The 123,600-nt window shown below is 39.2% G+C and overlaps 1 protein-coding gene across 1 annotated transcript; it reads right to left on the bottom strand.

The window, feature by feature from the left end:
* Nucleotides 1-13,060: 13,060 nt before the first annotated feature.
* On the bottom strand, nt 13,061-116,907 carry ZDHHC15 (zDHHC palmitoyltransferase 15). Its single transcript, XM_084789868.1, has 12 exons — nt 116,541-116,907; nt 95,895-95,921; nt 68,677-68,771; nt 61,804-61,924; nt 48,385-48,454; nt 46,796-46,828; nt 45,952-46,072; nt 40,884-41,016; nt 38,952-39,078; nt 34,877-34,980; nt 20,904-20,980; nt 13,061-17,243 (listed from the first exon to the last, which is right to left on the bottom strand). The coding sequence occupies exons 1-11, from the start codon at nt 116,674-116,676 to the stop codon at nt 20,934-20,936; spliced, it is 1,014 nt and encodes a 337-aa protein (XP_084645994.1). The 5' UTR covers nt 116,677-116,907; the 3' UTR covers nt 13,061-17,243; nt 20,904-20,933.
* Between the last annotated feature and the right edge of the window lie 6,693 nt (nt 116,908-123,600).

Here is a 123,600-nt window from a genome sequence, read left to right as displayed (position 1 = left end):
GGTAAGCAAGTCTTCAATAGTTCCTGTCTCACAAATATGTCTGTCAGACATGTTGATCCAGAAGGCTAAAGATGACGCTTCAACATTACAGAGAGTGTTGAATGACTATTCAGGTAGCAAACTGTCTCTGTCACCTTCTCATTTGGAAAGTTACTAACCTGCACTCTCCTCATACTCTGGTAATCAAGTTTATTCTTTCTCGAATCTCTGATGGAGTTGAAGACCAGGGAGCTTGGTTTTACAATGAAGCTTAGTTGTTTAGGGGTTAAGATGTCCTTAAATCTAGATAGATGTTTTAAATTGGTAATAACAAGATGTGATAGAGATTGATTTACATTCAGAATTTTAGATGCACCGACAGGGAAGATGCTTTCTTCAAGGCTATCAAATACAAATAGCCAAAAAGGCTAAGAATGTAACATCATGTAATTCCTGATTGTTTCATGGTTCTTCCTGCTATATGTAGTTTATTGCATATGTGTATAATAATGTAAATGTATATATATATATAATATTTAATTAAAAAAAAGAGAAAAAGAGTTGTGATAAGGATGGCTTTTCTTGTCATACAAATCAAAATGTCCTGTGCTGGGGCTAACAGACTCCAGACTGATATGTGAGGTGCCTTTGGGAAGCCCCAGGGCACAGCAGCCAGGGTTCACATTGGCCAGGTCACCATGTCCATCCTCACCAAGCTGCAGAATAAGGAGCATGTGATTGAGGCTCTGCATAGAGCTAAGTTCAAGTCCTATGGCCACCAGAAGATCCACATCTCAAAGAAGTGGGTGGGGCTTCACTAAGTTTAATGCAGATGAACTTGACGACATGGTTGCTGAGAAGCAGCTCATTCCTCATGGCTGTGGGGACAAATGTATCCCAAATCATGGTCCCCTCGACAGGTGGAGTGCCCTGCATTCCTGAGAGCTTCCACAGTGATCTCCTGTACCACACAAATCTCATTCAGTAGTAAACCTTACATCCAGTCAAAATAAAGTGTAATGGCTTCTGCATAAGCCATAAAATACTTCACGTAACCTTCCTTGACTCAAGGTAGCCATTCTTTGTGGGAATTTGAGCCCAGCAATAATACCTTTTGCTTAGTCTCAGTACTAACACATTCTCTGTCTTTTTAAGGATTCATCATATTTTAATTACGTATATGTGTGTGGTTTTGTGTGCATATGTGCACATGAGTGTGTGTGCCCATGGAGTTCAGAAGAAAGCTTCAAATCCTCTGGGGCTGGCAAGAGGCAGAAGTGAGCTGTCCCATGTTTGTGCTGGGAACTGATATTGTGTTCCCTTCAAGAGCAGTCCACGCTCTTATTCACTGAGCCAGCTCTTTAGTCCCCATCTCTGTTTTAATAGCTTTACATCTGCAGAAACTAGAGTAATTTGCATTTATGCACAGAACACTTTGGCATCATATGCAGTGACTACATTCATCATAGGTAACAATCTTTCTAAGTGGTGATCAAAGTAGTTAGTCTCTCAGTTGTATATTGCATAGTTAGCTTGATGACCAGACAGGGATTAATTCCTGGAAGTTTATTCCCAAATGATAACCTTTGTAGTAGATGTAAACTGGAAAAAAAATCATTGGTATGCGGTATCAAGCTTAGGGCCTCATGATATGGTAGGCTAGTGATCTACTGAGCTATAGCCCTATTCCATTACCTGTATTTTAAGAAGAAAACCACACTGGTTGGTAGGGCTTTGTCATAGCTGTTATGGCTTGAATCTGAAATGTCCTTTATACAGTCAATTTAAAAAATAAATTTATTCTTAAAGTTTTCATCCTAGTAAATACTATGTGTTGAGAATATATCCCCACCCATGTTGCTCACCCTCCATTTGCCCCCACCCTCCTGTTAGGCAGTTCCACTTCTACTTCCTGTCATATACCCATGATTTTACATGCTTGTGTTTTGAGCACTTGTTCTCCAGGGGTGGTGCTCCTTTGAACAGCAACACTTTAGGAGGTGGAGTCTAGCTAGTGGTAAAAGGCTAGGGGCAGGCCTTTCAAGATTATGTATATACTAGCTCCTGGTTGCAGCTGCTTTCTTCTTTTCTGATTGTCTGAGATGTGAGGAACTTCTACAACATAGTCCCATAGCCACGGATTCTGCGTATCTTCTTTATCACAATGGATGGCTAGGGATTGAACCCAGGACCTTGCCACAGAGTCGGCTAGAGATCTAGCGCAGAGCTGCAGCCTCAGCCCTACAGTTGATTATAACCTGAATATTTTCACCCTAGGGAGGAACATCAAAGTCATTGATTGTTGACTCTCAGGGGCAGCAGTAGTGGTCTGAGTGGAGCACATGCTTTCCTTTTGGTCCATACTCACCCACATAGAGTCTCACAGAGTCGCATTCACTGGGATATCATAGCACCAGGCATTACAGCTACATTTTTGGTTAATCCAAACTTTGCAAGATAGGGTGAAATCATAAGATCCCATTAAGCCCGTATACATTCTGGCATGAAAAATTTAATGGTATAAGAACAGTCATTCCTCCTGTACTCCGGAGGGATGAATTGTAAGACAGCAGCAGAGTCCTGAAAACTGGGATAATACTAACCCACGAATTCAGCTCCTCTTTCTATCTTAGCCAAACACTGCCCATAGTTTTTGTAGTTTGAGCTGTGACAGCAAAACTAACACACATTTCTTTTTCCTTCTTTGCAATTCTATGGGTAGAGATTCATTCTCATTATAGATTTTAGCAGCTTCAGAATACTTTGTTATTGTTTCCTTAAGGCCAGAACTTTCACCTTTTCACTTAGAAAGCAAGCATTTTATCACCCTTCTTTGGCATATCCAATTGAAAGTATCACTACTCTAGTACTTGGGGACCATTATTAAGTAAAATAAGGGTTCATCAAAACTGGACACTATGATACTGAAGCAGTCAATGTGATCATGAAAATAACTCCTAAGTGGCTAAATGGGTGGGTACAATATGGAAATACTGAGCAAAACACTGATTTATGTCTTGAAACATGAATTTATCACGCTATTCATGAGTACACATTTCAATTCTTTTTTCTTTGTATCTATGTATATGGTACCATGAATTGAACACAGTGCCCTATGCATGTTAGACAAGCTATTTACCACATACCCATAGCCCAGAACACATATAAAGGTTTGTCTATGGGCTCTCAGTTTGACATCATTACCCTATGTATCAGTATGCTAATTTTGATTCTGGAGGCTTTGTAGTACATCTTGGCATCAGAAAGTGAGTTCTTTTACTTTGCTATTCTTTTTTTTCATTGTTTGGCTATTTGAAGTCCCTTAAATTGGTTATGAATTTTAGGACGGGAATGAAGCATTGGGATTCTGACAGAGATTACAAAGAAACCATAGGTCACTTTGGGTTATAGTGACATCTTACTATTAAATTTTCCAGTCTATGAACATGGAATATCTTTCTGTTTACTTGTCTTCTTTATTTTTTTGTAGTAATGTTTTGTGATTTCCAGGCTATGAGCTTTTACCTCCTTGGCTAAATTCATTTCTTAGTATTGAAATCCTTTTATGGTATCATAAGTGGATTTTCCCCTCAATTTCCTTTTGGGTTTATTCATAGCTAGTGTGTAAAAATGTCAGTATTTTGTGTGTTGATTTTGCATTCTGCAACTTTGCTGAATTCATTTATAATTTTTAATTTATGGTGTGTATTTATTAGGATTTTTTCATATACAAGCTCATGTCATCAATGTACAGGGGCCATTTTACTTTCTTTTCCAGTTTGGATGATTATTCTTTCTTCAAATGGCTTGAACTCCATGTCAATGTTGAATAAAAGTGGTGAAAGCAAGTAACATTTATTGTTAATAGTCTTGGGAAAATGATTTCATCTGCCCACTTTGGGTATAATTATAAAATTTACCTCTATCTCAATTAACATTTATTTTAAAAAATTATTTATTTTTGCCAGGCTGTGGTGTCACAGACATTTAATCCCAGAACTTGGGAGGCAGGGATAGGTGGATCTCTGAGTTCTAGGCCAGCCTGGTCTACAAAGTGAATGCTTGGACAGCCAGAGCTACACAGAGAAACCCTGTCTTGAAAAAAAATATTTATTTTAAGTGTATGAATGCTTTACCTACATGTATGTATGTGAAACATGTGCTTTCCTGGTGTCCAGGGAGGACAGAAGAGGGCATCAGATCTCCTGGAACTGAGGTACAGATGGCTACAGACTGCCATGCTAGGAACTAAACCCAGTTCCTCTCCAAGAGTATCAAGTGCTGTCACCCACTGAGCCATATCTCCAATCCCTCAATTAACATCTTAAAGGATATATTTGGCCCACAGTTTTTAATCTTTTGTTTTCATACTTCTTCTATCTTTAAATCTAAATTACATTTCCTATAGAGTTTTGATAATAGATAACTTTTAGTTGGATTGCTTAATCCAGTTGTAGTCAATATCATTATATAGTTGACTTTATACATGTGGTTTTACTTTTTATTTTCCATAAATGCCCTTCTAGTTCATCTGCTCACTTTCACCCACTTTATTTTACAATAAACCTTCCTGATGCTACAACCCTTTAATACAGTTTCAATCGTTGTGGTGGCCCCCACCCATAAAATTATTTTCACTTCTACTTCATAGTGTTATTTTGCTTCTCTTACAAACCATAATATAAATATCTCTGTTTTCCAATGGTCTTAGATGATCCCTGCAAAGGGGTACTTCAACCTTTAAAGGGCCACGACCCACAGATTGAGAACCACTGCTTTAATTATTCAATTACTTTATTACTTTTCTAGTTATTTTCTTACTGGTTGATGTTTATGTTCCTTCGCAAACAATACATCTATCATCAGTTGAAAATGTCATAAATTGAAAGTGAATTTAGTGTGTCTAAGGTACCAAACACCATAGCTTAACAACACAGTACACTGTAGAGTGTAGATTGCTCACCCTCAGGATCATGTGGTTAATGGGAGCTGTGACTCTTTGCCACTGCCCAGCACAGCAAGGGGGATAATATGCTGTATATTGCTATCCCAGGAAAAGATAAAAATTCAAGATTTGGTTCCCATTGAATGCATATCACTTTCTCATCACTGTTAATTTAAAAATTGTAAGTCAAATCACCAGAAGTTGGGGATCATCCTTATAATTCCACGTTCCAGAATCTACTTTATATCCTATTTGATAAAGGAAAAAAAAAACCAACGTGTTTTTTCTGCTCATACACTCCCCACAATACTTCTGATATCAGATACGTGGGATTTCTCCTCACACACCAAGCAACCAATTTTCCAGGGTGTGAGTGCCAGCTGAGTGTCTGATTTGATTCAATTCTGACCTGTTGTACCTGAAAATAGCATTTGATCCCACAGGTCAAGTGTTTTGTTCTCCACCACTGACCACCATTACCACTTTGCAATGCCAGTTGCAGTCTCTAGACTGTCTTACCCATTTCTGACCAACCAGCTTGAAATTGAGAGCTCCTAAGATCACCTCCTTAGGCTTGATTAAGTTGCCACATAGCTCAGTACTCAGATAAAGGCTTGTTTACTGGTTTATTATAAAGTCAAAGATGCAGATAACAGCCAGATAGAAGAGATGCATGGAGCCATGCATTTATGAAGTGTATGAAACTTCTGTGGCCCTTTTTCCCAGGCCCTCCTTGCTTCAAGAAGCTCACTTGTTTGGCAGTCTTGAAGTGCCTGGAATCCCGCCCTGTCTGAGGTTTCTTAGAGGTGTCAATACATAGGAATGGCTCATTACATCATTGGCTATTGATGATCACCTTAACCTTTAGCCCTTCTCCTCTCCCAAGAGAACTAATTGAGGGACAGTGGGATTGAAAATTTCACTAGTCTAATAATGAGGTTGATTTCCCAGTCAATCAGTTCCCGTCATAAGGGAATCCAGGATCCCTCAGCCATCAGTCATCTTATTAATGTACAAAAAGTCACTTACGACTTAAGAGATTTTAAGGGCTTTAAGAAGCAGTGTGCCAGGAGCCAGGGGGAGAGGCTGCATGTGTATTTTTTATTATATCACAGTACTAAAATCTACACCAGCTGAATTTCAATGGCATATAGGAATGCTGCTCCTTTGTTGGCAGCTCTATTTTCCATTTTTCATCTTTGTGCTAGTGGTGTATATATTGTGTCTATATATTAAACACTAATATATTGTTTGCAACCTTTTTTCTTTTGTTTTTGAGATGAAGTCTCTCTATCTAGGCCTGTTTGAACTTCAACTCACAGAGATCCTCCTGTCTCTGCTTCCTAAGTTCTAAAATTAAAGGAGTGTGCCACCATACCTACCCTACAATCATTCTTCATATAATATTAGGTCTCTCATTATTAATATGTTTTTAGTGGTGTTGAAGGCTTCATTATGCTAATTAAGTATTTTGAATTATGGCTGTATATGAATTGTAAAACTCGATTTCATTTTACAAATTTTAATGAGCCCAAGTAAGGAAAGAACAAGTATGTGTTTATAGAATGTGTTACGTTTCTATTACTGTGACAAAATACCTGAGGAAATTAACTTAAATGGAAGAAACGTTGATTTTAGCTCGTGATTTCAGAGGTTTTAGTTCATGGTCATTTGGCCTCTTTGTTTTGGGCCTGGTGGGAGGTAAAACATCGTGGCAGGAAGCAGAATGGCACAATGCTGCTTACCTTTTAGAAAGGTGGAAAGAAGAGGAAAAGGAACAGAAGGAGAGAAGGAAGAAGACAATTACAAGAGGAGAAGCAAGAAGGGGCAGACAGGGAGGAAGTGGGAGAGAGAAAAAGACAGAGCCCCTTTAAAGGTATGCCTCCATTAGGCATTGAAGGCTTTACTGCTTATTTGTAGTGCCATCATCTTGGAGCCAAGACTTCAAGACATGAACCTTTAAGGGGTATTCAAGAGCCTAACACATGAATTCATGCTGGTCCCTCCCCAGGCTCTTGTTTCCCACCTTGCTGTGTGGTCTCCCTGTGGTACTTCCTCCCTCCATTGTGATGCTGAGTATCATGAAATCCTCACCAGAGCTGAAACACCGGAAAATTATGCCCTTGAACCTCTAATACCATGACTGAAATACACTTTTTTATTAAACACCCAACTTCAAGTATTTTGTTCCTGAAGTAGACAAATGTGTCTTCTAAAAATTTCATGGCTATATATTTATGAGCTTTGATGCATTCTGAGTTAGTTTTGTATATGGTATAACGTACATGTCTGACTTCATTCTTCTATATGTAGCTATTCTGTAGACTATTTCCTTCTCACTGAACGGATTTCACACCATTGTCTAAAGTCAGCAGGCTTATTTGGGGATGTTCCTTTCTATTGAATTGTCTATTTGTCTATGAACCTATAGTGTATTGTTTGATTTCTGTCGATTGTTAGCTAGGTTTGCTGTTGAAAACGGTAAATCTTTCACAATTTGGAAACCATAATATACAAGTAAAAGATCAATGAGGAAAAAATGTCCAAACAAAGCATCATGAGACAAAATGTCTACAAAAATACCATTAAGTTCATTTCGTGTTGGCCATTCGCTGCTGGGCATGGTGCCTACCTTTAAGTGTGGTTAATATACCCAATGAGACGCCACTGGAGAAGTTTATTTTTTTTTCCTTTTCAAATGGGGTTTGTTGACTAGGGGTTAGAGCCCATGTCTACTTCCCCTTCTAAACACTGGAACCTTGAGTGGCTTGAACCTAGGCAGACTGTGTGAGTGCTGCCATAGTCTTGAAAACTATAAATCTTGATTTGTTCAGCTCTTTTGGTGTAGCTCAGTGGTACATTATTTGCTTAGCATGCTCAAGGTCCTGGGCTAGATTACCAGTACTTCAAACAAAAAATTATTATTTTGATCACTTGATCCCTTTATAGTCCCCATATGAATCCGAGGATCAGCTTAGCAGTATTTGTAGAAAAGGCTGTTAGAATATTGATAGAAATCTATTGTATCTGTGGAGTGCTTTGGTTGCTATCACCATGCTAACAATACTAAAGTTCTCTGTCCATGAGGACTGGACATTTCTCCATTTATATTTTTGCCAATTTCCTGGTATAATATTTACTATTTTTCTGTGTGCAACTCTTTCATCTCCTTAGATAAATTAATTTCAAGATACTTATTCTCTTAGGTGATATTGTAAATGTAATAATTTTATTTCCTTTTCAGATTGCTTATTGCTGATTTATAGAAACAAAACTAGTTCTCCCATGTAATTTTGCTGAAATCATATATTAATCTGTTGATTTTCTTTTGTGTTCTTTGGAATTTGCTATATAGAGACTCTTATTTGAATATTAAAATAGCTCACTTAACATCTTTTCTTTCATATTTGTCTAATTAATATGGTTTAAATATATATTCCCTTATGAGTTCTTGTTTAACCCATTTCTGTTTAATAAATGTTTATTTCCAAATAATTAGGAGATTTGATTTTTTTCTTTTTATTGATTTATAGTTTTGTTATCTTGTCTTCAGCAGATTTCCTGGAATACTGTGATAGAATACCATGGACTAATTTTCTTAAACAGCAGACATTTATGTGCCAAATGTGAATTTAACAAGACAAAGTGTTAGTTGTTTTTCTTACCACTATATTCCTGAGTCTATTCTGGAACACAATAAATTACTTGTGAATAATCTGATCCTAATAATACTTGTTTTTAGGGTTTGCTAGGCAGATCCAGAGCATCCTTTAGCATATTTCCCCTGCTACTTACTGTGTGTATTTAGATTTTTTTCACTCTAGCTGGTGACAAAATGAACTGTTTCTTGGCCCGCATGAAATCCAGAGGTTGTTTCCTCTGTTTCTTTTGTTTGGTATACTTCAGGGTTCTCCCTTTGAAAAATCATTGCCATGTAGTATTAATCCATGTACAGGTTTAAAAGCCATTAAAACTTCAGGCTTACATCTTCCACAATCCAGTTAAGTGACAAGGAGTTGTTGGGTAAAAATGAGTACAATGTCTATGAAGATTTTTCTTTAAGAAAACATTTCTGACATTTAAAAACCATTGTCAGTGTCACTAAAAATAACACTGACATGTGCTAAGTATTCCAAGAGCTGTCATCTTAAGATTCCTTTAATTTGATGAGAAACATTTGGTCCCCTGTTGTTGGAAGAGAGGACAGTATATAGAACCTGCTGTGTGCACAGTCCATCTCTCTAATATCCTTAGAAACCACCATGCTGCTACTCATCCGAATGCTTCAGAGCCTCAGGTAATGGGGGTGGAGGATTATGGAAATAGCAAGTTTGGGAAGTAGAATAAAATCAGTGTTAGGTTCACACTAATTGGTAACTGGTGGCTCAGTTTGATAATACCGTGCTGGGTCACATTCAGGTGCACTTATTTGCTTTGATGCTTATGTGAAGATGGAACATAGTTTAAAGTAGAAATGTGTGTGTGTGTGTGTGTGTGTGTGTGTGTGTGTGTGTGTGTGTGTGTGTGCGTGCACGCATGTGTTGCTGAAATGGAGCCCAGGGCTTTACTTATGATGAGAGCATGATTTATCAGTAATCCAAGACCTACGACCCCCACATGGTAGTTTATAACTACCATGTGAATATATTACAGAGCCACCTGGAAGTTTATGAAATTTCAAAATTATGTGTGTTTCATGTACATGTATTTTATGTGAAGAGCTTTAGAAGCCTTTTCCAGAAACTAAAAGGTGTGAATGATCAAACTAAGAGTTTTTCTTACTTCCTCCCATTGAAACCCTCCTCTGTTTTTGAATTCAAGCTCTTTCCTACTTTGATCTTCTTTTTTGACCCAGTGAGCTAATTATGGTTGCTTGCATGAGTAGAGGGTTATGTACTGGACCATGGACAACTTATCAAGACTATACCACTGAGGAAAAGAACACCTCTTCCCCAGGACCCATTAACTACCCATAGTCCCTCAATACATACTTAGTTATTTACAATTAGTTTCTTATTTCTGAGACCTGTTCTCATGTAGCGCATACTTCATTATACTGCCAAGGACGACCTTGAATTCCTGATCCTCCCACTTTTACTCCAAAGTGATAGGATTACAGCTGTGCACCACAATGCTATGGTTTAAAATAACCTCATAAAAATTAAATAATTCATGTGTGTTTGCGCGTGCACACACCACACACACAGAGGTCAGAAGACAACTTAAGAAAGTCAGTTCATCATGTAGGTTCTGGAGATTGAACTCAGACGGTCAGGCTTGATGGCATCCTTTGCCTGCTGGCCCAGAACCTAAAAATTTTTTGACATAGAGTTGCCCCATGTTGCCAAGGCTGGCCTTGATCCAGCAATTCTCCTATCTTACTCAGCCTCCTGCATGCTGGGATAGTAGGCTTGAGCCAGTAACTCAGCAAGAACTGTAGTCAAATCATCAATCTACTATTTCACCCTGCCTCTCTGGGCTGAGGATTAACCTTAGAGCATCTTACATTCTACAATTGTATTATATCCCCAGCTATTTAAACATACATGCATGCATGCATGCATACATACATATATACATACACACACATTTATTTACTTATTTTTATTTACGTATTTATATTTTTACTTATTTTTGAGATGGGCACCCTAGGTTAGAGAGGCTGGCTTTGAATTTACTCTGTAGCTCAGCCAGGCCTTGTACTTGCAATCACTTACTTAGCCTGGGATTATAGCCATCCAGGTTTAGTTTAAAATTGTAATTGTTTAGGTTTTTTTTTTTTTTTTTTTGAGACAGGGTTTCTCTGTGTAGCCCTGGCTGTCCTGGATCAGGCTGGAAGTAGCTCTGTAGATCAGGCTAGCCTCAAAACTCAGAGACCTCCTGCCTCTGCCTTCTGAATGCTGGGATTAAAGACATGTGCCACCACCTCTACCAGGCAAAACTTGTAATTTTTATAGCTTCAAAAATACATATAGCTAGGAAATAGGTTCTGAGTTTAGAGGAAATAATAATTGGTGTAAAGATGTTAAAAAATGATGCTTCCTATTTCATTTTGGCTTATTTGCCTGGTTTTTCATCTTGACAGTTTTATTTTATAGGGCACTCAACTGCAGCGCCCTGTAGCCCTGCCACATGCAGACTCTTTGTGATTCAAAAGCAACTTCAGGTTTGCATTTATTGGGTCTCTCTGAAGCACATTACTCTAATAAGTGCTAATTAAGGTGTTTTATGTAAAGTATCAGGGTGGATTGGTAAGTATAATTTAATACCATTTTGACTAAGCTGTCAGTCGTCTACATTCTGTGACGTTCTAACAGCAAAATTTTTGCTTTCTTTACACCTTGACACGTGTTTTCTCTTCAACGAAATTCTCACATGCTACAGCTGGCTTTATCTGGGAGTGTGCTGACATGGCAGGGGCCGGGTCTAAGCTTGCACTAATTTGTAAAGTTGACTTGAGTATTTTGGTGAAGGTTTATGAAGAGCATTCCTCTCAAAACCATAAACATTCAAATATTGTTGTCAAAAATGTTTGCTAGTAAGATGTACTAGCTTCTTGGCTACATTTCGGAATCCTCTGGAGTTGGTAGTCTAAACCCTGAATCACGCTACTGTGCAAGAATGAGTATGGGTAATATTCAAAGAGAAACCAACTAGTTCTTCAATGTCACTGGATACGGTGAGAAGATTAATTTAAAAGATTCTGTTGCTTATATCATGAAAAATGCATACTGATATGTTTACATGCTCCTATATAAAGCATTCTATATATTTACATCTTTATTTATATCTATAAAGTTTCTTTTTGAATGTCTACGCCTTGAATCTCCTTGGCAACAACCTTAACTCAAATAAAATTCTTATATAGAGACTTCCTTTTATGTCTTTTTCAATCTAGAAAGAAATTCCTTTTCTTTTGTTTCTAGTACATTGTGATGCAAATTAAAGCTGTTTGTAGCTGCTGCATTGTCATGTATCAAATGACATTAGAAACAAAGATACTTAAGGTCTTAGAACAAAATAAATACATTTTTAAAGACTAAATCGAAATAAAAGACTCTTCTGGGGTTCTGTTGGGGCTGACCTGTACAAGTTGGGCCTCTTCCACCTGGTTCCAGTTCTCACTATTTAGTCACCAAACTTCAGCTGATTGCGCTCTCCATTTCAGTGATTTTTGCCTTCTTTTCTTGGCTAATTGGAGGGGAGAGGGATTTCCATAAAGAGCTTTTTTTGCACAAATGATCCATCTATTGATGGAACTCTTACTTATGTGTGAGTGCACGTGAGTGTGAGTGTAGAAAGCAGAGGACATCAGATGTCTTCTCTAGTTACAGGGTCTCTCACTGAACCTGGAGCTCTCTGATTCCTTTAGACTGGCTAACCAGAGAGCCTTGGGGATGCTCTTATCTCTGCTTCTTCACGGCTGGGATTACAGACATGTACTGCCACCACACCTGGCTTTTTATAAGGGTGCTGGGGATCTGAACTCGGATCCTCCTCCTCAGTCACCTTACCAAGAGAGCCCTGAAGGAAGCTTTACCTTGTGATACCTGAAGGCAAATTTTCAGGATGCTCACGTGATGCCGCTGGTTTCAAATATTTTCCTAAGTGTATAAGGCGTGTTTTAGGAGCAAATGGGGTGCTACATTTTTTTCCTCTGGACTACTGTATTCTTTCTTCAGGTGATATATATTTGGAGACCAATAAATACAGTTCTCAGTATGAGAAAAGGCAAAGCAGGCTTGAGAGCATGTTTAGACACATAAAGGAAGACTTTCTTTCCCTTTTTACTTATCCTAATGGCAAAGTAAAAGGCAGAAGGCGTGTGAGGCTGAGCAGAGGCTGAACACGATTAAGTGCCATTAGCCTGGTCAGTGTTCTATCAAAAAGCCATTACCGTTAATTTCTCAGCTCTACTCATGTAAAAGGAAAACACTGAAAGTGTAGGAGGGGGCAGTTCACAAGATGAGATGTTACAGAGGAGTCTATATGTCACACTTACCAATTCACCTGGGAATGAGTAAACGCTATTGTTTCTCTGGAAAATGAGATGTACAGAACCTGCCAGAGTGGCCTGAAGCTCTAGCCTTTACCAATATTGTTTTGAAAATTCTGATATAGACAAGAGACAACAAATTTATGTATATAGTTTTAATAAAGGACATAGGAAGATAAAGCTGACCAGCATTTTCAGTATTTCTGCAGCAAGACACATTGTTTTAAGAATACTATATATATATATACATATCACTGTAAGCAGACTGATGGCAAAAGGGATTTATAGCAAATTGGCAACTTGATCTTAACTACTGAAGTCCCCTGGTGTCTTTCCTTTTCTGGCTCTCCAATATATTCCATATATTACCAAGACCCAGACCCAGCTTCCCTGCTGTGTTCCTTTGCTGATTTAGACAGCAGGCTGAAAGCAATTATTTTGTGAATGCATCTTATCTTATTGTTCATTTCTTTTAACCATTCCCTACCGAAACCCTACATCCTGATAGATTGAATTACGTGTTTTAACTCATTCGGCTGATGGATGTTAACTAGGCTGCTCCAAAGAACACATGTAATGGCTTTGAACATTGTGCAGGACACAGCCTTAGCCCTTTTGGGGAAGTAAACAAGTCAACGGTTGCATGCTAGTAAGAGCCACCCATTCCTTACCATATTACATAACACCCACATGCAAAGGCAACAGCACAATATGGTATTTTATAGGTGTGGTTAAAGAAATGCAAATGTAGCATACACTGTCAAGCACTTTCTCCTGATTGGACAGAGTGCCTGAATTTTCTGTGAACATGGAACTTGCAATAGGGTCTGATGATCTTGTTAGATGCCCTCTGTGTCTTGGCATAGAACTTATCTTTCAGCCCAACCGAGTCTCTTAGCCACGACAGTAGATATTTTAGAACAGAATCCTTTTCTGTGATTTTGGACTTCATTAAAAAGGAGAGAACAGAATCATCCCTCTAAAATATTTGTTCTAATGACCGAGCAGTCTGCCTCTAAAGAAGGACACGCATTCATGTCCATGTCCTCACATGTGGACAGCTGCGATGACAGTTGAAAGAGACAGACTACGCCTGATTGTGACATTCCTGTCAGTTGGGGCATTGTTAAATCCCAGGTGTATACTGAAATAACGCATACACAGTATTCTTAAAACTGTTAGGACTGTGCTTACATAGCCACTAACATAAATGTCTACACTTTGTGCAATTTGGCACATTGTTTTCCCTGGAAAAATGAACCCTGAGGTCGGGCTGTCTGGGTGCCACAGATTATGGCACTGGCCGATGCCATCTTGTATGACATACATGTCCCATAGGGCTGGTGAGGGGGAAGAGGCACATACTGCATTAGAAACTAAAGAGCTGTCGAAATCGCAAACTTCAAGGTTTTGGAGGAAGAGGGTCTTGGAATGTGACTCTGTTCTCTTCGCTCCATGGTAATTTCTGCATTAGGAAGTCAAGTCTCTCAAAGAGTGGGCTGTACACAGTATCTACATGCTTTTGGATGGCACCTTATCTCTTTTTTTCCTTAAGTTTTGGGAAAATAATTTCCATTCTGTCTCCTTACAAGGACATTGTTAGAACAAATGGAAGAATATTAATAATGTACTCTAGGCTCTGCAAGAAAATATTCTGCACCAAAGAGCATGGAAGAAAAGAATGGAGCATATTTGTTTGCTCAGAAATACTGTCATGGTTAAACTTTTCATTCTAGTCCTGCAAATAAAAATATGTAAGAGCACTAGGGGGTTACATAGCACCTTTCAGCTGTGGGACATTAACAACAAAGTGGCTCCATTTTTCCAACTGTGGAGGAAGAATACCAAAGGGTGGGGGATGAGATCCCACAGAAGTTACTGGGTGGGGTTCCAAGGAAAAGAACACAAATGAGTGAGGTCAGGGTGTGCTGATTATGAAACGAACCTGTCTTCTTGATCAGTAACTAGCCACTTAGATGCCTATATACAGTAATCAATATATAAGGAATCTACGTATAGGGATACTACCAACATCTACAAACTAATGGGATCAAGATACTAAAGCAAGAATAGGGTTTCTTCTTTCTCCAAGCACCCAGAGAAACCCCTGGTTTATTTGGCCTTTTGGAGACAGAGTAAGTCTTAAGACACTGAACAACCAGCTTACATTAACCTGAGCTGTACCCTCCCGCCGCTTCCCTGCAGTTTACTGTCTTCTGTGCCATGGTGTCTATGAGGGCTGAGGGCTAACACACTCTACAGAGGAGGTGCTCCTGATGCTTCCCTGACTTCACATCAGACAGCAGAAGACCATAGGTGGGGTCAGAGGAGGTTGCTTTGATGCTGATTTCCTGTGAAGTGCTGCTTGCACCCCTTTAGAGAAAGGTACATTTGTATGGGACTAAAAGGCAAGGCCTGTGGATCATAAAGCCACACGGATGGCCAAATAGACTTCCAAGGGAAACCTGAACAAGAGAAATGCTTCAGGAGGAGCATGGACAGAGAAAGTTTTCCCACTCGAAGGCATAAACTTTCATGAATCCAGTATGCACAGTTTGCTAGGCTACTCCTTAATCTGTGAGTTTTAAAAGCAGTCCCTAGGCCCTTGCCCTGAAAGATTGATTCATTTCTTGTACTCTCTCAAAATTATTTGATGCTAAATGTCTCACCTTGGTTAAAATGACCTACAGGGGACCAAATGGACCCATTTGGTTGTTGCTTTAAATAGCTGGATTGTTTTCCTTCTTGGTTGCACTGGAGCCCGAACACAGGTTTGCTTGTTCCAGGCAACTCTTTTTCACTCAGAGACATTTTAGAGAGAATGATTTAGTAAACCCAACTATCTCGTAAGGAGTTCAATCCCTTGATAACCGTGAGATGCCTGTAACTCCCACTGATCTCTGTTAAGAGTTGGGGCTTTTATTGTCAGCAGCTGTGCATTAGAGAGCTGGCTGAAAAATGAAAAACATCAATACTCTTAGGTACTATTATTATAAAGAAGCAGCATTAGTGTCCATCTCATTGATCCAGGCACTAGGACTGAAAGGAAGGCTGGTTATAAATAAGTGGGGAAATGGATGTAAACTCTCTTAATGGCTGAGCTGCCACCGAAGCTTTAAAAAAAGCAGGACTGGAATTATCAGTGTTCAGTTAACTCTGTACATTAACTCCTGCTGGGGAAACACAGACCTTTAGTTAATCCTCAGGCTAGTGTCATATCTGAAACTTTATCTTCTCCAACAGAATTTTAATTATACCTGAAAATCACCCTCAAATCCTTTTTTATAAAAGGGATGGTCCATGGCTTAGGCTTATAGTATTTGTACCATTATAAAAGTAATTTACAAAGGCTAAAATAAAGCTATATAGCAGAGAAATGAATAAACTAGAGATTTTGACCATGGCCTGGCATTAAAAGTTTTTAAGAAAGTAATACCATTTTTTGTTTGGTTGTTTTTTTTTTCTCTCCAGGACAGGGTTTCCTTATGTAACTCAAGCTGGCCTGGAACTCACTATGTAGAACAACCAGCCTGGTCCTGACCTTGCAGTGATCCCCCCCTCTGCCTCCCAAGTGCCAGGATGACAGGCGTGCACCATCATGCCTGGCTTTAAAATGCTAATTGCTATGCTTACTAAAGTGGAAGTCTGATCTGGTCTTCCACAGTAGCTGTGATGCTTTCAGAAACTTCTGCAATAGGACAGGTTTTGTATTGTTGTTCAATTCTCAACAAGACCTTGGTCACGGTCTATTTAATCCCCTTCTTAAATCTCAGATACACGATATAAAGTTTGTTCAGAGTTCACCAAATATTTAAATTGCTATTTAGGTGAAAAGCAAGATTAACTCCAAGCCTCAGTTTTTAAACCTTGATTTTTGGCAGAAATCTGTATCGATATATTGCACATGTACGTGTTTATATATGCTCATGAACATAAGCCGAAAACACATGCTGACTCCCCTCAATACCAGAAAGACCCTGCAGAGAGACTTGATTAACAGTCTTTTATGGGGGAATGAGACTCCAAGGTAATCTTCTGAATTCCCTTTTACCTGACTAGATGGATATAAAGATGTATATTTTACACTTAGGCTTTCATGGATTAGGGGAGGGCAATAAAAGAAAAACTGGCTTGAAGCAATTGTTTCCAAACTGAGTTCAGGCAGCAAAGTAAATTTGCAAAGTCCCAAACCATCTGCACAGCAAGTATGTGATGGAGCACGCAAACTGTGAAGCTTTCAGTCCAACATGGTGACTTATTTTGAGGATTAGAGTGGTTGTTCTCAGCATTGATGTCTGTAAGCCTCATGGGAGAAGGTGGTTCCTGGGGATGAAAAACAGAAACTCAGAGGTGAGTCGAACTACTGCGAACGAGCACATAGTGACACCTAGTTGATAATAATTTATAACCATTAAAATCATTTTATGAAAATGTGTTTTAAAAAAAAGAGAAAGACGGCTTAGAGGGTAAAGGCACTTGTTAGCAAGACTGATGACCTGAGTTCTATCCCCAGATCCCACACGGTGGTGGAAGGCGAAAATTGACTCCTGCTAGTTGCTCTCTGACACCACCTCTTTGCCATGGCATGCATGAACCCCACTCCCAAACAGCAGACAAACAAACAAACAAACAAATGGCAATTAAACCTTTAGAAAAGAAAATATATTCATATTAGTAACTTTGCTTCTAGATTCTGTACTATGGAAATGGTTCCAACTGATTTATTTTCAAGGAGCGCCTTCATAACCTTATTCCAAATAATGAAAAGATGAATAAAACCTGAAAGTTAGATTCAGTCTACAACACACAGACACACACACAGACACACACACACACACACACACACACACACCATTGACAAATAAGTTCATTCATAAAGCATTTTCATATAATCTTGTTAATTGTTCTTTAAAATAAAAATTTTAATCATTGTATAATATTTTATTAGAATGATGGAGCAGTTTGTTTCATTAGTCTTCTCTTACTAGATACTTAGTACTTAGTTCTATTTAAAAAATTCTGACAGTATAATAAATTGATAAATAATTGTATAGAACTCTGGCTAATTCATTTAAATACAGTCCTAAAATGCAATTAGTTACCAGATAAAATACTATGAACATGTTAAGGCTTTTATATATGTCACCAATTTGCCTTTACACAAATAGGTGATATATGAATTTAAACATATCTGCAGTGATTATGAATACTTGTCTTTGTGTCTTTGCCAACGATAGGCACTATAATTCATAAAGCCTGATTGATTTACTAGGTAAAAAGTAATACTTACATTATGTTAACTTATACTTTTTACAGTGACATTTAATAATTTTCTAATTTATTGATTACTTTTATTGATTGTATTGTTACATCTGTTGCCCATTTTCAAACTGTTGTTTTTCTTTCGCTGACTATTTGCAAAAAAAAAATTAAATTAAAGATGCTAATTTCTGATTGCTGTATATTTTGCAAATAGGTTTTCCTTTCATTTTGAAGGAAATATAGAATCAGTGAGTCTTTGTGTAACGATTATGGAAATAATTATTCTTATATACAAAAACTGAAACAAAATTAAAAGTTACTATTTGTTAATTCCTTTCTGAGGTTTTATTTTTATTGTATGTGTGCACTTGTTTTTCCTGCAGCTATGTCTGTGCACCATGTGCATACAGTGCAAATAGAGGTCAGATCTCCTGGAACTGGAGCAAGGGTTGGTTGTAAGCCATATGGTTCCTGAGAACTGAATCTGGGTCCTGTGTAGATGTTTACTTCAAGTTTGACAAATGCAAATAGCCAAATCACTATGATGTAACATTTATATAACTCATGACTGTCTCATGGTTCTTCCTGCTGTATGTAGTTTACTTTATTCATGTGTAATAATATAAATGTATATGTTAAAGAAGAAACATAATAAAAATGAGTAGACAGTATTCTTAACTATTGAGCCACTTCTTCAGCCCCAGTGTTTGTTAATCCTAAGTTATGAACATGGGTATTCATTTTGTTCTTAATTTTTCTTTAATTAAAAAAAAAACTTCAAAATAAAGCAAAGGAGAATATATTCAAAACTACAAATTTGGACATATATACTGTATTTAATTATTCTATGAATGGATATTTAAGTTGCTTTTAGTTTGGATATTTTACAGATATCATTGTAGTTACTATCTATAAATACCTTTAAAAGTCTTCATAGCCCTGAGTATCCTAGAATTCACTATGTATACCAGAGGAAAAAACTCAGAGATCTGCCTGACTCTGCCTCCAGAGTGTTTGGATTAAAGGCATGTGCCACCACACTCAGCATCTTGACAAGTTTTAAAATATTTCTCCCTCTGTTCCTTCAAATGGTCTTCTATTATTACCAGAACATGATTTTACTGTTCCCATAAAGCCAGTTATTTGGACAGCGTTCCCTGGAAAATGTATTCCTTAGAGGCAATTTTGCTTCCCTGGGGAAGTAGAAACAATGTATTTTATGGTTTAATATTCATTTAGGACGCCCATGAAAGGTTAGGGGCAGCTGCATGGCCATGTACGTTTGGGAAATGTCTTACTCCACTTTGGGGGATTCACAATATTGCCTAGCATATTAAAAACCTTAGCATGTACTGCCATAAGGTCAAGGTTCCATGACTTGGATAGGAGTTGATAAGAAAGGACATGATATTCAAATCGATTCAAAGGGTGACTACAGCTACTGCTTAGTGAGTCACAAAACTTGTAGCTCATTGAAAGTCTCAAGAATTTCTATACTAAGGATGCTTATATTTTACTCTCTAGTATCACCCTTTTCATCAAACAATTAACATATCAAAATGTTAGTGTTTCAGATTACCTTTAGACACGGACTAAAATAAAGAAGCATCCTAGATAATGGAAATGCAGATATTATAATTTGTCTTACCAAAGTATCAAACATTTCATCAAGACCTGGAATAAGAAAACAGACTCAACTGTTCTCTATTATAACCTTTAGTTATCAGTGAAGCTGCATAGCCAGGAGACCATCACGCCTTTAAATGCAATGTCCCAATGGACATGGCATGACTGGAAGCCACACAGCCCTGGGTTGCAATCTTAGGTTAGCCCCTTAACAGCTGTGTAACCTCAGTTAAGCGGTTTTTCTGTATTTCCATTTTCTTATAAGCAAATGTGAATTGTAACCGTCACCTGGCTGAGTTGATGGGAAGTACTCGGAGAACTCACTGGCACACACGAGGTCTTGTACAGTGCCTGTACTTATATCACATAGCAGATGTGACTGAAGGGACATGGCTGAAGACAACAGGACTCACAAACAGACTGAGAGGCTTCTGAGTAACTGTTAAGCCTTTTCATGGGAAAAGAAGTGATGTCTTAACCAGTTCAGAGCTTTGAGCACCATGCTACTGCTATAACTAAAAGTATCCCTTTACTATGGAATCATACTGGTCTTATTTACTCATAAATGTTGCAAAGAGAAGGCTGTTTGGCTTTTCAACAGGTTAAAGAGAATCCTGTGCAAAAAGCTGCCGGCCGCTGATAACAAATTAGTAGCATGTTAGGAGGGTTAGAATACAGGGAGGCTGCTCTTGGCCTGTTAGCGGGTAAGAGTGGGTTATTAACAGACATAATGGAGTCAGGCAAAAAGAACTTATTTGTAATCTGTATCGTTTCAGAGACCTGGAATGCACTGCGACAAGGTTTATAATTCACAGTATGAAAGTAAATAACCTGAACGGGATATTGGCTGTTCTTGGATCCCCTGGGGTCTTTTAGCACAAGTGAAGTACATGTGAGTTTGTAGGGAATAAAGGCATCTTTTTCAGTACATTGCACAGGGAAATTATGCATAGAGCTTCTCTTTCTGTGTGCAACGAGGGAGAAGAATTTAACGCCTTGCTCACCAGAATGAGAACACTCTCTTTTTCCAGTTCTGCTCCCAAGGCTGCTTGTTAATCCAGGTGGCACTGAAGGTGCCTCCTTCCAAATACTGACCTGTCAGAGATGCAGAAACTGTGAAGACTGCTAGGTTTCTGTCTCCACAGAGAGCGATGATGAGCCTTCCGCGTAATCTGTAAGATTGAAAGTCACAGGTGAGCATTCTGCGCTCAGCGTGTCCCTCAGAGGTTTGTGCTGCTTGGTCCCCGGAGTGGGAGCACTAAGTGGTGGAAACTTTCAGGAATGGCATTTAATAGAACGTGTTTGGGTCACTGGGAGTTTTAGCCTCAGAAGGCAACGCCGTGGTACATATATGAGGATAATTCTTGTAGGAGAGGATTGTTAGAAAGCAGAGCTGCTCCTAGTGCTTGGCCTTTCTGCAGCAACCATTTCTCTTTCTGACGGTGCACCAAGTCATGATACAGGCGTCTCTCCCTCCCTCCCTCCCTCCCCCCCCCTCTCTGTGTGTGTGTATGTATGTGTGCTGTGCTTTGGCACTGTCACTAAATTGTTTTAACCTTCCAACAACCAGAATTGCAAGTAAACTACTTCAATACAGTACATGGCCTCTGATAACTTTTTATATTAACAAAAGATAGACGAAAATGGTAATCAAATGTCCCTCTGTCTGTCTTATATGGGTGGCTATTTGGTCAGGAACATTTTTTGCTTTCTGTTCAATCCTCAGAGGTGGCTAACATCTATAGAGCTCCAAAGCCTGGTGTTCTACAAAGAAACCTTGATAGGCGCAGGCATTGCATGCCAAAAGCAACAGGTCTGCTGTACTATGAACTAAGATTAGGTTACCAGCTTAATCTGATCCACAGTACTGACGTGTATTTGACTTAAAGAGCTGTGGTAATAGCTCAGCACCATCTGTCTTTAACGGAATGTTTTGTGTCTGTTAACTCACAAAATTACTCTATCTTGTTGTTATTCCATTGGACATAATTGAGATAGCTATTATAGTATTTTAGGTGTTGGTGTGTTTCTGAAAAGGAATGAGGGATCTAGAAAATAGGAGCATTGGGGATTAATAAGAAACATCACTTACGGTACAAATGGTTTGTTTCTGACCTCTAGCCTTTTGGAAGTGGAAAGTACACTTTAGATCACCCTGCTTAATGTACAGATACGCACTTTCCCCACACCCTCAATATAATGATGGACTTGGCATTTTAAGAGAAAAATGTTTGCAGTGGTCACCCTTACAGTAGCTAGTAAATCTGCTTTCCTGAAGTCAGTGTGCCATTCAAAGTGCTCCCCAGAGTGTGACAGCTCTGAAATCTGGGGCTAACTAGCCAGGGTGGGCTGCTTTTGCCATGGCAGACTGGTTACTCAGTCAGGCTGACTACAGACCTACTGCACTTTCTCCAGAAATAGAGAAAAGCAAACGGGGCTGTAAAATGTTTGTCTTTAGAATCAGAACATTATTGTGGATGCACTATTGTAGATGTCTTCTCGAGAATCCAAGGCTCCCACCTCTCTCTCCCCCCTCCCCCCACTAGTCTTTCTCTCTGAAAGCTTTTGTTGTGAATTTGCAGCCCTCCGGCATTAACTTTCCACATGCTGGCCTAACAGGCAAGTGCCACCATGCCTAGCTAGCTAGCTAGCTTCAGGGTGGAGTTAAGTCAGAACCAAGATCACACAGAGCAGCCCAGTCTCTGATGAGGGGTGCAGACTAGTTCGTTTGTAAAAGAAAGGGACAAATAGGTAGCAAGTGCTAAATGTCATGAACATTCTGAGATAGCAATCAATAGTGGCAATGACAACTTTTAAGTGCAATAAATGTCTTGGCCTTGTTGCTCCTGAGAAGTGACGCTAATGAGCTCGTTCAGTGCTCATGACTGGCGGATAGCTGCCTGTCTTGATGCATTTTAGGTGTGTTTGGCAGTAACATCTTTGAGAAGTTGATCTTTAGGAGTTTGCTAAGTGGGTTTCTTTTCCTTTTTCCCAGACTGACTCACACCCTGATTTGGCACAACACTCCCACCAAACAATGCTTTAAATTAAAACTATGCTCTTGTGGGCACGGGTGCTTCAGATGGAAAACCCGATTTTCAATTTCCTTCATGGCTTCCTTCCCAGGCTGAGATTAAGCTAAGACTGCATAGGTGAGGAATGAATTGATAAAAATGGCAGACGCTTCAAAGAATTGTGTTCTGCGTAATAGAAGACAAATAACAGGATCTAGGGAGTCAATTCAATGCCGCCCACAGTCTGTACCTACAGCTCCCTCCATCCCTCCTGCCCCCCATCCCCCGCTTGCTGCTCCTGCTGTAGTGATTTCCCTATTATCTAATCAAAAGCATGTCAATCCAGACTCAATGTATGCTGGCTCAGCTCTGCCTTGCATATGCTAAGATCTAGCCCCCTCCTTCCTTTAAAATCTAGGTTACTCCATGAACCCTTGGTACTCTGTGAAGCAAGTGTGTGTGTGTGTGTGTGTGTGTGTGTGTGTGTGTGTGTGTGTGTGTGTGTGTGTCTAGCCACTGGTCCTCCGAAATGAGAGTACAACGTGGAGAATCCAGGAACTCGAGGCCTGCTTGCTTCAGGCCACATTACCCTTTTTCCTCCAGCCTCAGCCTTTTCATCTGTGAGATCGTATTGCTGGGTAGTCTCCCCTGGACTCTGTGTTCTGATAGTCTCCCCTTGGCTCTCTGCTTTCTCTCTAACCATTTCCTTACCCGTGTAGATGCATTTCCCTGTACTTTATTTCCTCACTTCCATTTTATACTCTTCCTTGATTATCTCCTCCAATGATAGTTAAACTGCCATGCCTATCACACATTACTCCCGTAGCTCACTAGTTCAGCGGCTCTCAAGCTGTGGGTCACGACCCCTGGAAAATCACATCTCATATATCTTGCATATCAGATATTTACATTAAGATTCGGAACAGTAGCAGAACTACAGCTATGAAGTAACAACAAGATAATGTTATGGTTGGGGTCACCACCACATGTATTAAAGGGTCGAAGCATTAGGAAGGTTGAGAACCACTCGTCTAGTTGATAGACTGTTCCTAACTATATAAAAGGCTTTTCAGCCTTGATCCTTTTTCTCCATTTCTATAGTTACTGCCGGCCATGACTCTTCACATTTCTTATTTCAGAATTCTAATTCATCCTGTATATCAGTGCTTCGATGATTTTTCTAAAAACCATCTTTAATGATATCAATCCTAGCTGAAAGCTATAATGCTAATAACAACTATTTCCTATTTTATAAAATCTACCAAATCCTCTATCACATTACCTCCATCATGACTTGTACCTTTTCCGTGTATCATTTATTTTTTCCCAGTAGCCTTTTTAAAGCCACACATCTTCTCTCTTCTTTACAACTGTCATCAGTGCTATTTATGCCCCCTTTGTCAATATTTTATTTCTACTTTTGAGAAAAAGAAAATTAAAAAAACATAACAAGGTGTTGTTTAGAAACCACTGGCCAAAATACTAGTAGAGGTGATAAGGTGAAAATAAGTGAGTATAGAAAGAATGCACGAAGAAATTTGGCCCTGCTAAGTAGGCTATGTTAATATCGTAAGTTTACCACGGCCTTTAGTGGATAACAGCATCCTTTAAAAGTGAGACAGAAACGATTTGGCAAAAAATTCAGACTGTGTTATTCAGCTTAATCTTTGACCCCTCAGCATCAGGTGGGCTCAGTGCTGAAGATAGCTTGGAGATAATGAAGTTGAAACTGAGGTACAGAGAGAAGAGGCTTCTCCAAAAGTCACATGTTCAAACTAGTGACTGGGAACTTCACTCATGTTTCTTCATCCTTCTAGTTCTGGCTAATGAGGCACAGGAACTGAAGTCTTTCCTTTTAAATGGAGCCTTAAAAATATATAAACTGAAAAGGGGATGGAAAAAAAGAAGAGATCCTGAGGGGTGCAGTAATTAAGGGCTGTTTACATATGGAGACAGAATCTATTACTCTGCTGTGTGCCACTTGAGCTTATCTGAACTTGAGTTTCATTTTCTTCTATAAAATGGGGTTAGTGAATATTTACAACTCATAAAGCTGATTATGATTATTAAATTTGATGGGGTCTATATATCACCTGGCACAGAACAGGTACGTTCTCAGCTACTACCCCATTGTGAATGCTCTTCACTCAAATTAGGCTGCTTTCTTCTTGCCCCTCTTAGTCTGAATTCTATTTACATCATTCTCTTACTTGATCAGCTAACCCATAGGGAATCATCCTTATCTTTAATTTTTACAGCACAAATTTTATTATTCTGCTCACTTAGTCAATAACATGGTTCATTAAGTAGTGTGTGTGTGTGTGTGTGTGTGTGTGTGTGTGTGTGTGTGTGTCTGAGAGAGAGAGAGAGAGAGAGAGAGAGAGAGAGAGAGAGAGAGAGAGAGTGTTTCAAACTTATCCTTCTTGTCTCAGCCTCCATATTATTGGAATTTTATGTGTTCCCCACCATGCTGAGAAAAAAGATTGTATTGCATCACCTGTAATCTTAAGCAACTTTGGAAGTGTCTTCCAAATAAATAGAAAGAATATTAGTTTATCCTTCATTCTTTTTTTCTGCAGTATTTTTGGTCAATCATATAGACATCCTACTCTAGAATCAGAATGCCTCTTGTATGTAAGAATCAGAAAGAAAATAGCATGTTGGAAATATCTACTTACCTAAGTATCCAAAATGTCTCTATACTAAGAATATGATTCATGTGAAGACTAATTCCAAAGGTGTTAGTACACATCAATATGTCTTGAATTCCCATGTAAAAAATGTAGTGGAAAATTGACCAAGTGTAAGGACTTTTCCCTAGCTGTCCCATGTACTAACCCCACATTTGAAATAATGACTGAGGAAGTAGATGTGTTTGAGGAAGAGAACATGAATTTTATGATTTTTAAACATTACAATTTTAAACATCACCTCCTATGGTGATGCTTAAGGATCCACACACATGACCATATAGGTACTGTTAGACCTGAAGGGGTAAGTGATGAAGCAATGTTTTCTTCAAGCAAGAGTCAATGGCTGTCTCTGCCTGGAAGATGATTGAACAAAATTTCACCGGAGAGGAATCTTCCAAGTAACACAGCTCTTGATTGAAAGGACTCTTATCTCCAAACTAGGGCTCTTGTATACAGGATGTGCTTGGAGAGTTTGAGTTCTGATGAAGAGAAGAGCTCTCACCAGTCCTCTTAGAAAGGTCCAGGGTTTAGAGCAATCTCTCCTACACGATGACAGTATATTTTCTTAGGAGTATCACTTTATCATCTTCTGAAGAAAACAGTTTCCTCACATATCTCCTCGACCAAAACTTCCAGTAGTTCCTGACCACTGACAGAATAAAAGTTTGGTCTTGAGTCTAAGGGCTCATCCAATTAGATGCCTATTTACCAGCTGAGTCAATCTAAGAATGTACTTATTTGCTCAATAACACACTGTATTGTGCTTTGATGGGAAACTTTTCATGTATTTATCTTATGTCACCCAAATATTGCAAGACCCTTGAGTTCAGAGAAGATAGTGTGTAATGATATTACAACTTCAGGACACTCTCAATACAAGTGAGTTTATTTTCTTTCCCTATTCTTTCCAACAAAAGAGTTTTCATAGCAGTAGAAACCAAAATATTAAAAACAAGTAAGACATATGCTCTACCTTGAGCAGTTCTGATGGGTATCATATAAAGAAAGTTTATGCAAACAAGGGAGTAGGAGATTAGATAGATTCAAGACCATCCAGGACGTTGTTGACTTGTTACTGGCAGCTTATATGTAAAGTATTTCAAATACTGGGGACAAAAATCAATACTTTTCTGGGTAACTGTTCAACAACCAGAAGGCAGGATATTGATTCATCCAAGTATTATCATTAACAACAGAAGGTTATATTTGTAAATTCAAGCAAAGTTTTCATTTCATATTATAGACCTTTTTTAAAACTTGATAAAAATATCCCGGAGGATATTATTAAAAGCTATCAAATGAAATTAAGGTTTCATTTTTAGTATTGTTAGTTGGACTTAAAAGCAGTTTTGGCCAGTTAAGGAAAACTTGGGTCTTTTACTGCTGGATTCTTTGAAGGTGTTTTTCTTACCACAGTTATTGCACTGATTAGAGGGTTTAGAAGAAGCCATACAGCATTATCATGTTCCTTGACCTGGAGCTCTCTACTGTATTCTTTTTTGTTGTTGTTTGTTTTTCTTTGTTTGTTTGTTTGTTTTTTGGAGACAGGGTTTATCTGTGTAGCCCTGGCTGTCCTGGATTCACTTATAGACCAGGCTGGCCTCAAACTCACAGTGATTTGCCTGCCTCTGCCTCTCGAGTGCTGGGATTAAAGTCATGCGCCACCACACCTGGCTGTATTTATCAACTTACAACATCTATCTAGACTTAAAAACATCTTAACCCCTAAACATCTAAGCTTAATTGTAAACCTAAACTATCTGATCTTCAACCCCATCAGAGACTTGAGAAGGAAAAAAACGCAATTACCTGAGTAAACTGGAAGTGCAGGTTAGCAGCTTCCAAAATGAAAAAAAAAATGACAGTTTGCTGCCTGAATAGTCACCCAAAACTCTTAATAACGTTGGAGCATCACCTTCAGCCTTCTGGCCCAGTATATCTGATGTATTCTTAAACAGAGTAATGGAAGAGCTGTGTGAGAAGCCCTTTTGAATTGGATTTACCTTCTTTCCTAAGAAATAAAGAAACTAAGCCTAATGGATACAAGCCACATAATTACAACTGACAATTGCTAACTTATTAAAGTCAAAACTGATTTCAGTACTTAATGGATAACCACCAACTGGGGTTCTTTGACATCTGGTTTTAAAGGCTTAAATTTGAGGGTCTAGGTGAAGGAATCAACTGAAAGGCCAATTAATATTCATTTAGATTTAGCATAGAAAATAGGAACCTGGAAGTTCCTATAAACCCTGGAACAACTTAAGGCTTGTGTCTACACTCTGAAGAAGCCTCACAGATTCACCTGGTACCTAGGTCACTTGCCTCCTAAGACCCTGGCAAATCCATACCTAAGTTAGTAACCTTAGGGGAGGTTAAGGAAGATGTAGGCTGACCAATCATAATATACACTATATAGTTCAGTTTAGGCTTTTCTGTGAGAGTACCCCAACATGAGAACCATAGGTCACTTGAAGTTGCTTGCTTACATCAGTGTGAAAACAAAACTCTTTGTAAGATCTTCAAAGTAAATTTTCCTAACAAGTAGGTGGAATTCTGATTTCTCTCAAAGCATTTCTAAGAACATCTCTAGAGCAGCTAATATCCTCAGCCAATCAGATACTGACACAAGGGTTATTTCCAGGTAACATTTGCTAGATGGTGGAGTAAGAGTTCTTGGCCTTCTTTCGTCCCACAAAGAGCAAACATTTGCAATCTATGCATGAATTAAAATAACTCTGAAAGAGCTCACGGGTCCTATTAAAAAAGCTGTGGCCATACAGTGAAGGAAGCAACCCAAGGAAGAAGGACAGTTTGATTTTGCCTGCATCCCCTCATTCTCTAACGTAGCGCAGCTCAACCGAGAGAATAGACCTAACTAAGAAAGCAAAAGACGCTTATTCTAAAACCTATAAAACAATGACATAAGAAATTGAAGAGGACACAAATAAATGGAAATAGATCTGAAGTCCTCAGATTGGAAGAATCAACATGGTTAATATGTCCATGCTGCCAACACAATCTGGATCAGGATTCCAACGGAATTTTTTTTATAAAATAAAAAAATTTATAAAGAACTACAAAAGATAATAAATAGCCCATACAATCCCGATAAAGACAAAAAAGTTGAGGACATTATACTACTGCATCTTAAATTATGGTAATAAAAACAGAATAGAATTAGCATAAAGGCAGACACATAGAACAATGGAACAAAAGAAAGAGCCGAGAAAGGAATCTAAGCATGTACTATCAATTATACATCTGGAATCATAAAACTACAACAAGAATCCCACAGGGGACATGTCTTAAGAATAATTTTTTAATATGACATCAGAAACAAAGGAACAAACAATAAATAAATGGTAGTTTATAAAACCAAAAAGCATTTTCACAGCAGAATGACAACAAAACAAAAATGCAACCTGTAGAACAGGAGAAAATAAGTGTGAACCACAAACATGACAAGTATTCAACAAATAAACTGTATTACGGAATTCAGACTAGTAGCAAAACCCAACAAATAACTGAACTTAAAATGATTAAACTACACAAATAGACACTTTTCTACAGATGTCATGAAAATGGCCACCAAGTATGTAATAAAGTGCTAAACCGTTAATGGTCATAGACATGAAAACCAAAAGCACCATGAGATGTCACCTCATATCTATTAGGATGGCTGTTATCAAAAGGTCAAAAGACAGGACTATGTATAGACTATGTGATAGAATGCTGTCCTAGCATGTTCATGGCCCTAGATTTTGAACCCCAACCCACAAAAATGTCAAAAACAAAAACTATTGGTGAGTGCAGAGAAAATGCCACCTTCATACATTGTTTCTGGGAATGCAAATTGCTACAACTGCTGTGGAGGTTTCCTTGAAAATTCAAAATGGAAGTACATGGAGTGTATGACCCAGATAGCTTTCTTCTGAGCATACATGCGCTCCCATGTTGATTGCAGCATTATTCACAATAGCCAACAAATAAGATTGACTGAAGTGTCTGTGGATGGATATGTGAATAAAGAGATTCTGTCTGTGTCTCTCTCTGTCTGCCTCTGTCTCCCTCCCCCTTCTCTCTCTCTCTCTCTCTCTCTCTCTCTCTCTCTCTCTCTCTCTCTCTCTCTCTCCACATTGTTATTCATTTTTAAGACAGAAAGGACTTCTTCAATTTACAACAAAATGGACTAAAATGGATGACATTATGGCAGACACATAAAAACAACACTTCATGATCTCTGATATGGAGAAATTTTTAAAAAGGAGTAAAATGCATGTCAACAGAATAGAAGAGCAGTTACCCAAGGCAGTACAAGGTAAGAGAGAATAAAGAGGTATAGGCCAAAATATACAGGGTGGCCATTATAGAGAAAAATATGGAATTGGGGACTACTAGAATATGAAATACAATGGTGTTCTGAGGTGACATATGACTTCACTGATTATATGTATGCAAAAATATCATATTGTGTATTACACATTTTTATAATAAAAATAAAAGAGATAAGTAATTTATTTTCTTGTACTAGTTTGAATACTTTTAATCTTTAATATCTCCTAAAGGCTCCTGTGTTAAAGTCTTTGAACCATAGGTGTCAGAATTTTAAAGAGCTAAGGTCTATTGGGAACTTTTAGGTTACTGGGTGGGGGGCATAGCTTTGACAGAGTACGCACTTCAGCAATTTATTAAGGGTCCTAGTTCCTTACTCTTCATTTGGCTTTAAGGCTATGAAGGGGGTGATTTTTCATAATAATAGATTGTCTTCACTATGGATGTCCTTATGAGTGGTCTGAAGCAATAGAACCAACTGATCGTGGAGTGGAGCCATCAACAAACCTGCTCTCTTTAGAAGCTGACTATCTCAGGTATTTTCTTACAGTCACAGAAAACTAACACATTTTACAGGTGGAAACAACCATTGCTCTGCTGATGAAGTCTTTGTCAGCATCTCTGTTAAGTTCATAATCTACAGAATATAGACTGTAACTACCTTCCCTGAATTTCTACAGATGCTGCATCTCCAATAAACATTCATGATCAAGTGTTCAGCTACTAATTTGAAAAAGGCTATTGTTGGAAAATGGCACAGGCTTGGTTACCTCCTGAAACAAAAAGAACAAAGAACACTCGGAAAGGCACCAGTGCCGTAAAACATGTTGAGATGTCACTTCTATCAGAAAATAATAAGAGGCTCTAGACTTCTTCCCCTGAGAAAGTCACGGAGAAATTCAAATATCGTTTTTACATGCAGGTAGATGTTGGCTTACAGTAGTTTGCATTTCAGCATCTCTTTGACAATCATGCCCACTTTAATATTCATGACTGTTACGATAGGCAGGGCTGTAGATGTCATCCATCCAATTTGGAGGAAATGGTTTCATTTGGAATAGATTAGTATAAAGATTTTTATTGTCATCACTAATTTTTTAATGTAAGTTATAGGAAAATTTATAATGAGAAAAAACAATAATGTAACAGACGTTTCTGGATCACTTCCTTAAAAAGCTAAAATGCAACTCCAAGTCTCTCAAAAATCTTTTTAAAAGATGCCTGTTTAATCTCTGCAGAAAATTACGCAGATGTGCATACTCATTTGTGCATCTTCTGTGTATTTGTGCATTAATTAAATACTTATTTTAAAAAGCCTCTCCAGAGAAACCTCTTTAAATGCTTTGATTTCATAAATGTGTTTTTTTAAACCTAGTACTAAATTAGGGTAGGGATTTCAAAAAAGATAAGCTTTTCAACCTGATGTTGCCATATCTTACCATTTTAAACACATTTTGAGTATTTTACATTATGCTATTAATAACTCATGATGTATAGTAAATATTATATTATTGGTTAGAAATTAATCCTGACATAATTTCTAAAGGAAACAGAAATAAATTACATGCAATACATGTAATTTTACCTTGCAGCACTTTTATTGGAAGTGCAATTGTTAAAAGTGCATGAACTCAAAGTTAGATGTGAAGGAACAGGAGCGCAGAGGGGGCAGTTATGGAACTGAGGGTTAGTATGTTCAAAATACATTGTATGAAATTATTAAAGAATTTGCCAAAAGGTGGTGGTGCACTCCTTTAATCCCAGCACTCAGCAGGCAGAGGTAGGCAGATCTCTCTGAGTTTGAGGCCAGCCTGGTCTACAGAGCAAATTCCAAGAGGGCAAGGGCTACACAGAAAAAAAAACTTGTCTTGGAAAAAGAAAGCATAAAAAACAAAAAAACAAACAAAAAAGGGAAAAAGAAATCATCAAGGAATTACTTAAAACATTGTTAGCAAAAAGTACACAAACAGTTTGTATATGATCACATACACACAGAAGGCATGCATAGCTGAACACAGTCAACTGAGCAATCAGTGCAGCTTAAGAATCTGTGTTCGAGAAAAGCACTGTTCTATAATAAAGTTGTCAGATATAAGAGTGGCTTAGATTCTCATTTCTGTAAGATGGCCTAGTGGTCTTGATAAAGCTAAGAGACTTGTGGTCTATGATAACGATTTTAGGATCTTGGAAGCAGCTGGATGCTTCAGATAACAAGATGGAGGTAAATCACAGCACTGACATACCATCATACCGCAAAGATCTCAGGACTTAGAAGCAGGATACCGTCATTTGATTCCAAGCACTGCCTGATTCATGTTATGTGATTCATGCTATGTTGAATGAGTTAGTTAATATCTCCCATTCCCACTTTCATTAACTATAAAATATTAGTGTCTACACAACACAATTATTAAAGTCAAAGGATGGAAAAACATCAGCATATTTTATAAAAGATAACATTATATAAAATATCATGACTGAATATTTTTGAAAAAGACCAGAATTAGAGGCTGCTGTTCTGGGTGGGAGAGATGGTTTGGTGGGTAAAGACAATTGTGCAAACCTGGCAACCTGAGTTTAGTGCATGGAAGTCACATAAAGGTGGAAAGAGAATCAAATCCATAAAGTCATCTTCTGATTCTCCCCCCCCCCACCCACACACACAGTAGGCAAGCACATCTACATCTACATATTAATAAATAAAATCTACTTCCAGTGTGGATGCTGGGGATCAGGTCCTCAATGCTTGTGTAGAAATCACTTTACCAACAAAGCCATGCCCCCACCCCTCCGAGGCAACTTCCATGTCATGTGGCACTACACCCTTAAAGGGTCTGGCTTGACAACATAAGGCTCACAGATGAACTATTTCACTCTCTCTCTCTCTCTCTCTCTCTCTCTCTCTCTCTCTCTCTCTCTCTCTCTCTCTCTCTCTCTCTCTCTGTATGTGTGTAATTATTTCATGTAACTTTAAGATTAGGCCTGCTTTTCATTTCTGTTGTAAAGAATCAATGCCAAAAGAAGAGCTCCCGTCATCTGAGATTGCTGAAAGTTAACGCTGTTGAGAAAGACTAAGGGCAGCAGGATGGCGCATCCAAACAATGCCAGCTCCACACGGGAAGCAGGGCGAGGAAATGGCATCCTTTATGTGTTTGAAATTTTTTGGCTGGGCAAGAATCATCTTCTTTTCTAATTATAAGCTTGGGCCTGATCTGTTGTTTTTCAACCCTGAAACTTGCTTTCTTTGAAGAGAGTACTTTCAGGAAGAGAACCCATGCCTGGATAATGTAACTGTGTGAACAGTTAGAAAAGCTTGTTTTCTGCATCTGGCCCTCATTTCAGACTTTCAAATCCTCATGCAGCCTCATTTACCCCAGGTAGGCGTCATCATGACTGTTAAAATTTGCTACTTAAAAATTGCTGCCAGCTACTGCATTGTTTCAACAATTTAAACAATTTACTATGATAGCTGTTATCAGCAACATTTGCAAAGATGGAAGACATAGCAGTGGGCAGAGACAAAGACTACAACATGCACGATAGAAGTTTATCTTAAGATTTTCACAAAACATCTCACGATGTGCCAATGATCTGATGGAAGACACTAGAAGGCAAAGTTCTCTGTTTAAGTTCTCCCTTTGTCCTTATTGGAGGTGGGTGTAAGTTTGCCCCCACATAGCTTTTATTTTGGAGTGTATTTAAGCCATTCTAAAAGTGTGTAAGATTTTAAAGACAACTGAACCAACGTGAATGAAAGGATGGTAGAGAGGAGTGAACGGTGCCCATTGATGGAAGTAAAGCTTTGCATTCAAGTAAAACGCTGAAAGTAATTATCCAGGAACACTGCTTACTCACATGCACAGTACTGTTCATTACTAGTCCTGATTTGTATAGTTGTAAGTCATGCTATAGTGAAGTTTGCAGGGAACTGCTTAAACTATTGTCTAATGTTCTTGTGAAAGTGGGCTCTCTTTTTTGATGTGTGTGTGTGTGTGTGTGTGTGTGTGTGTATGTATGATGTGCATTCATATATGTATACATGTGGGCATTGTGAGAGTACATGTATGTGCAGGTGGTGTGTCTGTGTTAGCATGTGTATGTTCAGGACAGAGACTGATATTCAGTGTCTTTCTTGATCATTCTCTACCATGCATACTGATGCGGGATCTCTCACTGAACCTGGGCCTCCACATTCTGCTAATCTTTCCAGGCAGCTTGCTACAGAGAGTTCCTATCTGCCTCCCACATTAGGATTAGGGGTGGGATACAGACCAACTCACCTGGCTTTTATTGGATCTGGGGACCTGAACAGCACTTTATCTGCTGAGCTTTCTCTTCAGACCTACTGTTTGGTCTTATTTGTCAACTTGATGGAATCAACTTGTGGGTAGTCTGGGAAGGTACTTTCAGGGCTGATGCACTGAGGAGGGAAGATCTGCTCTCAAAGTGGATGGCACGAAGGGCTGGCCCAGATGCAAAGATGCCCAGCAGTGTCACCTGGCTACATTCTCTTCCTTCTGAGTGACTACACCTATCACTCCCATCCCCCACCAACATCCCCTCTAGCTCTTTCAATCTTCCCATGCGGACTCAATGCAGGAATCTTCAGACCTCCAGGACCAGAGTGGGACTTCTGAGGCTTTCAGCTTTGTAGAGTGATTACATACTATTTTTTTTCCTGCATCTTCATCATAAGGATGGCCACTGCTGGACTACCCAGGCCCTATATCCTAAAAGCCATTCTAGTCAGTCCCCTTTCATAATAATAGCACTTACATGTCTTTTATTGGTTGTATTCTTCCAGCAAGCTTTGTTAACAAAGCGACCTTAGACGCCCATATTTGTTAAACAAATCTGGCCACACTTGTCCTCCTCCATCCAGAGGGCACGTATGAGGTTATCATGCTTATAAAAATCTCTTCAGACATTGTTTTACTCACTGCATGCTCCATTGGCTTTATTAACATGGATCATGTAGTGTGGAGTCTGCCATGCAGGGAAAGGGCTTTCTTCTGAGCCTACTCACCTCGATTGTCATCGTCGTTGTCTTCCCAAGGTTCCTCATTTGCCAACAGTGGGTTCTGCGACTCATTCATAGACCTCATAGGGAAGGAGTGTCCATCACCAGGGCTGGTGGGAGACAGAGGCAATGAGTTTGCAATGGACATGAACGTTCTTTTTTTTTATTCAAATTTAATCACACACAGAAGGAGGGAAGGGGAAGGAGGGAGAAAGAGAGAGAGAGAGAGAGAGAGAGAGGGGGGGGGAGGGAGAGAGAGAGGGAGGGAGGGAGGGAGGGAGAGAAGGAGAGAGAGAGAGAGAGAGAGAGAGAGAGAGAGAGAGAGAGAGAGAGAGAGAGAGCATGTATGTGTGTGTATGTATGTGTGCATATGTGGAGGACAACTTATGGCAATTGGTTCTCTCCTTTCACCATGTGGGTCCTAGAGATTGAATTTAAGTCATTAGGTTTGGTGGCAAGCATCTTTAGAGCACTGAATAATCTCAACAACTCAGGCAGGGGTCTTCTTTTGTGGTTCAGTCTCAGTATTGTGTGTGCTGGGATATAGGTGTGTGTAATCATGTGCATCTAATATAAACTTTTGAGATGGTAATAATCTTCTTAGAAATGAGATATAATCATGGCTTTGGGGCTGTGCTGTTTTGAGGAGTCTCTTGTCAAATGCTCCACTACTGAGTATATCCCACAAGACTTGGGAAGTTTTAGTCCTTTTGTCTAAAGCCATGGTCAAATAAGCTCTCATTATCATCTAAGTATTATCATCTACTTGCTGAATTGCTTTCAATTTCCATGTTTTGTTTGTCTGTATCACTGTTGACTGTTTTCGCTTGTAAGACATTCTTTAACTGGCTTTCCACAATGCCTAATGCAGCAATATACAAAGCAATTTCATAAATACCATTTAACTATGATAGTCCCAATTATATCCCATTATCATATTGTTTTGATTCTAAATTTTCAAGGGAGATGAAAAGACTCACAATCACCAAGTATAATGGGAAAAGGCTGCTGTGAAGGGTGAGAGAATGGTCCTGTTCCCTGTTGTTGACTTGACTTGTAGAATTGGAAAGAGAAATGGCAAGGTGTCTGTGCAGTGTAGGGTCTAGGAATGATTTAGCTACATGTTAGTCTAATCTAGAGCATGTCCCTAATTCAATTCTGGCCATTTCAAACTTGGAGGCCAGGGAGGAAATTATGGTGGCCCTAGCTAGACCCTGTTACAGTTTCAGCACTGGAGTCGATATAGCTAAGTTTATTCTAAGTTTAACTCTGAATGACTTTTAGATTATTTATTTGATACTATATGTACATTTCCTCCTGTTTTTGAATGCTCTCGATAAAATTTTTACATATTTTATTTACATTGCTCTACAGAATATGTCAGAATACTGATTATGTAAGTGAATAGGCTTTGCTTTCTGGTTTTGTTTTGATGCTAGAGTGATGTGGTCATGGAGTTTGACTCTTTGTGTGCCTCTGTATGTGACCGGAGTGTATGTAGCTAATTCCTGCTAACAGTTACTAATAAATATTACCCATTGACAAGTGTTGTCAAGCTAGAAGAGTTTACTAAACCACTCCTTAAACAAACAACCCTGAAAAGCATTAGCTTGCATAGAGGAAGTATTGATGCAGAAGAAAATGGAGGAGATTTAACTTTCATTAGTGCCTGATTCCAGCAAATGTTTTTCTGACAAAGGAACATGAATATACTGATATTTGAGCAGTGAACCTAGAGGGTACAAAAAGGCCAAGACATGTGCTACTCTAGAGCTCCTGTAGTTTTCAGTGAGCTCATCTTGCTCTCAAAGTTACTCAGAGGACATAAGCCTAGTTCTACAAAAATTGTGTTTTGTTTTGTTTCTATTTTTAAGATATGATTTCATTAACTAAGTCTGGCGGACCTGGAACTCACCATATAGATCACACTGGCCTTGAACTCAGATCCACCTTTCTCTGCCTCCCAAGTGCTGGGATTAAAATGTGCACCATCACACATGGCTTACTTTTTTTTTTAATTCAGTTGAACTCTTATTGCAGGCCTCAAAATAACCTCCAATCTCTAAATCAATCTCTATTTGTTCTTGCTTTTTAAATACTACCTTTATAACAATAGGGATCAACTCCAAATATGAAAAAGGGAAAAAAGAAATATAATTTCTAAGTGTATTGGCCAAGCTATTTTTAAGCACTTTGGGGATATATTTTTTCCTGTGCTTATTATATATATACACACACATACATATACATATATATCATTTATAGCACACACACACACACACACACACACATATATATATATATATATATATATATATATATATATTTGCTTTATAATATTTTGGGTTTTAGATTTTCCCTTAAAAATAGTAAGAATTTCTCCTTGTGACGTAATCTTTGTAACCACTACTTTGGGCTATGTACTTATCCATTTCCATATTATTGTATACTTAGATTGTTTTGGAATTGATGGCTATAAATTATGTGTGATGAATATTTTTAAAGCTTATGCTTATTACTATCATCATCATCACTGTAGGGAGCAGAGGAAGCCCTAAGTGAAAATGTAGTGCCAACATGGGCATGTCCGTGTTGAGGACCCCAAGACTTCAGACCCACGGGAAATTGGCAAAGCCATTACCTATATGGACCAGGCTCAAAAAGAATCGCAAAGCTTTACTCAGGAGTCCAGGCCTGAGTGTTTATGAACAACTGATCAGTGTGTGCAAAGATCAACAACTGCAGCAACCTCCTCTCAGATGTTTACAGCCTGAGGCTGCTCACCTACTGTGACCAGCTAACCTTTCTCCCTGTGCTGAATATAATGAACAGGCCCGAAGGGCTCGGTTAAGGGGAAACAGAACCCGCCTGCTTTAGCGTTTACTGTATGCGTGTTTGTGTGCCTGTTCTTTCTTCACTTCCTAGTCAGGGTTCCACGACCCAAGTTACTCGGGTTGCAACAAAGACTGATGTCAAATTGACGCTTCTCTTTCCTCAAGCTTTCTAACGCTGGAATTACAGGTATGAACCATAATCACTAGACCATAAAGAACATTTTTGTGTGTAGTTTATTCTCCACAATTAGGGCACATTCCAAGCAACATAACTACTGGGATAATGAATATGTTTGTTTTGTATTTTTTAATATGTATCTCCAAATTTACTAAAGGTTGGTGCCAGTTTACCTTTCCACGAACAAAACATGAGAGTGTCCATTTGATCATACCTTCACTTCAAGATTTGTCCTTATGAGCATAGAAGTGAACAACTTGGGGAATATAATAACCACTAGATTGAAACCAAATCTGCATTTGCAGCTGGGAATGGTGATACAAGCCTTTAATCCAGCAGTGAAATGGAAGAAATCAGAAGGACCACCGTAAGTTCATGGCCAGTTGGGTCTACATAGTGAGTCGAGGCCAGCTACATGGTGAGAACTTGTCTCAAAAAAAATTTGAGTCTAATTTGCTATTGGGGATGCTCAGCCTTCATCAGAGAAGCTTCTTACTGAAGTGGGAGGTGGTTACTACAAAAAACCATAACTGGCCAAGATGCTGAGAATAAGTGATGACAGCACACTCAGCCCTAAATGGGACATCTATATCAACCCCTCCAAGGTTCAGAGAACATCATGGAAAAAGAGGCAGAAAAAAGGTAAGAGCCAGAGGGTACAGAAATGGACAACAAAAAGATATCTTCTGGACGTGACATAGCTGCTACTACACCCAGGAACTCACCAAAGATAAGTCTACTTGCATAAGATCAGGCCCATCAACACTTCATCATGAAGGGCTATAGGTAATGAACAGTTATTGGGGGAAGGAGTAGTACCTCTTACCCATGTACAGGCAAGCAACACTAATAAGTGAGTGAGAAACAAACAAAAAGAAGATAGAAAAGTAGAAGACTTGATGAGACGAAAGGTTTCACCAGGAGGGGATGAGAAAGGGGACTGGAATGTGAAAATTATCAAAATTCATTATACACGTGTGAAACTGATAAAGAAAATCACGTAAAAATAATGCTGCCGCTTTAATGCATGGCTCAGCATTAGCTGCTTTCAGTGGTAATAATTACCTACCTGGACCCAATAGGTATTAACCAGAACTTCTTATTATCGCCAAACACCTGCTGGATATTCTTGATGAAGCCAAGGTTGAACCCATTTTTCTCTGGTCCACTTGTAAATACTGGCGTGCAGAAGGCCTCTACGACAGTCCCAGAGAGTTCAAAAAGAGGAAGCGAGAAGTAAAGGAATACATATTTCATCACTGTGATGATTTTACATCTCTCAAAAAATGTGACCTGGATTTATGATCTTTTTTGCTGTTTTAGCATAGGTCCACATTCTCAATTATTGCTAAATTACTTTGTAAAACTCAGTTTAATCATCTAATGAAAGGGAAAATTTTTATTGAAAATAAGGAATTTGCATTCTTATTTTTTTTAAACCCAGGGTAAATACATGACAAAAATAATACTGCATTCATGAGGGGAATGTTTTTGGACTGCTGGATTTAAGGAGTGCAGGAACAGATTTAACAGCACTTTATTTGAATCAAAGTGGCAACAATAGCCAAATGGTCTCCATCTGTAGATGTGGAACCAAAGTAATGACACATAAAGAGATGGTAATGACATTGGTTTGGTTTTGAAACATTTCAGAAATGAAGATGTTCACAATGAAACCTGCAATGTAAAAACCTAGTTTTGCTCCAGACAAAGTGTCAACGGGTGAACTGTAATCACCTCAAAGACTAGGAGGAATTGGGCCGCATTAGTGCACATTAGTTTTCGACACACATTTATCCCATTAAGCAAACACTTTCACTGTTGGGCTCTGGCTGCATCTCACCATTTCCCATTTGTCCTTTGTTTTCAGACCCTGTTATCATGAAGCTTTTAGTACTTTTCTACTTTTGTAGCCATCTCTCAACCAAATGTGCTAATTTACTACCCTAAGTACTAAGTGCTATACATATATTTGATTTAGAAAAATGGGTGCAAAGACTTCCCCAGTAAATGAGTTCTCAAAGTGCAGTGGCTTTTACACTAAATTCCCTTCAAATCTAATCCACCCTAGTTAAACATTTAACACTTGAACACTTTCTTCTTATTCCTTGGGTACTGACTTGTAGACCATGTAAATATTCACCATACATGAAGTAATCATTGTACTAGAATCTTTTCATTCTTCATATAATAACAAGCCTAGAGTTTAATGCAAAAAAGCCCTCATTTAGTATACAGATTTTCTGCAGATTTAACGTATAGCTCATTCGCATGTTCCTTTTATGCACTCTCGTTTGACTTTAAATATAAGTTTGACTCTTTATAAAAATAATTTTGCATTTTTACATTTGTTTGGGGTGTGTGTGTATGTGTGTGTGTGTGTGTGTGTGTGTGTGTGTGTGTGTGTGTGTTAATGTGCACACACCTGTGTGTGCTTGCCATGATGTGAGTGTGGAGGACAGAGGACAACTTGTGGGCACCGATTCTCTCTTTCTCCCTAGTGTGTGGGTTCTGGAAATTGAACTCAGGTTGTCAGCACCCTTGCCTGCTGAGGAGTCCTGATGGCCTGGAGTTTTGCATTCATTCTCGTTATTCATTTGGATTCTTTCTAAGCACTCAGTTTTGAGGTGTGCATCATTAATCAGACTGTCTGTCTTTATTTAGTGCCATTTCGTCCTTCTGATATTCACTTCTTTGTCTGAGTACTTCTGCGAAGTCAGACTTGTGAATTTAGGGATGTATTAGCCAATGTGCACGATAAAGAATTAAGGCCATTTTCGGTTCTCTATGGGATGCAGGCCATGAACGCTCTGTGTAGTGTGTAAGCTTTGTTCGCTATAGTCCAGTTTGGTAAATCTTAGTTCCATCTGTTTCAGTTTGGAGGCAAAGGGGTGTCACAAAAGCTAAAATACTTATTAGGATTTCTCTCCTAGGGAACAAGCAAAAGGGCACAGTGATACAGATTGCTATGCATTTTCCTAATATTAATATTCCGTCTTACCTAAGGTAGTTTTGTTTCTGCTGACGAGCCAGCAATGGTAACCAAAGAGAATCACAAGGCTGACAAAAAACATGCAAGCCACAAAGAGGAGGAAGAGGACATGGAACTTAGAGCGAACACTGGGTAATTCTCCCTAGAAAAGAAACGATAAACAAAGCATTAAAATGGGAATACTTGGCTATTTTTCTATATAGATTAGTAGTGTTCGCATGTAAAAACCCAGCTCCAGTTTTAAAAACAGATTTTGTCAACTTAAAGTTTATTACAGGTATTTATTTAGAGAGAGAGAGAGAGAGAGAGAGAGAGAGAGAGAGAGAGAGAGAGAGAGAGAGGGAAGACAAGTTGCAGGAGTCAGTTTTTGCACTCTACTACATGAGTTCTAGGGACTGAACTCAGGTCATCAGCCTTGGTGGTGAGTGTTTTAGCCTGCTGAGCTACTTGTATGCCCTGATTATTATTTATGTATTTTTACAAAAGTGTTGATCATCATACCTTATTATAGGTATGTCTTTTACTTACAAAGCTTAAAAGCGATTCTTGTTTAAGTGAAATATATCATGTACCAACTAGAAAAGAATCATGTGAAAAGGTATGCTGAGGTCATAATTTCTGTGAAGCGCATATTCCACTGAGCTTGAGAATTATGAATGATTGTCTAGGGAATAATAAGGCCAGTACTGTTCATCTTACTGTCTGAATGTGGGTATAATAGAATTTTTATTTTTTAAATAAAGCCTTATGTGAGAAAGATCTATTTAAATTTTTTGCTATATTTTGTGTGTGTGTGTGTGTGTGTGTGTGTGTGTGTGTGTGTGTGTGTGTGTGTGTACACCTTGTGCTTGCCTGATGCCCACAGAAGCCCTAAGTAGACATCAGATCCCCCAGGACTAGAGATGTAGACGGCTGTGAGCTGCCATGTGGGAGCTGGGAGCTGAATTGGGGTCTTCTGTAAAGGCAGTCAGTGATCTGAGGCACTGAGGCAAATCTTTCCAGCTCCCATTCTTTGGCCATGTGTGTGTTGAAAATGCTCGAGTAGTGAATATAAGAAGTGAAAATGCAGAAATTTAAAACGTCCTGCCTGAAGTCATAACTTAATTTTAAAGCTATTGAGAATTTTATGCGGTTGCTTTTTTTGTTTTTTAAACAGCCGGAAGTAAAATGTAGTGATAAACTACATCCTGTGGAGCAGCTGTTCGGACAGTAAAAGTCAAGCAGGGTTTTAAAGGTGATTGTAAAAGCAGGGAGCTAAAGATTGTTGTGGTTAACAGGGGCATCTGATTTTCCGTGTAGCACCAGCTTTTGTTTGATATGCACTTCTAGAACAGAATGAATGGCCTAAAGTCCTACAGCATGTACAGCATTTAACATTTTAGCTTGGAAAACATTTTGACTTTTAGAATGAACAGCTGGAGGAACGTCTATGGCTTATTTCTTCCTTTCCCTCAATGACCATTGTTTGGCATGATGGATTGGCTTGAGATACTTCCAGATGCCCCTCCAGTGAGAAAGTTAGAGTGATTCTTAACTTCCGCACGATCCTATTCTACTTCAGTTAAAGAAGGTTAGTGCTTGGCAGCACTTGCTAAGTGCAAACACTATAGATTTCATTCTTTCCTCAGAGGCTATTTTTACTTATTTACATATAAGGAGATGCTGGACCTCTTCCAGGTCGGAGATGTTTGCAGTATGAAGGTAAGGGGAAGTAGGCACATCACATATGGGGAGGTCCGGGTGAAACCTCCACAGGACAGAACAGTCCAGGAAACAGCTGGACTTTTAGAACCCTTTATCTGAAACCCTCCTCTTAAGATGTTCCCTCCACAAAATCTTCACCTAAGCACCCAAACTGGGTTGTCTTGGTTCCTGGTTGGTTTGATTTACGGTTATGTTTTCCATTTAGTTTTTTGTTTGTTTGTTTTTGTTATTGTTCTTAAGTAAAATTTCAAATACTATTTTGTAGAATTTCTTGTCTTCACTGGGATTTTGATCTCTACTTGTTGTGCATGTTTTTATTTTTTCAGATTGTATTTTTGTTTTTATTTATTTTAATTTTTACATCTACATTTATATTATTACACATATATACAATAAAGTACCTATAGCAAGAAGAACCATGACACAATCAGGAGTTATATAAATGTTACATTCATAGTGTTTTGTCTATTTGAATTTGGCAAATTTGAAGAAAACATCTTTTCTATCTTGGTGAGTCTAAAATTCTGAATGTAAATCCATATTATCATATCTTCATCAACTTAAAACATCTACCTAGACCTAAAAACATCTTAACTCCTAAACAACTAAGCTTAGTTGTAAAACTAAACTATCTGGTCTTCAACCCCATACGAGTCTTGAGAAGGAATAAAACTTAATTACCTGAGTGAACCAGAAGTCCAGGTTAGCAGCTTCCAAAATGAAAAAAAAAAAATGACAGAGACAGTTTGCTGCCTGAACAATCACCCAAAACTCTTTATAACACTGGAGCATCATCTTCAGCCTTCTGGCCAAATATGATGACAGAGCAAATTTTTTTTTGCTCTGGCTACTTCACAGGGTTGGGGTGAGGATCAGATGCAATCATAGATATAAAAGTACTTCAGCCGGGCGTGGTGGTGCACATCTTTAATCCCAGAACTCAGGGAGGCAGAGGCAGGTGGATCTCTGTGAGTTTGAGGCCAGCCCAATCTACAAAAGGAGTCCAGGACAGCCAGGGCTACACAGAGAGACACTGTCTTGAAAAACCAAAAAAAAAAAAAAAAAAAAAAGGACTTCAAGAAGCATAAAGTACCATATGGTAGAAGTTGCTGTTCTTGGGAGCACAACTCATCTGTTTGGTGTGACTTTAAAAATATATGGCAGTGTTTATTTTGTTTTATTTTAAAAGGTGGTTCAATTTGAACTCAGAAAACCATCTATCCCTAAGCTATGCTAATGTGGTCCTAAGTCCATTTGCCCCAATTGTCAATGCCATTTTCCATGTAAGGACACGCTATGACAGGCCTCATGCCATCTCAGATGACAGGCATAAGCTAGGCTATTGTGGAGGAACGGCGATGAAGGAATAGGAAAAGAACAGGGCCACACTCACTGTGGATTTGATTTTATTCCTGGCACTTTTCTTGTGATAAATTCATATTCAGTTAACATCAGTTAAATGAAAGAAAGCATACAGTACCTGGATTGCATTTCGGTGTTTGATTATTGGCTGGCTAGGGGAGCTATAGGCAAAATATGTGAAATACAATGTTGTTTACTTTGCAATAAAGGTAAAGAGTCATGATTAAATAGTAGCTCACTGTGTTAAAGACCAAGAAAGGTATGTAAGAAAGATCAAGGCTCACACTTCCCCACTGATTGGATGCAGCAGATTTTCTTCATATTTATAGTAGCTCAGCATGTGGATGGGATGCCAAATAGGTCATAGAAAGCTGAGCAATGGGGAATGGATCTTGTGCTGTGGAAAGGGGCCAACGAAGAGATGCCAAGATGTGTAGCTTTGTGTAATGTTTCCTACTTGAAGAAAATATATGGGAGAAACCTCGTCATTTGTGTTTGTAGTTTGAATTGGAGCTCTTGATATCCACTATATAGCTCCAGATTCTCACAGCTACTAAATATCTGAACTGATTAAGCGAGTCAAATAGAAAGTGTAATTTTCGGCACCACTAGGAATAAAAGCACCAGCTCATAATTTAAGTATTCTTAGCTGTTTAGCCTCTCAGTGCCTTGTCTTTTTCTTTTCTCCAGTTCATGATATTGTGGTCCAGTATTGTGACCATGTGATTTGTGTTCTTTCCCCACTGGTTTACTGTTCCAGCTAAGATGGGATACCCTTGTTACATAGGTTCATGCAAGTCTTCCAAAGTAAGAAACAGAAGCTCGGCTCACATTTGTGTTTTCTATTCAGGGCACTTTGGATACTGCTCATTGTGGACACCTCAATAACTTAACTTTGCGATAGGAAAGGTATTTCTTTGAGAGTCTATCTGGCTGATGCTGACAAATGACATATTTAAATTATTTTACCAGGTACTATACACATTTGCAAATGGAAAATCTGCCTTATTTTTTTAAAAAATAGATGGGATCTGACTGATATTTCCAAGTAGGAAAAAGGTGAAAGTAAATTGTTTTTTTTTTCTTGTTTTAGATTTCATGATAATTCATTAGAAGCAACATCTATCATTAGATCTTAGACAGTGAAGCAAATAACAGAGCAAATAGCAGCTCCCTTTCTCTCAATTGCCAACCCACTGTTTGTCAGACCAACCTCAAAAGAGAGGCTGGGTGTGGTAGTCAGAGGCAGACAGATCTCTGAGTTTGAGGCCAGCTAGGCCTACAAAGCAAGTTCCAGAGCAACCAGCGATACACAAAAAAAAAAGCGTGTCTCAAATAACAAAAATAAAAAACCAAAACCCCCAGAAGGTTCAAAAGAGAGTCCCTGATTCATTGTATGCCTACATGCCTATGTGCAAGGTAGTATCTTTCTTCCCAACAGAAATGCTGCAACTCCTCTTTGAACATGGAATTACTAAGTATTTTTCTAACAAATCTGTTAAGTCTTTCTTTTTCAAGCAACTAGTGATTTGGCTGGGTAGTGGTGGCACATGCCTTTAATCTCAAATACTCCAGGAGGCAGAATTTCTGTGGCTTTGAGGCCAGCCTGGCCAGTGAGTTCCAGGAAAGCCAGGGCTACACAGAGAAATCCTGTCTCAAAAAACAAAACAAAACATAACAACAACAACAAAGAGGATTTGGAATTAGTTTCAACATTTTTTTTTTCAAATATAAAAATGGTCTTTAAAACTCAACCACAGAAATACTTTTTTTTTTTAAAGAATGGGTGAGCAGGGAGGTTACTCTCCCACACAAATGGTACAGCTTTGTTTAACTGGAATCTTTACTCAACAGTTTCTTAAACATCAGAATATTCAACATAGAAAATTCATTTTTACTGCCTTGCTTTCTGGTGAGTTCATTATTTCAAAATGAAGGTGAGGAGTCCTACATTTAGAGAAACTATAAATTTACTTTGGGGGGGAACCAATCGGGGTTTTAAAAAACTTACTCTCCAGTATTTGATGAAATAGCTGAAGACTGTTGTAGCAATGTACAGACAGTAGAGAACAGAATAAGCTAAGAACTGCAGGAAGAATTTGTAGTTGGAAAATCCAATGCAATTATTAACCCTAAAAAAGAAAAGAAAACTAGTTTGAAATCAAGACCTATTGACTGAGAACACACTGATGCTTAAGTGGACTAACCAAAGGATGCACGTGACTCCTGCTGCTTCGTTTATGTATTGCATAGAAACCCAATAGAGACAGAAGTTCCTTAATGTAAACAGACAGGGGAAACAAGCTCATGTCTCACTTATTTCTATTTTTATTTACCAGCACAGAGTCACCTGAATTACCCAATAGCTTTAGAATGGCTCCTGAAACACCCAAGCAAACCTGGCTTTTCATTGCTAAAAACATGTTAAAGTCTTAGTAGCTACACTTTGTCATGATCTCTTAGCAATTGGGTGATTCCAGATTGTTTCGTTAGGTTAGAAGAATCGCTGAACTTAACTATCTGTAACATTTCACAGTCAAAGTAGCTAGGAACAGAAATAAATTGCATAATGTTGAAGATGAGATAGAACTTGTGCCGTATTTCATTACTGTGCTCAAATGCTAAAGTTAATGGACAGAAGACTCTTAGCTTCATGACCTCCACAACTCACTACCATACCTTTACTAGTATTTTCATCCTGTTTTAAAATGTTATTCCTACCCTGCCCCACATAAGTACAACGAACAGTGAATTACAGTAACAAAAGAAGGCGTGTTTCAATTCAGATGAGGAACGTGGGTACACTGAACAACTTTGACTCTTTTAGAGGACAGAAATGAATCGAAAGGACATACCATGGGCAGTGATGGTCCATTTTTAAAACACACCTGCAAAGAAGATAAAATAATAAATGTGGCTACGGAAATGAAGAAACATATTCACAATTGAACTCAAGGTTCTAACAGTATTTTTACATAGTTCCAGCAAAACTACCTATAAGCTTCCACTATGGTAACTCCAAAATTACTGCCTCCTCAAATACTCACAGGATGATCATGCATGCCACAGCAGCAAACTACAACTCAAGAAGTGCAACCTGGAAAGGGATAGGGAACTCCACACCACTGAGACAGTGAAAAGGTTCAAGATGCCGCCTTTAGTTTTGTTTACTTAATTTAACAATGATCCAAGAGGAATATATGTCTCTGAATTAGTAGAGTAGGCACTCAAGAACACAGGCATAAAGATTATATATACTACCACAAAAGTGGGGTTTTACAAACCTAGAACAGTTTGAGAGACAAAATAAAACACAATGTTGGCTGATAACACAAAATAGAAAATAAATATCTATATCTTTGTATTGATTCAAAGAACTGAATAAACAAATAAGGGGAGCAAAAGGGACACATCTTCTGATGCAGACATATTCCAAATAGTTTATGCACATATTCACCTTCAAGGAGAGGCATCCTATTACTTTAGTGGGACTATGTATAGTGACTTCCATCCAAATAGTATAGGTCAGAAATGAGAGGGGAACAGAATAATTATACACAGGAAACACCCGGCAAACATCAGTTGAGAGAGATGTTCAATATCAACACTGTAGTCACAAGTCACATTTATATGTACCCTTGATACCGTGGAATGAGAGTAGTACTTTAGTTCCACAGTCTTCCTCCACAAATCCCATTACCTCATTATAATGATCATGAGAAAAGAGTAAACTAATTTTAACCAAGGAAAAATTTATAAAAGCATCTGATTCTTAATGCCCCAAAATGTCAAGGTTATCAAAACCAAGTTGATAAAGGCTGAAAAGTTGTCCTGGATTAGAGGACCTACAGCAACATGACACTGTAATGTGGTATGCTCGATGAAATCCAGGAACAGAAAAATGATATTAGGGGGAAAGAGGGGATATCTAAAAAGTATATCTAAGACAAAAGTTAAATATATCTCATCCAACAGATATACTCACACACATACAGAATGACATCTGGACAAGGACATTTATATAGCACTGGTTTGAATAGCAAAAGCTGTAAGTTACATAAAGGTTCACTAATAGAGCATTTCATTTTTGATAATTAAGCTATACTACAATAGAACACAATGAAAACAATGTCTCAATATTAGTTTATTAGTTTGATCAATGTATCATACTAATGGAATATAGCAAATGGGTGTGGAGCATACAAGAACTCCCTTCACAATAGATCCATAAATTTGAAATGTTTCTTTTGAAAATGCTGTATTAGTTTTCTATCTTTAGACTAGAATCATTATCACCCCTGTGAGAGGGTTTGGCATGTGTTCATTATGCCTCAAAAGAAGTGCTCTTATCTAGGCATGGTTACATGTTAGGATCAGTCATTTTGTTGTCTAGGCAACCATCAGTGGCCAGCATCAACCCAGGGAAAGTAGAGTTGTCACTTACATGGCACAGACAGAACAGTGATGACAGCGGTCTGGCTTGATTAGATGGCACCGGTCACAGAACCGTACAGCTATAAGAAATAGACGGTGGTTAGTGTGACTTCAGGGTCAATATAAGGCCCTACACTTTGCTAGTTAGTGGAGATATCTTGTTACACACTGACTCTAGACAGTCAACCGCATCTCAAGCTGCTAAGGAAACAGTAACAACATAGTAGATTGTGGTAGATAAGATTTTGTGTTGGGTCAGTCTTAAAAGCACCTTTAAGAGGATGAAAGAAGGGGGAACTTTTCATATTTGGATAACTAGCCACAAGATTTTGTATTATACACTAAATATTAGGAACTGTCTCAGTGATTTGGGAACTCATTTAGCCTGTTTATCCCAACTTTCCTCTCTGCACATCAGAATTTAGCTGCTATTTCCAGAGGTTAGATTGTAGAAGATAGATATAATTCTTACAATACGCTAAAGGTGGTATTCTCAGGATAACAATTTGAAGAAGAGAAGAGACATTCTACCTAGAACATTTTGTTTAATTTCCCATCTTACAGATAAAGAAATAGAAAACTGTACCATATCAAGTGCTGTAATCAAGGCCATGACACAGCAAATGAATGGCAGGGCTCTAACTTCTTTAGTTGTTTTTATGACTTCTTACTTGTGTGTGCACGCGCGAGCGCGCACACACACACACACACACACACACACACACACACACACACACACACATACACACAGCCTTCCTTCCCTTCCAATTATTTTCTTTTAATTTTCTCCATATTTGCTGATACAGTATTGATATGTATAATTGTATAATGCTATTATTATTCTCAAAAACTTAAAGGTATAGATAATCTGAAAAATATAACAATTCTATCTAAAGTGTGTTTTAGGCACATACAAATGATTTAACACAATAGGCTGCAAATTCAGCAGAGTCCTGAGTTCATTTCTACTAATGAGTGCTTATGTGTGTGTATGCTGGTGGGGGATAGAGCATATCACCATATGCCTGCAACAGCTCTGTAATTGATCATTAGCCCTTCATTGTTGCTTCCATATGGTATTTAATATTCAGAAGTGCTAGTTGGTTTGCTAAAAAGTAAATCAAATCATATTATTATCCACTTGATACTCAGTTAATTTCCAACATGAGAAGAATAAATTCTAAATTCTGTATCATAGCCTGCAGCCTCTAACTTTTCAAGCATCCTTCATACCACTCAGCATTCTCTATGTTCCAGTGACACTGGCTGCCTCTCTGCCCTTCCAAAATTGCACTTTTGCTTGTCTCATGGCCTGTACAGTTGTTTGTGTCTTCAGTGACTATCTCTGTGCTCTTTCAATGGCTTGATGGCTAATTTTATGCGTCAACTCGATTGGTGTGCTGGCTAGTTTCTGTCAGCTTGATACAAACTGGAATCCACTGGGAAAAGGGAACCTGAATGGAGGCATTCAGAATGGCCCGTGGGTGTGTCTGCAGAGTGTTTTCTTGGTTCACAGTGTCATCCTTGGGCAGGTGGTTCTGTGTTAAAAAACAAAGCTGGCTGGGCAAGCCATGGAGAGCAACCCAGTAAGCAGAGTCCCACCAAGATCGCTGCTTCAGCTACTGCTCTATCTTCCCTTGATGATGGAATGCTACTTGCGGTGTAAGATGAAATCAGTCCCTTCCTCTCCAAGTTGCATTGTTCAGTATTTTGTCCTAGCAACAGAGAAGAAAAAAAACGAAGACAACTGGATATTTATATATTTGTGTTCCAGCCTTGACTCCCTAAAGTGTTGAAATGTTAGTGAAAAGTGTAATATAAATCAAACTCTTTCCTATCGTAGTAGCATTTGGTTAGTGTTTTATCACACCTACAGAGAAGTGAACACTTGGGTTTCCACATATTTGGGTAGGTTTTAGATCTGTGTGCTGTGAGGGTGTTTCCAGAGGAAAGTGGCCTTTGAATGGGGAGAATCAGAAAAGCAGCTAATCTTCTGCAGTGTGGGTTGGCTGCACTCAATCTGCAGAGGGCTTGAATAGAACAAAAAGGCAGAGAAAGGAAGACTCTGCTCTCTGCCTGACTGTGTGAACTGGGACATTAGTCTCCTGCTGTTCCTTGACTGGAACTTAAGCAGTTTGGACTCCTTTTTCCTCAGGTCTTCGACTTGAACTGAAAATTGCACCATTAGCCCTCTGGTTCTCAAGGCTTTGGATCTGGCTTAGAATATACACTCTTGGTTTTCCTCATGCTTAGGCCTTTTAGATCAAACTGGAGATATACCACTACCTTTTCAGGGACTGCAGCTTTCATATGTGGATAATGGGACTTTTCAGCCCTTATAGTTTCTGAAAATAAATTCTCATAATAAATTATCTATCTATCTACCATCTAATCATCTTTCTTTTTTTCTAATCATTTCTTTTTTTCTAATCATCTTTCTTTCTTTTTTTCTAATCATCTTTCTATCTAATGTAATCTACTGGTTCTCTTTCTTCCAAGTAACATAAGTAACATAGAATTTGGTACTGAGAGTGATTCTAGAGGAAAAAAGAATAAAAATGATTTTCTGAAATTGTCTCCAGTTTGACTTTCTGAAAGTTGGTTACTTATGTTACTCAAATTAAGTTTTTAAAACTTGATTAAATTAGCTGGGCACGGTGGCACACGCTTGTAGTCCCAGCACTAGAGGAGGCAGAGGCAGGAGGTATCTCTGTGAGTTTGAGGCCAGCCTGGTCTACAAAGCAAGTCCAGGACAGCCAAAGCTACAGAGAGAAACCCTGCCTGGAAAAAAAAAAACAAAAAATTTTTTATTAAATTAAATTAATTGCTACATTTCAGTATTAAAGAGGGAACTGGTAATTGATGATGCTCTGGCAGGGCAAAGGTGTAAAATATCTTAAATCAATGCTGTCAGTCATGACAAGAAGCAAGGAGATAGGTGGCTGTGTATACATTTTGAACATTTTAAGAAAACTAATGCAATGAGGTTGGCTTGTTGCTCCTAACAACACTGGTAAAGTAATGAAAGAAAAGCATGAGATAAGGGCTTCATATTTCCTACTCAAGTACTACATAAATGACCTGAAAGCTTCTGAAGGATGCTTATCTCCGAGAGCCTCAGGACAAGGATTAGTGAAAATCAAAGACAGAATTTCATCTTGGGATTACTTAAATTGCAATGCAAGTTGGACTCTTGGTCTTGTAGGATGTTTACTGCTACACTGGGGGCACTGACCGTGAAAGAGTAAAATTTTGTAAGAAGACCTGTTGAAGCCAGGTATTTTGAGCTCCTAAATCCTTTTGAATATCTTTTGCCAGAAAAAGATGCCTCCCATATTATAGTGGAAGCAGCCTCTTTGTTATTGGTGGTGTTAGCTTTTCCATCCCTGACTAAAGGGATGTACCAAAACCCCGTGGCCACCATACCATACAATGCTGACTGCCTCAGGACCTACTTTTCTTTGGCTCTAGATCTTTAATTAGACCAAAGCAGCAGCATGCACACAAAGGTGTGACCCAGGATCACGTACTGTACGTTTGAAAAGAACTACTTGAGTCTTGTAATACAAACACATAAATCCAAAGAACAGATACTAAAGATTAAAGATATAGGACAATGTTGGAAGGAACATAAAATTATATCTGGGTGAATTTATTAATGTATAAGCAGAGATTTTGCATTAAGGTTGAAGATTAGGAAGGTGAAGTATTACACATTCTTGTTTCTATGTGGAAGCTAAAAAGTGGTTCATAAATGAAAAATGTAGAATAGTAGTCACTAGAAACCAGGAAGAGCTGTAGGTAGCAGGATAGAGGGAGCGCATAGTTACTTTTCTATTGCTGAGATAAAACACTATGATCAAGGCAATTTATTGAAGTGTTTATTTGGGCTTAGGGCTCCAGAAGGTTAGCATTCATGATGGTGGAACAAAGGCATAGATCTTGAACCACTAGCACGAAGCAGAGAAAACAAACTTAAAATAGCGTGAGTCTTTATACTCTCAAAGTCTGCCTCCAGTAACATACTTCCTCCAACAAGGGCACATCTCTTAAGCCTCTCCAAACAGCACCACCAACCAGGGATCAAGTATTCAAATGCACAAGACTATAGGGGGCATCTTACTCAAGTCACAAAAATGTTGGATAATGGGCATTAAAATACAGTCACAATAGGATGAATAAATTCTAATGTTCTACAGCATAAGAGTGTTACAGTAATTTACTATGTATTTTATAAAGAATGTGAAGAAAGAAACTGAAAGGTTCCAAATGCACACAAAAAACAATAAATGCTTAAGGAGGTGAAAATTACTCTGATTTAATACTATATAATGTATAGTTGTTTCAAATACCACAATTATTTTCTCTCTCTTGATAATAAAAAGTATAAGACATGTTAGAAATTAAACAAACATATATCTCTGGGCATAATAGACACATGTGTACCTAATTCATATACTCTTTTAAAATCATATTTTCTATACTACTACTTAAATTATATACTTTTCTATCTGGCTTTGATAAGAATTTTCACACACAACCAATGTCTCCACCCTTCATGTCCTTCCCATCTTCCATCAGAGTCTAGCCAAGTGATTCCACCTGATCTATGCCTCCATACCCTCATCAACCACCAAATATAGCTATGGTCCACATTCAGTGCCTATGTCTAGTCTGGCCAATCTGACTCGTGACATCCCCAACCTCCAGGCTCTTACCAGGACCTGTACCACCAACCTATAGATAGACCTGTCATGTGCCCATCTAATATCTCCTCCCAGCTAAGCTCTGCAAAATTTTCACTAGGGTCTAGCCAGGTAAGTCTGCCTGATCCTCTCCTCCATACACTCCAAATCCCCAGATCTATCCTGGGTCCCACATCTAGTGTTTAGGCCTGTTTGGGACAGCCTTGATCTCACTGCACACAAACTATGGGCCCCGAGAACGACATACAACCTCTCTACCCAGCCAGGCATTGGTTGGCCACTCCCTCAATCTCTGCTCTATCTTTATCCCTGCACATCTTGTAGCCAGGGTGTAGCCAGGTGAGTCTACCCGATCTTTCCCCCCAAACACCCTTCTCACCTGCTAGAAGAGATGAGGGAGAAGATTTTTAGGTCAACAGCTTAGAAGGATCTACAATAAGGTCATAGAAGAAAATTTCCCCAGGCTAAAGGAAAAATATACCCATATAGATACATGAAGCACATGGAATGCCAAACTGCCCAGACCAGAAAAAAATATCCTCATTGCATATCCTAGTTAAAACACCAACTATACAAAACAAAGAAAGAATATTGAAAGCTGCAAGAGAAAAGACAGGAGTCATGTGTAAAGGAAAACCCACAAGAACAATAGCTTATTTCTCCATGGAAACTCTGAAGGCCAGAAGTGCCTGGAGCAATGCATTCCAAATTCTAAAGGACCAAGACTGCCAACCTAGACTACTGTATCCAGAAAAATTATCCGTCATAGCTAACTTCACACGATACAAAAAGCCTAAAGAAAATGTATCTGGCAGACCAACCCTAAATAAAATACAGGAAGCAATACTTCTCAGCTGAAGAATAAACCTAGCCAAGAGACTGTGGAAAGAAAACAAGCTATAATTACTGAGATATAAAGTACCACTGAGAACACAAATAACAACAACAAAGAAACAAAAACACTATGCCTATAATCAACATATATCTTTCAATACAAATCAAAAGACACATGCTGTCTGAATGGATCAAGAAACAGAGCCCATCCTTCTGTTGTCTACAAGAAACTCATAATAGCTTTAAAGATAGGCACCGATGTTGAGGGAAATGATGAACAAAAGTGCTTCAACCAAAGGGGACCAGGAAGCAAGCAAGCATTACTACCCTAATATCTGACAAAATAGACCTCCAACTAAAACTAATCAGAAGATATTTAAAAAGGGCATCTTGTTTTATTCAAGAGAACAGTTAAGAAGCTATTACTATCCTAAATATATATCGAACAAATTCTGGTATACCTAATTTCATAAAAAGGACACTACTGAAATAAAAAGCCACAGATTAACAAAAGTTCATTAATACTAGGTGATTTCGATGCCCCACTTTTTCTAATAGACATGTTACCTGGACAAAAATAAACAGAGAAACACCAGAATTAGTTGACATCATACACTGAACAGATATAAGAGATATCCACACAAACACCAGACGCTATACATTCTATTCAGCAGCCAATGGAAACCTCTCTAAAACAGAGCACACCACAAAACATAAAACAAAGCAGAAACATTTCAGAAAGACGAAAATAACATTGTGTATCTTATCTGACCATAATACAACAAACTTAAAATTAACAGCAAACAAATTTCTAGTAAATACACAAACTCATGGATATTAAACAACTCATTACTGAATGAGTAGGTCAATGAAGAAATAGAAAAATTCTTGGAAGTAAATGAAAATGAAAGCACAACACAAAAAACTCTGGAACACTTTAAAAGTAGCCCTACAAGGGAAATTTATAGCTTTAAGTGCCAACACTGAAAAATATTTTTCATAAAAAATAAGCCGCAATTTAAAAAACCGGAAAGAGCACAAATAAATGACTGGCTGATGCAACTCACAAAATTGGAAAAACAAGAAGAAATCAAACCTCAGCCTTGTCTGTGGAGAAATAATAAAAGCCAGAGCAGAAATTAATGAAATAAAAGCAAAACCAAACAAATAATACAAAAATCAATGAATCTAAGAGCTGATTCTCTGAGAAGATAAACAAGATTGAAAGGCCCTTAGCTCGACTAACCCAAAGGAAGAAAGAAATGACCCAAAGTAGAAACAAGCAGGGAAACATTACAACAGACACAAATAAATTCAGAATATTACAAGGGAATACTAAAACCTGTACTCCATTGAGTTGGACAATCTTAAAGAAATGGATGAATTTTTAGATTAATCCAAACCACCAAAATTAAACCAAGAAGAAACGAACAACCTAAACACATCTATAATAAATGAGGAGATTGAAAGAATAATAGCAAGCTTTCCAACTTAAAAATATCCAGACCCAGAGAGATACACAGCAGAATTCACCAGACTTTCAAAGAAGATCGATATATACAATATTTTTTTAGTTATTCAAAAAATAGAAACAGAAAGAAATTCCTTTTAAGAAGTCAGTATTGATATGATACCAAAACCAAGTAAAGAAACAACAACAACAAATTTCTCTGATGAATGTAGATATGAAAATCATAAATTAAATATTTTTAAACACATACAGATATACAACAGAAAGGTTACCAACACCGACCAAGTTGGTTTTATCCTGCAGATGAAGGTAAGGCACAATATCCAAAAGTCAATAAATGTGATAAACAACATAAATGGGCTTGAAAACAGAAATCACATTATAATTTTAATGGTTGCAGAAAGTCTTTGACCAAGACCAACATGTCTTCATAATAAAAGTCCTAAAGTAAGTAAGTCTAAAGGGACATACAACAGCATAATAAAAGCTATAGATGAGAAAACCACAGCCAACATAATTCTAATCTTCAAGAAGTCCCACTGAAATCCAGGAGTGAGATAGGGATATCCCCACTACTTCTCAATAGTGTGCCTGAAGCATAAGCCATGATACCATTAGAGATCCCAAAAATCTCATCAGAAAATTTCTAGAAATGATAAAAAATTTTGACAATATGGGAAGATACAGACTCAACTTACAAAAGTCAGTAGATTTTCTATACACTACCAACAAACACAGAGAAAGATGTCATGGACACACTCCCATTTACAATAGCATCAAAGAAAATTAAACGTTCTAGGAATAAAACTAACCAAGGGAGCAAATGACCTCTACAATGAAAATGTTAAATTTCTGAAGAGGTGGAGAAAAACACTATAAAATGGAAAGATACCCTATGCTCATGGGTTGCTAGGAATAATATTGTGAAATTGACCACTTTACCAAAAATCATTTAGAGATTCAATGCAATCCCAATAAAAACTTCCTATCTTACTCTTCACAGAAATGGGGAAAACTATTCTAAAATTCACATGCAAACACTAGTAGCCAAACCAAAGCCCAGCAAAAAGAATAGTGTGGGAGAGATTACCATTCCAGACCAAAAGCTACAATACAAAGATGCACTAATAAAACCAATGTTGCTGGCACATATAGACAAACAGGCCTATAGACAAATAGAACAAAACACAGGAGCCAAATATGTGTATATATAACTAGAATTATCTCATATTTGGCAAATATTACAAAAACACACATCGAAGAAAAGACAGCATCAATAAATATTGCAGGGAAAATCAGATGTCACCTGTAGAAGAATGAAATTAGACACATATTTATCACTTTGCACAAAGACTAACACCAAATGGTTCAAAGACCTAAACATGAAACCTGAAACATTGAAACTGCTAGAAGAAAACTTAGACGGTATGATGATGTATTTGTAGAAAAGGACTTCTTGAATAAGACTCCATTTGCTCAAGAATTAAGACCACCAATTGACAAATGGGACTTCATAAAACCAGAAAGCTTCTGCACAGATAAAAAAGTAACAATATGAAACACAAGTTTACAGAATGCGAAAGTATCTCTGCCAGCTATTCATCTGACATAAGTTTAAGATCCAGAATATATAAGGAACTCCAAGCATAAAGAGCCAAAAATGATTCACTGAAAAAATAAACCCCAGTCCTTGAAAGAAGTAATAGTGACTAACAAATACCTAGACAATATTAATCATTCCTAGCAGTCATGGAAATGTAAATTAAAACCACTTTGCGATTTCATCTTATCCAGAGTGGCAAAACTCAAGAAGACAACAGATGTGGGGAAAGAGAACTCTTATTCACTGTTGTGATTGCAAACTGCTCAAACCACTTAGAAAATCAGTATGGAGAACATTGAAAAAGCTAAAAATAAATCATATGGCCAAAGAAAAAAAATAGCCCACATGACCCAGCTATATTAATCCTTGGCATTTGCTCACAGGACTACACAGATACTTGCACAGCCATGTTTGCTGCCCTTCTTTTCACAATAGCTAGGGCATGGAAACAGACTAAATGTCCTTCAACTGATGAATGCATAATGAACATGTGGTGCCTATACGTGATGGAATACTACTATTTAGCTGTAAGGAAAAAATAATATCATGAAAATTGCAGGCAAATGAATGAACCTTGTATTTACTGAAGTAACAAGACATGCACGCTCTATCTCATCAGTGCTTGCTACATCTAAATCTTTGGATGTGAATGTATAATATGGAGAAATCACAGAAAGCAGGAAAGTTAAAAGGGGCATGAGGGTGCAATAGAGAGCGAGAATAGAAAGGTACAAATGATTTGAAAGGAAATAGGAAAATGGAGGTATTAATTAGGAAGTAAGGGGCAAGATCAATGCAGAAGGAGAGCGGGGGAGGAAGGTAAAATAATAGCAAAGATGTCCGAAAATGCCATAAAGAATCATATTATTATCTATTTAAATAACAACATATAACACATAAAATTATCTCTATGTAAGTATATATAATATAGTTTTAAGTGAAAAATTCCCACCTGGTATATAATATACCCCAAGATCAACAGACTATTTAATAAAACATCAATGCTAGGCATAAGATTCATTTGAATTGTTGGTCAGGATTGGATCTGACTTGAAAGCCTCCTGCCTGAAGACCACCTTTCACGGTACTAAAGGGTACCATGCAAGTTTACACGGGAGGGAAGCAACCAACAGTTCTAGCTATGATGCCTATGAACTACAATAATGATCAGCATAGCCGTAAGGGTGCACTAGTGGCACACATACTTTTGCAGTAACCAATAGCTCTCTAATTAGAATTAAGACCTGCTCAACAAGAGGGAAATCATGCCTGGTACTGGAAAGCTACCCACCGATCCAGGGCTAGTGAGGTCATGAATCATGAAGGAGACCTATAAACTTCACTTTACTAAACCATTAGACTCCCTAACTACATTCTAAATATTTATTTTAAAAATGAATTAATTTATTCACTTTACCTACCGGTCGTAGCCCCCTCCATCCTCTCCTCTTAGTACCACACTCCCTCCATCTTCTTCCCTCCCTCTTTCCCTATTCCTCAGAAAAAGGGAGTCCCCACCCAACCACCCACCCCAGCTCATAAAGTAGCATCAGGACTGAGCAAGTCCTCTTCCCCTGTGACCTGACAAGGCAGCCCTGCCGGGGGAAGGGGAGTGATCAATAAGCAGGCAAGAGAGTCTATGTCAAAGACAGCCTCCACTCCCCTTACTAGAGGACCCTCATGAAGCCTGAGCTGCCCATTCGCTACATCGCTGTGTGGAGCCTAAGTCCAGTCCATGTATGGTCCTTCCTTGGTGCTTCAGTCTTCCCAAGGCCCTCTGTGCCTGGGTTAGTTGGCTCTGTTGGTCTTCTTGTGGAGCTCCTGTAATCTGTACGTCCTTTTCTCCAGCCCCCCACTTATTCACAAGACTCGCTATGCTTTGCCTCAACATTTGGCTGTGAGTCTGAGCATCTGTTTACAACCGCTGCTGGGTGGAGCCTCTTAGAGGACTGCTATGCTAAGCCCCTGTCTGCAAGCATAGCAAAGTATGTTAATAGTGTCAAGGATTGATTCTCTCCCATGGGGTGGGTCTTGGGCTGGGTCAGGCATTGGTTGCACATTGCCTCAATCTATCTTTATCTGCTATCTTTATCCCTGCACATCTTGTAGGCAGGGTACATTTTGGATCAAAGCTTTTGTGGGTGGATTGGTGTTCCCCTCCCTTTACTAGGAGACTTGACTAGTTAGATGATGTCCTCTTCATTCTCCATGGCTCCTACTACTAAGAGACTCAGCTAGAGCCCCCCTCATATCCTCAGAAGCCTACCCTGACTTAGGTCTCCAGCTTGTCACAGAGATGCCTTCACCCATGGTTTCTCTTTATACCCACAGATATGCTTAGTTAGTTCTCAATGCTCATCAATAAAACTCTGTGCAATAGAGACCATTACAGGAAACCACAACTGATTAAAATGCTGAGCTGTGGAGCCCAGTCCCAACTGATACCTCTATAACACAACCTAGACCCAAGGCTCAGGAATCTTTATGGAAGAGGTGGCAGAAAGATTGTAATAAAGAGGAAAAGAAAGTCTGCTGTGAGACTGTGTGTCTCGTAGAAATGTCGGGGCAGCTACATGGTTCCCTAAACAAAAACTGAACAAAAACAATATGCTATCATGGAAGGGGAAATTTCATAGGGCCTTAACTCTAGACAAAGAACTGCATGCAACCAAAGAATACTGAGAGCAGGAGAAATAGCGTTCCTCAGGAAAGAACCCACCAATTTGGTTAGCCAATACCAAGTGGTCGGCCTCAATGTCATATAAATACAGCATCATTCTATGAAATGAGCTGGTTGCATTTACATATTTAGGAATACACAGGCACACACATACACACACATACGCACGCATACACACACATACACCACCAACAACTAAAGAAATAGAAGTCATAAATTTGAAAGAAAGCAAGGGGTTGCATGAGAAGAGTTGGAGGAAGTAATGAAAAAAGAGAAATAACGAAATAATATAATTTAATTTAAAAAAAAGAATTTCTATTTCTTAAGAGATCTGGGGCCTATCTAATTCTGTACTTGCATTGTTTGGACCAGTGTCTCACACGTATTATTAACTTTTTAAAAATTAGTATTGTGGAAGTTTTTTATTAGTTGAAACAATTTGAGGGAAGATAAATTTATTATAGGTTATGGCTTAAAAGGAACCAGTCCATCACGGAAGGGAAGGACATGGAACAGGAGTAGCACGTGGCTGTTGTAGTGGGAGCTAGCTCAGATCTGGGTGGATCAGGGGACAGAGGGAGAGGAGCCATATAGTACTTTCTCCTTTTCTCTTTTTAATTCAGTCTGAGACACCAGTTCACAGGACTGTGTCATGTCATTCACATTCAGAGCAGGTCAGCCCCACTTGGTTAACCTTCGCTTCACACCCAAGGTGCATCTTAGTAACGTGCCTTGCTGTTCCCTCCTCTGTTTTCAAGATAGAGTCTTACTATGTAGCCCTGGCTGGCTTGGAGCTTGCTCTAGAGACTAGGCTAGCCTCCAAGACACTGAGATTCTCCTGCCTCTGACCACTCCCCCTCCCCTCCCCCCCAACGCCAGTGCTGGGATTAAAGATGTTCACTGCCACACTCTGTTTTATGTCTTTCTTAATTTAATCAGGGTGACAATCAAAATTCCTTATCCCTCTGTCCAAACACCCACTGAAGTAAGAGGACAGAGAAGCACATGCATCATTGCCCAGGTTCGACAGGTTCAAGAATGGGCCATTTTCCCTTATTGCTTCCTTCCACTGGCTCTGTTACCTCAGCATTTAAAGCAAATATTGAAACAACCACAGACAGTTTAGTGTGTATGAATATTTTGAAAAAAAATTAGTAGGTACTATGGCATTACCCCTCTAACAAAATTAACAATAAATCTTTAATTTTGTCTAATCAAAATTTCCTCAGCTGTCAAACTGCATCTTATCAGATATCTGCTGAATAAACAAACAGTAGGGAAAAAAATGACCCCAAATTGGACAGCACAGGAGAACTGTCTCTGTAAGTACTGTTCCATTCATCCAAATGAAGTCCAAGAGTAAAACTTCACAAAGGATATTTAACCGCATAAATGAAGACACATTGTCTTTCATTTATTACTACAAGGATGTTCATAGCAGACTGATTCATACCAGCTAAGCATTGGAAACAACTCAAATTTGTATCAGTCACTGAGGAGATAAACAAGCTGTTATATTCATACAATGTAATCCTACTCAGCAATACAAGGAATGAAATATCAACAATGTGAATGAATGTCACAAATATTATGCTGACTGAAAGAAGCGAAACACATGTATACAAAATTCTAGAGCAGGCAAAGCTAACACTATGGGAAATCTATCAGAATAATAATTTTATGTGTGTATGGGGATTGACTGAGTAGAGGCATGGCAGGACTTTCTTGGAGCGATGGCAAATTTTTAGCAGCTTTGATTACAGGTGTGCATATTTTTCAAAACATGTTGAATTGTACACTTAAGATATTTGCATATTTTCATATGCAAATTTTATCCACAAAAGAATACATATTTAGGTGGATATGTACTGGTGTTTGCTATTTGTTTTAAAATGCATCAGAAAAATAAGATGATCCAATAGAAAACAGAGAGTTGACTATATAGAAAGGAAGATGATAAAGCTGGTAGAAATCAGGTGTTACAGTTACTTACAATTCTCCCAATTTTGATAGGCATTTGAAACTTTTTGTGAAGAAATATGGTTCTGAGAGGAAGGGAGGAAAAGGCTAGCCTGACAACACAGATGATTTGGCATTCCTGCTAGCTGATAGCCTGCAGGACGTGATGAACTGACCTCCACTCCCGGTTCTTGTGTATACTGGTAGCTTCTTGGCCATATCCATAAGCATCTGCTTCTGGACCTCAGGTCTCTCCTCATTTTCATAGCGCTCCTTGTCTGTATAGGACAAGTGGAACTGGAAGCAAAGTAGGCAAGGTTATTTTCTCAGATTCCCAGAAAGGATTAAAAACAACCGTAACAGCCTAAAGGAAAATACTTATTATCTGTCCTTGAACTTCAAATGCCAGTTTGTCTTTTACATTTCTTTGGCTAAGTATTTTATGAGGTAGGTGGTATTGTTTTTTAAATTAAAAAAAAATAGCACATAGACAGATTAAGTACCTTGTCCATGGTACTCAATCAACTTGTAAATAGCAAAGCAGGCCGCCAATGCATGTCATCTAACTCCAAGACTTGTATTATTTCCATTCCATTATGCCTTGTATGATGCTATATACAGTTGTGTAATACAATTCTGCAAGGATCCCTTCGATGAGTAACCAGGGTTATTGAGTGCCAGCTACTTTTTCATAGAATCATAATGCTGATGACACTCTTGGAGAGTCTACATTAGATGGCTTTGTGACATTGTCTGAATATCATAATTTTGCAAATGGGTAGAAATGTGGATAGCCTTACTACTTACAGAACTTTTTGCCAATTTCATGCTACATTTTGCTAATATTGCCTAAGGTAACCCAATTATTTTTTCAACATAACATAGAATTGAAAACTTTTCATTGCTCTATGCAAAAGGGTAGACAGGTGAAAAAGGAAGGAATTTATAGTGGGAATTTATGATTTAAGCCTTATTATGAACAAAAATAGAAAATAACCTTGGAAAATTAGACATTCTTGATCTAAACATTTTCTTTGTAAAATAAAAGAAATGATACTTATTTCAGAAGACTGGAGCAGGACAGTAATACAAAGTACCATTTAGCATTCTAATTATTAATCATTTAAATCTATTTGATATTGCCAGTCATTTGAGTTTAAACTTTTAGTATGCAGTACCTTATTGTACCTTTTTTTTTTTTAACTCAGTACTTTCACAGCTACTAGTGATAACGAGCATCTTTTTGTGATGTCATTCGGGGGATTTCTCTTGAAATACCTATACAAGTCTTCTGTCCACTAAAATAATTAGGTGTTTCATCAGTTTCCTTTGAGGATGAAGTCTGGGGGGTTGACTATACTCCAGTGAAGGCCACACTCCCAAGAATACATGAGTAACACAAGCAGTACTTGATGCGTTTAAAGAGAAAAAGAGGGCAGGAGTGGGAGGGTGGGGGCGATAGATCTAGGAGGAGCATGGGAGGGGTCAATATGATCAAGGTTCTATGAAATTCTCAAACAATTGGCAAAGGTGAGAACAAGTTAGGCTATTATCTTCTTATGCTGAATAGTAACCATTTTTTATACATTGTAGATTCTACTCTTTTGTTCACTATTTTTCTAACATGTACTTTTCTTCCAGTCCTTACATGGTACATTTTGAGGGACAGAGCGCTTGGTGGGAGTGTGGCTTTATAATCCAGTCGGATAACATAGGTACTAGCTAAAATGAAATGCATGTCTATAGTGTGACCTAGCAATTCCACTCCTAGTTATATAAGCCAAGACAATAAATATATGTGAGTGAAAGATATATTTAAGTATGCCAAAAGATATGTACAAGAATGCTTAGATTGGGTGTGTGCATGTACACATAGATGATATTTTAAAAATGAATTATAAATAGAACATTGCTGGGCATGGTGGCACATGCCTATAATCCAAGAACTCTGTGAGTTCAAGACCAGCCTGGTGTACAAAGCAATCCAGGACAACCAGGACTACACAGAGAAACGTCTCAAAAACCAACCAAGCAACCAAACAAGAATAGAACTATACCCATGGTGCATTTTATGGTATCATGCCATAGCATGGGGGGCATTTAAGGCTGTCACAACAAATATGGTACATTTATAAGCATTCAGTTCTTAGCCCTGAGTTCTGCTGTATTCTATAAAAATATAATAAGTAAATATTGTAAAGTGACCAGGAACAACCTGGCTGTTTTGTTTTTACTAACATGAAAATACTAAATATTTTGATTTTCATTTATATTTTGATACTTGACAGTTGCACCTCATGACAGTGTTTTAACCTTTGAGGCATCCTCTCGAATGTAACGTTCTCAGGGGACTATGCACTAGTTGAAGGACACTGGCACAGTGGTTTCTGTTTAGATGTGACAAATACTTTTTGGTCACTCAACAAATAGTTTAGAACAAGATGTCTGGCACAGATAGCATATTTCTGGCACCATCTAAGCCTTATTAAGGACTATAAAGCAGTGAGCTAATAAATGCATTTTGGATGAGACAACTGGTGACAGATTGGAATGTTGTGAGTATTAGAGAAACTAATATTGTGGCTATTAAGAAGACCCAAAGAACTCTCCTTCCATTTTTACAAATTGAAAATGATAAAGATGTACTCATACACATTAGACATTTGCAGCACATGATTCAAACCTAACATTATTTCATCAAGTTCAGGTCTACAAAATTTCTAACCACTTAGCCTTTCCACTGACCTAAAAGCTTTCATACAGAATATGAAGGGGGATACTTAATTTTCATTAAGCTAGAATTAAAATAACATGGCATTTTCTCTTATAAGGTACATTTTATAGTGCACAAATTCAGTGGCATTTAGCACACTCATACTGCAGCACAAACAAAACTACCTAGTTCCAAAACATGCCATCACTCCAAGAGAAAATCTTTTGCTTATTAACCTGTCATTATCTCTAGGCAACTACAACCAGTATGTGCTGTACATCTATGAATTTGCCTGCAAAACAGTATGGCCTTTGGTGTCTGATGTCTTTCAATTACCACATTTCAAGGTTCATCTATGTCAGTACTGCATTCCCTTTTATGGCCAATAATATTCTGGCGTGTGTGGATATACAATGCAGACATAGAGTACTTCCTCTATCCATTTTTTTCACTGATCAATATTGGGGTTGTTTCCATATTTTGGCTATGGTGCTGCAATAAAGATTTGTGCAGACTGAACCACCAACCAAAAAAAGTATGAGCTGGACTTAGACTCCCTACACAAATGTAACAGATGTGCAGCCTGGGCATTATGTGGGTCCCTTAACGATGGGAAGAGGGGCTGTCTGTGACTCTGTTGCCTGCCACTGGATCCCTTTCCCCTAACTAGGCTACCTTGTTGGGCTTCAGTGGGAGAGGATGCAGTTAGTCCTGCTGCTACTTGAGGTGCCAGGGTGGGATGGTCCCCCTTGGGGGCCTCCCCTCCTCTGAGAAGGAAAGAGGAGGGATGGGGGGGAGCATGATGGTGAGATTGGGAGGAGAGGAGAGAAGGGGCTAGGCTCAGGCTGTAAAGTGATTAAATAAATGAATAAATGAAAGAGAGAAAACTTGGAGCATATAACAAAAAAATTTTTGTGCATATGTATTTGGATGCTTTCTTTCAGTTATTTTGACTACATACCTATGATGGAACTTCTGGGTCACATGGTAACTCCATATTTAACATTATGAGGAAAAGCATAGCTATTTTACACAGCAGTCTGCCATTTTATGTTCCAAATCAAATTTGGAAGATTTTTAATTCTCAGCATTTTCACCAACATTTGCTATTTTTCATTGACTCGTTTGTTCATTCACTTAATGTCTTCCTTCTTGATGGTTTTTGTGTCTAGATTTGCATCTCTTTAAATGAGTGCTCATGAACTTTTTGTGTCCTTAACAAACAATAGTATATATTCTTTGGAGAAAAAAATGTCTATTCAAGATCTTTCCATATTTTACAATTGTGTTATCTTTAGTTGCTGAATTAAGAGAATTCCTTATGTATTCTGAGGAGATGTAAGAATTGAAAATACTTTCTTGTATGTTTTGGATGGCCATCTTACTGCTCCACTTACTTCCCTTCTAACTGTCATTCTTTCAAACTTTGGCTTTAGAAAATTCTTCATTATATGGTTCTCTAAAACATCAAAACAGATTATTTGAGATGTTTATTCATTTAAGTGTTGTTACAACTATAAATTTTCCTGGGAGCACTGCTTGATTGAATCCTATAATTTTTAGTCTGCCATGTCTTACTTTCATTCCTCTCAAAGTCTTTTTAAATTTTCCTGTGATTTCTTATTTGATCCATTGGTTTAGGGTGTGCTTAATGGTTAAGGGGCAGAGAAGAAGAGAAGACTGCCTTAAATGGGACACCTAGTTTACATCCTCTTCTCCCAAGGCTCAGGGATCACTGAAGAAAAGGGGGCAGAAAGACTGTAAGGTCCAGTGGTGGTGGCGGTATATATTAGAGCAGTGTTTTTCATACACAGTGCGGTCATTGCACACATGAACTCACAGCTCTTGTGGTGGTATGCACAAGACGGCGCAGGCTCAAGCCAGAGCAAATCCCAGCTTGGAGAGGGGAGGGGGCAAGAAGTTCTACCTATAGCTGAGGAGATATTGGCAACTGATAGCTTCTGAGAGAGAACAGACCTTCCAGTGGATGCTTGAACACTAACGAGTAGTACATGAGTAGCACAAATGGACCCCCTTTTTTTTAAAGTATGAGGAAGTATAAGGACTCAAAGTTGGATGGGAAAAGAATGAGGTTGGATCTGGGAGGAGTTTGGGTGGAACTGAATACTATCAAAAATACACTATAAGATATAGTCCAAGAATGTGCTTAATTTTTCCACACTTGTGAGTTTGTAACTTTCTTTGTTTTATCAACTTCTAGCTTTATTTCACTGCATTTACAGAAAATACTTTGTATGGGTTGAATGTTTTTAATGTTTCAACTTCCGGTGGCCTAATAGATTGCCTGTATTGGAAAATGTTCTACATGCGATATGAAAAATAAATGTTCATTCTTTTATTTGGGGGGTAGGTTGCTTTATGTATGTCCTTTCATATCCTACATTTCATTTGGATCTTCTGCCTACTTGTTCTATGCACTATTAAACACGTAGAACTAAATTCTTTTTAAAATTCTTCTCTCCTATTACATCCCGAATGCAGTTTCTCCTCTCTCCTCCCCTCTACGTCTCCTGCTCAGCCACTCCTCCTCTGCTTCTCTTCAGAAAATGGCAGGCCTCCCACGGATAGCAACCAAACATGGCATATCAAGTTGCAGTAAGACTAGGCACAAACCCTCATATCAAAGCTGAACATGGCAAGCCAGGAGGAGAAAAGGGGTCTCAAAAGCAGGTAAATGAGTCAGAGACAGGCCCCACTCCCACTGTTAGGAGTCCCACAAAAACAACGAGCTACACAACCATCACATATACGCAGAGGACCAAGGTCAGACCTGCACAGGTTCCATGGTTGTCACTTCAGTCTCTGGAAGCCTCTATGAGCCCTATTTAGCTGATTTTGGGGGCCATGGGCCATGTTCTCCTGGTGTCCTCCACCCCTCTGTGTCCTATAATCATTTCCTCTCCCCCTTCCACATGATTCCCCAAGCTCTCGTGTTTGGATGTGGGTCTCTGCATCTGTTTTCATCAAGAACTAATGTCTTTTTTTTTTTTTAACTGTTATTTAAGAACAGAACTTTCTCAGGTTTTGCTTCTATTTTTCAGGTTCATTCTAAAAATAATTTTAACACATTCACCAATTGACCCATTATTTTTTGTGGTGCTAGAGATCCAACAACCTGCTAGCCAAAAGCCCCATCGTAGACCCACATATAGCACATTGGCCCTTTTATCAATACATACTGTAGTTCTTGTTCTCTTGTGTTTGGCTTCACTCTCATTTAAAAAAATATTTGTGTTGCAATGAATCAAACACAGAGCCTCACACACGCCAGAGAAGCACTGTATCCCTCAAGCACAACCCCAGGCCCTCTCTCTTCCCTCCTTCCCTTCCTTTCTTCCCGGCAAATCTCTTGTTTGAAATTAGAATAGACAGCCTTGCTTTCTTTTGATTACTATTTGCTTATACTATATTTTCCAACCACTTATTGCCAACTTATTTTATTTATGTCTTTGGTGCTAATGCTAACAGATTATATATACATATACATATACTTTTAATCTAGTTTGTTAATCTCAGCCTTTTAACAGGATATCCATTTATATTTTAAGCATTCAGTAGAAAAGATACTTGCCAATTTGCTTATTGTTTTCTTTCTGTATTACTACAGAAAGAAAATGAAATGCTTTCATTTTTTCTTTTGTATTATCTTGGGCCACAAAGGAGACAATTTTAATAGCTTTGGTAAGATCTTTCCCATTGTTTCTTTCTGCTTCCAAATCTAATTTGCTTTAAAGTACTTAAATCTTGAGATGATCACTTTTCTGAACTTTTTCAAATAGTGCCAGAAATACATGAATTCAAGAGAACATAGATTAAAAGGGTTGGATTAACTATCAAAATTTCCCTCATAGTTGCCTTCTAGTCTCCTGCTGGGTAGCATTATAAAGTAACACAGTTACATAGAATTGAATTAGATGAGGTCTCAGAATCGAAGTGGCTTCTTGTATTAATCAGAGCCCCATTGCAGACACTGGTTTCCTAGTCTTAAAGACACTCAAGGATGGTGGCTGCACAAATAGCCTAGAACATCCTTAATTCCCCCGAGTGAATGAATCCCTTTCAGTTTATCCTCAGCCAGGTAAGGTGGTTTGCCACTGCAATCCTAGCTAGTCAGGAGAGATGAAAGAGGATGGCTAGAAGCTAGGAGTCAAGGCCAGCTTGGGCAATACATCAGACCTTCTCTGAAAAGAAAAAGACAAAACAGCCTGAGTTTCTTTTGAATGGAAAGGTTGTTTCTCCTTTTATCCTCTTTGTTTTTTATTGGTATCTTTAGTTTCTTCTGCTTTTAGCTTTGTGAAGCAATAGATATCCTTACCTTCTGGTTTGGCTGCTGTGGGAGTGTAAAGATAGACTTCCAGTAGGTCCAGGCAAAGAACACAAAAATGGCATGATAGAGTATGAGGTAGATAACTGAAATAAAAAAAGATTTATTATATTTTTAATCAATTTTTTAGAGTTCAAAGGAACAAAATTAAGTGACAAATGTCTATCTTTTTCTCCTACGACTATGTACTTTCTAGTATCACTATGAAACGTTGAGTGCTACTATTTTCTCATGCACAGACAAGAATACATGCAGAACACCACATTTTGAACCAAAGATTTTTCTGGAAGTCATATCCTCTCAAAGCTTTCATGTGATTCTGCAAGTAAAGAGAGAAAACATCCTTTATGAAAATATATGAGACAATAGTTTAGCCAGCTGTCATTATATATGCCACCATGGCTGCTACAATGGTATGATACAATTTGTACTTCATTAAAGCTTACAACATGCCTTTTCAAAAAATAGTGTGTGTGTGTGTGTGTGTGTGTGTGTGTGTGTGTGTGTGTGTGTGTACATGCTATAGCACACACGTGACATTCAGAGGACAACTTGTAGAAGTCAGTCCTCTCCTTCTATCATATGGGTTCCTGGGATAGAATGCAGGTCATTGGGCCTGAATGCAAGCATCTTTACCCATTGAGCCACCTGGCCAGCCTACAACATATTTTTATATCTGTCACCTCATTTTATTTTCTCACTAACTTTGTTGAGATAGATAACAGTATAAGGCAGGTCAGAGTCAGATAGTTTATTAACCAAGGTCACAAGGTCAGTAACGTGTAGCCTGACATTAAATACAGGACTTCTGATTCTAAATCCCAAGCTCTTTTCCATAGCTCCATTGACTACATGGTTCAGAAGTATAAGTTGTAGCCGTGAAATAGATGTACACACGACTCTCCTGCCTGTCTTCTCATAACATTTGCCTTTGAATCAACTCAGTTTTGGTATTGTCCATAGAGCTGGCTTACAAGGTAGAAAGTCACTTTAGTGTTGCACTGCAAGTCCTTGAATGTCATGGTCTCATTTCAATCCATCAAAAAGACTCAAGAGAATGAGGTAATTCAAGATCAGCTTACCAAGGTCCAGCCTCTCATACATCTGCTCTTTCAGTCCCAGCCCAGCGTACCAGACTGGTTATGTGTGAAATTATGAAACCTCATTTTAAAACTCAAGAACCACAGAGGAAAAGGCAAATGTTTCCTCTACATATACCTCTCACTTCTTACATGACGGCTCTACAACATCTAAAATTTTTAAACTGTCTTTCTTGTGAAAAGTGAAATATTCACACAGTTCAAAAATGTGAGGTACTGGAAGGTATACAGCGAAATCTTTGTCTTATTCAGTTACATTCTATGTAAACAAGCAATGACTTCAGATTTTGTTTGTAAAAACCTCCCAGGGTACTTTGTCAAACACAGAGAAGTAGTCTGTACACAGTGTTTTGCAACATACTTTTTTATTGCTTATTTTATTTGGAGATTGTTTCACGTTATATAACTTGGAAAGAATGAACTTTCTTATTTTTCTGAAATAAGTCTCAGTGGAGTGCTCAGCTCTAAATGGGATATCTCTATCCTACCCCTTCTTGTCAAGGCTAAGGGGCTGTCATGGATGGAGTGCAGAAAGATCATAAGAGCCAGAGGCTGGAGAGGACTGCTTCAAAACATTGCTTTTGGACACAACAGGCCTATTGGACATAGGTATATAAATGACAAACAGGCTGAGAAATAAATTAGGGGAAAATACCTTTCACAATAGCCAAAAATAATATAACGTATCTTGGTGTAACACTAACCACCAAGTCAAAGACATATATACACTCGGGAGGCAGAGGGAGGTGGATCACTGTCAGTTCGAGGCCAGCCTGGTCTACAAAGTGAGTCCAGGACAGTCAAGGCTACACAGAGAAAAATCTATCTAAAAAAAAAAACCAAAAACAAACAAACAAACAAAACCCCAAAGATCTGTATAACAAAAACTTCAAGTCTCTCAATAAAGAAATTGAAGAAGATATCAGAAGATGGAAAGATCTTCCATACTCATGGATCAGTATGATTAACATAGTAAAAAACTAGCCATCTTACCAAAAGCTATCTACAGATTCAATGCAAGTCCCATAAAAATACCAACACAATTCTTTATAGACCTTGAAACAACAATTCTAAACTTCATATGGAAAACAAACAAACAAACAAAAGAACCAGAACAACTAAAAACAACCCTACCAAAAAAAATGGAGGTATCTTCATCCCGGACTTCAAGCTATACTACAGAGCAATTGTAATAAAAAACAGCATGGCACTGGCATAGAAATAGGCAAGAGGATCAATGAAATTGAATTAAAGACCCAGAAATAAACCCACACACCTATGAACACTTGATTTTTGACAAAGGATCTAAAACCAAAAAATGGGGGAAAAAAAAAAAGAGCATTTTCAACAAAAGTTCTGGTTTACCTGGATGTCTACATGTAGAAAAATGCAAATAGATCCATATTTATCACCCTTAACAAAACTCAAGTCCAAGTGGATTAAAGACCTCAACATAAAACCAGACACTCTAAATCTGTTAGGAGAAAAAGTAGGGAAAAGCCTTGAACTCACTGGCACGGCGTTAACTTTCTGAAACAGCTCAGGCTCTAAGAGCAACAATTAATAAATGGGAGTTCTTGAAACTGAAAAGCGCTTGTAAGGCCAAGGACACTGTCAACAGAACAAAACAACAGCCTACAGACTGGGAAAAGATCTTCACCAACCCTACATCTAACAAAGGGCTAATATCTAAATTATATAAAGAACTCAAAACATTAAACACCAACAAATGAAATAACCCAATTAAAAATGGGGTACAGAGCTAAACAGAGAATTCTCAACAAAGGAATCTCGAATGGCAGAAAAACACTTAAAAGAAATGCTAAATGTCCTTAGTCATCAGGGAAATGCAAATCAAAACGACTCTGAGATTCTATCTTACACGTATCAGAATGGCTAAGATAAAAAAAAAAAACCTCAAGTTACATCACATGTTGGCAAGGCTGTGGGAAAAGGGGAACTCTCTTTCACTGCTGGTGGGAGTGCAAACCACTTTGAAAATCAATCAGGCACTTTCTCCAAAAATTGGGAATAGCTGTACCTCAAGACCGAGCTATACCATCCCTGGGTATATATATCCAAAAGATTCTCCGCCATTTAACAGAGGCATTTGCTCAACTACGTGTCTAGCAAGCTTATTTGTAATAGCCAGAATCTGGAAACAACCTAGACGTCCATCAACCGAAGAATGGATAAAGAAACTGCGGTACATTTACTACTGAAAACAAAGAAATCATGAAATTAGCAGGCAAATGGATGGAGCTAGAAAATATCATCCAGAGTAAGGTAACACAGACTCACTTATAAGTGGATTTTAGACATATGGTAAAGGATAAGCATAATACAATGCACAGACCCAAAGAAAATAAATAACAAGGAGGATCCAAGGGAGGATTGTTAATCCTCACTTGGAAGTGGAAAACAGAATACACAGAGGTAGTGACTGAAGAGAGGGCACAAAGTAGCAGAGGAAACACAGAGAGATATGAAGGAGGAGAGCAGACCTGGGAAGAGTGGGGGCAGGAGGAAAGAAGGCCTGTAGAGAAAAGAGAAACTCTGGATAGGGGCATCTCTGTGACAAGCTGGAGACCTAAGTCATGGTAGGCTCCCAGGGGGATATGAGAGGGACTCTAGCAGATACTCTTAGTAGCAGGGGCCATAGAGACTGAAGAGGACAACCTCTAACTAGATTAGTCTCCTAGCAGAGGGAGGGGAACACCAACTAACCCACAAAAACTTCAACCCAAAATTCACCCTGCCTACAAATTATGTAGGGATAAATATAGAGCAAATACAGCTGAGATTGAGGGAAGGTCCAACCAATGCCCTGCCTCACCCAAGACTTATCCCATAGGAAAGTAACAACCCCTGACAATAATGATATTCTGCTGTGATTGCAGACAGGAGTCAAGCAGAGTTGTCCTCTGAGAGGCTCCACCCTGAAGCACCTTGGAACAGACGCTGAGATTAACAGGCAAACATTGGGTAATTGATTGGGGACCTTGTGGAAATGTGGGGAGGAGAAAAGGACCTGAAGGTGACAGGAACGTCACAAGAGGGCCAACAGAGCCAACTAACCAGGGCCCAAATGGGCCTGTCGAGACTGAAACACTAATCAAGGACCTTGTTTGGACTGGACCTAGGCCCTCTACAAAGACGTATCTGAGGGCTAGCTCAGGCTTCATGTGGAGCTTATAGTAAGGGAAGTAGGGGCTCTCTCAGACATGGACTCTCTTGCTAGCTTTCTAATCACTTCCCCATGGCAGGGCTGACTTGCCAGGCCACAGGGGAAGAGGACACATTAGTCCTGATATGACTTGGTGAGGTGGGAATGGGGATGGAAAGGGGGGCTCCCCTTTTCTGAGGAATAAGGGAGGAGGATGTAGGAGAATGAGAGAGGGTGGGTCTGGGAGGGTACAGAGGGATGGGTCTATGACCAGGATGTAAAGTGAATAAAAAAATAAACTTTTAAAAAGAAAAAACAAGAAAAAAATTTTAAATTAAAAAAAATCTTTAAAAAATGCTGACAAAAATACCCAGAAAACCTGGGACACTATGAGAAGACTAAACCTATGAAAAATAGGAATAGACAGCTCAAAGGCCCAGAAAATATACAACAAGGACATTTGCTCAACTATGTTCATAGCAGCCTTATTCATAATAACCAGGATCTAGAAACAACCTAGATGTCCCTCAACTGGAGAATAGATAAAGAAGCTCTAGTACATTTACACAATGGAATATTATTCAGCTATTAAAAACAAGGAAATCTTGAAATCTGCAGGCAATTGGATGGAACTAGAGACAATCATCTTGAGTAAGTTAACTCAGACCCAGAATGCCATGCATGGTATATACTCCCTTATAAGTGGATATTATCCATATAATACAGGATAACCACACTACAATACTGAGACTGATGCACCAACCAAGGACCATGCATGGTATGGACCTAGACCCTTTTCTTAGATGCAGTAGATAGGCAGCACAGTCTCCTTGTGAGTCCCATAATATGGGGAGTAGGAACTACTTCTGATATGGACTCTGCTCCCCCTCTTGCCAGGCCACAGAGGAAGAGGATATAGGTAGTACAGATGAGTCTTGATATGCTGAGGTCAAATGTTAGGAGAGGAGGGCTCCTCTTTCTGAGGACTAGGGGAAGGAGGGAGAGGGTACGAAGGAGGGAGGGTGGGATCGGGAGACAACAAGGGAAGGGACTACAATCAGGATGTAAAGTGAACAAATTAAAAAAAAATTTTTAAGTCAAAGAAGAAAAATTCCCTAACCTAAAGGAGGATATACCTATAAAGGTTGAAGTAGCTTATAGAACACCAAATAGATTGAACCAGAAAAGAAAATCTTGTGACATATAGATATTAAAACACTAAAAACATAGAAGAAAGAAAGAATATTAAAAACTGCAAGGGAAAAAGGCCAAGTAACATATAAAGGCAGACCTATTAGAATTATACTCAACTTTTCAATGGAGACTATAAAAGTCAGAAGGGACTGGACAGATGCACTGCAGAATTGAAGAGACCACACATGCCAATGCAGACTACTATACCCAATAAAACTTTCATTCACTGTAGATGTAGAAGACAAGATGTCCCATGACAATGTAGAATTTTAACAATATCCATTCACAAATCCAGCCCTACAGAAGGCACTAGAAGGGAAGCTCCAACTCAAGGAGATTAGCTAAACCCAAGAAAGCACAGGAAATATATAATTTCACACAAATAAAACCAAACGAATGGAAACATACACACACACACACACACACACACACACACACACACACACACACACACACATGCACAGGCACACACACACAAACCACCACCACCATCAAAATAATGAGGATTAACAATCATTGGTCACTAACCTCTCTCAATGTCAATCAACTCAATTCCCCAATAAAAAGACACAGACTAATGGAATGGATGTGAAATCAGGATCCATCCTTCTGCTACATAGAAGAAATACACATCAACATCAAAGACAAACATTATCTCTGAGTGAAGGATTGGAAAAAGATTGTCCAAGTAAATGGACCTAAGAAACAAGCTGGTGTAGCCATTCTAATATCTAACAAAATAAACTTCAAACCAAAATTAATCAAAAGGAGATGGGGAAGGACACTTTATACACATCAAAGTAAAAATCAGGCAAGTTGATATTTCAATTTTTAACATCTACCAATGTTTATAAGAAAATACTACTAAAGTTTAAATTACTCATTGGCCCTCACATATCAATAGTGGGAAACTTCAATACCCTAGTCTCATTAATGGACAAATTGTTCAGCCAAACACTAAATAGAAATAATGGAGTTGACAAATGTTCTGAGCCAAATGAACCTAACCCACATCTACAGAACATTTCACCTAAACACAAAAGAATACACCTTCTTGGCACCCCATGAAACATTCTCCATAGCTAACCACATACTTGTTCACAAAGCAAATCTCAACAGAGACAAGAAAACTGTAATATCCCCCTGCATTCTATCAGACCATCAAGGATTAAAGGTGGATTTCAACAACAACAACAGAAAGCCTACAAACTGATCAAAACTGAACAACTCCCTACTCAATGAAAAATGGGTCAAGACAGAAATAAAGAAAGTAAAGAGTTTCTAGAGTTCAATGAAAATGAATACATAACATACCTAACCATACGGGACACAATGAAAGCAGTGCTAAGAGGGAGGCTCATGGCACTAAGTGCCTTCATAAAGAAAGTGGGGACTTCTTGTACTAGCAAGTTAGCATAACTAAAAGCTCTAAAACAAAATGAAGCAAACACACCCAAGAGGAGAAGATGGAAGGAAACAATCAAACTCAGGGTTGAAATCAATAAAAGAGAACAATGACTAAGAATTGGTTCTTTGAGAAAAATTCAACAAGATAGATAAATTCTCATCCAAGCTAACTAAAAGATACAGAGAGAATAACCAAATTAACAAAATAAGGAATGAAAAGGTGGAAGGGGGGCGGGCATAAAAACAGACACTGAGGAAATCCAAAGAATCATTAGGTCTTACTTCAAAAACTTGTACTACACAAAATTGAAAAACCTACAATAAATGGATAATTTCCTTAATAGATACCACTTGCCAAACTTAAAGATCAGACAATTTAAGATTCATTTATTTGTATGTACATTGGTGTTCTGACTGCAAGTGCCAGATCCTCTGGAACTGGAGTTACAGACAGTTTGTGAGCTGCCATGCGAGTGCTGCGAACTGAATTTTAGTCCTCTGGAAGAGCAGCTAGTGCTCTTAGCCAGTGACTCATCTTGCTAGGCCTCAGATAGGCAACTTAAATAGTTCTATAACCCCCAAAGAAATAAAAGCAATCATTAAACGTCTCCTAACCAAAGAAATCCCAGGGCCAGACAGTTTTAGTGCAGAAATCTACCAAATCTTCAAAGAAGAGCTAATTCCAATACTCCTCAGAGTATTCCACAAAACAGAAACAAAAAGAACATTGTCAAGTTCACTTTACGAGGCCACAGTCACTCTGACATCCAAACCACACAACGATTCAACAAAGAAAATTGCAGAGTATTTTTCCTCATGAAAATTAATACAAAAATACTCCTAAACCAAATCGAATAATACACCAAAAAGATCATCACCATGATCAAGTAGGCTTCATCTCAAAAATTCAGGATGGTTCAACATATGAAAATCTGTCAATGTAATCCACTATATAAAGCAATCTACGGATTTAATGCAACCCCCAACCAAATTTCAACTCAGCTCCTTACAAACCTTGAAAGAAAAATACTTTCATATGAAAAACAAAAATCCTAGGATAGCTCAGACAATCCAGAACTTCTGGAGGTATCATCATCCCTGATTTCAAACTCTACTACACAGCTATAATAATAAAGCCCACATGGTATTAACATAAAATCAGACAGGTCTAATTGGATGTCTGCTTGGAGAAGACTACAGATAGATCCATATCTATCACCCTTCACAAAACTCAAGTCCAAGTTGATCAAAAACTTCAACATAAAACCAGATACACTAAACGTGATAGAAGAGTAAGTGGGGAAGAGCCTTGAACTCACTGGGATAGGAGACAACTTCCTGAACAGAATGCCAATAGCACATGCAGGAACTAAGATCAACAATTAATAAATGGGGGACCTCACGAAACTGAATAGGAAAGATGTTTACCTCAAGTTTGCCAAATGCAAATGGCCAAATCACTATGCATGTAACATTTATATAATTGCTGATCGTCTCGTGGTTCTTCCTGCTGTATGTAATTTATTTTACTCAGGTGTAATAATATAAATGTATGTGTTTAAAAAAAGAAATATAAAAAAATTTAAAAACATAAGTGACAGCTCATGCTGGCGAGGAAATGGAGCAACAGAACACTTCCCCATTGCAGGTGGGAATGAAAACTTGTACAGCCACTATGGAAATCAATATGATAGTTCCTCAGAAAACTGGGAATCAATCTACGTCAAGAAGCAGTTATACAACTCTTCCATATATTCCCAAAGAATGCCCAATCCTACACCAATGGCACTTGCTCATAGCAGCCTTATTCACAATAGCCAGAAACTGAAAACAACCTAGATGTCCTTCAACCAAAAAGGGATAAAGAAACTGTGGTATATTACACAATGGAGTATTAATCAGTAGTTAAAAACAAAATAAACAAAAAACAATCTCATATAATTTGCAGGCAAGTGGAAAGAACTAGAAAAGCTCACCCTGAGTAGGGTAAACCAGGCTTAGAAAGACAAACATAGTATGTACTCATTTATAGGTGGATGTAAGCTCTAAAGTAAAGGATAATCATGCTACAATCCCAGAGAGTCTAATAACAAGGAGGGCACAGAAGGGGGAAGGGGGGATGCATGGATCTCCTTAGGAAGGGGAAATAGAATAGATTTTGCTGGTAGCCTCAGGGTGGGAGGGGATGGGAACAGGAGAGTCCAGGCATGGGGGGGGGGAGGCACGGGAGGAATGTGGGGAGAGAGAACTGGGAGATTTGACTGGAATTGGGAGGCATTTGTGGGTCAGTGTAGAAACCTAGTACAGTAGAAACTCCCTGAATCTAAGAAAGTGACCCTAGCTGGGACTCCTAATAATGGGTGACAAGGAGCCTGAAGTAGTCATCCTCTATAACCAGCAAGGCTCCTAGAAGGGGGGCTGGGACATCCATCCAGTCACCAAACCTTCACCCTACAATTTATCCTGCCTGCAAGATGTGCTGGAGTAAGGTTGGCACAGAACTTGTGGGAGTGGCCAACCAATGACTGGCCCAACTTGAGGTCCACACCTCGAGAGGAAGCCCAGGCCTGACACTGAGTGGATGGTCAGGATTTACAAGCAGCCCTGAGACCCAGGAATGAAATGATTCCTAATGATAGTCTGCTATACTCATAGATGAGTACCTAGCCCAATTGTCATCAGAGAGCCATCGCCCAGCAACTGATGGGAGCAAATGCAGAGACCCTAAGCCAAACACTGGGAGGAGCCAGAGGGGTTAAAGACACCAGGAGAATGCAATCCACAGGATCAACTAAGCACTGCTCACTGGGGGATCACAGAGACTAAAGCAACAGTTAAGGACAGACCCTGTATGTGTCTGCACTAGGTCCTCTGCATATATGTTATGGTTGTGTAGCTTGGTGTTCTTGCGGGACTCCTAACAGTGGGGATAGGGTGTAACTCCGGAGCTTTTGCCTGTGCTGGGGACCCTTTTCTTTTCTACTGGGTTGCCTCATCTAGCCTTGGTTTTGTGCCTAGCCTTATTACAATTTGTTATGCCACTGGTTGATATCCCTAAGAGGTCTGCTCCTCTTTTAAAAATGGAAATGGAGGAGTGGATCTGAAGCAGAAAGGAGATGGGGGAGTTGGGAGGAGAGGAGTGGGGTAGAGGGTTGGAGGAGGGAGGAGAGGGGGTAGGAGAAACTGATTGGGATGTAAGATGTATAAAGAATAAAATTTTAGCCGGGCGTGCTAGTGCACGCCTTTAATCCCAGCACTCGAGAGGCAGAGGCAGGCGGATCACTGTGAGTTCAAAGCCAGCCTGGTCTACAAAGAGAGTCCAAGACAGCCAGGGCTGTTACACAGAGAAATTCTGTCTTGAAAAACCAAAAAATAAATAAATAAATAAATAAAAATAAAAATAAAAATTTAAAAAAAATAATAAAAACTTAAATTTTTATTTACATTCTTATCACCAATAAGTAAGAGTGGTAAGAGTGCTTCTTTCTCCACAGTACAATGTTTATAAATAATTATATATATATATTTTTTATCTTACTCAAGAGTTTAAAGTAATCCTTTTAACTTGTTATTCTTTGCTAGTATGATTTTGTTTCTTTGATTTTATGAGTATGATATAGGGAAAATTCCATTATTATCTTAGAAAGAAAGGATGTGTCCATTCATGTTAATTCAGAATGGAATGAGTATGGAATCTTTGGTTTTAAAGAGATCAGAATAAGATAATTTTATGTTTATAATATCACCATGCACTTCAATGGTAATGAGATTTAACTTGTTTGGTTACATGAATGACTGAAAACTAAACTCCTACAAATGATAGTACTCTAAGGGTATTTATTCCAAATGATTGAGATGGAGAATGTGGTACCTTAGCTTGGTCCAAGTTCTATTACACATTAATATTTAACTGTGGAACTGGAAACAGCTGCATCCCATTCCTATATTCAAAGATTTATATGGTGTGGATTCTCTTGGTAGACAGAAAAGGAGGGATCCTGAGGCTAAATAACAAAGTTGCAGTTATTCAGTAGACTTATAAAATAGGGACTACTGTATGCCTTTTGCAACATCTTAGAGAGTTGGAGGAGACTATAGCAACCATCTAGTTCTGCCTTCTCATTTTGATATGACGGAGGTCCAGAGAAGGTAAGTGGTTCAATCTGGGTTTCCCACTGGGGATATGGGAGCAATGGAATCAGAACTTGGCTTTCCTCACTCACAGTCTAGAGCTCCTTTCCTTAGATCTTAAATTTCAGTGTGCAGGGTGGTTGAGATGGCTGAGTGGATAAAAGCAGTTGTTAATGTCTTGAATTGGATGGGCCCCAGGTGGTGGAAAACCAACTCCACCAAGTGATCTCCTAATATCCACATTCTTTATGTGACACAATGCGTAAACACACAGACACAGACACAGACACAGACACAGACACACACACACACACACACACACACACACACACACACACACACACACACACAAACATGCAGCACACGCGTGCTCATGCTACATTTAAAAGTGTAATAAAAATTCAGTGTTTATCCTTTGCCAAAGATTGAATCATCATCTGAATTAGAGTTCAAGCATGTAGCAACCCACCCTTAGGTCATTCTGAAGAACCAGGAGAAAAAAATGCCTTTAGGCCATCTGGTTGTCCAGCTTACCACTTCAAGGAGGAAAACTGTCCAGCATCCCTGGCAGACAATAACTTCATGTCTGCCAGTGCTTTCAAGTGACTCTTCTTGAAATACAGAGAGAACTCATGGTTCTCGTGTTTGTGCGTCCCTCTGGGTGGACAACATTCCGGAACTTTGCCCTCAGATATGTGCCCATCTAGTTTGCTCTGCATAAAAACCATGCATCATATTGCTCTCCTGTGCCACCCCTCTCTCTTTGGATCTTCCTTGAGACAAGTTCTCACATTGTAATTCACACTGTCCTGAAACTCACTATATAGCTAAGGCTGGTCTTGAACTCATGGCTAGTCTCCCGCCCCTCCCCCACAATGCTGGAATTGCAGACACAAGTCACCACACCTGGTTGGCATACTTTTTTTTATAATTAATTTTGTGTCTAGAATACCCATCCGTGCAAACCACAGGGGCACTGAATCTTTTTTAAGTATGTTGCTCCAGTGAGGTTTCAAATCACCAGAGAAATCAAATAGCTTGTGAACTGTAACCCTGAGCTGTCACTACTCACTGAAATTGAAATGAAATGGGAAAACATCTTTCCTTCGGAGAACAGGCACAGTGAAGCCCTTCGTTTATCTGGCAGTGGTTATTGGTGGGGCATCCTAAGCCACTGGAGTTAGTGTTACAACACGAAAGCCCAAAGTCTTTCAAGTGTTTTTTCTTCATTCCTTTCAGCAGATGCAGAGGGTTGCAAGGCAACCAGAACATGGTCAAATGCCAAAGGAAAAATTCCTTTACGCAGGCAGTTGTTCTGTGTTTCATCACTGTGTGGTAATGTGAATCGCCCATTACGGGAATCGCGTCTGAAATGAACATGACTACTTAAGCACGCTCCCTAAAGTAATGCCTCATAAACACCTTGATGAAATTCTGGAAGCTAAAATTCTTGCTGGAAGTAGCATTAAGAAGTTGTTATTAGCAATATCTTTGGACAGTAGGTTCCTTTTTGGTTTTGCTCTTAGGAAGTAGTAGGAAATGTGTACGTGTGTCGGGGCGAGAGGAGGGGGAACTTGTTCATACCTTCTTATGTGCTTAAAACTGGATGGCATAGACTGTTGTGAATGCAGCAAGATGAGCAGCGAAGTGCGAAAATAAAGCGGCTTTCCTACACATTCTCAGACACCCAAATGCCAAGGCTGTTACTGTGGCAATTATCTAACATACCTTTTTTTCCCCCTTCTTTAAAAGCTATTGTTAGAGACTCTTTAGTTTAAAAAGAGATTATTTTCTGTAACATCTTTCATACCAGTTGATGACTAAAAGCATTTGTGTTGGTAGTGAGGGGAAATTGGGGGAGAGGAGTACCTTGCAATTTATGCACTGTAATTCAAATAGGAACAGCAGTTGGAGATCTAGCAATTGAGAGTCCTTATTAAAATCTCCATTTTGGCTCAGGAGAGAAATCTTCAGATTATGCTATGGGGGAAATCTGTCAGCTAGGCAGTGACATCTCCTTTTGAGTGGAGCACTTAACAATGAAGTGTTGATCCTGGTGTTATATACACTGCCTTACTTTCCTTGCACTGCCTTGTGAACGCCAACCGGGCCAGATCTCCTGTGGCAGACATTTGAAGCAGTAGTGAGGATGAGGAAAGAGTCCAATACTTTTTGCCCAGGGTTTTCAGAACATTTGATGAAGATTTCAGAATTACTCACACGTTATTTCCATGGTTAACCTAACCCTAGCATTTGAACTTTTTATCAGTTGGTTTTGGGGTTTAGCTAATTAACCCCTAGGAATTACTCTCATATCAGTATAATGTGCTGGTGGCATGTGTCATTATATTTTGAAAAGCATAGTTTCTTTTTCATTAATGTCAACTTCATAAGTTAGGCTTTCATCCAAAGTACACTAATTTCTTCTAATTATCCACTAAGCATCCGCTGCTCATCAATTTATATAAACTTCTTTTAAAGCTGGTTATGTTACAAACTCTTTAAAATTGATAAAAATATGTATTCATTCTATGTGTCTGAGTGTTGGCCTGCTTGCGTGCTCACTGCGTGTATGCTGTGCCTAAGGAGGCCGGAAGGAAACACTGCTCCATATCCGGGAACTGCAGTTACGGATGGTTGTGAGCCACCAGGAGGATGCTAGGTGTTGAGCCTGGGTTCTCTGCATGAACAGCAAGTGCTTTTAAACACTGAGCCATCTCTCTAGCACCCATATTTCTTGAGGGTTATCCTATACATTTACCAGTCATTATCCAAAATGGAACTTCGGTTTAGTTGGCATGAACTAGCTCACCTTTTCTCTCTTTGCACTGTACATATTCCAGGTAACCACTGAGCTATGCTAATAGCCAAAATCTTAGCATTTTCAAGTTCCAAAGCACTTTCTAGTCCATGTGTACTAGGAAATGGTACACAATTCCAAGAGAACAAAGTACATATGTTTATGGATGTGAGTTACAGTATTAATCTTTGTCAACATGGTTGGACTTGGAATCACCTAGGAGACATACTTCTGGTTGTGTCTGTAAGCCTGTCTCCAGAAAGCTTTAACTGAAGAAAGAAAATCTACCCAAAATATCATGGACTGGGCTCCCAGACTGAATAAGAAAAGAAAAGTAAGTGAGTTGAAGTCCAGTATTTGTGTCTCTGGTTCTTGATGTGATTAGCTGCCACCATATGCTTTCCCCAATATGATGGACTGTAATGTCTCAAACTATGAGCTAAAATAAATCCTTCCTTCCTTAATCAGCCTTTGTAAGATAATTGTATGATAGCAAAACTAACTAATATGAGGTCTTTTTCCGTTTTGGGGGTCTGACACCCCCCCCCCGCGTGGTGTGTGTGTGTGTGTGTGTGTGTGTGTGTGTGTGTGTGTGTGTGTGTGTGTTAAGGAGGTCTGGCATTGAGATGTAAGGTAAAACACAATGGATTTGGAACCAGATGATTGGTTTGAACTCTGGATTTGTTATGTGATAACAATGTATCCTTGGGTTAGGGGTGATGCTCTATAGTATAGCACTTGTCTGGCTTGTTTGAGGCCCTAGGTTTCTCTCCTAGAAGCAAAACAAAAACCAAACAGAAAGGTGCTGGGGAGGTGGCTCAGTTAGTAAATGTACTTGAGAGAGCAATGAGTTGGGATGCAGTTGCTCATGCATAAGTGCCTAGAATTCCAGCATGCCCACAATAAATGGCAGGTTGAGAAAGGATATTCAGCATTCTTTTTTAAAGATTTATTTTATTTTATCTTATCTTAGGTGTGTGTCTGAGTGTATGTATCTGTATGCATGCAGATGACCCCAGAGGCCAGAAGAGATCATCTGGAACTGGAGTTACTGTGAGCACTGGATGTGGGTGCTGAGTCTGGCAAAATAGAATCAGGTGCTCTTTATCACAGAGGCATTTCTCCATCCCACCAGCTAGTATGGTTTATGCAGCATAAGAGACCTTGTCTCAAACAAGGTGGAAAGGCGAGGACCAACAGTAGAAATTTGTCCTTTAATGTTCATATGTGTACTGTGGTATGCACATGCCCACAAGCACACATATATATACCCATAAGATTCTCACACACATATACCACAAAACAAAACATTCTCTCCAAATTATGTGCCTCTGGGAAGCTAGTTAAGCATAGACATGTATATATAAATACACATGTATGCAATATATACAAAATATGTTTGAATGTGCTGATAAACAATGTTTATAATGCACACATAAAATACTTATTTCACAAAGATTTGAGTACTATTTTTTGAATGCATGGACACATCTGACATATTTGACTAATAAACAGTTTGTTCTCCATTTTCCTTAACTCTTGGTGGTTTCTGTTGTAATAAACGGTAATAAAAATTACACAGACTTTAGGTAAAGAGATACCATGGGCTTGTTTTTAAAAATGAAGAAAATGCCTGGTTTCTAGACCTGTACCTTGATGTCGAGCCAATATTTCATTGATTCATTCATGTTGGGTTTATAGAAGTAAACAAGGCTAATATTTTGGGTAACAATCTTTGGCATCCCTCATAGCTCAAAACAGATAATTGGAATATCATTCTTCTTTATGTACAATTTGAATTAAGAGAATCCATTGATTCCACGCTGTCAGGAATATCCACAGTAGATTTTAAAGGGAAACAGCAATTACCTGTTGTCTCATAGTGACTAGGGATTTATGGATTGATTCTCTCTGGCTGAGGAAGTGACAGGAGTCCTACCAATCATAGGTTGGCTCCTTTAGAATGTATTGCCTTTTGCTGATTCAACCCGTAAATCTATCTCAGTAATGTAGCACTGGCTTTTTCAATATCATAAAATTTAGAAGTTTTAAGGCATCTGGGAGGCTATTTGGCACAGTGGTCTAGAGAACACGCACATCGTCTTTACAACGCCTCTAATAAGCAGCTGTCTAGCTGTGGTTTGAACATCTGTAGTGATACAGAATCGATCACCTCTTAGGGGGTCAGCATCTCTTATTGCTGAAGAACTCTATCAGACTTGTTTTTCTTATCCCGAAACATGCTTCCTGGCAATGCTCTCTCATTGATCTTAATTTTGCAGTATAGAAAGAGAAGCAGATTTGTTGAAAAACCGAGGCCTGTACCCAGACATTTAAAGATTTTTCATAACTCAATAAAATGGGCAGAAGACTTAACCTGATACTTCCCCTAAAGAAGAGTTAGATGGCAATGAGACCTGTGAAAAGATGTTTGGCATCAGCAGTCATTATGGAGCTACAAATTAAAGTCACAAGGGGACATTAATTTATACACAGGAGAACGATAAAAACAAAGCTACAAATGGATAACACTGACAGTGAGGATTTAGAGCAACCGACACTGTCATTTACACTGGTAGGGAAGCAAAAAGGGCAGAACCACAGCTGTAAACACTCTGATAGTTCCTTATCCAGTTAAATATATCACACAAAACCAAAATTCTACTCCTTAGTATTTATCAAGAGAAATAAAGACATATTCCTGCTCGCACGCGCGCGCGCGCGCACACACACACACACACTTTTTTACTATTTCTCCTTCCTACTCCTCAGAGAAGGGGCGCTCCCATCCCCACTCCAGCATATCAAGTTGCATCAGGACTGATCACATCCTCTTCCCCTGTGGCCTGGCGAGGTAGCCCTGCCAGGAGGAAGTGATCAAAAAGCAGGCAACAGAGTTTAGGTCAGAGTCAGGCCCCATTCCCTTACTAGTGGACCCATATGAGGACTGAGCTACATTTGTGTAGGAGGTCTAGGTCCAGTCTGTGCATGGTCCTTGGTTGGAGCTTCAGTCTCTGCAGGTCTCCTTGGGCCCTGGTTAATTGGCTCTGCTGATCTTCTTGTGGAGCTCCTGACCTTTCTGAGTCTTTCTGTCCTCCCCCCCCCCACCCCCCGACTCTTCCACAAGACTCCCTGCGCTCCACCCAGTGTTTGGCTGTGGGTCTCTGCATCTGTTTCCATCAGCTGCTGGGTGGAGCCACTCTCAGGAATTTGGGGATAGTTCTACCTCAGGACCCAGCTATACCACTCCTGGGCATATACCTAAAAGATGCTCCGCCAAACAAAAAGGACATTTGCTCAAATATGTTCATAGCTGCTATTTGTATTAGCTAGAAACTGGAAACAATCCAGATTTTCAAACTTTTTTTTAATGGTTCTGGAAATTGTAGTACATGGCAGCCAGGCACTCTACCACTGAACTATGTCCTCAGCCATGTATGTGTATAATTTTTATATATAGTGAATGAAAGATTGAATTGTGGCGCAACTGTAATCAGCAACAAAAAGCAAAAAAAAAAAAAATTTATATGTGCAGTGACATGGAGGAATCCTAAAACCATATACTACTAGGAAACCAAAGATAAAAGATTACACATTGTATGATTCAATTTATATGGCATTATGGAAAGATAAAACTATCAAAGGCTGGCCTCAAAGTTATGAGCCTTCTGTATCTGCCTCGGGTCTTTCCAATGTGACACCAAGGTCAACAGTATACAATCAGCTTAGTTATATTTCTTTTGAGCCAGGCATGGTAATATATGCTTATAATCCCAGTAGTTGGGAGGCAGAGGCAGGAGGATCACCACAAGTTTGAAGCCAGCCTAGTGTATAACAAACCCCAGGCAGGCTATCTAAAGTTACATCGTGAGAATGTCTCAAAAATACCACACAAAAGAAGGGCTGGTGATATCGTTCAGAGGTAGAATTCTTGTTTAACAAGCATGAAGTCCTAAGTTCTATCTTCATTACTTTAAGAGCCAAACAAAGATTATAGACTCTTTTTTAGCGCTATAGATATACCTCCGGGATAGAGTGTTTCACTAGAAGGAATGAAGCCCTGGATTCAGTCTCAGAGAAATTTTTATTATAGCTGCTACATTACCACAAAACTTTATATTCATCAGGTTAAACATATCTACTCAAATGTTGATCTTCTCTAAGGTTAAATTATTCAAAGTTCCTTCTTCTGGCCTTTCAAAGCACACAATTCGCCCACAGGTTTTACTTCTTTGTATCTGTGCTGAGAATTGAACCTGGGTCTCCTGGAATAGTGGCCAGTGCTCTTAAACCACTGAGCTACTTCTACAGCATCTCCTTTTGTCTTCTTAAGAAAATGACAGCAGTTCGTGTGTGTGTGCGCGCGCGCGTGTGTGTGTGTGTGTGTGTGTGTGTGTGTGTGTGTGTATAAAATTTATTCACTTTACTTCCTGATTGTAGCACCCTCCCTCATCTCCTCCCAATCCCTCCCTCCCTCCCTCTTCCTTCCCCCAAGTCCCCTCCCCTAGTCTTCTGAAAGGGAAAGCCCTCCCAGCCTATCAAGCCTCCTCTGGACCTGCCTGTATCCTCTTCCTCTGTGGCCTGGCAAGGATGCCCTGCCAGGGGGAAGTGATCAACGAGTGGGCACCAGAGACAGCCCCTATTCCCCACATTATGGAACCCACATAGAGACTGAGCTGCCTATGGCCTACATCTGAGCAGGGGGTCAAGGTCCTCTCCATGCATGGTCCTTGATTGCTGCATCAGTCTCTGCCAGCTCCCCTGGGCCCAGATTTGTTGGCTCTGTTGGTCTCCTTGTGGAGCTCCTGTCCCCTCTGGGTCCTTCTATCCCACAACTCTTCAACAAGACTCCCTGCACTTTGTCCAAGGTTTGGCTGCAAGTCTCAGCATCTGCTTTGATTCCCTGCTAGGTAGAGTGACCTCAGTTCTTATTGAAATAAAATAATATCTCATCTTAGCTTTATGTTCATTTTCCCTAATAGTTACATTGAGCTTTTAAAAAATGTACTCACTGACCATTTGGATGTCTCTTTGGAAAATGTCTATTTAGTTCTCATTTTCAAATTGAGTTTATTACGGGCTTTGCTTTTTATTTTCCTTTCTTATCTATTACAGTTATCAAGCATTGAGCATATGTATAGCATGCCTCTTTCAAAAACCATGTATTATTAGGAACACTGGCCATTGTGCAACCCCATTCCCTTCACACAGCTAGCCTCGATCCTTGGAAGCTTGTGGCCACCAGGGACAGACAGATGAGACCTCTACCTGCCAGCCCTCTGCCTATTGGGTGTCCCTAGGCAAGCACAGAAGCAGGGAATGACATGTTATGTCGTGCCCTCTGAAGGCTCTATCTATTGGACCACAACCCTACTGGAATTCCCAAATGCCTGACGCTATCAGAAAATGCAGCTCCACCTCCCAGTTCACAGTCATACCTGCACTCCAAGAGACGTGGGGCCATCAGAGAACATCAGCTCTGTTTTCTAGCACACAACTCAGGCTGCATTACCTAGGCTGCAGTACCAGAGACAACTAGATGGCTAAGGGCCAGCGTAAGGACACAAACAACAAGAGCCAGGGCAATACGGCAACACCAGAAGCCAGCTCATACTACAGCAATCCCAGGGCTTCTTCGCACAGCTGAAACACAAGAAAACGACCTTAAATCCAATCTTATGAAGACGATAGAGGCCTTTAAAGATGAAAAGAATAAATCCCTTAAAGAAATACGGAAAACAAAACTAATTAGGCGAAGGGAATAAATAAATTGTCTAAAATCTGGAAATGGAAGTAAAAGCAATAAAGAAAATACAATCTGAGGGAATCCTGGAGATGGAAAACCAAGGGAAGAGAACAGGAACAACAGACACAAGAACCACCAACAGAATACAAGAGATGGAAAAGAGAATCTCAGGCATAGAAGACAAGGTAGAAGAAATCAATACTTCTGTCAAAGAAAATGTTAAACCTAAAAAATTCCTGACAGAAAACATCCAGGAAATCTGGGATACTATGAAAAGACCTAATGTTAGAATAATAGGAATAGAAGAAGGTGAAGAGTCCCAGCTCCAAGGACAAGAAAATATTTTCCAAAAAAAAAATGATAGAAGAAAATTTTATCAACCTAAAGAATGAGATGCCTGTAAACATACAAGACACATACAGAACACCAATTAGACTGGACCAGAAAAGAAAATCCTCCTGCAACATAATAATCAATACTAAATTTATAGAACAAAGAAAGAATATTAAAAAGTTGCAAGAGGGAAAGCCAAGTAACTTACAAACACAGACCTATCAGAATTACACCTAACTTCTCAACAGGGACTCTAAACCCCAGAAAGGCCTGGGCAGATGTCTTGCAACCTCTAAGGGAGCACAGACGCCAGCCTTAGAGTACTATACCCAGTAAAACTATCAATCTCCATAGATGGAGAAAACAAGATATTCCACAACAAAACCAAATTTATACAATATATTTCTACTAACCCAGCCCTATAGAGGATACTAGAAAGAAAGTGCCATACCAAGGAAATACATGAAATAAATAATTACACACCAGCAAAAAAGGGGGGTATACACATACATACATACATACAAACACACACACACACCAACAACATCAAAATCATAGAAATTAAGAATCATTGGTCATTAATATCTCTCAACATCAATGGACTCAACTCACCAATAAAAAGACACAGGTTAACAGAATGGCTGCAAAACAAGATCCATCATTCTGATGCATATGAGGGACACACCTCAGCAACAAGGATAGACTTTACCTCAGAGTAAAGGGCTGGAAAAAGGTTTTCCAAGCACATGAATACAAGAATAAAGCTGGAGTAGCCATTCTAATATCTAATAAAATAAATTTTCAACCAAAATTGATTAAAAGTAATGGGGAAGGACACTTCATACTCATCCAAGTAACTATCCATCAAGATGACATCTCAGTTCTGAACTTATATGCCCCAAATGCAAGGGCATCCACATTTGTAATAGAAACATTACTAAAGCTAAATCACACATCAATCCCCACACATTAATAGTAGGAGACTTCAGCAGCCCACTCTCACCAATGGGCAGGTCATTGAGACACAAACTAAACAGAGAAACAATGAAACTAACCAACATTATGATTCAAATGGACCTAACATTTGAACATTTGGTGAAATGCAGAACATTTCACCAAAATACAAAAGAATATAGTCACAAAGCAAGCCTCATCCAACACAAGAAAATTGAAATAACCCACTGTATCTTATCAGACCACCATGGATTAGAGTTGGACTACAGCAACACCAGAAACAACAGAAAGCTTACACACTCATGAAAACTGAACAATTCGCTAATCAATGACAGCTGAGTCAGGGTCAGGGAGGAAATGAAAGAATTTAAAACTTTCTAGAATTCTATGAAAATGAAGGCACAACACACCCAAACTTATGGGACACAATAAGAGCAGTGCTAAGAGGAAAGTTCATAGCACTAAGTGCCTTCATAAAGAAACTGGAAAGATCTCATACTAGCAACTTAACAGCACACCTGAAAGCTCTAGAACAAAAAAGAAGCAGACACACCACCAAAGAGGAGTAGATGTCTGGAAATCATCAAACTCATGTCTGAAATCAATAAATTAGAAACAAGGAGGACAATACAAAGAGTCAACAAGGCCATGAAAATCAACAGGAGAGACAAACCCTTAGCCAAACTAACTAAAAGGCAGAGGCATACTATCCAAATCAACAAAATCATAAATGAAAAGGGAGAAATAACGACAGACACTGAAGAAACCCAAAGAATCAGTAGGTCTTATTTCAAAATCCTGTATGCCACAAAATTGGAAAACCTAAATGAAATGGATACTTTCTTGATAGATACCAACTACCAACACTAAATCAAGATCAGGTAAACAATTTAAACACACCTGTCACCCCCATGGAAATAGAAGCAGTAGTTAAAAGCATCCCAACCAAAAAAAGCCAAGGGCCAGATGGTTTTAGCACAGAACTCTACCAGACTTTCAAAGAAGAACTAATACCAATACTCCACAAACTACTCCACAAAATAGAAACAGAAGGAACATTGCCAAACTCATTCTATGAGGCCACAGTCAGCCTGATATCTAAACCACACATAGACCCAACAAAGGAAGAGAATTTCAGACCAATTTCCCTTATGAACATTGATTCAAAAATAGTACTTAATAAAATACTTGCAAACTGAATCCAAGAACATATCAAAGACATCATCCACCATAATTAATTAGGCTTTATCCCAGACATGCAGGGATGGTTCAACATATGAAACTCCATCAATGTAATCTACTATATAAACAAACTGAAAGAAAAAAAAAACAACCACATGATCATCTCTAAAGCCTTTGACAAAATCCAACATCCTTTCATGTTAAAAGTCTTGGAGAGATCATGGATACAAGGCAGATACCTAAACACACACAATAAAGGCAATATACAGCAAGCCAATAGCCAACATCAAATTAAATGAAGAGAAACTTAAGGCAATTCCACTAAAATCAGTGGCAAGACAAGGCTGCCCACTCTCTCATTATCTATCTATTCAATACAGTACTTGAATTTCTAGCTATTTGTATCAAGGGGATACAAATTGGAAAGGAAGAAGTCAAAGTATTGTTATTTGCAGATGATATGATAGCATACACAAGTGACCCCCAAAATTACACCAGAGAACTCCTACAGCTGATAAACACCTTCAGCAAAGTGGGGTGGATACAAAATTAACAATAAAATTAATAGCCCTCCTTCATACAAGTGATAAACAAGCTGAGAAAGAAATTAAGGAAACAACACCCTCACAATAGCCACAAATAATATAAAATAACTTGGGGTAACTCTAACCAAGCAAATGAAAAGCCTGTATGACAAGAACTTCAAGACTTTGAAGATGTAAGTTGAAGAAGATAGCAGAAAATAAAAAGATCTCCTATACTCATAGATTGGTAAGATTAACAGTAAAATGACCATCTTACCAAAAGCAATATACAGATTCAATGCAGTTCCCATCAAAATTCCATCACAAATTTTTTACAGACAGCAAAAAACCAACTTCATATGGAAAAATAAAAGATTCACGATAGCCAAAACAATCCTACACAATAAAAGAATTTCTGGTGGTATCACCATCCTTGATTTCAAGCTGTACTACAGAGCAATAGTAATAAAAACCACACGATTTTTTAAAAATGCATGATACTGGCATAGAAGCAGAGAAGTCGATCAATGGAATCAAATCGGAAGATCCAGAAATAAGTCAACACACCTATGGACATCTGATTTTTTATTTAAAAAAAAGCCAAACCATACAATGGAAAAAAAAGAAAGCATCTTCAACAGATGGTACTGGTCTAATTGGAGGTCTGCATGTAGAAGATTGCAAATAGATCCATTAATTAATTTAAAAATTAAACAATAGAGAAAAGATAAATAGCATCGAGATAACTGCTCAAAACCATAGTGAAGATTTCCCATATGATCTGGCAAAGACCACTAAAAAAATCATGCTGTAGCATAAGGTTTTTCCTCTGAGCTCTCTCTTAAAATCTTGGCACATTTTAATATATTTGCTCTAAATTAAGGCTAGCATAGCTGTGAAGCTGACACAAAGCAGATCTTTCCATGCTCTGGATTTTCAAGACATAGGATGAAGCTCTTGTATCTGTTTTCTTAGACCACAACAAAGTACTACAGACTAGGTACTTTAAGCAATAGAAATGTATTTTCTCACAGTTCTGTAAACCAGCCAAAATGAGGGTACCAAAGATATTGCTTCCTTCTCAGACCTCTCTCCTTGGCATGTGCCATGGCCATCTTCCTCCTCTGTCTTCAATATGGTCTTCCTCCTATGCCCATGTGTGTCCAAATTCCCTTCTATTTTGAGGACAGCTGAATTCACTCCTGTAATCTCATTTTAACTTAATTACTCCAAATAAAGTTACGTTCTGAAGAACGGGGGGCTAGATACCACCTATCAATTTTGGGGGATTCAAGTCCATTGTCACTTTAATATTTATAAAATACATCAATTCCCAAGAGAGAAAGTAATTATAATCATTTAGCTTTATGAAACAATCCAGAGAATTTAGTATGTAAAACATCAAAACCCTAATGAATCTGCAGAGGATGAGCTGAACTTTTGTTTGCAATGATTAATGGCCTTTTGGGAAGATGAGCAACTGTGAGCAATGTATTACTATTAATTATATTTGGACTGAATGATGGATCATGCCTGATGCCCATCTCATTCTTAAGTTTATTTTTAGCCTCATCTCATTCTTGGGTCTTATTAAATTTCTAATTGTTAGCTTATCCTTGATAAGGGATATTGAAGATATCAGGATTATTGGAGGGAAAACTTTTGCAATAAAGATCTTCAACATAGATACAGTATCATGCTGAAGAAGAACATCTTTATAATATACTTATGAAAGCAAAGGAATATATTATTATAATATTTTGGTATGAAATAAGATAGCACATTATGTTTTTAATGTTTTGGATTCCAGAGTCACTAAAGTTGATACAATATCTAACTATGATATTTGTGGCAGGTGATCTGGACTCTAGCCTCTGTTCTTTTTCACAAGAATCAACATGAATAACAAAAATATTGTATTTTCTTTGGATCTCAATGTTCTACAATATGAATACATGACTTTTGACCCTCTATTTCCAAGAGGAATCATAAGGATTCCTGGAATATGTCATACTTCTTTGAAGAACCCTTCAGATTCTTTCCAATGTTAGTACGAGCAGCAGTCATCATCAAATAGCAACAATACCTACTACTACTTATAGTGATCATGTATCGGGCACTATGCTAAAATGCTTGAGCAAGATAACCATAGAAGGTGTTATCTTCATTTTACAGAAGAAGAAAGTGAGATGTAGGTTAATTTCCCCATGTCATACACATGGTAAATAGCAAAGACAACTAATGCCAGATAGGTGTGACACCAAAAGCCTACTTATTCGTTACTGTTACATCTTGTAAAGGGAATTCTGAATTTGAAATTTGCCAGACACTCTATTCATTTCCTGGGGGCTATAGTAACAAACTACTACAACCTGGGTGGTTTAAAAGAACAGAAATGTATTCCTTCACAGTTCTGGGGTGTGCTTTTGCTTAAAACTTCAGTAATGAGTCATTCTCTGCCTCTCACCAGTTTCTGTTGACTGCACACAGTCCTTAGCGCTCCTTTGAAGCATGACAACCACCCTTCCTCCATCCCTTGGCTGTTTTCTCTATATATCCAATTTTCCTTTAGAATATCAGTTACTGAGGCTTGGTCTAATCTTGTATGCCTTCACCTTGACATTATTGCATGTCCACAAATAGGGACACATCCAGATGTTTCAGGTGGCCATGAATTTTGGTGGAAGACTATTAACCCAGTAAAGAAGCCATAAAGTAGACAAAAACTAAAAACCTTACACAGTCTGTTTGACTTACTGTTTTCTTCAACTTTGGAGACAATGAAAAGCCACATGACTTGGAGATTTCATTTCCTTCTGACAGTCATGTTACTTATTTTATTCTACTTTATAAAGGTTCAATGTAGTTGGAAACAAGTCATAAATTTAGAGTTATTAGGAGCCTCAGAATCATGAGCTTACTGTCTGTTGCTAGTCTGCTTTGTTAGGTGGTGTTCTTATTTTTCTATGTCATGACATTTATTAGTTTCTAGTAGAACCTTGAGATGTGAAAGTGCTGTTGTTTTTATAGAAATGTAAGTTCAAAGAAGGTCAGTTGCCTTATGAAGGTCACAGAGTTAACAAATGACCCAGCTAGAACTCAAACCTATACCTCGTGACTCTTAAATGCTATTATATCCCATTACAGAATATAGGAGCAAAATCTTATATCATTGCTTACTGTGTGGATAAATTTAAGAATTGTAAAGGGAAAATAACTTTGGACTCCTAGGATCAGAAGAGATAATACATTTTAGTGTTAGCAGGATACCCAGCACAATAAGTTATTATTTTTTGTTTGAAATAATAAGAACACTGTTGTTATTATGCTTTTATGGTTAAATATCACATAAGTCTCCACCCAGCTATGTTGAACATTTGTTATAGAAAATGTTTATAATTCTTTAGTATTAATACAAGCTGATTCCTGACTGTAAGAACTATACATAAGATTAGATGGCATCTTAAGCCTTGTTTGATTGCTGTCACAGTAACAGTGCATGTTTGTTGAGCTTTAAGGATGTGCTCTGTTCACCTTTGTTCTGGCTGCTTTATGTGCAGTTCCATTGTTTTCATAACACCCTCACAAATTATGAAGTATTATTGTTTCTATTATGTATGCAAATAATAAGATGAATCTGAGCTGCAAACTGCATCTGGGTATAGAGCCCATATTCTTTTCTTCTTTTTAAAAATTTGTATTTTTTATTTTTTATTTTTATCAATTTATTCAGATTACAACTCAATTGTTATCCCTTCACTTGTGTCCTCCCATTCCTCCCTTCCTCTCGCTTTCACCCTATTCCCCTCCCCTAGGTCTATGACTGAGGAGGACCTCCTCCCCCACTATATGGTCATAGGCTATCAGGTCTCATCTTGGTAGCCTGTTTATCCTTTCTTTGAGTGCCATCAGGCCTCCTCACCAAGGGGAGGTGGTCAAATATGGGCGAGTCCATACTTTTAAAGTACTATTTTCCATTGTCTCCCATTCCTACTGCTCTGTTATCCACATTAAATGAGCACTATCAAAGCAGACAGGTAGCAGAGCAGATCTTGAATGTTGTGAAGGTCAATGAATTCTAACAAAAAACTCCCACGAGATGAGAACTAAAAGTGACACTATAAACTGCTTCCGTACATACTCTGGATCTTACTCATAAAATAATATAAAGTTATTCATTCCATGGAGACTCATGATTAGCTTACACGGTTTAAATGCAAAGTGCCTCAATGTTTTCTTTTTAATTGTAGATAAGGCTAAGATGCTGATGATCTGTTGAGAGGAACACAAGAACATAAAGGAACTGTGGTGATCAAGGCCTGTGGGGCCCTTACTCTAGGTCTTGAAGAGGGGATGGATTGGGGGAAAAGGCTAGGTAGCTAGGACAATAACGACAAAACAAGAGAGAGCCTAGGGTCACTATGGAAGAAATTACCATGAATCTCGATAATTTCTAGTTGCTATTTTATAGCCAATAGGGCCACTGAAAATATGTTTGGCTGTATTTCTGAGTAAGTTTCCTTTTTTAAAAATAATCACCCTAAATGTTCTAATGAGCCAAGCACATTTTTGGTAAAGTTGTTCGGTTTATAGACTTTATAAATTTCCTTTTTGAAAAGGAAAAGGATGCATGATACATTCCTAACGAACACAGTTCACAGTACACACTTACCTTTCTCTGCTGGGCTCAAAACAGTCACTGTGGAGAGAGAAGAAAGAAGGAGTTAGAAGAGAGGACAGAGGAGACACACAGAGAGGTACAAGTAATATTTTAAAATGTGTTGTCTAGTTAATTTTTGTATTTTGAACAAGTTATACAATGATATTTTAGGAAGCTAAATTCATAAGAAGAAAGATTGAGAGGATGATTAAATTCCATCCTGTATTAGTTTCTTTCTCTCTTAAATCTTTAGAAATTAAGAATCCATGGGCTGTTGAGATGGTCTGGTGTTTAAAGGTGCTTGCTTCCATGCCTGGCAACCCGAGTTTGACCCCCAGGACCCAGGCAGTGGAAGGAGAGAACTGATTCCGATGCATGCTATGGCATGCATAAGCACAAATCTTCCACACAGTAAACGCAATACAAATTTAAAAGGATTAACATTAATTTAATATATAATAGAAATAACCTTTCAAAAGAACCAACAAATCAAATCATATAAGAGATAAATAACATGGTGTTATGAACTCAAAGGCTAATAAATTAGGAAGTTATTACAGGTGTCTCTCAAGTGATGATGAAGTTATATCCCAATTAACCCAGCGTTGAAAATGTCACTAAGCAGAAAGTGCTAGGCTAGGATATAGGTCAAATGGTAGAGTGTGTGCCCCACTTCGTTTCGCTTCCTAGCACCACATAAAACTAGGAATGGTGTTACATGCCTGCAATCTTAGAACTTGGGTGTTGAGAGGAGGAGGAGTTGAAGTTCAAGATCATCCTCAGCTACACGGTGAGTTCAAAAGCAATGTGGAAAGAAAAAAATAAGGAAAGAAAATCATTTTAATACATCTAAATGATTGAATCTCAAAGTGTAGCCTGCCTGACCTACTGTGTTGGCTAGTTTTATGCTAACTTGACATAAAACTAGAGTCATCTGGGAAAGAGGGACTCTCAATTGAGAAAACACCTCCATAAGAATGGGCTGTAGGCAAGCCTAAAGGCAGTGTTTCCCAGCCTGTGGCTCACAACCTCTTTGCCGAACCTCTGTCCTTAAAAAAATATTTACATTACGACCAAAACAGTAGCAAAATTACAGGTATGAAGGAGTAATGAAAGTAATTTTATAGTTCAGGTCACCACAATGTGAGAAACTGTATTAAAAGTAGTAACTACATCAGGAAGTTTGAGAACCATTGCTGTAGGGCATTTTCTCAATTACTGACTCCTGGTAGAGGGCCCAGCTCATTGTGGGTGATGTTACCCCTGGGCTGATGGCCCTAACCCTAGACTAGTGTTCCAATAAGAAAGCAGGCTGAGCAAGCCATGAGGAGCAAGTCAGTAAGCAGCACACAGCTCCTGCCTCCAGGTTCCTGCCCTGACTTCCCTCAGTGATGCATGATAAGTTATAGGATAAAATAAAGCCTTTTGTCCATAAGTTGATTTTGGTGATGGTGTTTTATCACAGCAATGGAAACCCTAAGTAAGACACCTATCTTATACATCCTTACAATACTTAGGTTAACCTACCATTGTGCCAAGACCACCTAATAAAAAGCCTGTTTATAATAAAATGCCGACTACCTTATGATTAAGTGAATACTTTACTGAAAGCAGTTGGGACTAGATTCCAGTCTCTGGAGATTTTCCCACATACTACAGCAAGTTCCTCCAACCATCCCTTGCAGGTTTACTGTGAGTTATATATCACTCCTGTTTAAAGCACCATTGTAGAAATGGGACCAATCTGTCTTTATCATCACCATCTGTGTGTACTTGATGCTAAGGGAAGCAGAGCTCTACTTTTAAATCTTTTTATTTTCTTTTTGGCCAGAGCAGTTAAAAGAGAGTGAAAATAATGGGGGTAGGGGTGGGGCAAAGTCAAAACAGTGAGTGAGAATATATTTTAGGTAGTATTTCTTCAGGCCTTTCATTAGTCATGCTTTTTCCTTCCTTTTACATACAGTTGTGTGTTTGTTTATTTGTTTGTTTGTGTGTGTTGTTGTTGTTTTAAATTATTCTTTGAATGACCATTTGAATGGAGTTTTAAAAAAACATTACATTTGGGCTGTGTTAAAAATCTGATCACTTGATTTCTTCTTTTTTTCTAATATAGGAGTTTGAAGTAGTACAGATACACTATAAAATTCTGTTCCGCTGAAAAGAAGAATAAAATCATGACATCCGCAGGCAAATGGATAGAACCGGAGACTATTATAAGGAGTAAGGAAAGTCAGAAGCAGAGAGACAAACACTGCACGTTCTCTTTTCATTCTGGTTTCTAGCTCTGAATCTTCAGAGTTGCACATATGGCTCAAGTAACAAAAAGCCAGGAAAGTAGAAAAGGACCACTGAGGAAGGGGGTGGGGGGGGGAAGAGTACTAGAGAAAGGGCTAGTAGCGCACAGGTGCTATGAAGGACAAATGGGGGAAATGGAGGAGACGTGCGTAACTGATTGGGGCAAGGAAGGGTGATGCAGAGGGAGAGGAAGAAAAGATAAAGAACACGAAGGATGCTTTTAAAAAGCCATAGGGAAACACAGTATTTCATAAGCGTACTTAAAATATATTATATGTGATATGGTGTGTGTGTGTGTGTGTGTGTGTGTGTGTGTGTGTGTGTATGTAACTTTTCAAAATGGAGTCATCCCACATGGAAGTAGTAATGCTTTCCCAGAAATCACACTGCATCTAACAAAAACCCCAGTGCCAGGCAAGGGACACCCCCTTTCGAGTTGTTGGTTCGGGCTTCCAGAGAGCCCTCACAAAACAATAGAGGTTACTGCCATCCCCTTTAATTACCTCCCACAACCTGAAGGTTTGACTCCATTGCTGAAGACAGCACACACTTTGGTTTAAGCACTTAGAAGACTCAAGCCGGTACTGACGTGGCAGCCTCCTCCCCAGTGGCTAGCTCTCCTGGTGAAAGAAGGTGCTATGCAAGCTGCCATGGGAGAAAAAGGATTCACAGTCTTACCCAGCTGCCAAACCTGAGACCCACAACAACAACCGGACTGACAAGATATCCCAATGGTGCCAAGTGGCACTTATGTTTGAGCATGAACAGTTGTCTAAACGGACTTAAGGCCCACTTGATAGGTGATGGCTTGCTCATGTCTGTTACTGTAAGCCCAGACAAGAACCTGTGGCTGCAGAAGACGTAACCCTAGAAGACAATGTACTACTACCATTTCCTAACTGAATACAGCTTCCAACTGGATTCTAAATAGCCTTTTATTAATATATAGGTGTGTCTCTCTTACCCCTCATCAAAAAAGCTTCTTTTTTTTTTCCCCAGCAGATGGGGGTTACTACAGATATCCACAATTGGTCAAAAGGCAGGGAACAACTGACTGTTGTTGAATGCTCACCCCCCAACTGGGATTTTACAACACAACCCCTTCACCTAAGAAGCAGGGAACTTTGCATTAGAGGGGACAGAATGATTGCAAGAGCCAGAGGATCAGAACGACTGCTGTGAGAGCGTGTCTTCCTGGCATGACTGGGGAGCTAAACCCATATACTCTCAGTATGGTTGCATAAGAGCTTCACCAGTTGGCATGGAAACGTAGATAGAGGAAACTTTCACAAGGCCCCACACCTAGATGAAAAGTTGCAGGCATTCGATATTTGCTTTCTCCAGGGATGAGAGCCCTGATAGATTTCCCAGTCACAAGTGGTCAGTCCTAATACATACACATGTACATGTGGCCAACAGTTACTGGCTTATTAAGGTTTGTGTGAGGAGCTGGAGAGATGGCTCAGAGGTTAAGAGCACTGGCTTCTCTGCCAGAGGATGAGGTGCACATACAGACGGGACACTGTTGTATGTGTGTACAGTGCGCGTTACCAACAAGGCCTATGTAGTTGACGCACTCATGGTCTTCTGCAGCAGCACAGGCCTCAACATGGTCTCAGGTGGCTACACATGTTGTTCACATCACAGTGTCACCCTGAGGCAGCAAAGCCCGAGGACATCACCAAGTCATCAGTAAGTGGCACAGACTGCATATGTCACCATTGATCTCAGACTTCATGGAGTCCTGGGGCAACAGCTTGGACAACAGACACCAACACGGCCTCCAGTGGCTTCAAGGACCACAGTGGTTCTTCGCAGAGGTCCAATTCAGGAAGTTAAACCTTTCTTCATCTGGGGGTTTAGTTGCTGCTCAGAGCCAGGGGCATCCTGCAGCCCAGCAAAAGATTCAAGGGCGGAGTCTGCATCTACATAAGCTCCAGATTGTTATATACCATTAGGCGAACTCTCTGCATGATGACAACATGTCCATCTCAGGCCTCTCTCTCACCTGTCACCGTCATCATGTCTGCAGTTCCATCTGTCTGCATAGTGCACACACTGCACTGCTTTTCTATCTTTCCTATCTCTCCATCGTATATTTGTTTATTGTAGTGGCACCCACCCAGTCCAGGCCTTGAGGCCACCCAGCTCTTGGATAATATCTGCTTGCCTTGGTTGGGGCCAGGGCAGCACTTCTACTTACTTATTTTTAAGTGAAACTCATGAACTCACATTAGTGAGGCACCATGTAATTATTGGTACATGTATATGTTATGTACTATTTAAGTACAGGAAGCATATTTCTGAGTTCTTTGGGCACAATTACTTGTAAGTTAATTGGGGGGCCTAATTCTCATTTGTTTGGCCATTTGCTGCCAGACTCTGGATGAGAGATTACTTGTTGGGACTGGAATGAGACGACATGTACGCGGAAGCATGAGTGAAAACAGCGGGCTTACTAGATGGAGCACAGCCAGCCTTAAGTAGCTACAAGACTCTTAATATGTAACAAGACTGGATCATGCGATCCCCCTGCAAGAAGGCAGTAGAAGGCCAGCACAAAAGGAACTCAATAGCACTTTTTATCTTCCTGGTCTTTTGCTTGTACATTATGTTTTCTAGTTTTGTGGTTTTATGGGGTTTTGTTTATGTATGTAAATGAGTGAGCGTGTGTATATTTTGTGTATGTGTGTTTTCTTTCATTTTTTTTCATTCTTGTTTGTTTGTAGTTTTTTTTGTTGTTGTTGTTTGCCTGTTTTCTAAAGCGAAAGAGAGAAAAAGTGTGCAGGGGTAGGGGTGGGAAGGTGGGGAGTTTCTCAGAGAAGTTGAGGGAGGGAAACTGTGACCTGAATATATTGTCTGAACAAAATTGATAAAAAGAAACTAGCCAGGCGGGTCAGTGCAAACTACTATACCAACCAAGGACAATGCATGCAGTAAACCTAGAACCCCTATCCAGATCTAACCAATGGACAGGACATTCTCCACAACCGTGTGGAGAGCAAGAACTGACTCTGACATAAACTCTGGTGCTCCATATTTGACCACTTCCCCTTAGTGGTGGGGAGGCCTAGTGGCCCTCAGAGCAAGGGTAAGCAGGCTACCAGGATGAGACCTGATAGGCTGTGATCTTATAGTGGGGGACAAGGTCCCCTTCTGTCACAGACCTAGGGGAGGGGAATAGGATGAAAGAGAGTGGGAAGGGGGAACGGGAAGATACAAGTGAGGAGATAACAAAAGAGATGTAATCTGAATAAATTACTTAAATAAAAATTTAAAAAAGAAACTAGCCTCAAAAATGTAATATAAAAGCAAATATTATTGATAATTTTATGTGGCTAATATGTTGAAATGGAAATATTTTTATATATTGGGTTAAATAAATGATTAAAAATTAATTTCCCTGAGTACTTTTTAGCTTTTATCCCCTACTAAAAATTTAAATTTCATGACCATTGTAATGTTTCTATTTGACAGCCATGACATGGGGTTTCTTCCACGTTCTCTCTATGCTACATTTGTGGATCATCCCAGTAAGGCCCACATACTCCACCTTTACAAATCTGTCTTCATGTCTACTTACAAAGAATCAGTAGATATGAAAGAGAAATGAGTATAAATAGCTGTCCAATGGTAGCTCCAGTCTTTTACTTCCCCAGTAGTGAACTGAAATTTGAAGGCACAACAGTTATAATCACCTATCTAACCACAGCATTCTAGACCCAGGCATGACAAGTTCAGAGGGTTGGCCAACTGTACATGTACCCAAGAGGTTCATTTTGCAAAAGTTTCAGAAGATTCTTACAACATTTTCACTTCAAATACGACTGGGATATTTTAGTATCTTCCTTTAACAGTGCAAAAGGCAATGGTAAAAAATAAAGAAAAAAACCAAAACTATGAAAGTAAGTATTTTCCCCTCAGAAGTTTATAACTTCCAACTGCAAAATTTGTAAGAAAATACTTTTCCCTTATATTGATTGACTCTTTACAGAATTTTATGTGTAAAAATACTTTTAAAATCAAGTTCCTTGTCACTCATGTATGAATGCCTTCTCTTCTGTCACATATACAAGTGTTTGTAATGCAGGGCCCACTCCTTCGCTAGGCTGGTGGCCATTGTCACCTTGCTGTTGCTCCTCCTCTCCTCATTCTCTTCCTCCTCATCTTCTTCACCATTATGATCACTGAACTATGTTACCCTGAATCTTTTTACCCATAGTCTACTTCTGCCTTCTGCATGTGTGTCCTAGAAACTAATCTCATCGCATAGTAAGAGTCCTGCAGTTACTTATAGCTGGCTGTGCTCCGTTTGGAGAACTCCCCGCTCTCACGCATTCATTCTTCCGGATACACATTGTCTCATTCCAGTCCCGACAAGCAATCCTCTCTCACCCGTAGACCTCGGCCTTTTCAATGCTTTTTCAAGAGAGGGATGACAAAGCAGACAGGGGGTGGGGTGAGACTATTAAGTGCTAGTGTGGGTATTACAGCACTGAGAAGGGCATGCAGACTTTCAAAATGCTATGCCTAGTCTCAAAAGCCCTGCAAAACTCCAAGCTTTTACTTCTAGCTGGACTTCGGGAATTGAAAAACAGGAAGAGTGGGCTTAGGTACAATTGTAAACAGCCTAGTTAATGCTGATGAGAGGAAATTCCAACACAAAAGCCAATCTGTAGTGACTGGACATTACCGGTTTCCATACATATTTTTTACCCCAGGGATCCATGAAATCTCTACTTAACTGCTATGTAGAGGGTACAAGGTCCTTGTCCACAGAGATAAACACTATAGAAACCAGGAAACGAAGAAGATGTTTGCCTGTTTTCCACCCAGAATGCTGGGAAAAGATGTAGTTTATGACCTGGGAATCTTTTGCTATCTGTAAGGCCAGGCTTCACCCGAATCCCCCAGACTATTATGTTTGTTTATCCCAGACTTTTCCTCCCTAGATCTCAAGCATTGCTTCTCAGTCCATAAAACCCATCCTTATGAGAGAGGTCACTTGTACTTTACAACAGCCTGTTAATTTCTGTTTTATCTTAGGGCCAAACCAATCCTGACTCCCACAGGCTATTATGTTTACCTCAGTCATTCTCCCAGGACTCTTATCGTGAGCATTGCTTCTGAGTCAGCAGAACCCATCTTTACGGAAGAGATATGTATATGTACATCTATATATACTTTGCAAAGAGTTTCAATATAAAAATGTCTTAAACTTTGTTGTATGCACAGAATTGAGTTAATTGTCATAAGGAAACTTCTTTCCCCTCAAAACTGTGCATGCTTAAATATGTCTAAAATAAACTGCTCAGTGTCAGACTCTGGAAGTTTGAACCAGCACTAGCTAACTACGTCATGATAAACCGGATTTACTTCTTGCCCTTCGCAGGTTATTTCCACGCCAGCTATAAGTATTTCCAGGAATGACCACACAACTATTTAAGGAACAGAGAATTAACAGATCATGCGGGACAAAGAATACAGTCTTTAAAATACAGGTGAGTGTGATGGCATTTGAAAACTTGCTGATGTTGTTTGGGGAGGCTTAGGAAAGGTGACCTTGTTGGAGGAGGTATGACACCAAGGTTAGGATTTGAGAGTTGGATGACTGTGCCATTTCGAGGTTACTCTCTTTGCTTTCTGCTTGTGGATGAAGATATGAATGAACGCTCAGTCGTTGGCTCCATGCTTCCCCACCATGAGTGACTATTATCCCATGGTACCAAATAAACCCTTCTTTTTAAATTGTCTTGGTCATGGTGTTTTGTCACAGCAATAAAAGTAACTAAATTATTTAATAAGTCATTAAGAAGCAGGCAACTCGACAGGCATGAACAGATTCCACAGGAGGAGGAGAATATCATTTCCAAAGGTGCCATCAACAAATAAATGGAAACCAAATAGCTATAAAGCAAAAAGAAATAAATATTCATAGGAAAACGGATGAACTGGAGAAGATTATGTTCAGTGAGACAAGTCAACAAAGAAAGAGAAATTTGCATTTTTTTCCTTACATGCAAAAAATAGATTTGAATTCCTGGGCATAGTGGCACACGCCTTTTGTCCCAGCACTCAGGAGGCAGAGGCAGGCAGATCTCTGTGAGCTCGAGGCCACCCTGGTCTACACGGTGAGTTCTGGGACAGACACAGCCACATAGTAAGAATCTGTCCCAGAAACAAAACAAAACAAAACTCTGTGTGTGTGTGTGTGTGTGTGTGTGTGTGTGTGTGTGTGTGTGTGTATACACACACATATGACATAAAGTAAAATGAGGACAATGAGAGAAGATGATGAAGCCTAAAGAGAGCAAAGAGGGGCTAACAGGAGAATATACAGTACAAATGAGACATGAAAGCAGAAGGAGGGACTATTTGGGGGAGTAAGTAGACCAACAAAAGTAAGAAAGCGGGAATAGTGGAGGGTAGTCAAGGGGCAAATAATAAAGTATAACAATATATACTTGTGAAAATGTCACAATGAAACCAACTTCTTTAAATACTAAAACTTTTAATAAAATAATATATGAAGAATATAAACATGTAGAATGAGAAAAGAGATTGATATAGAAATAGAAAGACGTCTAAAAAGAAAAGCATGACATAAGACAGATTTACTACCAGATTCTGCCAGATCTTTAAAGATGAACCATTGGCTATTAGCAATGATGCTCAAACTATTCCATAAAATAGAAAAGGGAGAAACTCTACCAACCTCAACCTCATTCGGTGAAGCCAATATTACCTTAGTAACAAAACTAGATAGTCTAGGTATTCTCCTCTGTCTCCGCGTCTCTGTATCTCTGTGTCTCTCTCTCTCTCTCTGTCTCTCTCTGTCTCTCTCTTTCTCTGTCTGTCTGTCTCTGTCTGTCTGTCTGTCTGTCTCTCTCTCTCTCTCTCTCTCTCTCTATCTATCTATCTATCTATCTCTCCCTTCCTTTCTCCCTCCCTCATTCCCTCTCTGTCTTGTGGTTTGAATAGCTTTGGCCCCTATAGACTCATGAATTTGAATGTTTGGCCCATAGGTAGTGGCATTAGTAGGAGGTGTGGCCTTGCTGGAGTAAGTAGGTTTAGTCTTGTTGGAGGAAGTGCGTCACTGTGGAGGGGTGCTTTGAGAGATCATATAAGCTCAAGCCATGCCCAATAGAACAGTGTCCTTCTACTACCTGCAGATCAAGATGTAGGGCTCCCAGCCCCTTCTCCAGCACCGTGTCTGCCTGGGCACTGCCATGCTTCCACTATGATGAAAATAGACTAAAGCTCTGAGACAGTCCCAATTAAATGTTTTCCTTTATAAAAATTGCCTTGGTAATGGTGTCTCTTCACAGCAATAAAAGCCTAACTAAGACACTCCACCCCCTCCCACACACACACTGAATTTACTTAATGAACATAAATACAATATTCTTAATAGTATAAAAGGATGGTGCAACACATGCAAACCAAAGTAATACCGCACAAAAATACATTCAGGGACAGAAAGGGTATGATTGTATCAATAGGCAATGAAAAGGCCTTTCACAAATTCAGTGTCCTTCATAAGAGCCCCTGAAGAAGCTGTGACTAGAAGGAATATGCCTATGTATAATAGAGGCTGTAACAGCAAACCTACAACCAATGTACTACTGGATGGAGGAAAATTTGAAAGTGTTTCTTTTAAAATGAGAAAGGAATATCCATTTTCTCCACTCTTAGTTAACACTATGCTCAGATTCTTAGGACACTAAGGCAAGAGAAATTATAAAAGTGATACAAATAGGAAAGAAAGCAACTTATGTCTGTTTGATACCATATAATACTATACTAAAGACCTTAAAGACTTCACTAGAAAACTCATACCTATAATCCTTTCAGCAAAGTAACAGCACCTACAGTCAACATATACAGACTGTAGTGTGCTTGCCTTGGTTTTTGGTTTGGGTTTTGCTCTTTTGAGGCAGGGTCTTCTGGTTGCCCTTGAGCTCACTAAGTAGGCTACACTAGTTGGCCTTGAGCCCCCAAGGATCTGTCTGTCTCTATAGCGTGTCACTCTGCTCAGCTTTCTTTAAGTGGATTATGGAGATTAACGTCAGGTTTCAGACCTGTGCAGCAAGCAGGGTCCCAACAGAGATACCTCCCCAGGCCATCAGCAGCTTTTCTATAGTGAGATTAACATGGTAAGAAGGAAAGCAAGACAATTACTCTGCTCACCACAGCTTCAAAATGTAAAAAATCTAGGAATAAACTAACCATATGAAAAGACCTCTACAGCCAGGTGTGGTGGCACAAGCCTTTAATCCTAGCACTTTGGAGGCAGAGGCGGGTGCAGATCTCTGAGTTTGAGAACAGCCTGGTCTATAAAGAGAGTTCCAAGACAGTCAGAGCTATTATACAGAGAAACCCTGTCTCAAAAAAAATCAATTCAAAGTAGACCAAATAATTAACATAAGACCTGAAAATCTGTAACTGCTTGAGGAAAATACTTCAGGATAGAGGCACAGGCATAGACAAGAACTTCCCAAAAAGGACTCCAGTAGCACTGAAAATAATCCTAAGAACTGACAGATGGGATTTCATGATATTAAAAAATGTACATAGCAAAGGAAACAATCGCCAGAGTGAAAAAACAGTCTACAGAATGAAAGGAAATATTTTCTAACTATACATCAGACTGGAGACTAACATTTAGAATCTATGAAGAACTTAGAAAACTAAATGTTGAAAACTCCAAATTATGCAATCAATAAACAGTCCAGAAAATTTAACACACAGTTCTCCAAACAAGATATACAATGATGAATAAATATTTTCCAAAAGTGTATAGGCATCTTAGCTTCCAGGGAAATGCAAATTAAAATCAGAACACTTATCGTCAAGGAAGGAAATAGCAGCAAATGCTTGCAAGGATTCTTGGGGTGGGAGTGGAGGGACAAGCGGTGTACATCACGGGTTGGAATCAGTACAGAAATTCCTCAAAAATTAGAACTAGAAAAGGAGGCTATCTCTGAGATAGAATGTCTATCCTAGTTTCCTTCAGTCCAAGCTTGGATGAAATCGGCCTCCTCTACTAATATCTTTCTTGTGGTTTTCAGGAAAGCAACAGGAAACAGAAGCTATGGGCTTTGGCAACCGCCTTGGTGGGCTTCAGCCAGGACAAGAACCTCAGAAGGTCAGTGACACAGGCCTTCTAGGTATCCATGAAATACTGCTTTAGAGAATGTGACTAAAGACAACTCAACACTATGGGTAAGACCCTGAGTGAATCCTGGCATCTGTCACCACAAGTAGCTATGCTAGGATCTCCTTGTTTCTCTAGGCACAACACTAGCTTCCTGGACTACATCTCAGGAGTGGTTGTGTTGGCTTGCCTGTCTGCCTGTTCGTCTCTCTGTTTGTTTGAAGATCTCACATACCGGGGCTCAAGCCTCTGTTTGGAAGGGTGATTATTTTGCCTGGGTATACTCAGGCTTGACACTTTGCACAGCGGTCTCTTCAGATTTGGGTTTAATCATTTTTCTCCATTTTTGAGACATTACTACCATCTGGACTCTCTTGGGTCCGTAAGCACCAGTTGCTATGAGGCCGACCATCTTCACTGTCTAAGGCATAGATAGTCATTTTCTTAGGTTTGAGGTTACTACTGTTGGGATAAAGAATCAGAGGGTTAAAATTCTCAAAGAAATGTGTTTTCATTTCAAATTGAATCAGTGTTTGGGAGCTCTCTATAATAATCTGTGTAAGCATGGGTTCTCTTGTTCTTTTATGAACCAAGGTGAAATCTGAATTAATATATCCATTCTTGTGTGTCATTTCAGATGCTAGTTTTTAATCTGTGCTTTTGAACCTATCTCACTGCACACTAAAATTGCTGTTTAGCACTCCTCACTTAAGCAGCAAAAGGATGTTGTTTCCAGAGAAACTAGTGAAACTTGGAATCATCATATTAAGTGAATTGAGCCAGCATCGGAAAGATAAACATTACACTTCTCTCAAAGGCATTATCTATACTTACCAGTATATCTATTTATGTTTATATATGACATAAAAATCAAAGGGAGTATTCAGGGAAAAGAAGGGCCAAAGGGGGAAACAAAGCTGGGAGTGGGAGAAAAGGGATACCCCGTGTTTTATCTCATGTGTAGAATCCTCTTATATATGCATATAGATTATATATGTATATATGCATACAGAAGATATGAAAACAGACAGATAACTTGGAAGAGAGGAAGGAGATCAAAAGGGGAGGCAGGAAGAATGTGGAACAAGGAAAGTTATTGGGAAGCTGAATAGGAACAAAGTATAAAGATATGCATTATGAAATGTCACATGGAAACTCATTTCTTTGCATACTAACCAAAAATTAATGATCAAAAAGATTAAAATCATACCACTAACATATGATTCAACATTACCACTCTAAGGTATATACCTGAAAAAATCTATGTTGGTATACCATACAGATATTTATGCAATCATGTTTACTGCAGCATTTTTCTTAACAGCCAAAATATGGAATTAGCCTATGAATACAAAAAAATATAAAGAAAATGTGATTCATATACTCTCAGATACACACACAAAATAAAGTTTTGTTTAAACATAAAATTAATGAAATTTTGTAATTGTCAAGAAAATTTTTGCAAGTGAAGATCATCATGTTAGGCAAAATAAACCGGACTCAAAAAAATTAATACATGTTTTCTTTCCTATGACAACTCTAGAATTAAAAACAAGATATTTACATATGAGTAGAAAAATTCTACATGAATGTAGAAGTACATGGGGAGGGAAAAGGGGCTCTAAAGGGATCAGAAGGCAAGGAAAAAGAGGGTCATGGGAGGGGAGGCAATATCACACACACACACACACACACACACACACACACACACACACACACCACACACGGGGGGGCGGGGGACGGGGTGAGGGGTCAGAAGAATTTTAATTCAGAACATGGCTGCTCTGGCAAGAGATCACATCCTTCTAAGTCTGTGTGATCCAGCTTTAATATAGACAAACCTTTAATCCCAGAACCCAGAAGACAGAGGCATGCAGATATCTGAGTTCAAGGCCAGCCTGGTTTAGAGAAAGTTTCTGGTAAAGAAAAGTTTAGGTCCTGGTGTGGTGGTACACACCTTTAATCCCAGCACTCAGGAGACAGAGGCATGCAGATCTCTGAGTTCTAGTCAGTGCTATTCAGGTACTTTGGTAGAGTCTGTTAGTTGAGAGGCAGTGCAGTGGAGTTGAGTTTGTGGCGGTTCAGTTCATGGAATTCAGAGGCAGTTTTTACCAGGAGAGTTTTACAGAGAGAGAGAGGCTGAAGAGAGAACAAGCTAGACACAGGTGAAAACAGAAGGCGCCAGAAGATTAGAAAAGATTGCTAGAGTTAGGTTGAGGCCAAGCAGAGCAATTCAGTGAGAAACTTAGAGAAGCCAGATAGGTCAACTAGGAGAGGAGTTTGAGCTGGTAAAAAAATACACACACACACACACACACACACACACACACACACACACACACACATGATATATGTGGCATAAAACAGAAGAGAGACTTTTCAGGGTAAGGAAGGGAACAAGCAAGAGGGAGACTAACAGAGGATAATATAGGTGATTACACACATGGTACAATTATAAGCATATATGAAGATTTGATAATGGAACTCATTTCCTATGCTAAGTAAGACTTTTTTGTTTTGTTTTGTTTTCTTCTTATTAAAATTTATTATTCAGATTATGTCCCGATTGTTATCCCCTCACTTATATCTTCCCATTCCCCCCTCACTCGCTCCCTCTTTCACCCTCTAAGCAAGACTTTTAAAGAAGGAGTTCCACAAGGAGACCAATGGGGCCAACAAATCTGGGTGTGGGGATGGGGGAGTGCTGCAGAGACTGATGCACCAACCAAGGACCATGCATGGAGAAGACCTAGACCCTCTGCTCAGATGTAGTGACAGGCAGCACAGTCTCCTTGTGGGTCCCACAATATGGGCAGTTGGGACTATTTCTGACATGGACTCTGGCCCCCACACTTTTCCCTGACTGGGAGGCCTTGCCAGCCCACAGAGGAAGAGCATGCAGGCAGTCCTGATGAGACTTGATACCCTGGGGTCAGATGATAGGGGAGGAGGGTTTCCCCTTTCTGTGGACTAGGGGAGGGGGTAAAAGGGGATGAGGGAAGGAGGGTGGGACCAGGAGGAGATGAGGAAGGAGGCTACAATTGGGATGTAAAGTGAATAAATTAAAAATAAAATATTTTTTAAAAGAAAATGAAGGCTTTTTAAAAAAAAGAAAAATGGGAAACAACTTGAATAGTTATTTTTGGTTTTTGTTTTGTCTCGTCTTTGGTTTTTTTGAGACAGGGTTTCTCTGTGTGATAGCCCTGGCTGCCCTGGAGTACTTCTGTAGACCAGGCTGGCCTTGAACACACAGTGATTCACCTGCCTCTGCCTTTCCAGTGCTGGAATTAAAGGCATTTGCCACCACACCCATTATTTTTGTTTTGTCATATTTAATTTATTTTTTGAGATTATAATTACATCATTTCCCTCTTCCTTTTTCTTCCTACAAACTCTCCTATGTACTCTATCCCTTGCTCTCTTTCAAATTCATGGCATCATTTTTCCATTCATTGCAGTTACAAGTATTTAAGTGTATTCCTAAGTACATAAATACAACCTGCTCAGTCTGTATAGATAATTGTCAAGTAAGATATAAAAATGGTCAAGTACATAAAATATATTCAACATGTTTATTCATTTAGGAATTGCAAATGAAGCTACAAAAAGATGCCATGTTACACTATACCAAAGTAGTCTTTTTGTTTGTTTTTGTTTTTAGAGACAGGGTCTCTCCAGGTAGCCCTGGGTGTCCTGGACTCACTTTGTAGACCAGGCTGGCCTCAAACTCACAGAGCTCAGTCTGCCTCTGCCTCCCTGAGCGCTGGGATTAAAGGCGTGCGCCACCATGCCTGACAATGGTAGTCATTTTTTTTTTTAATGGAGAAAGATATTGTGGTACTGTTGATAAGTTGAAACCCTTTCTCCTTTATTGTTAGTTGAACTGTAAAATGTTCAGCACCGTTGAAAGATAGCTGAGAGGTTCCTCAAAATGTTACCATACAATTCAATCATTCACATCCTTGTCTCTGGTATAAAAAGAACGATTGCCATATAAATGTTCATAGTAGCATTGTTTGGAACAGAAAAAAAAGGTGAAAAATCCCAAATGTCCTTGAGCAGATGTACAGACAAACTCTGGCAAAGAAAAAGAATATTAGTAATCTATTCAAGGAATGGTTTACTGTTAGATGCGGCAATGTAGGTGGATCTTGCAAATAATGTTAATTGAATGAAGCCAGATACAAAAAGACATACAGACACACACACACACACACACACACACACACACACACACACACACACATACACACACACACACATTATAGAATAAGTAAATAGTAACTACAGAGCTACAATATAGATGAGTGGTGACTAGGACTGGAGATGAAGGCAAGAAGGAATTGCTTCTTTGTTAATATACTATTTTTAACTTTTTGAGAATTTATATATGCATACAAGGTATTTTGACCCCATTCACCTCTTGTACTTCCCCTTCACTCCTCCCAGATACATCTCTACTATTCCCAATTTAATATCCTTTTCTTAAATAACCCACTGACTTTAATGTGTGCTATCTATACCATCATGGTATACTCAGTACCATATCCTTAAAGAACATTGACCCTCCTCCCTCCCCTAGAAGGAGTGAAATTTCTTAATATCTATGTGGTTTTCTTTTGGTGTAGCAATAATGATTTGGTAACTATTTTGAAGTAATGGCTTCACAATATTGTAAATATAATAAATGACTGAATACTTCAAAATGGTTGTCTTTTGTCATAACATTTACCTTAGTGAAATAGATACTATTACTTTCTTTATTATTAAAAATACAAGCTTCTGGTAAGCAAGTCCTCAATAGCCCCTGCGTCACAAATATGCCTGTCAGATATATTGGACAGAAGGCTAAAGATGATGCTCCAACGTTATAGAGAGTTTTGGGTGACTACTCGGGTAGCAAAATCTCTGTCATCTTCTCATTTGGGAAGCTGCTAACCTGTACCCCCTGTGTACTTAGGTAATTAATTGTATTCCTTCTCAAGTCTCTGATGGGGTTGAAGACCAGATAGCTTAGTTTTACAAGAAAGCTTAGTTGTTTAGGGGTTAAGATGTTTTTAGGTCTAGATAGATGTTTTAAGTTGATAGAGATGAGATATGATAGATATTGACTTACATTCAGAATTTTAGACACACCAAGATAGGAAAGATGTTTTCTTCAAGACTGCCAAATACAAAGAGCCAAAACAATATGAATGTAACATTTATATAATTCCTGATTATTTCATGGTTATTCTTGCTGTATGTAGTTTATTTTATTTATGTGTAATAATATAAATGTATATGTAAAAAAGAAATATAAAAAATTTTAAAAAGATAGACACTGAACAAGAAAGAAAACAAAAATAAAAACGAGTAAGAAAAAAATGTACAGCTTCCTGGTGGCACTCAGAGGAAGGATAGCAGGCTACCAAGAAGAGACTTAATACCCTATGAGCATATACGGGGAGAAGAGGTCCCCCTCAGTCATAGTCATAGGGGAAGGGAGTAAGGGGAAATTGGGAGGGAGGGAGGAATGGGAGGATACAAGGGATGGGATAACAATTGAGATGTAATATGAATAAATTAATAAAATATATTTTAAAAAAAGAAAAAATGTAAGCTTATTTTCTTGAGGGAGGTAGAATACTTTATATTCTTATTAGTATTATAAGTTGGCATCTAACACACTCTTATACTGTGTTGTGAACTATAATTCATGCTTTTCAGCCATCACAATGTTTAAATTCACAATAGCATCTTAGGTGGTAAGCAAGTATTTGTGGTAGGAATAAACATGCACACTAGTAAGACGCATATGTAAACAACAGAGATTGAAAGAGATTAAGTGACCTGCCCTAGGTCTTCTGGCTTATAAAATCGAAATTAGTCTAAAAAACATGATAGCCCACCTGACATATCTACATCATAATTCCTGCACCTAAGGCCTAGAGAGGATTACAGAGGAGAAGGTGGAAAGTTTGGAAGAACCAGAGAGCAGCAAGCTTGCTGTGAGATTGTGTCTTCTAGAAATGTCAGAGAGGTGACAACCATGCATTCTTATCAACAAGACTGCATAAATAAGAGCCAAACACGGGTGACAACAATAGAAATGCTAATAGGAAAGGGGAAACCTCAGGGGGCCTCAACCAGAGACAAAGCAACTAAGGAATGCTGAGAGCAGGCGAAATAGTCTTCCCAGAGAAGAGCAGCACACTGGTTGGTTATCAAACACCAAATGGTCAGCCCTGTAGGCATACACACAACTACAGGATACAAACGGACCAGGCTGTACTTACATATCTACAAGTGTGTGTATGTGTGTGTGTTACAACAATTAAAGAAAAAAAAAAGCCATGAATTTGAGGCACAGCCAGGGCACGGGTGCACAGGAAGAGTTGAAGGTAGGAAAGGGAAGAAGGAAATGATGTAATTGTCTTATAATTAAAAATATTATAAGCTATAAGTACAAAATTATCACCTTCAGTTATAGCCTGATATAACTGCGAGAGATAAGGTTCCCGTTAGTAAGAAGTGGTCTCTTGCTTCTACTTCACAAATGCTGGAATGACAAGTGTGCGCCACCACCGCTGACTATTTGCACTCTTGGTCTTGTCTCAGTTTAAATCTCTGCACAGTGGGGCTAATAATGGCGCCTACCCTGTATAGCTGTGAAGATTAAATGATGTGGCATGTAGACTGTCAATATAGCTGCAGTAGTGAGGTCTTTTTTTTTTTCTGGCATAAAGTAAGCTCTATATAAGAATTAACATCATCATTACTAATTTTTAGGTTTCTTGTTGAACTCATGTAAATCAGCACTCAAGGTCTTTAAAGATAGGCTTAATAGTGTTTACAATGTGGCATTGTTCCTGGGGGCAATGTACATACCATAACAATGGAGCTGAACTTTTGAGCCCTTAGTTAATCATTCAAAAAGGCCAAAGTGGTAAGAGCTGAGAACCAGAAAACTTCCCAGCCATGGTATAGTCTAGTTAATACAATACACCTTAATACCGGACGGAGATGAAGGGGGGGAAAAAACACTCAAAGCGTCTCTCCACGAAGGCAACAAACAACTTGTCAAAAGCCTTTTCTGTATTTCCCATAACATCATTAAGAAAGAAGGCCAGAAAAAAAGCCAAACCTTGATGTATAGAGTGGACTAGAAGGGATTCTGATAGCAGAAAAACATGGTCACTTTATTTCGCGCAAATTTTTGTAGGGGTGTAGTTTTTTCAAATACGTAAGAGAATACGGTTGTAAGTGTAGTGGGGTCCTGGGTCTGAAAAGCAGCACACCAACTGTAATATTTGAGGAGAGAAATTATGATATGAGGAAATAAATGAAGCATGGGAAGACAGGTTTGCAGGGCTGCCTGATGGAATAAGTATGAATTCTAGTAGGGTGGCAATGAGTGCCCCACATTGAGTGAAGAGGGGAGATGGCAGGTCACAGGTGTGAGTAAGGGTGCTGACAACGGGATTCTGGTACTACTGAGGTGATAACACGTAGTGATGGGCTCTCACCTGCAAAGATATGGGAATTCTTCAATGGCTCATGAGAAATTGAGAGGCGACCAGATATATTATGAGAATTAATTGGAGTTTATGAGAATGTTAGAGAGAGAACTGGGGGCATGGAAATCTAGGTGGGGAGTAAATACAAGGAAATGTCTTGGGGTTTGTGTTGTGAAATACTGTAAAATTCTGAATTTGAAAGCAGGAGCCATATGATGGGGACCAGGTTGTAAATAAGGAGAGACCTATGTGATTCTTGGTGTGGCAGGACAAGGCAAAAGATAAGACCAGAATCCTTAGAGGGGTGGTCTAAGAAGAAAAAACAAAACAAGAAATGGCATCCCCATTGGAAAGGGCAGAAAGCACTACAAACCTCAACAAGAAAGAACTGGATTTGCCAGGCTTGAGAAAGCAGGAGGCAAGTGCACCCTGGGAGGAAACAATGACAAGCACCAGAGACAGATAGTGACAGGATGTGGTGGGAACAATGGGAAAACACCACAAGAGGTAGAGTGTTTCTCAGAAAAGACATCAGGGACAAGACAGGATTAGAAAAGGATTAGGTAAAGATTGTGGGACCTCTTTGAAATGTAAAGAGAGCATTCTAGTAGAAGATTATAGTTGGCGAGACATGATCAGAATGTGGCAAAGCAGGGGTGGGGGTTGGGGGGTGCTACTGTGATGTGTCAGAAACTCCTGTGGGCCTTCTGATGGGAAGGGGTTGAATGCTTCATCAAGTGGAAAGGGAAGAGGCTGGAGGGCACCCCAGTGTGGTACAGTTATGAGCCCTAATAGGAGAAGAGTGTAGTGTAGAACCCGCACACCACTAGAAGAGCTCTGAAAAATTAGGAAACCCCACAGGGAAAGAAAGGGGAGGCTTACTAGCATTGTGTGGACCTTGAGATAGAACAGAGGGAACTGTAGAGTCATAAGAAAGTGAACTTATGAAGCCTCTCCCCCCCTCTACCCCCCCCCCCGCCTCTGTTGTGTGCGTGTGTTGCGTGCACACACTACTCCTGGATCTCAGGGAAAGGATGGAGGGCTTACCACTGTGTAAAAAGTGAGATAGAACAGAATGCTCTGCCACGAGAGGATCATAAGTGGGTGGAGATGTGAAACATGGCAGCCTGTGTGTGAGAAGTGCAGAAAGAAACCAAGGATCCCAATGTGGAGAAAAGGTAGGCTAATAGGAGGGTGCAGGAATCCCCAGTATGTAGAGAATCCCCAGTATGAAAGGAATCCTAGTAGAAGGGGGAAATGGTGGGCTCTGAGTTGGATGCTTAGGTGGAGCGGGCACTTTAAGGACACAGGGAACCCTGCTTCCTCAACTGGTTGGGTGGGTTCTGAAGGGGAAGATACAGCCTAAGTGGTTACCGTGGTTATCTCGTGCGGGGGTCGAGGGGAGGAGGTCCTAGTAGGAAGAGGCAGGAAATGATTGAAGGTAGGGCAAAGAAATAAGAAAACCCTGAAGGGAGGCGGGAAGAGAGGCGGGAAGAGAGGCGGTGGCGACGTGGTGGGACCCTCGTGGGACGGCGCACGGGAGAGACTGTGAGAAGCCCAAGGTTGGAAACTGGGAGTTTTTCCAGGCGCGAAAGGAAGACCCGCAGAGTGAGGGCTGAGCGCACTGGGGACATCAGTGGGAAGGATAGGGCAGACGATTATGCTGGAGCATAATTTCCCCCACTTTATGTGCCCAGCCCCACTTACCCAGGCAGAGTTCAAAGACGTAGGCATAGTAGGACCAGAGAACGACGAGGACAATAATGAGCACTGGCACCCAGGACAGTACCCGGCGGCAGCACCGCAGCCCCCCAGACAGAGCCATCTTCCAACCCCGCCGCATCTTCGGCTCGAAGATCGACCGAGCAGGCCTGCTGGCGCCGGCCGGGAACTGCTTGGGCGGCGGCTGGGAGGCGGGAAGGCGCGCTGTGCGGCGCTCCACTGCCTAGCCTGGCGGGAATCGGCTCCAAGCCGCTGCCACCTGTGGGGCTGCGCTGCCTGGCGCGCCCCGCCTAGCACAGTAGGCGTGAGTCACTGTTTGAGGAACCTGCCTTGGTAGGGCAGAAGGTGGTGGCCAGGGAATCCAGGCCTGCGGGGCTTGGCGGGACTGCGGTCCCTCCCCTTCCTACCTTTCCCCCACCCCCAACCCCTTGCTCTTCCCGTGCAGGGCTGGACCTCTGCAAAACTGTGAAGCCCAAGAAATGTGAGGCCGCCCAACTGCCCTTACTGCACTGCGTCCACCTTCTCTTCAATTCTGTTTTTTCCCTCTCTTCCGTTCCCTGTCTCTCCTTTTCTCTCCTGTCCCAACCCCCAGACACACAAGTACACAGGCACCATATGAAAAATGCACACAGCACAGTAGCACATCATGAATTAAAGGTCACCCATCCTCATCCTCCCACTGCCGCTTAAACAGTATGCTTAACACGTAGTGCCGCAGTCGCTGCTGGGCTGAGTCCCGTGACAGGGCAACTCTTTTCCTCCCTCTCTGTCCTCCCTGCAGAATTAGCTTAGTATATTTTCAGAATAAACACAATGGTGCAGAAACCAAGCGAGGTCTATAATGATTCTGGGCTCAGGGAAAGCTATAAAGGTAGTGATGTTTAATCCAAGCTTTATTACTAAAAGCGTTTTCAAGCAGAAGAGGCTGGATGACCTTTCAGACCAGAAACGTGTTTGAAAAGGCATAGCATAATGACAGTTCTAAAATGTTCCAAGAACAGCTGGTGTACCTTGAAGAGAGTTTGTGTGAAAAGGAGAGGGTGGAAATGAGACTGAAAATACAGGCTGGAGCCAGGTTGCAAAGGCTCTTCTGTGCCTTGTCAGAGACTGGAAACACTAGTATGTAGAGCAGATGGTGAACAGTCAGGCAAGGTTCGGGGGCCATGTAGTGATGTCACAGTGATATTTCTGCACATCAATAACCAGGATTTTGGAAAGGAAGATGACTTGAGGGCAGGGAGACCAAATAGGAGGCAGTTCCTTTTAACAAATATTTTTGGAGTAGTTGCTTTCTGTTAGGTCAACTTTAGAATAAATAAGGATGACAACACAGGGCCCTGCACCAAGAAGCTCATGTTCTCCTTCAGGCAACAGGTTGTTAGTTTTGACACAAGTACCTACTATACTCCTATTATTGTAGGCACTTATGTATTTCATCCTCATTGTTTTAATGATTTCCAAAGGTGTAGTACACGAAGAGATTATAATTTTGCCGAGACCTGGTTTGATTTACATTCGGTGTGACTGCTGTGTGGGAGCAAGAGGGTTTATAAGCTTGTTTTGTGTTTTGACTGTTTTGAATCCACGCAATAAGTTCCTAAAGTGACAACAGCTTTATTGTTTCTTTTCCGATTAAGATAAAGGTTGATGCTCCCAAAGTAATAATGTACTGAAATGTAGAGTTCATTTTAGTTACACAGTGTAATAGCCCGGAAAGTTCTTTAGCCTCGAAGTTCTGACACGAATACTTAAGATTTCCATTAATCGTGCCTTTGAGGATCTTAGAACATATATTCTGAAATCATTGTGTCTATTTTGTTTAAGTCAAGTAGCTTTGTGGAGGAAATGATTGCGTGAAGAAGGGAGTCTGAGCTGAGCTGGGTAGTGACTAACCTGCTAAGAAGGAAACAGATTTAAGCAGGGACTATGAGGGAAGACATTTCAGGTAAAGGGAATTATATAATGGTGAAAATATATCAGACTTTATGGCATATTTTAGGAGATGCAGGAAACCTGTCTTGGAAGGTATCACAGTAGGCTAACCTCTTGGTTAATATTTTCGTAGCAAGAGTTTGAGCATTTTGGGTCAGAGAACTGGAGCGCTTGTTGCTGTTCAAGTATTTAGTACCTCCCACCCACCTGTAGCTGTACCTCCTGGGGGCTCTGACGCTCTCTTCTGATCTGTAAACACCTGCACATGTGGCATGTATGCGCGCACGTGCACGCACTCACACACACACACACACACACACACACACACACATACACACACACACACACACACACACACACACACACACACAATTAAAACTAAAATTAAAATGACTTTGGGCCCAAAGCAGGGCATGAGGAGAGAAAGGGGCAGATGGAACTCTTTGGGGATGATAGTTAATCGAATTTGTTAATCACTGTAACACATGAGAAGTGAGATAAGGCAAACCTTTCCACCAGATTTCCTACTTCAGTGGCTAGAAGAACAGTGTTGCCTGGCAACCACCACAGGGCCTAAGGTGAGAGGAGGGGTTAAATAGGGAAGTTGAAAAGTTCCCTTTTGGGGCATGGTGAGCTTTGCTTAGATTTTCATTTTCTGGTGTAGCCTGGGTACTAATAATATACCTTGGAAGGAAGGCTTCTGATAGACAAAGTTCATATGCACATTAGCATGGATGGCTAAGAACCAAGGGGGGGGGGACCAAGTTCGAGAATATATTACAAGCAAAGCATGTTCATGGCATGATCATTGGCTTGTTTTGTTGTTTGTCTTCTTTCCATTTTTGACTGGCCCTTAAAGCAGAGTGGTGGCAGCAGCGAAGTCCTAGAGCGCAAGGTGCCAGCCAATTTAGTGTCTCATGGGGGCCTGTTTCCTCTTCATAGAGACCACCTTTTTCTGTGCCTCCACATCAAGTACCCTGGGAAGTTCTTGGGGAGTCTCTCTTACTTTTAACACTAATCCCATTCACAAGAACATAATCACTTTCCAGTGTTCCTTCCTCTATTTCTTCTAATTTATTATTGACCATGGTGGTTCATGATTGTAATCCTAGCATTTAGCAAGAGGCTCAGGAATTGAAGGCAGCCCTCAGCTGCATAGCTAGATATAGGCCAGGCTCAGGCTGGCTTACCTGAGACTTCTTTTCTCAGTTTGTTTTTAAAGTTACACTTACTGTGTGTGTGTGTGTGTGTGTGTGTGTGTGTGTGTGTGTGTGTGTGTGTGTAGAAGTGTGCCTGTGTATGCATGCATGTGTGTATGTGCACATATGTCCATGTCACACAGCATGTGTGTGGAGGTCTGGGAACAATATACAGAAATAACTTCCCTCTTTCCATCAGGTCATCATGTGGGTCCTAGAAATCAACTCAGGTTGTCAACTTGCCTGCAGGGACTTTTACCTGCTGAGCCATCTCCCAGCGCCTCTCACAGTCATTGACATGTACTATTGGACATACTGTTATATTTCATGAAGACCATTGCTTTCAAGCACATAATGTACTTCAGCTATATTAACTTCCTAAGACTTCCTCACTTTAACTACCCTTTCTCCATCTGCTAGTTTACTGTCTCATATATATGAATGTGTGTGTACGGGGGTTATATACCTACAAAGATTTCTATGATCTACTAATAAAGAAGACCATGTGGCACTATCTTTGTGCATATGAGTTGGTTTCTCTTAATACAATGATCTCCAGTGCCATCAGTTTTTGTCAAATGGATTACTTCTTTCTTCTTCAGGACTGCAAAATACTCCATCTGTGTCTATATACCACATTTTCTTTATTCATTAACCTGTGATTTGACACCTAGGCTGAGTCCATATGTGTTCTTATCTGTGTGTGTGGATGCACACATGCACATTTGTATACATACATGTGGACCCTGAAGGACAGCCTCAGGTGTCATTCCTCAGGCACCTTTCATTGGCCTGGGACTTCATGAGTAGGCTAGGCTAGATGGAAAGTGAGCTACAAGGCTGTCTTCACCTCCCATCTTGCCGTTTCTGGGATCTCCAAACCTGGATTTTAAGGGTTCTGAGGATCTGAACTCACACCCACAGAGTTGTGAGCCAAGTGCTTTCCTGGGTGAGCCATCTTCTCAACCTCGATCCCATAACTTCCTTATAGTGAACAGTGCTGTAATACACATAGATGTGCAGAAGTTGTTATAGATGCTTCCTTAGAGTCCTTGGTTGTCTTCCCTGGATGAATATAGTCGGGTCACGTGGGAAGGGGTTCTGTTTTCAGTTTTTAAGGGACCTCAGTATAGAGTTGTGTAAGGGCTAGACCAATCTACATTCCTGCCAACAGGAATGTTTCCTTTCATCAGTGTTTCCTTTCATACATGTTCTTACCAGAGCCTTTTTTGTGGTAGGCATTCTGAGTTGAGTAGGGGAGCATCTTCGTGTAGTTTTAATGTGCACTCTCCTAATGGCTAAAGATGTTGAACGTTTTGAACTCTCTTATTTATTTATTTTTTTACAATTTTCTTATTTGTATCATGTATTGTGATCATATTCACCATCACCACTCTCTCTTATTCCCTCAACATCTACTAATCTCCTTCTTTCCAGCTAGTCTCTCTCCCACGTTCACATGTTCAGATGTGTGTACACACAAGTCTCTTACATGTGCTCCGCACTGCTGTGTGCTCATGACTGCAATAGCTATCCAGAAAACCAAGTTTCTCTGGCTTGCACAGTCTTCCCAGCTCCTCTAACTACAATGTTTCCTGGGCCTTGGAGGGGATGGTATAGATATCCTCTTCATTACTGTCAACATTTGGACAAATTATGAATTTCTGCTTTAACTATTGTACACTCTTTTTTCTTTTTCATTTTTTGTTTTTGTTTTGTTGTTTTTGGTTTTTTTTTTTCTTTCTTTCTTTCTTTGAGATGGGTTTCTCTGTGTAGCCTTGGCTGTCCTGGAACTCAGTCTGTAGACCAGGCTGGCCTCAAACTCACAGAGATATGCCTGCCTCTCCCTCCTGAGTGCTGGGATTAAAGGCATGTGTCACCACGCCTGGCTTGTACACTATTTTTTTAAAGGCTTTTCTGACTAAGGCTGAGAGAAACACTAGTCTATAGGCATAAATATAAATATTTCGAAATTAGTTTGACTGCACATCATTTAACGGAATATTTAGTAGTAGATTCCTCCCTACAGCCTATGACTTCCCTATCTTTTTTTTATGTATACAGTGGTCTGCCTGCATGTACACCTGCAGGCCAGAAAAGAGCATCAGATCACATTACAGATGGTTGCGAGCCACCATGTGGTTGCTGGGAACTGAACTCATGACCTCTGGAAGAACAGCCATCTCTCCAGCCTGGACCTCTCTATCTATAGACTTTTGACCAGGTTTATAGTATCAAATGTGTATTTTCCCTCAATACAATCAGAAAGATTGATTATCACCAGAACACTAATGCCACTATTGCATCTGTAGGAATATTTTGCCTGGCTGGTCAGTATTGTGACACATAGGATACATAGCTTGGTAAGACTGTTGATAACCTTTCTCCTCCACAGCAACCTGCAGAACACTATCCAGCACTATGGATGCTAGTCAGTATGGAGGAAGCTTTCAGTTAGGTTCCATCCTGTATCCAAAGTGTGTCCAGTATCCATAGGCTTCTTCAGAAATAGGATCTTACAGTGTAATTCTGTTGGGCAACCAAGAGTAATGGTTGTTTGGGGATCCTTTTGATGTGTTTCTTTGTTTTTTTGGTGCTACAGTAATACCGGCTTCACACAATGAATTTGGTAATGTTACCTCCTTTCCTATTTTATAGAATAGTATGAGAAGTATTGTTCTTTTTATATTTATTGGCCATTTGTAATAACTTATGCTCAGGACAAGAGGAAGTAAATAGGCATGGTTTTATGACTACTGATTTTATTTGGTGTTTATAATGTTTATGTCCATGGCCAATCATTATTTAGCATGGTTGAATTTTAAATAACATAAACAACACTAAAAATAAGTTAGACAGAGAGAAATATGGGAGTCTGGTGTTTTATTAATTCATCAACTGTATTAGTAACAAAATGTATTCAGCAATGTACGTTTGTTGAAAAATTGCAGTAATTATTTTTCTAAGATAGATATTTATTCACCTTTAAAAATTCTGAATTCATTATTGTAAAACATTCAAATATTTTTAAATATCTAAAGGCTTGTTTCTTTCAACTACTTGTCATACTATGTAGTTCACTTTTAATTACTGTATTATTATTATTATTATTATTATTATTATTATTATTATTATTACAAGACAGGGTTTCTCTGTGTAACAGCTCTGACTGTCCTGGAATTCACTCTGGCGACCAACCTGGCCTCAAACTCAGAGCTCTGCCTCTACTCCCGGGTGCTGGGATTAAAGACTTGTGCCACTGCTGCCCAGCTTGAACTTCTCATATATTCTAAATTATTACTCCTGTCACATGTGTAGCAAAGACTTCTCTCCCATTCTTTAGGCTGTCTCTTCATTTCAAGTTAGTATACAAAATAAGTAAAAAGTTTTGTTATAGCTTTTTAAAAACATGTATGTCATTATACTATGTTCTGAGTCATCTCTCTCCCGCATTGCATATACCAATCTCAATGATCAGTTATTTACTTTCAGGACTCAAAATATATAATTCCATGTTCTTCAAGATTTCAGAGTTGCTGATGAAAGATTGGGTGCCATTATTATGTTTGTCTTTGTAGGTGAGTTGGCATTTTCCCCATTAAAGCTATTAATATTATTTTCCCTTTGTACTTTTGACATCGTGACTATGATATCTTGAGGAAATATTTTCACTATTATGTATATTTGAGTTTCCAAATGCCTATTATTTTTGGTTTTCTGTTTTTCTCTAAACTTTGGAACTTTTCTGCTATAATTTCTGTGCCTTTAGTTTTTTTTTATCTTTGGCCATTCCTGTGTCCTGTGAGTTATTTCGTCTGGTTTCTTGGTTGTCTAAAGTTAAATGTAGCATTTTGATGATTTTGTTCTCTATTTTTTACTTTCTTCAGTTTGTTCAATCTTAGTGATGCTTTTTA

The sequence above is a fragment of the Acomys minous genome, assembly GCF_964271855.1.
Source record: "Acomys minous genome assembly, chromosome: 7".
Taxonomy (NCBI): Eukaryota; Metazoa; Chordata; class Mammalia; order Rodentia; family Muridae; genus Acomys; species Acomys minous.
Note: the sequence above shows the minus strand (reverse complement) of the source record. Positions and strands in the feature narration are given on the sequence as shown.

Coding starts and splice junctions, on each gene's coding strand:
- ZDHHC15 (XM_084789868.1), bottom strand. CDS start 116,676: ATGCGGCGGGGTTGGAAGATGGCTCTGTCTGGGGGGCTGCGGTGCTGC. Junction 46,829..48,384: donor CACTGTTCTGTCTGTGCCAT/GTAAGTGACAAC, acceptor TCTTCTTTGCAG/GTGTGTTTTAAAAATGGACC. Junction 39,079..40,883: donor CAGAAACAAAACTACCTTAG/GTAAGACGGAAT, acceptor GGACTGTCGTAG/AGGCCTTCTGCACGCCAGTA.